Source organism: Crassostrea angulata, chromosome 7 (genome assembly GCF_025612915.1).
Source record: "Crassostrea angulata isolate pt1a10 chromosome 7, ASM2561291v2, whole genome shotgun sequence".
NCBI lineage: Eukaryota > Metazoa > Mollusca > Bivalvia > Ostreida > Ostreidae > Magallana > Magallana angulata.
The window spans coordinates 33,891,127-34,021,441 of record NC_069117.1 but is presented as its reverse complement, the minus strand read 5'-3'; the positions used below and the strand labels follow the sequence as shown (position 1 = coordinate 34,021,441).

Sequence of the window (130,315 nt, the reverse complement as noted above, 5' to 3'; positions counted from 1 at the left end):
GGGGGGGTTACTTTTAATACGTTCTTGCCAATATTTTCAGACCAGCCTTTTGTTCTTAAGGATGGATTCTTTTCATATTTCTTATATTCAGAAAATGATGAATTTAAGCATGTAGAGACTTTAAGATGTGCTCATTTCAATAAAACAAAAACAGTTTAGGGTAATCTTGCTTGATTTTCCTTGAAGGTCATTTGAAATGTCAATGCTTAAAATAGAGTTTTTTAGAGTAATAACACAGAAATTCCATGGTGGTATCTTAAATTGATTGTTTAAAAACATAAAATATGATTAGATGTAAAAAAGCAACTTAAGTCTAAGGTTCTATGTTAAAGCATGATATTAAGTAGTAAAAAAAACGAACTTTTGTGCTTGAATCTCACAAAAAATGTATTCCGAATTTCCTCTGTACACTTGAAGAATTAATATTTTGGTGTTCGTTAATCCCCATCTAATGGATTTTTTTCGAAGTATTATATATTCAGAAATATTTTGTTTTACATTCATAGTGAAGATAAGTAGTGAGCAAATCATTTACAGTAAAGGAATTGTTAGGTATTCATGCATATAAGATTTTCAGATTAGCTCGAATTTCCTCATCTTAAAATTTTTCAATAAAAACATGAAAATATTTTATTGTAATTTATAGAACAAAAATTAATAAGGCCAGACAAGCAGTTGGATAATATTTTCTTTATAAAATGTGATATTATGAATTAATGCTGTTATTATCATGTTTCAAGTCAATAAAAAGTACAATTTTCCGTCCGAATTTCCTCTGATACAAAATTTATAAGATTAATTGATTTTAAAAAAGTTACATATTTTTCCTGAATCTAATAATGTTACATTAATAAACAAAGCCACAAAATGAAGCTGTATTATGAAATTTTAAAAATGTGTGTACATGTACATTTAATTAATATTAATTAATTATGATATACACTGTAATAATTGATAGTATAACTATAAAATTGGTCACAAATCTCAAAAATGTACCAAGAAAATGTTATCTTCCAGTTGGCTGGTATGGTTGGCAGATATCAGTGTAAAAAACGCTAAAAATACAATTTATATATGGCATCTTAGCTGTACTTAAAATATATATTGATCACAAATCTCAAAATGTACAATGAATTAAATTATATCTACCTGTTTACAATGAAATTTGGGCTGATGTGATTAACAGATATCAGTGTAAAAAATGCTAAAAATACTAAATGTATTAATATATAGCATCTAGCTTAGCTGTACATATACATGTAACTATATATTGATCACAAATCTCAAAATGTAGAATGAAATTATATTTTCAAGTTAAAAATGAAATTTGGCTAATTTGGTTATCAGTGTAAAAAATGCTAAACAAATGCTACATGTAACTATACTATTAACCATGCAGTACATGTACACTCAAAACACTAGTCTAGAATCTTAACTTTCACAACTTGATGAAAAATATTTGTTTAAAGATGAACATATCTTTAAAGACTTTGTAACACGTGGAGCTTTTTTCACATTTTCAGAAAAGAGATTGTATATTCCATCTTTGCTATCTCTGTTATAAACAAGTTGTAAAAAACTAAAACAAAGTCCACTCCCTGCAATCCTGTTAGCAATGTGTCTACTAACTATCTTTTCTGAAATCAAATGTTCTAAGGAGGGCAAGTTCTTGCGTACTTCTAAACTATAAGAGTGGCTATCAACTGCATTTGAAAATGTGAATGAAGAAGACAAATACTTTGGATCAGTCAAATCCAGTACACCTACAGAGGTCACTAGTTTTTGTAACGCTAAAACATCCTCTAGTGCATCATGAGCCTTGTAAGGTTCGCACACATAGCGTTTGTACAAATTTTCTAAGGAAAATGATCCAACTTTTGAATCAAAAACTTTGAACAACTGTTTTGTGTCAACAAACCCTGCAACACAGTTACCAATTTCCTGTGTTTTACCACAATTTTGCAGAGAGTTCAGAAAAATATGGCAGTCAAAAGACTTGACATTATGTCCAACTAAAACAACTTTTGACTGGAATTTTGTGAAGAAATTCAAAAGTGCATCAATAGCAGCCACCAAGTGTACAGCATCCACTTCTTTATCGCCATGAAACATTTTCCCATCCATAACTCTTAATCCAGTGACTTCAGTAGCTTTGTCTGTGATTGGGATCTTTGGTAAAATGTACTGGGAAAATCTGTCTGATCCACACACAGCAGCAATTTGTGTAATGTGTGAGCTTCTGGCTGAAAGGTTTAAACAATGGTTACAGTTGACAAAGCATATCAGTTTCATGATCTACCATTATCTTATAAAATTGGATACACCAATATATATATATATATATAATATAAAATATATTACTTATTTAACTTTACAGCAATACAATCTTGTTACATGTATTCAAAGCATATCATCCAGACAATAAAATAACATTCGATAATGGGACATCATTTCAGTATGGTAAAAGACATTAGAATCACATGCTGAAAAAATCTTATATTGGACTGCATGTACTTGAAATTCTTGTGTACTTGTTTTTGTTTTTATGCAAACACGCAGTACAAACCTAGCCCTGTTGTTTCAAGGTCAAAGTAGACGTGCTGGTAAATGCCTAAATTTTCAATTGGCTGAAAGGACGGTTTACTCAAAGGTGGTGGTATTTCACCAATACCAGTAGGGGTCTGCAAGGCAATTTCTGAGCAATAGGTAGGACCCTCTCTAATCTCCCTTGCTGCTGTCATTTGCTTTCTATATATGAATAAAAAAATCTAAACTGTATGTGAATTCAGGTATGATTATCACTTATTATTAAGAGTATACTGTATAAGTAAACTGTTCATCATATAATTGTCAGCATAAAATATCATTTCACTGTCATCATATTAAGTCTTGACACTGGTTGGCATGCATGCATTAATTACGTATCTTTACGCAACCTCTATTTGTAAAAAAAAAAATCAATAACATTAACATTATGGTAATGGTAAGGTAAATTTCATTCAAACCTCTCTGCTTTCAGGTGCAGTCTTTTTCTTTTTGCTTCTTTGGTGATCGACATGGCTTTTTTCCGTCTATTTATTCTGTCTTTGAGAGCAGCTAGCCTCCTTGTATAAGTTCCCGGGGAAATGCCAATCTTCTTGTTGACCTATTGATAAAAACAGGGACTTTATAAAGAATGAATTGCTAAATTCATAGTTACAATTCTTGCACTAGTATATACATATATATTCATACATACAGTAATCAAAGCCTAATTTTAAATATAATGCAAATTTTGCTTGCCTGCACCAGATAGCCTTGACCAATATTTTTTTGTGCCACACTTGCTGCTACTCTGTAGGTTATTGTTCTGCTGAAGAGGCGATTTTTTGGAGCTTTGGATGCCACAGTTTTATTAAAACTTTCGTTTGGTTGCGTGCTTCCAAGATTGGCTAATTTCTGTGAATGCTTCTTTAACTTATTAAAAATGCCTTCCAGGTCTTGCTGCAGAGCTTTATTCTCCAATGGTCGACCATAAGGGAGGGATGTAAACTTTCTGGCTGGGTCTCTTTTATGGTGACACCAAAGTTGATCACATTCTTTGTGATTATCAAAGGGATGAAAGGACAAAGCAGTCAGGCCTTTTTCAATTCCACTTGGGCTACCCTGGTTCTGAGAAACCATATAGTTGAAGCACTTCTGAATGTATCTTATGATTTTAGTGGAGAGACTTTTATGCGTTTTTTGAAGATTGTACAGGGAATTTGCAATGTTCTTTTTTACATGGTTCTTGTCGGACTGTTTCTGGATATTTGCATCTAATTCTTTGTTGATTCGCGTGATAGCAGTTGTGTCATCATCCCCAACCAGACCTTCCATCCTTACTCCTTTCTGCAGTGTCCTTCCTACCATCTCCACTATCATATCAGGCTCCATGGACTTTGAGCTTCCTGTAAATATAACATTCTTTTTTAATATCAAAAAATCTTTTTTTCTTAAAATATAAAAAGTATACATGTAATATATCTCTTTTACCTTAGACTTTAGAATTAAGAGAATAGGATTTTAAAGTAAAGTATTTCACATTGCTTAAATTTTTCTGCAGGTATAATGCTTGTAAATATTTGCATGAATTAAATTATTTTGTTGAAGTTTTCTAAGTGACATTACCTGTCCAATTTCTTGTACATTCATGTGGAGCAGGTGGTGTATTTTTCCTTTCCGCATTCTCACAAATCTTGCATGTTTTACTACGGACACTGTAATCGATGACTTTCCCTGTTTCTACACCCATCATTGAGCAATGGCCTAGACATGAATTAAGATGAAAATCAGTGTTCTTAAATTTTGGCTATAAAAATCATATTGCATTTTAATAACATAGATAATTCACATCTACAAGGAATGACATAATTATTTAAACTGTAAAGTTCTTTATAGTACATGTATGTATATAACATATATCAACTTATATATAAACTTTCAAATAAATAATAAAATATTTACATAATCAAGTATAATATATTTATCAAGAAATAAATTTAAAAAAATTTATACTTTATTTTTGTATGAAAAAAGCGATAATCAATTACAAATACAGGTATGATATAAATAATACATTTGACCCAGTAATTTTTTTTTTTGAATATCAAACCATATGATAATCGTGAAGACTCCATAATTGTATAATATTACCTGTAAGGCTATCATATGACCGGCCACTTCCGCGCTTTTGCCAAGCCCCATCTACACTGACACTTATGCTGGATGACTGTTTCTTTCTGTGGGAAGATATAATATATGTAATAAACATTTCTTAATAATTCAACAGCCATATATATATAATATCATTTTATGTTTTTGTGAAATGTATCTCTGTTTAAAACTCAGAATTTATATCATGCTCTTGTAGTTTTAAAAGGGTACATAGGGGTGGGGTGGGGGGGGGGGGCAATTCAGACTTATTTCAAATTACTTATGACCATATGCCTATATAATATCAATTTTAAGTGTATGAATTATAAAAATTTACATGTTTGTTGCCATAACTTCTTCTTCTAGAGCTTCTTGCATTGATAAGGAAGCAATACATTCTGTAGCTTTTCCAATCTCTACTTGTCTGCTGCTAAGTAGTGTTCTGCTGATGGGTGGCATGTTTAGCTCAGCCAGTATTCCACTTATTTGGTCAAAGCCTATCCCAGTGTGTTGTACAGCTGTCAGAACATGAAAAGAAAAATAATCCAATAATAAAATACATACCATCAATTATTTAATATAATATTCATTTGAATACAATTTTCATTATTTTAAACTTAGTTATCATTATTGTTTTGAATGTTTGTCAATTTTTATTCATCCAATGTACATGAATATACTGACCTGCTGCTAACTTTGTATTGGCATCCCAAATTTTATTATGCCTTTTTCCTGTTGAAACATTGTTGATCATTTTGCAAGCAGAATTCATGCAAGGTATTTTAAGCATAGCTGAAAGACCAAAGTTTGTTATTCCTTGGCAGTGGGAAAGTTGTAAGGGTAAGCCACATTTCTTGCAGGCAGACAAGCCATCAGCAAGTACCCCAAGCTCAATCAACCTACGGCCACATCTCCAGTCCTTTTCAAGACGAGGGGAGTCTATTACCTTAATTGAAAAAAGAAAATTCTTGTTCTGAGATTTCTTTATGCAAAAACTCTGATCTTGGTTAAAATTCATTTTTTTTCCATGTTGTATTTTGTCATTTTTTTTCCTTCGAATTCTTCAATGTATGCATATTTCTTTTGATATATAAATTTTAATGAAATAATACTTATAGGTATAATGATATATATGAATTGAAAATACTGACTTATGATATCCATCTTTATTTTGTATTAGTGAAGGTTTAAACTTTTAAAATCCATATTGCTATACCTTAAAAAATAAACTTATGCGTCCTGACTTAAAGAAAAAGAAAAATGAAAAAGATTTTAAAGACAATTTTAATAGTAAATAAAAATTTCAAATTTATCTAATTTTTTTTTACTTCATCTTAATAAAGATCTCTTATTAACTTAAGGTAATTCTATATAAAAAAGGTTCTACTGTGCTAGTTAATTTCAGTTTTGTGACCATAAAATTTAAAAAGGGGGGTTATAACAAACAAGGAATAAATTTATAAAGAGTTAAATTAAATCTTTTAATATTACTAATCTCATCATAAAAATTGTAAATGATTTTTTTTGTATATCTGTGACTTTGAAATATACACCTAAGACGTTTAATAGATACAAAGTATTTTATGATTTATGGGGGGGGGGGGGTGTTATAATGCCATATTTTTTATCCGTATGGGCCGCCATATTTCATGATTGAGTGTAAACAGTGGGAAATTATTCTCTGATCGTTTTCTCTAGGAATAATTTGGATAACTATTACCTTTTTACAAATTTAACAGAGAGAAATAAACATGGTATGTGTTACAGATTGCAATCTATTTAGAGAACAACAAAAATGACGCTATCTCTGTCGTCTGCCTGTGCAGTGGCGATATACCGGTATATGTTCAACGAATACAGTATGAGCGATGTTAGAGTTTGCAATGTGTATGTCATGATACTAGTGAACATAGAATGCGTAAATATCATTTTTCTCAAATATATTTAATATATAAGCAGTTAGAACTTACATTTTCAGTGTAAACAATCTCAACCTCTTCGAGATCTACTGGGACATTGTCAACGGAGTGACAGTCGTCTGACTCAATTGTTTCATTGGTGGAAGCGATTTTAGAATAGCTATGTGTCTCGGCTATTTTTGTGTTCTCCCATCTCTGTCGAATCCCCTTTTTTATGGAGTCGTATTTGCGTTTCCGTCGTTTTGACACAAAACGACCCCTCAATCTCGGCCTCCCCCTCTCCATTTGTTTTTGTTGTTATTCGCGCCGACTACGGCATGTCGTAAACGACATAATTTTACCTTTTCCTTGGTCTCAACACATTTAATAAGTTATTATTTTGTGAAATGAAATATATTCATAATTATTAATGTAGTTTCATTGTGAATTGCAACAGTTTGAATTTTACGACATGTTCATATATGGAGACCCACTTGAGGTAAAAAATGATAAGAAGAATCCATCCTTAATATGTCAGTGTATGGCATGCCATATGAGTTTAACATATGTACAGGTATTTTCACAGTTGTTAAACTAAAGGTTTGATTGACTTTAAACTTTTTATTTCATTTGTATCCGGGACATACAGATTGTTTATAGTAATATTTACACAGCATTGTCATATCTCTGGACGTTGTTTATTTTTCTCCCCAAAATCATATTGAATCAAAGTACTGATAGTACTGAAAAGCGCTTACCTAGCTTGGTTCTAAAGGAAATTTTTTTGTGCAAGCTTAGTTAGAAAAAATCGATTTGATTTTTTTTTTTATTTCAGCTTCTCTTTAGGCAATTTATTTCCTCACCACTGCGTGGCAGCCCTTGCAATGATGTACCGAAGCCTCGCACCCTGGATTCACAATAGCTCGAACCTTATATTCACAATAGCCCGTGCAACTATGTGTGTAAACCCCTGAAACTGATTCCCTAACAAGTTTAAATTATATATATATATATATATATATATATATATATATATATATATATATTTACACATGTATATATATAGGGACGGTTACTAGTATTTGGTGCACCGGAAGTAGAAGTCGTGTCAATAACTGCCGTCAGGTGAGCAGACAAATTGAATAACGCGCGTTAGCGCGTTATGATAATTTGTCTGCTCACCTGGCGGCAGTTATTGACACGACGACGTCAAAAATAAATCATTCAATGCTTATATTTACATTCCCTTACTGAAGAAATCAATGTTTACTTAAATAAATCGATATAAAGTGCAGATCACGGAGGGAGTGAATAAGTAACAGCAAGAACAGCTGTTTTGTAAAATCGGTTTAAACTGGTTTTCACATAGACTGTTGAGATGTGATCGACGAGCATAAAAATATAATCCATGATAAATAACTCTTAAATTGTTGCTTTTAACAATAAAGTCAACTTTTTGTTGAATAATTATAAAACATGGTGTTTTGACAACATTCATGAAATACATTTTTTAACCGATAACATAGAAATCACTGTTTGAGAACTACTTATGTAAATTACTCGTAAATTCATACGCAGTGAATAGGTGTTGCATTTAGAGGCATTTAAACATCACGGAATTTAATGGAAAAACACAGTAGAATGTAAATATAAGTGAAATAACCGATTGGGTAGTCTTAGCTCAAAAGCCAGACAAATCGTGTTGATTTCAATTAGCTCTCACTGAGTGGGCAGCAATGAAATAGACAGGCATACGTCACATTGCTGTTTGAAACAACTACCCAAAGTCCAAGCTCTTGTTATAATGGTTCTAATTTTATAGTGAATCTTGTTACACTTATTGTTTATTTCTGTTAACGTCACGTGACGGTATTGCGTAAGACTGAAGACACGGAGTATTCTCCTTTAGCATTAGGTCATTGTTCATGTCTTGAAACAAGATTAAATCGAATAAACCCTTCAAGAGGAAAAAAATCTGAATCACTAATTCTCTTTAATGTCGAAAAAAATGATGCGATGTTGCAACGTTGCAACGAAATTCATTTCGTTAATCTGACAACGTTGTTCTTTTTGCGCCATCGCCAGCTTTTTACGTAAGGCTTTGAAACATGTTTTTTTTTCATAACATATAGATTAACAGTTTCTGTGGATTATTTTCCAAATGGGAGGTAAAAAATAACACTGCAAATGAACACGATCTGCGTTAAGAACTTGTTTCATGCACGCAATCAGCCACAAAAAGTACCTTAAAATTTGCAATTTGAATGATATTATTTTTCCAAAGTTTCAAAAATTTTCATTGAGGGATACAAATATCATTCCTTGATTCTTGAAATATAAATGGAATATTTCTGTATAGTTTTGAAGTAACGCCGCATTTAATTTAAGACCCATTGTGTTTTACATGTACCTGTAAAACTGAATGAAAAGAACATCGCATGCACAACTGTAACTTTTTGTCTCTATATAAGTACGCAAAGTTGAATTTTTTGTAACTATGTCATCAATGATTTTTATATAGCATCAGTCTACAAACTCTTTTCGTCCTTTGTAACTTTAAATTCCATGATTCACCATTATTCGTGCTAAACTAGTTAAAATTTTATGACACAATAACCTTTATTAGTCAAGTCATCCTGTCCCAATTTACATGTTCCAAGACTGGCTTGGTTTTGTAAGGATGGGTTTACAGGGGGTCCTTGTAAGTTTTATTTGTACATATTGGACTTTTTGATGTGTAAACCGTTGAATAGACTGACGACAGCTCCTCGGAGAGCGCTGAACACCTCCAGATTAACGCAAGACAATCAAACCGGGGATGATTAATAGCAGGGCAGATTTAAAACTCAATCAAATGCATACAGCAAACTTCTTGCATGATTACATCGATTGGAAAACAATAAAATAGTGTTGCTGATAGTTTTTAAATGGAAACATGAACCTGGCGGGGACAATTATTGTCCGCGCTTGAATGGAACCGGAGCAGAGCCCTTGCGGTCGCCAGGATTTTCTTGCACTGAACGCTGAATTATCACGCAGATAAACTGATGTGATTACATCAAATTAGGTATTTGGTCTACAATCCCGATTAACAATAAGATTATGTCCATTGATTATTGTGGTAACAATAAGCGAACACAAAGCGCAGTGTCTTATGCTGCTGGTGTGTTTTATTAGTACAAGACCGTAAATAACTTTGTATACTGGATAACAAAGCGCACATCATGAAAACAGCTATAAGTGTACACAACAGTGTTGCACCCACTGAGAATTATTCGTAAAATGGTCCTACGTGCTGTAAATGGGAACTGGATTGTTCGTTTTAATTTTTTTGGTGAAGATGACATAATTCTTCTTTTCTGCGGAGGAAAGTGATACAGTGGTTCCGTCGCGATGTTTATGGGGCGCCTGATGAACGTACGGAAGCAGGAGGACAACCACCGGAAGTTCCTGTGTGTGATGAACGACGTAGCCAGGAACCAGCACGACTTCTACAACGCTTACATCAAGAAGGAACTCCACTACAACATCTCCCGCCAGGAGCGCTCCAGTGTCGCCGTCAAAAAGGCCATCACCCAGAAGCGGATTCTCCAGAAATGTCTGGAGCTGCGGCGACAGGACACGGACGCCGACAAAGACAGCTGTCTGTACGGACACTACGGCGGCAAGTCCCTCCGCTCCCTCAACAAAGACATGGACTCCATCATCGCCGAGAGACACCCGAAAGTTCAGAAACAGAAGCATCTAGACACAGTCATGAAAGAGAGTAAAGAGAAGGGCATGATTTTGGGCGACGATAAAATGTCAGAAAAGGTTCGTCAGTATTTCACGGACAAGTGGGGAGTTCAGTATCCCCAAAAACCAAATCCTGAAAAGAAGGAACCGCTCTTTGCGGCGAAAAAACGAGAAGAGCAGAGGCAAAATGAAACAGACATTTCTCTATCGTCTCTTTTTAAGCCTTCATTTTTCCCGCGAAAAACTCATGCACGTAAAAGTGACGACTATGATTTTGGGGAGGGGGATATTTCCAACCGTTCGGACCCAACCGGTCACACCACGGCGGAGAAGCTCCAGTACGCTATCCCGGGGGAGGACAGACACTGGAATTGTAAGCGGTGTTATCACGTGGATAAAGTATGGCGGACACGGAGCAGACGAGCAGTCAGTGAGCACGAGCCTGAGCCCCAGGCAAACAGACTGACCCTCCCCAGTATACCCAGGGTCACATCACTGGTTCACACACATCGTTAAGGCGATCATCACATTAGTTGTGCGAAAATCTAGGGAAAGTGCTAGAGTTAACAGACATAGTTAATTCAAATTCTGAACAAATGTGATTTTTGGAGCTAGGATTTTTATTCAATTGGAAATTGTAAGCAACTTTGAGATTCATGGAGATGGACAGGAACTCTCTAGTTAACAATTGTACTTATTCAAGTAATCATTACCGTATATTTAAGGTCTTTTATTATATAGATACAATCTATTTTCGTGGGTAATGCATCAAAGAAATATTACGTATGTTTTTGGTTAACATAGAGGGAAAGTGCTAGAGTTAAGATTCGTACTATAATCTCTAGTTAATAAATGTATCTACTCAAGGAGTAATTATTACTGTATATTATAGTCCTTTTTTTAAAATATATATATAGATGCTAGTTTTTTTTCTCAGGTTAATGCATCAAGAAATATTACATATTATGTTATTGGTAACAAATGTTTAAACATATATATGTTGTTGCAATAAAAAAATGAAACATATTTCAAAGGAAGTTCAGATTATGGAAGTACCGGTAAATGAGACCAATCATTAAAACTGAAGCAACGTAATCTTGAGACAAACAATTTTATTGCTTTTTTCATATAAATGTGTAAAAAAAAGTTTTGTAAACTCAATCTGTCTATAACAATGGTAATATTTGAGGTATTGCACAGCACCAGTCACTAACAAGGCTTGATTCTGCTTTCTTTCTCTCCTTGGGAGAGAACTGCCACTAAGTTTGCTTGATTTTCTCTCTGTCCAATCACAGCAGGGCTTCGTTACCATGGTAACTGTCTGCTGCTGCTGGTCAGACAGGATTTATCTGAATCACTGTCTGGATTTCCAAGATGGCTGCAGTCCAAATCAACTCCAGGATGTAGACTATCAGAAAAAAAAACAGTATTATATTTTAAACTGCTGATCCTTGTCTTTATTGAAAAGTGTGTAATGTTGAAGTTGATAATTGCGAGCCAAGTGATTGGTGAAATATTTACTAAATGAATTAACATGATAGCTACGAAAATCATGATCGGGACAATTTGTGCTTTAGAAACCATGAAATGGATAATGAAATAATACTGTTCCAACACAATTTATATTTGTATATATTTGGTAACATCAGAACTGATTGATACTGCATACCATTGTAACATTGGGAATATAATTCCCTAAACCAATCAAGTAGTGTGTTTCATTAAGAAATCGAATTACTTTCGTTTGGACTGCAAAACATACTTCGCTTACATTACATTTTTAATTGTTAGACATTTACTTGATACTGCTAATTTTAGAATGATTTTAATACAATTTCATCAAATTCTCTGATCATTATATACATATGTTAACCTACCCTTTCAGGAGTTTGACTGCTTCTGTCTCTTCCAGTAGCGCTTCACGTCGTCATGGCCACCCTTTGTAACAACCATTACTCTCTTGATTGCATTGTCCCAGAGTAGAACTCCCAAATCCTGCAAGAAAAACAATTCAATTTTAGTTCTGTGTATGCTGAATAAACATACTTCCATTGTATTGCCCCTCTACATTGTACATCTTTCACATATTTAAAAAGAATGTTTGTTAAATTCTAAAGAAAACCTAATGAATGAATCAAAGAGATAAACTTCATCATAGAACGGTAAATGCTGTCCTTTGTTACAACAGTCCCCTCCCAACACAATAATTGAGACAAACATAACGTTATTGTTATCAACTAAAACATCTCCATTGTAAGGTGACCCAGTGACCGTGTACCTTGGCATAATCTCTCAGCAGCTCAAAGTCGTTCTGCGACAGAAACTGGTCGTATAGGACGCCTTCCATGAATTTAAAGCGGTCACGCTCCAATTCCCATAGTCTGATCTGGTCAGTCACTGTTGATGGAATGACTGGAGTCTGAAACCAAATCCAGGCCAAGAATTTGAGCTAATTTGACATACACAAAACAACTACTCTGCCTATTTCTGATCAAAATTTAGAACAAGAAGGTTTCTCAAATCATCAACTTTCGTTAGATTTACTTGCTGAAAAACATGTCCCTTAATATTTGATACTTTTCAGCAATAACACTTTTAAAGGGAGACCAATCATCATTACCAATCTAAAAGAATTTGACCATAATTATTGAATTCCTTGTAATGTTGATCTCACCAACGCATAGAGCTGTGACCTTGTCAGGATTTGAGCTGAAAATTTTCCATTTTTCTTCCTTTTTTTATCTTTTCAGAATTTTTAATGTGTACTTAATAGAAGAATGTGAAGTTTAAAGTTTCAGGTTTCCATCTGTGTAATGATAATTGAGATTAAATCACTTGATGTGTCAGACATGACCCCTGTTCCTATACAATACCTACATATATAGGCATGAAATATTTGTTCTATTTGCACAAGATCAGAATTTACAAAGTTACTTTCTTGCCAGATATCAAAAAGATATTTTTTTTATATCTACTTACATTTTTGGTCATTTTTGGGTGAGCATGGGTTTTTAAAAAGGATATTATCTACAAAAAAAGTACAGTGTTTTACAGGCAACATTTCTGCGAGTAGTAACTATACAACATGGTTACCATCAGATCTAGCCAAATGGTTTAATTTATGGCTAAAAATTCTTTATGCTTTATACTTGTAATGTATATCATTTACTACAGAAAGTATTTAAAGTACAGATATGTGGGCTCGTTTGATGTGAATTGTCAGCGTTTTTATGAAATGACATTATTATTAACAAAATAGCTACAGTGAGTCACTATTAATGAATTAACTGAGTATATAAGCTTATCAATGCATATTTAAGTTGATATCATGTATTTAACAACCCGACCAAGATTAACTGCTGTACACACTCTTAAAACAATTGTTAAATGGATCTCTAAATTTAGAATGACCTAGGCTATTTAAAGTGTGAACAAGGTATTCCGCAACCATTCAACTACTTAAAGTATTTAGAATGTAACAAATAAGAATATGTATTACTATGTGATGTTAATTATCTCAGATATATTTCAGACATGCTATACATTCTCCTTTTTTGTGCTTAGAATGCTATCAAAGGTTGTTCAGTCAACATTCGTAACTGTGCACCATAGCTATAGCCTGGCCATTGCTTACACAATGAGACTAGCTAAAAATCAGCATATTTTACTTTTAAAATTTGCATATTTTCCTGTATCTTTATACTTGTCAAGGAGTTCAGTTCAGTCTTAATATGGCCATGAACATACAGGCCTCATAATATGTGTACAAGATGTCAACATTTGATTACTAGTACTATTTTAATCTCACTATAAAAAAAATGTTCTTCTCTGAAAGAATATTCTTGCAATGTGTACAACAAACATAACAACATAACTCCATATTGTATTTTATGACTAAGCATTAACATCAGCTGGCAAGAGAACAGGTACCTGATCTGCTGTAATTCCTCGGATTAATGCATCTCGTACACTAACACGAGTCAAGTTCCCCACAGAAAACGTCGGAAACCTACAGAAATAATGCTCTGAACATCCAGGCATCTAAATGTATATGCACATTTGTATACAAGGAAAGAGAAACTGAACACAAATCTTACAATGTTAAGTAGCACAGCTGACATAATCTAAAGAAAGAGTCATTCTTGACTTGCTCTTGATTTACATTCTCCTTTACATAAAACGAAACCTAGAAAATTTTAGAAGTTTATTCATATGAAGTTTGGGCAACTTACCTGTACAACATTTCACAAAACAAGGCAACCAAAGCCACTTGCAGGGGAGAATCTAAAACATAGGTAATCACAGATTACAAAGCTCACCGAGACCAGACATCACCCTTATGAAACTTCACCTTTATGAGACCACCTTTATCATATTAAATGAAAATCATACTTTATGATCTTGGATATTCATGGATTCTGTTTTGACACAATATCGTATATCATCTGTTAAAAAATTGTATGACAATCATATGTTCATATGTAAATCAATACAATAATATAAAATTAAATATTGCATCCTATCATATTTACAACATATATCATATAATACAATAAAATACCATAATAAACAATGATGAGATATGATATTGTAACGTATGATATGACATTGTATTGTGTTATACATTATTGTATTTGATCAGATAATACAATCTTATAATATATAAAACAATATAGTATTATATTACAATATCATATTACATAATACATCATTGTATTGAAACATATGATATTATATTGTATAATATAGTATGGTATTGTATGGTACTGTATCATTTTTGAAACATAATATGATATTGTATCATATGATACAATATAATTTGAACAATACAACATTGTATCATATCAAATGATACAATATTATGTGATAAAGTAAAATATATAAAACAACATTATATTATACATATTGTATCATATGATACAATAATATATTTTACAATATCATACAATACATTTCATGTGATGTGATAATATATCATATTATAAACCAATATCATATTATACAATATCGTATGATACGATATTATATAATATAACAGTATCATATCATACAATTTCATGTGATATAATTCTATATTACAGAAACTAATATCATATTATACAATATTGTATGATACAATATTATAGAATATACAATATTGTATCATAGGATACAATATTATATTTTGCAATATCTTATGTAATAGTATCATGTGATTAAATAATACATTAATAATACAATATAATATAATACAATATTGTATCATAATATACAATACTATACATAACGATATCATGTAACAATATCATAACATAAAGTATCAAAAAAATTGATACAATATCATATCGTATCATATAACTTTTTATAATATTACATATGATATTATATTGTATCATATTAAACAATATTGTTTTATACCATACAATACTATATCATAGGAATCATGTTATATCATTTATCAACAATCACATCTATCTATCGAGCAGGTTTGAGTGAGGTAGGAGATTTCTTTAGCATCCTTGATAATGGAGATCAGGCTCTGCATCTGAAGCAAAGTCTGCGTTTCATTTATAATATAGTTAAATCAACTATGCAAGCTATCATCTATAAAACATGTGACCTGTTCCAAAAAAACTAAACCTCATCCAGCATCTGAAACCTATGGCTCAGATTCAGCATTCAAGCCTGTCAGGTGCATTGGTATCATAAGACGCATCATCAATGCAAGTTTGGTGAAGTTCAGACCAGTAATAACTAAGATATCATCATCAGAGGGCACTAGCAATTAAAACCTTAACCTGCTCCAACATCCGCAACCTATGGCTCAGATTCAACATCCATGCCTGTCAGTTGCATCTGTATCATAAGACAAACCATCCATTCAAGTTTGGTGAAGTTAGGACCTGTAATAACTAAGATATATTTTTTAGCATCCTTGATAATGGAGATCAAGCTCTGCATCTGAAGCTTCCTCTGTGATTCATTCATATTACAGTTTAATCAACTATGCAAGTTTGAAATAGTACTATTATCTATTAAACATGTGACCTGTTCCAAAAAACTTAACCATATCCAGCATCTGAAACCTATGGCTCAGACTCAGCATTCAAGCAGTTCAGGTGCATCAGTATCATAAGACGCACCATCCATGGAAGTCTGGTGTAGTTAGGAAAAGTAATAACTAAGATATAATCATCAGAGGGCACCTGTTTCAAAAACTTTAACCAGCTCTAAAAACCTTAACCTCCTCCAGCATCCGAAACCTACGGCTCAGATTCAGCATTCAAGCCTGTCTGGTGCATCAGTATCATAAGACGCACCATCCATGGAAGTCTGGTGAAGTTAGGACAAGTAGTAACTAAGATATAATCATCAGAGGGCACCTGCAACAAAAACTTTAACCAGCTCTAAAAACCTTTACCTCCTTCAGCATCTGTAACCTATAGCTCAGATTCAGCATCCAAGCCTGCCTGGTGCATCAGTATCATACGACACACCATCAATGCAAGTTTGGTGAAGTACGGACCAGCTGTAACTTAGATATTGCTATCAAAGGGCACCTGCAACAAAAACTTTAACCTGCTCCAAAAACCTTAACCTCCTCCAGCATCCGAAACCTATAGCTCAGATTCAGCACTCAAGCCTGTCGGGTGCATCAGTATCATAAGACACACCATCCATGCAAGTTTGGTGAAGTACGGACCTGCAGTAACTTAGATATTGCTATCAAAGGGCACCTGCAACAAAAACTTTAACCTGGTCCAACAACTTTAACCTCCTCCAGCATCTGAAATTTAGGACTCAGATTCAGCATCCAAGTCTTTCAAGTCAATAAGTAGGTCCAGATGCATCATCCATGCAAGTTTGGAGAAGATAGGACAAGTAATAGCTTAGATACAGGACCTGCAACAAAAACTTTAACCAGGTCCGGACGCCGACGCCGACACCGACGCCGACGCCGACGCCGAGGGTATAGCATAAGCTCCCCCTGACTTCGTCTCGGTGAGCTAAAAATTGATTCTAAATAGTTATATTAAAGGAATCAAAATAAGGTAGAAGAAAGTGACAAAAAACCCATTTATATTTATACAATTTAATTTACAGAACTGTTGTTTTCTTCATTAAAAAACACTTTGACAAGTTTGCAAAATCCAATACCATTCATAAATTCACTGCTTTAATAAACCCAAAAGGACCTTTTCATGATGACATTCTAACCCCTTTAAGTTTATGTTACACAGCAAATCAAATAGCTTTGGTGACAGACCTGTGTAGGCATACACCCTGTAGTTGGTCTCCACCATCAGATAACCCGTGTTCTTCCCGACAGAGGTGAAGTCTGACTGTCCGGAGGCTAGATTGATTGCCAGTCTGGTGGGATAGTACCGCTGGATTTTCCTCTAAACAAAAATTTAAAAGGATATATAAGGTAAAGTTGTAAATAGAGAATATGTGTTCTTTTAACATTTCACATTGATCTACTGGTATATTTCTTTTTATATTGCATAAAAACATGCCGTTCCATATTGTAAATTCAATGTTACCAATACCCACGGAGTTGTATTACAGTTTAAAATTTGATAGTTCATTCCAACAGACTTTACCTAACTTTAATTATATTAAAGTTTGGTTGGAATGAATTTTATCACTGGATGCCTTAGATTTCAATGTATCTGAAATAGGTTGTAATTACACACAAACTATACCTTCCTTTGATACACAAGTCCAAATTCTCTCAAATGTTGCAAAAATCTTTGTTGTCCTTCATTCATATTTTCTGTGGAATAGTCCTGTAAATCAATATTCATATGATTATAAGATATGAAATTCATTTGTAAATACAAAGGTTTAAGAGTCTTGAATATGGAAAAATTTCCATTCAGCATAACTTTCATCATTGGCATACCTTTCCAAGTGTTGAAAAACTAAGTTGAAACAAAAACGATAAACAGTCTATAAGGTCCATACCACGAGCCTGTAAAATAAAATTCATCATGGACACTTGTACCCAAAACTGTCAACAGGAAATAATGTGTTAGAAGGGAGATGACTCTTACCTCAACTGTATCCAAGTACTGCAGCATAAAATACCAAACTTGGGACCCTATGTCCATGAGCAAGAACTGGAAACCTGCTGGGGTGATGGAGGGCATGGGGTCCACACCATCCCTGTCAATCACAAAGAAAGATATCACAACAAATGTCTTTATTCCAAAACTTTCAAACTCAGGGTCAGTATAGGACTTGGATTTTTTTTTTAAAGTTTATAGATAAATGAAAATATCTGTATTTCTAAATCTATCAGAAATCTTTCATCTACTTACACTTACATCTCTCTTGTGCAAAAATTGAAATCAATGATTGATAAGAAAGTGACAAGTTTTTTAAATTATAAAGAGAGTGAACTGAGGGTTACATTGTCATGAGGCCTGCATTGAGCAAAACGTCAATGATGTCCTTACTGACTCCCTCTGTTCCTTCTGTAGAACCCACCATAAAATGAAGAACACACTGAAACATCAGAACAGAAGACTGAAACATATCTGTAAACTTAAACTGATTGTACAAGAAAATGAATTGTGAAGGTTGATAAATGTGAAGCAAATTACTCTTAAGATAGTGGTCAGGCAAACTACCTGATAATAATGCTTCTAGCAGTCAAATATCATTGGATCACTGAATACAATACAACCTACCTCCCATCTCTCAAGAGCATATTTATCAAGAAAAGGAATATCTTTGGCATGTTTATCAGGAGGTAGAGGTCCCCCAGCAAACTGTGAGTCCATTCCCCTACAACAAATGCAAATATACATGTTTTACACAGTACATGTGCTTTAGAGCTGTGTGCTGAACAAATAAAATTGATTCCATAGAAATATTAAGAGACCATTAATTGTTACTGCTTAGCAATAGATAAATACTTTTTAGTTTGACTTTGACACACTTACCCTCCCAGGAGAGCAACTTTCATGTTTGATCTAAAAGTTCCATTCAAAACCCATCCCAGGAGGCCTCCCTGCATCTGCTGTTCGTGCCACACCCTCAGCTCCGAGAGAACTTTTGCAGCAAATTTGTGTTCCCTGAAAATAAATACATTTGAAATACAGACTTGAATATACATCAGAAGGCATCAACAAATACTATTGATAAAGAAAAAAACTGAGATTGAATTACCGGTACTTAAAGCAAACACACCTCTACGATCAGGTCTGAAATGATTAATATCTGGTGGAGTTACAAGACTAGACTGGAATTCAAAATTAGGCCTCCTAAATCTCAGGTCAGGTGCTATAGCAACTAAGCTTTCTGGTGCGGCAGTGGTGCCTGTGATCAAATTGGTCTGATTTTCACATTCCTCTACCTTAAATTTTCTTAACTCTTGAAGATCAACATCAAAGGTTCTTTCCCCTGGCAAGAGTTTACCTGGTTGTCAGTTCCAGGGTTTGCACAGTCATGGCACTCAATGTAATGAGATGGGAAATGTATAGTGATGGACAAACAAATTCAAACCCAGCACCCTCCCCCCCCCCCCCCTCTTGAATCTCAAGTTAGGTGCTCTATTAACTAAGCTATCTGATGTGGGCCATAAAACACTGACAAACAGGTCTGACCATTAGATTATCAAGGAGTGTCTTCAATCATTCAAATGGGATTCAACATTCTGTGTAATTTTCAGACATATGAAGATAAATTGTGGATTGTCATTAGATTACTACTTACTCATTATGTTTATTTGTTACCCAGAGTCCTACAGCTGATTGGGATACCGGTTGCTCAATAAATAGCATTCGCATTACATAATGCTTGGAAAGTTGAGGAAGCTGCCTGCAAGAAACAAGAAAAATACTGAAAACATCAAAATAAATTCGGTTTAGAGATTATAACATTCTTTTAATGAATTACTAGCCTAGCATTCTGCATTCCTCTCTTACCTAAACACAGCAAGACAGGTAGCAGGATGATTGTAAAGCTTGTCGAGTATAGTACTAGGTAAAGTTTTCAAATAACCGTGTAAGTCCTTGCATTCTAACTTCTTTGATACACTTGCCATTGCGACAACCTAATGCAGAGACTTGGAGTAGGCAGAGAAACACAAGACTTATCTCTTTCGAGCCATGCCGAATAAACATCAATGTAACTTGCACGCTTACTTTTATAAATGCCAGAACCAATGATTTAAATTGTTATTGTAAAGAGGTATTAGGATATTATTCAAGACAGCTGGTCTTAATTGTATAATTAGTCATAAAATCGATTTGTAAATATTTTTTTTCAATTTGTGAATTATTTTGAAATAATATGTTTTGATAATTATTCCGGAAATTAAGCATTTTTAAAACTGAAACTCTTTTACTTTGGAGGTAAAATATTGATTCAAAATGTCAGCCTCCTGGTGCTACATGAGAAAATTTTACACAGACTTTTCAATTAAGCTTTACAAGCCTTTCACAGTCCGTACATCGATTTGTAGGTACACCTCATGTAGATTGTGCTATACAGACAACAGCAACAAAGTAAGTATGTTTTGTTTTCACTGAATTTGTGACCGTAACGCCAAGGTCAGTTTTACACTGTTTTAGTTACTGCAGGAGATGCTGTCAAGCAATGTTGTACTATATATATGACTATACCAGCAAGTCTAAAGCTCCAAGTTCTAAAAAAAATTGGACGAGAGAACTACAGTTCCTTACTTGTTGAAAAGTTGCAATGTTGGGCGCACATAAACTTGTGTTAGCATAGATATGACGGTGTGAAGTGCGAAAATGTGAAGCTGAAAGTGCGAAGTTGCAAAGGCGAAACAGTGATCCTTCTATCGCTCCTTAGCCTTTGCAACTTTATACTCTCGCCTTTGCAATTCTGTACATTTTGACTTTGCCTTTTTTCTTTCTAACTTGGATGCATTCGTCAAATAACAGTCGATTACATATAAAATTGGTAAGCATGCGCTAGACAATGTGACAGCACCATTGTGCTCACTATGAACGTTTATTGACATTTATTAATATTTTACTGGGTTATCTGACATATCTTTTTATCAGTACTGGCTTAGCCTAATTATTATGCACTCCATATAAATTATTAAATGTATTAATGTCCACCATAATGTAAGTGCACTTTCAGACTCCAATAACTTACCAGTGAGTGAGTCTGTTTACCTTAATTCAATATCCTGGTTTGAACACAATGATATTTGAATTTCATTATGTATATGACAGAGTGTTTAGGTTGTAGGTTGTTAAAAATAATTTCTAAAAAGTTTCTCTCATGCCGCAGATGCCATTTTCTTTTTTATAGCTAAAATTATCTTTAAATGATGAAGACTTCTACACACATTAAGAAAAGGTGAGGGCAAAAGTGTGAAGTTGCAAAAGTGAGAGTGCAAAGTTGCAAAGGCAAGAGGAGCAATAGTAGAATTGCTCCTTTGCCTTTGCACTTTGGCTCCCTCATGTTCACAACTTTGCACTTTGGCCCTAACATTCACCCTAAAGGCAAAAGTTGAAAGGTGCAAGTGGCCCTAATGGAACACCATATACAACAGAGAATTATCACTTTTATTGCATCTGATATTCTTTTTAACATCATCACCAGCCCGTAAAGTGAAGTAATGAATTTATCTACAAGTATAAATGGTGACTCTAGGTCTGCATGCAAATTTAACATACTTCATTTTTCAAAGTCAATCAGTATGTTTTACAAAAACTCTGAGGCAAGTAAAGCAACAACCTTTTTAGTAAATTATGTGAGGAATTTAATGGTAATAAGTATTTCCATATATAAATTTGTGTGAATATAAGGTTAATCAGTCCAAAACTAGCACAAGTTTTTGTGTACTATAAATTGCAAATTTTCAACAGTTTAGGAACCTTGAATTCCCAGGTTGTCCATCCAAATTTATTTAGACTTAGAGCTACAGACCTTCAGCTAAATAAGACTACAGACTATAATTCGATATGACATTATATTGCACATTAGGGAGTCTCTGAAAAGAAGAATGTCAGACCACAGAAAGGTGCAGTTACTTATGAATCAGCAATGTATGATATACCAACTCAACCAGGAGACAAAAAAGGTACATATATGTCATAATCTATCCAAGATACCTCAGTGTTTTCACTTGAACATTTGTGGGCTATATAGTTAGAGTACATACCATATTTAAAAAGGAGTATCTTTCCTACATTAACTAGTGTCACCCAACTGTAAATAAGTAATTCAAGATAGTCATATGCAGCTGCAAAGAAGGAAGAATATTCCTTTTTAAAATAATTAATTTACATGCTGCTGCAGTTCATATTGATCTGTCCATCTCATCATACGTTTTTGTGGCTTCAGTGAATTATCTCTATGCTGCTGAGTAAGTAGTTGACAATAATAGTGTAAGAAAACTTAGTCCTGGTGCAGTGGTACATGAAAGGATCATAAGTGAAATTAAAATTGGCATAGGTGTCAGAAAAGTTTCAGATATTAAGGGAATGTTTCCTTTAATCTAATGCACAGAAATGTCTTTAATGGAATTATAGAGAGAAAAATATGGTTGCCATAAAGTGTATTAGAAATAATAGTTTTAAAACTAAGAAAATAAGCATAATGCAATAATCATACATATAATCTAATTTTATTTGTAGATGTTTCTTGTCCATTACCCAGAAGTTACAGCCCCGATTTTGTGGAAGCAGCTTGGTATGACTGGTGGGTCGCCCAAAGGTTTTTTACACCAGAGTATGGGGAGGAAAAGGGAAGCCCTAGGCAGAAGTTTGTGATGTGTCTCCCACCCCCAAATGTGACAGGGACATTACATCTGGGTCATGCTATTACAAACACCATTCAAGATGCTCTTGTGAGATGGTAAAAATCAAAAATATCCAGTTTATATACATTTTTATATGATGGAGTTTGAATTGATAGATCATATCTTTTTCTTGTACTGTGGAATAATCTTAATTTGTGGGGGCCAATTTTCATGGGTTATTGGTATTCTACAGTTTCATAGATAAATAATTTGGTTGATTTATTTTAATGAATAACAAATAAAGAAAAAAATTATAATTTGATGGGGATGTAAATTCCTGGATGAAAGGTATTCACAAAAATTGAGTCACCAAGAATGTTGATGATTCCACCGTTTTCTGCAAAATTAGGAACTGAAAAGAATATGGTATTGATTTTCTGGTTTGAAATATACATGTATTGTTCCGATTACTTTTTTTTTCAAATTTAATTTTATCACCTCCTTAGTATTACCATTTGAATTTCTTTGAAAAGTTTAAATCATTTTTGCACATAACTGTTTGCAAATAAATGAGCATTTAAGTGAAATTGTAAAAGAAACCAAAAAAAGTATGTTTAAACATTGACTTGAAACTCTTTTGTTTAGGCATAGAATGAGAGGTTACGAGACTCTGTGGCTCCCGGGCTGTGACCACGCAGGAATCGCCACTCAAGTTGTGGTGGAGAAGAAACTGTGGAAGGAGAAACGGCAGACACGGCATGATATTGGCCGTGAGGCAATCATCCAGGAAGTGTGGAAATGGAAGGAAAGGTCAGTAATCCAGATATACCCCATTAATTTTTGTCACCAAAAAGTTTGTTCTAACTCTGATTATACACATTAGTCAGGTGTTGTCTGTAGATTAGTGTAACATTCAGGGGAAGAAGATTCCTTGATATTGTACATATATATGTAAATAACATGCTTGATTTAGTAAAAGGTGATTAGTGCATAAGAATAGGATTGAGGGATTTGTTCCTTTCATTCTTATGATTGATAAAAAGATGTACCAATATTTAAAACCCTTTCCATTTTGTTATTCATACAGCAAAGGAGAAACAATTTATGATCAGTTGAAGAAATTAGGATCCTCTTTGGACTGGGACAGAGCTTGCTTCACCCTTGATAAGGTAACTCAAAACTGTGATATATGAACTCAGAATTCATCTTATGGTCTGTGAGACATATGCAGATGCATTCACATGAAATATTTATTATTTTTTGTTAGAATTTGTCAGAGGCAGTGACTGAGGCCTTTGTCAAACTTCATGATGAGGGACTGATCTACAGAAAAAACAAAATGGTCAATTGGTCTTGCCAGTTACAGTCTGTGATTTCAGATATTGAGGTGAATTATTTCATATTATTACTCAGTTGTGCATGTAAAAGTATGACTTGTTAAAAGGTTGTTCAAATTCCAAGGCTAGCATTTTTAAGTACACTTGTGTTATATTTGAGAAATTTTTAATCTGGATTATGTTCAAATTCTTTTAAGCATAGTGCATGTAATTATTTTAATTAATGCTGAAACATTTATGAACAGGTAAATCTATTGAAAAATAATTTTTAAGGTTGAGAATATACATTTATCCAAGAGAACACAAATCAACATTCCTGGGTATCAGGAGAGAGTGGAGTTTGGAGCCATGACCTCATTTGTATATCCAGTGGTGGGCAAAGGTCAGGGATAATGGGGAAAATGAAGAAATCAGCAGAAATCTATGCTGTATTTTCATTAATGATTTTAATTATTCTTTGTTATCAACTCAATTTTTAAAAGGAACATATATGCTAATGAGATAAGCAACTATCCATAAGTTATGCAATATCTTGCAGTATTTAATGTTGAAGTTAGTTTATTTTTTAAATACACAGCCTTTTAGAATACTATCTTTGAATCATTTAAGATTTGTTAACTACATGTATATTAAAAAGGAAAACAAATTCAATTTTTATTGGCTAAAATGTTGATAAAAAAGTGATTTAATCACTTTCTCTAATTTATGAAAAGAAAGATAACTTAATCTTTCATGAAAGTTAAAATTCATGCCTCCACATTTTATTTTAAAAAATTAGGGCTTGAAAAACTATTCAATTTATTTTGGATCCTGAAAGTTTTATATTGAAGTTAAAGATTTAGGGATGAAGATAACCAGTGAATTGAATATAAAGTGTTCTTTAGATCGTAATTTTCTGTCTGAATGGCTCTAAAGCATTGCTTCCTCCTTATGTTTCAGACGAGGAAATCATAGTTTCCACCACTAGACCAGAGACCATGCTTGGTGACACTGCTGTTGCAGTACACCCCATTGATTTACGCTATCGACATTTGCATGGCTGTTCTGTTCTACACCCCATTGATGGACGACATCTTCCCATCATCTGTGATGAGAGTGTTGACATTGAATTTGGAACTGGTAAGTTAGTTCCATAAATAGTTATAGTTAAAAAAAATTAACGATATTTTAATAAATATTTAACAGAATTACTTGACAATGAATAGGGTTTGTCCTTTAACCATGCTTATAAAATGAAACTTTACATGTACTTAATAAATTTTTATCCAGATCCTCAGAGATCTAAGGGTCGGAGTCAACATGTAAAAGAAAATTAAAACTTGTCAAAGTTTGGGTGTGAAATTAAGAAAGGTTTTGAAACCAATGAATAAATTTTTGATACAAGGGGATATATAGAGAAGTAAACACTTTGACCTTATGAAGTTTCTGACAGGGGATCCTATTAAAACATGAAATTTACCATCAATCCAAATATCAAATTTCAATTTGGTGCATGTATTTTTAATACCTATGCAATTTTAAAATCTTGGTTGTTCAATCTGTTTTTAGGGGCTGTGAAGATCACTCCGGCCCATGATAAAACAGACCATGACATAGGGCGGCGACACGGCCTGCCTTCAATGTCAGTCATCAGTCGCTCTGGTCTCATGGAGAATGTAGATGCGCCATACCTGGGGATGAAAAGATTTGATGCTAGGAAGGAAGTTCTGGGGGATCTAAAGAGGCGGAACCTGTACCGGGGCTCCAAGAGTCATCCCATGACCCTGCCCATCTGTAGGCAAGTACTGTAAAGCTATAATTCAACGCGAGGGATATATCGGTGTAAAATCATGAGAAGCACACCTTGTAGATTTTAAAATCTCAGGGTTTTTTAATGACATTATTAATTTAATTGATAGATGAAATCCAGTGTTTTCTATTTTATATTCTCTTGATTTGATGCAATAGCTGGACAAGATTTCTTTCTTTAGTCACTGATACAGGCCAGGCTGATATGTAGTTGTCATATAAATAAAAGAGTTTGTTGGTATCTATTGATATATATTCAATCCTTTTTTCTGTCTAAAATGCTGTTTGATGGTCGAAAGGATTACAGATGAAAAATTTAATATCTACATGTTTACTTATATGTCCAGAGGAATCTTAGAAAGGTGTTTAGATTTATCATTCAGTTTTAAAAGGTACATGTATTTATTATGCATTTTGATTCAGTCGTTCCAAAGATGTTATTGAGCCCCTGGAAATGGAGCAATGGTTTGTCAACATGGAAGAAATGTCACAAATGGGAATCAATGTAAGTGTTTCCAGGAACACTTTTAATCTCATTTTTATTTGTTTGCTTTAAATTAATAAACATTGCCACTGTATAAGTTATTTATAAACATGCACAGTATTAAAAAATTTTTATATGAAAATTTTATTTGTAGGCAGTGAAAACCAAGCAGCTCACATTTGTGCCGGAATATCATCAAAAAGTCTGGTTCAATTGGCTCAAGAGTGCAGAGTATGCTTCCCCATCAAATCTTATATTATTCTGTCAATATACTGTATACAGGGGTTTTTTTTCACCCCACCTTACTATACTTGCAAACAGTTTTGCACCATCTTGAATTCGCCTTGACACAGTTATGTTAAAGACCATCATAAATTCTCCCTCTAGAAACAAGGGCAAAAGGTACGAAAATAAAACAGGGATGAATATTTCCCTGTATACAGTAGTGATTGTTGCTCAATTCCTTTCAATCCTTTTAATTCAAATTTCACATTATGATCAGTTTCATGTGTTTATTTGATACCTTTAAAATGATACTGTATTTCTTGTTTGATGTATGTTAATGTTGATTTGTAAAATGCATTCTTTTTTCTTTTTTTTGTCTTTAAAGGGAGTGGTGTATCTCCCGACAGCTGTGGTGGGGGCATAGAATCCCCGCCTATCTAGCTTTTGATAAAAACAAGGTAAAACCAATTATTGGGATTTCTAATTGTGTGTTCCAACAGTACTTGTCTAAACACCTTTTTTAAACAATTAGACTGAGTAAGTTCTCCTGTTTCTAGAAAAGTAAATGGGTCTGAGACAGATATCTGTTCAGTACAATTAATGCTTCTACAAAACTTATTTGTAATTGAAAATTTCATGCTGATTTTTCAGCTATGTTATGGTGGGGTCATGCAAATAATGGTTGTATGAAAATGCTTTGGGATTCTCTTACGTTAATGTAATACTTGTCCAGTGTGTGAATTCAAAATTTCAATAGTCATATAATAGGTTTCTTATGCTAACTCTAACAGCATCTTTTCTTTAAATAAGATATTTTTTAATAAATTTTTAAAATTGATTCTGTATCTAGGGTCCAGAGAAAAATGTTTGGGTGGCAGCAAGGACGCAACAGGAGGCCATCACAAAAGCAGCTCGATTACTAAACCTTGGCAAGGAAGAAGATGTTGTCATAAAACAAGGTAAATGGGTCAGCTCCCCACTGGTGATGATCAAGGGGGATCAACAGTGCAAGTTTGAAACTTAATTCCACTGAATCTTGTTGATGATTTGATTCATACATGTATAGAGACATGTAACTTGAAAAATATATACAATCGATCTGTATTTTTGAAGATGAAGATGTACTGGATACCTGGTTTTCCTCTGGATTGTTTCCATTCTCACCTTTGGGGTGGCCAAATCAGGTATTTTAAGTTTATTTTTTATAGTTAAATGGATTCTTGTACAACATATTCTAAAGTTAAATGCATGGGTTTGTTGACTTTTTGTGTAATGTATATAAGAATTACAATACAATACATGTTTTCCTTCAGTAACATAATTTTGCTTTACTTTTAAAATTACAGACAGATGATTTGAACAAATACTATCCCATAAGTCTCATGGAGACAGGAAGTGACATTCTGTTTTTCTGGGTCGCTAGGATGGTGATGTTGGGGATGAAATTAACCAATCAGCTACCATTTTCTAAGGTTATTTTGATCTTTAATCAAACAAATCAATGCTTGTATAAAGGAACTTCAATTTTTCCTAGAAGTTTAATTTCTGAACTGTTTATTAATATCATAAGATAAGACATTTTTCCATTTATTTCAAATACAGGTGCTGCTTCATGGGTTATTAAGAGATGCCCATGGACGGAAAATGAGTAAATCTTTAGGGAATGTGATCGATCCATTAGACGTCATATCTGGTATCACTCTGGAGGTGAGTGCTTATATTGAAGAGTTCAGATTTTATCTTTTGTTGGGGTTGGGGTGGGGACAGTTTGTTTCGATCAAAGAACTTTTCTAATGAAGTCTTATTTTCAAGTTCAATCATAAGAATAATCAGAATTTTTTTTCATTTTATATAATAAGTGCTTTTTATAAGTGAATTTGCTTCAAATGTTACAAATGTCTGGATACCATTTAAATATTTTATTTCTCACCTTCACTAAATATCTTAGATATTCTCAATGAGAAATATGATTTTCTAAATGATAGAAAACATTTAATATTTTTCAGCATTTACAATCTAATGAAGAATGACTCATGTTGATGTATGTCTACTGTCATGAAGAATTATGATACAGTATTAATATTCATTGTAAAACAGATGAAAATTGCTATGAGTAATTTACTGCCATGAATATTTGAACTACAATGTCATTGATATAGAATGTATTGATTTTTTTCTTTCCATTTTCACTGTCATACTTAAGTGAACATAAATTTTTGATGAATGTTTCCCACAGTTCTTTTTAAAAAATTTTAAAAAGATTTTATCGGAGAACATATTATATAAATTCCTTTGTTTTATTTCCAGGACTTGCATAAGAAGGTGGAGGAGAGCAACTTGGCCCCACATGAAGTGGAGACGGCCAAGGAGGGTCAGAGGAGGGACTTTCCGAACGGAATCCCCGCCTGTGGCACAGATGCCCTCAGATTCATGTTGTGTTCCTACAACTTTAAAGGTGTTTATAAAATGTATATTAATTAAGTCTGATCGTATCTATTTTCACTCAAACAGTCTCAATATATGTACAGTTATCAACAAGTTCATAAGGGATTTTTGTTTTTCTGAAAATTCATAAGTAAATATTATTTCAACTTAAGCTTTTTCAATTCTCCATCCTCTATGTCATTGTGATGGTCATATGGTTCAAATACCAGCACCAGATAGCTCAGTTGGTAGAGCACTGACTTGAGATTCAGGGGTCCTAGGTTCAAATCCCGTTTTGGTTCATCATTATTTTCCCCATCTGACATGTTACTTTTGGTGCCATGTCAACCCCTGGAACTGACATGTTAACTCCTGCTGGGGAAGAGCCTGGGGTGATCGTTGAGAATGAAGATCATTTAAGGGGGGAGGAATATGATGATCAGAACAATTCAAATACCAGCGCCAGATAACTCAGTTGGTAGAGCACCTGATTAGAAAGATTCAGGGGGCCTTGGTTCGAATTTCAGTCTGCTCCATCATTATTTCTCCCATCCAATTACATTTTACTCACATTCATTTGTCATAAAGTATTTGTGTTCTCTTTGATATCACTGAGTCAAAGTCAATCACTATACAATGTACGGTACCTGGTATGCTAAACACAATAAGATTACCGGTACTTCTGAATCACATTTTCAACATATAAGCCAAATTCATATTATAAAAAAATAGTGCTGGGATAATTAATGTCTGTCAAAGAAAGCAAGACAATCCACATCATGAAATGCCCTCACTCATTAAAATAGTCTTTGGTTCTTCCAAGCATATCTTTGGTTTTTCATTAACCAAAACCCATGAGTTGAGAGACCTGGTACATTTTTATGGGACAATATCTACATGTAGTATATTTTTATGAAACATCTTCATTGCGGAATTTTATTTTTGCAGATGATGAAATCCCAATGAATGTAGAACATGTCCAGGCTAAGAGACACTTTTGTAACAAAATCTGGAATGGCTTTAAGTTTGTGACCAGCTATACAGACACAGCTGTGGACCTCCGTGTACCGCTGTCCCAGGGGGTGGATGTGATGGACAAATGGATCCTGAGTCGCCTCAGTAACTTAGTGGACCTCTGCCATGAGGGATTCTTGTCTCATGATCTACAGTTTTGCACTAAAGCTTTACAGAATTTCTTGGTGGGAGATTTCTGTGATATATACCTGGTATGTGCAATACGTGTAGTTTTTCCTTAAAGACTAATGTAAAAATCTGTTTAAAGATTAGAATGTGATTTTATGATTGAGTTTTTTGTTAATAAAATTAGAATCCGATTTATTATAGATGAATACCTTTTATGCTTTGGAATTAAATTCGTTCAATGGTACCAAAACCTAATTTTCTTTTTCCCCCCTGTTCAATATATGGCTTATTAGATACCCAGTTATATTTTTTTGATATAGGAATATTCTAAGCACATTCTGAGTGGTGACAATGAGGCTCACAAGGAGAGCACCATTCAGCTACTGTGTCTGTGCATGGACACGTTTCTGCGGGCTCTCAGTCCCTTCATGCCGTACCTGTCAGAGGAACTGTATCAGAGACTGCTGGTCAAGGACAAGGCGGTCAGCATCTGTGTGGCCCGCTACCCAGACACAACACAGGTGAGGTCATCCACAGATCATCATAAGTCATGTTATATGTACATCTTACAAGGTGCTTAATAAAACACAATGTAGCAAAGGCTTTTTTTCCTATTTAAGGAATATTTTAGGTTTCATTCAAGATTTAAATGGGTACCAGTAATTCTGTCCCTGTAATTAATGAAACAAGTGCATTCTATATAACTTTTAAATGTAACAAAGATTTTTGGTTGACTTCAGTCTTTTCAATGTGAAATACTATTTATGAATAATTTTTATGGGCTGCAGAATAACATGTTCATCCCTCCATGGGTACCCCTTATTGATGAAATTGCATCCAAATCATAATGGACACATCATTTAAGCTTGAATACCAATAATTCATTAATCAATGATAACAGGGTTAGGAGGCATTAAATTCAGACAACTTGTATTCGTCTTTATTGAATGTGCTTTATGGTTTGCGGAATTCATGTTTGTATTAATAGAGATAATAATCTTACTAGTACAGAACCGGTATGAATATGAAAGAAAGAAATACATATGTAAGAATTTACACTGATAAGATGAGAATATTGCAACATAGAATTGAGCAAAGCATAAAGATTAAAAAAGAATCAAAGTGAAATTTTATAAACAAGCATGGATATGAAAACAATAAATGATATACATGCATAAATGTACTGAAGAATAAAGAAATAAGCATAATAAGAATAAAAGCAAGATGCACAGACTTTTAGCGGTAACGCATTTCCTTCCATACTGGCTTAAGTCAGGTTGATGCCAAGTGTGACTAATAAGCTCTAGCTGTTCAATATGGTTTTGAATTCTTCTTTCTGTCCTTGCATAATTTCTTAGAAATATGCTCTTTACTGAGGGGATGTTCTGCTTTGCAGTGTCTGTTGTTTATCTTGATATATAATCCTCTATATACTCAGACCTACCAGTAGAAAGTGTATACAGAGCATAAAAATTATCCTCCACAATATTATATGGTTCTCCAGTAATTGTAAGACGTTTTTAATTCAGATAATTTTCTTAGATTAATGTACAAGAGGTGACTTTCATAAAGACATTTTCTTCTTTCAATCAATTATTGAGAAAATCTGACAATATGCATGTACATACATGTATAATCTTTGAAGAATTCTGGAGTGGATACTTTTAAAACAACTAAGATATGCATAGATATACATGTACACTTATTCGGAGTGTTGACCTTTAGACTTTGTCAATGGGGGTGGTGGAGGTATTATTTCCTTGAATTTGTTAGCTAAGAGATGCCTAGGTAATTTTGAATTTTCATTTTACAGTTTCCATACAGAGACAGGGAGACAGAGATGCTTGTTGACCAGGTAAAGGCTATAGTGACCCAAGTTTTATCTGTCTCCAGCCGCTACAGTGTCAGGAGCAGTCTCCTGAAAGGTCAGTATAAAGTGTCATGTCAGGCCTCAAAATAAAGAACACACACATAAAAAGAGAGAGAGAGAGAGAGAGAGAGAGAGAGAAAATAAACTTTCTACTTGTGTTCTTCTGTATTGCAAGACAGAAATATAATTTATTACAAAAAGCAGAAATGAAAACTATGATAAGTTTAATATTAATATACATACATGCAATATTACCCAAAATGCCACTGATTATCCCATTTCCAATATCCAATTTTAATAGCTCTGGCCCCGGTATAGAACTGTGGTGTGATACCTCTATGAGAAAAGTATAGAGTCTGGAGAAAAATTAATCGGTGACATTTCTTTACTTACTGTACACATACCTACTCTGAATAAAACTTTGATATATTTTCACACAAACCGTTGCCCCCATTTATGTAAAAAAAAATTGATTGGACTATGGACAATTCAGCATACCAATGTGGGTACTACATAGAGACTTGTGTGACTGTTTACAGTGATACGAAAAGCTAATCTTGCTGATGCTTGGTTTGGGTGTTATTGCATGCTGTACCTAAAGTCTTCAGAACAAATACTCTATTAAGCAAGAATTTATGAACAGAAGATCCAAGCTCATCTACGTTTTTGTTTTAGAATTACCGTTACTCAGATTTCATTTTCTTCCTGATTGATAATAGAGTATACACAGACTGTCTCTGATTTATTGTGTTGGCTAATCTAAGTACACAGAGAAATATGAGCATCAGAGCATGAATCTCACAAACAAGAAGCTTCCTGGAGGCAAGACAAACAGATCATTTCACCAGCCAGAAAGATAGCGTTACCAGCACTGTTTAATTGGAAAACAGAAGCCGACTGATTTCATAATTTCTTCATTATCTGACCCGATTGCCCTTTTATTGATTATTACCCTTGAAGTTGCTTTGTTTGAAACAGACAGCTCTTTAATGGATCAGTTTACGCGTGTAGGAAGAAAACTGTTATTATGACCGGTCAAAATACATCATACATCATCGTTCAGATTGACGAAAAGGATTTCATGCCTTTTCTGATGATTTTTTTTTCAAATGAAAAGTCATTAAAATGCTTTGACAATTTTTGACATTAAATTCTTCTAAAGCTGCACATGCAATATTACGAATTGTTTATGGTAATATGAAGGCTTGTTTTCTGTGAAGTTTTAAATGAAATGTTTAAAAAAAAAAGAATTTAAGTAAATTTTTTACTCATCAAGTTTTCTGGATGTGAAACCTCAACAAATATGACCTATCATTTATCATTATTTTCAACATGCGCTTAATTTAAGGAAATTTTATCAATAATTCCTGAATTTGGCCAAAATAATTAATAGGAATTAATTAGCTTCCACAGGAAAGTTTACCCTGATAAAGAGTTACTCTGCTAGAACTAAGTGATACATCAGCATGAGTTAGATTTGTTGTGCAAAGAAATGACAACTTATAATTATCTTTTATTACAAGAATTTTAATCTTTCTTGCGTGTTGATATAGTCTGAAATTTTTTATTTCAACTTGATAGATTTTCTGTTTTTAAGTTTGCATCAGAGTGTCTCCAGAGAGTGGCTTGACCAATCCAAGTCTGGTCCGGGCGGTACAGATCCTGACTCGGTGTCAGTCGGTAGAAATCGTAGTATCCTCCAACATCCCAGCAGACTACACTGTGTATCACCTTGACAACCAAACAGATGTCGGCCTATTTTTAAAGGTAGTCGTTTTTTTGTTTTATTTTAATATTGATCTCCGTTTTCTGCCTTTGTCTTTCTTAGTTTCCTGCAAACTATAAAAATGAAGCCGTGTCTTTTAGACCAGCTGAGGGTTATTATCTTTTAGTTTGTGATGGAATGGCAATTCATCGTTAATGAAATGAGTAAATTAAAGCAGGAATTTTAATTGTGTATGGATTGGATAACAAAAGAAGACTAACAAAATGATTACTGCAAGACTGAATGCATTTTCAGTTGCCCCTCCATAGAATTATTTGACCTCAAGTTCGTTGTCATTAAGTAATTCTTCTGTACAGTAATAATCTAAATTGGTAGAGGTTTAAAAAATAATTAGGCTGAGCATGATTAGAGTGAAATTTCCTTTTGTTCTTTAGAGTTTGTTTTTTAAATCTGAATGGTTTAAAGAAGTGACTGACATATTCTAATGTAGCTTATTTTATACTTTATCATTTGTGTACATACCAGTAAAAGTGTTCATTTTTTTCTCCAAATTCCAAATATTTTTTTAAGAAATGACAGTCATGCTTTTTTGTATTGGTAGTCAATTTAAAAGTTTTCAAACCTAGTTAATGGATTGTTTGGAAAAAATGCACTATCATTGTAAACCTTTGAGAATGTTGACCTAAAATTGTTAGCGTTTTTATTTTTAAAGATTTACTGTAACAAAATTTGAAGGCTCCAAAAATGCCTTGTATTTATTAAAAATTCTTTTTATCATCAAACAATTTACATACTTTCACCTGTTACAAGAAATTTCTTGTGGGGAGAGATTTCAATCTTTCCAGGGTTCGACCACTGCAAACAAATATGTCAAGAGATCATGGCAATTAATTTCACAGGCGCTGTTTTTGTCAACCTTTCAAATCTTTTTACAACTTGGCCTGCTCAAGGAGGCAACTTTTATTTCGAGCCATATTGCCGGGAGCAGACCAAAGGGGGGACTTTGTATACAGTGAGAAATGGAGAAGGAATACTGGGCCTGGTTTCTTCTAACACCTGATTCTTGAGATTGATTGATATATATACGTTGTCTTTTAGACCAAGGGGGTTGATAATTTTCTTTGGTACTCCTTTTTCCCCCCCTTTGCAAGTGTTTTTTTTATTAGTTTTGGTTCTGTGCAAATAGACAAATACACATTGATATGATATCTAGCGATTGTGTGAAGTGAGAATTAGAGAAAGAAAAGTTGACATAAGGTTTTCGATCTAAATACAGACTTTATGTCTCTTTTCCATTTCACATGCCCATGTGATTTTGTTTGTCTGGTCCAGTTTTTTCCACGAGCTGGATTCAAAGAGTTGTGTCTTTCAACTGTCTTTTTCTAACAGGGGAATACCGGTAATCTGTAAATGGTGGACAGATATGAAGAGCCTCTATTTAATAATGTTTTTATTTTTATAAAGCATTGCTTTAAATAGCAGGATTTGATTAATATAGCTATATATAGAGAATGTATTAATGAAAACAGATTTCTTTTCATCTTTTCACATTCATTTAGTCCGGGATTTTGTCTCCTTAATTCGTTTCTACAATATCGAGGTCTATTTTTGGCGTTTCACTTGTTCTTTAGCCCTCTTTAGACTTTGCTTTCAATAGAGAAGGTGTAACAATCCAAGGGGAGTAGGGAGAAATGTTGTCAGGAGTGGTGAGTGAAGGCGGTGAGGTGATGGCATTCCAGGGTTGCTGTGTCATTGGGCGACAGTTGACAACGACAATCAGTGCGGGGACTACTGTACAAACGGCCTAATCTCTAGTTATATTTAGTTTTCTAACTGTTCTGATAACCTGTATTAGTAATATTGCAACAACCGGGGAACACATGTGGAATGGACTCTGCAACAGCTCCGAGGGATATTATCTCTCTCGTTTTACAGGCGTTTGACTCGAGTTGAAAAGTGACCAGAATGACTCACCACCAGTCATTTAGAGTACCGGTACACTCTCTGTTCTATAGGGGGTCAGATGTCAGAATCGTTTTGGGGTTAGGAAACGATTTAAGATACCAGAATGATCCCATAGGATTGTTTATGTACTTTGCAGTGCACCATAAAAAAATCTTTGCTTCAGCTCTGGTGTACAACGAATTTAAACTTACATAAATTTATTTTGATTAAAATTGAAAGTGACTCATTCAAAGAATTTCAATTTTTATTGTTTGCGGTTAGATGCCATGTGGTATGGCCAAAAGGGGGGGGGGGGGGGGGGGGGAGAAGGAAGACAGAAATCAATTTGGAATTTAAAAAGCAGGAGAAAGTATGGATATCTTAATTAGAAAAAGAAAATAGAGAAGTTGGAATATTTAGCAAAGAGCAAGAGGGGGGGAGTGTTTAAAAATCTTGACAAAAAAAGAGATTACCTCTGTATTGAAGTATTAAAGTGCCTTTCTCTTGCTCTCTCTCCTTCCTTTGTGTTGGTACTTGTAAATCACTATCAAGTACATAATGAGAAATGCACCCAGTAAAGCTCAAAGGGTTGCTGGGAAAGGGCTACTGATATTGGGGATAGTGAGTGTTGATTTATCTCTAAGTGCTCACATAGACCTACTTGACCAGGCAGCTATAGGAATTAGGGCCCAGCGAGGAGGGAGAATGGTAGTCAGGATAGAAAATAAAATATTATTGATTACATACATAACAGTGTGCTTCTTTTGTTGGTACTTAAATTAAGCTTCTTTCGTCGATGCCTTGTCTGCCACCTTTTGGGTATGACGCTAGATAGGACACCAATGAACATGTTCAAGGAAGATAATATGACTGTGTTTGCTGAACAATGGGGCAGACAGACAGACAGACAGACAGACAGACAAGAGCATATTGAGATTGAAATATCAATATGATTTTATTAAGACTTGCTTTACTAGCTGTTATACTTTAAAATACCAATATGATTTTTTTAAGACTTGCTATACTTGCGGTTATACTTTAAAATACCAATATGATTTTATTGAGACCTATAATTTTCTACCATCATTTAAACCAACTGAAGGAAAGATTCGGTAAAAAACAGCACAGTTATAAAAGGAACAAAATACTAGTTGAAGATTGACAGATATATGAAATAAACGTTCATTGAAGACTGTTGTAAATGAAAGGCTGTTTTGAGGAGAATGAGCCTAGAAAGATATGACTAAGAAATTAAATAAACTCTGGGTGTGTATTGAAAAACATTGGCCTACTTTGGAGTACACAATCTTATTCATATCAATTATTCCTCTACCAGCTCTGATAGGCTATCACGTCCAGCCAGGAGAAATTCGGTTCAAAAGTCGCCCTATTTGAGCGGATTGAATTCCTGTCGTTATCCTCGTTTTCATTTTTGCATGTTGCCCTTGGAACCCGATATCAACCATTCTTTCTTTCAATAAGAGCTCAGTTTCTGTCAGTTCAATAATATCTTGAGTGTTGGGAGCCCATTCCGTCAAACGGAACAAACGTTTTGTCTATTTAAATCAATTGAAACAACTTTGTGTTGAAAGTTTACCTAGTTGAATAACTGTTTATGCATTTGCCATCACGTATATTTGCCGAGTGTCATTAATAATAAATCACGAATTGGTTTGACTGTCAAAATAACGACAAAACGGGGGAAAAAAAGATCCACTTATTGTATATGTCAGATACGCGGGGGGAAAACTTGGCTTTTGTCGTTAGCTTTAGGTTTTTAAACTGTAAGGGAAAGAAACGGACCATGTTACAACCTACTTTCAAATCTGTAAAATCAGCCGGTTAGGTTGTCCGTTATTGAGGGCTTGCTGGTGATACCCTTTATAAGTGAGGGGAAAACCCAAAGTAATCTTGTTTGAGAACTTCCTTTTTGTTTTTAGCATTCCCAGCCTCTGTGTTCATTCGTGGTGGTGGTATTGCAATCGTCTTTTATACGAAGGGTTCTGTATAGAGATATAGGAAAATGTTCAAATTTTAAAGCTAAAATATTTGGAGTTTTTTCTTTACTTAATAACAGTTTGTGTTCTTAAATATTATATCTGGCCTCCTTAACGATGCAATTCTTTCATTGATGGTTTAAGTCAGTTTGTAGGTAACGAAAGTGCAAAAAAAAAACCTATATAGTTCGATCGACTACAAAATTAACCTCGCATAGTAAACCTCAAAATTATAAACTATTAACGATTTCACTTAACTACTTGGGTAAATTAATAATAAATGCAGAGAACACCAATACATAATACATTAGAATGCATTTTTGATTAGGCCAAGGAAAGTGTATATATGCATAGGTGAACAAAATTTAGTTGGTTTGAACAAACATGATTACAGGAATGTCTGTCAGTAGCAGAATGAACACATTCCGGTTTCTTTGGAAATAGTGAAAATATACGAAGTTGATGTAAATAAATTATTATGGTACAAATGTTTGGGGTTTTTTTTTATTGCTACCCGGTTCATTTTTCTTGGCGTATGCGTTTTTCTTCATCATAAATCGTAGCGTTCTAGAATTTTTTAAGATGAATAAAAACGAATATATCTCCATTTCATTATTACTGTTTTATTGGCTTGTAACAACAGGGCATGATTGATGTCAACGTGGAAACAGACAAAATTAACCAAAAACTTGGAAAATTAGAGAAAAAGTTCGCCCAACTGATAAAAACGTCAGAGAAAGCGTCCAAAATGACATCAGAGAAACATCAGAAACTCCAAAACGAGGTAATCAGAACAAGGTTCTTGTTTCTTAGGAGTTATGTAATATCCACAACTAATATCAGAGAGCAAGGTACAGTCAATAAATATTATATATACATGAAACATCTTCAGCACATATTTACAACAACGCATGTACATCTTTCTGAAAATATTTTGTGTCTCAATATAATCATAATGTCACTTTTTTATCATTTCCGTTTATGCGCATTGTGTTGTAGTTTTTGATTTGCTTTTTGCTATTTTATTAGATCTCCGACACAGAAGAGATGATAAAAAGACTTAAGGACAGCATTAAAGAATTGGAGGCTATGCGTGATGGCATGTAAGACTAGAAATTAACATCACAAGATGGTTGGCAACAAAGCAAAAGGCACGCGTTGTGTCCGGTAGGACAGTCATTTGCAGACAGTAAAATTTGATTGATTTTGCCTTTTAAGAGATTGTTTTTTATCCGTAGACATTTTGTATAGTGAATCTGCTCTCCAGTTTCTGTGCCAGCTCGACTTTGTTCAGTTTACGAAGTCCTCGGATAAGTTGGATAATATCACCCTGTCTGTTAAAGGACCGCCATTTTTCTAGGGAGCGTAATGCTGATTCCTCGGGGGTTCTGTCTTGACGGGCCGAAATGTTGTCTATGACCTCCACGTCCTTCTGTCGTCTGTCGGGGTCACGTGGGGGCACGAAAGGCAGACGATCGTACAGTTTCTTCCAGTCCTTGCCGATGTGGAAGGCGACATATCGACAGGCGTCATCCAGTTGAACTGCAATAGAAAAAGGGGGCTATTAACACGGAATTGGAAGAGATGTCAATAAAAAAGAAATCAAATAGAATATTGATAATTTGATATTGGTCTCTACAGAAAATATTTGAACAGTCATTTGTAACATGGCGTTAGACACGGCCCGCTTCCTAACGGTTTCGCAAGATCATTGTGTCAAAGGAAGATTTTTTTTTTTTACAGTTCCGTACTGTCGATTCAATTAATGAATATCAATTCTAAAATGTCAGCCATTATCGGACAATCATCACGTCTGAGCCCTATGGTAGAACATAGTTATGTGTAGTCCCGACTTGCTAGTTATCAGTCTTAATCGACCCCCCTCAACCCCAACTCTGATCCCCTGGGTAGAATCTGTTCGATGAAAGATCCGTCTGATATCATCCTGTATCGTTATTCAAACTGTACTTTAAAAAAGAAGGCCGTTAAAATGAATTACAAAAGCCCGTAGATTGGTACCCGTTCATTGAGCTTAACTTTATACGCGGGGTTTGACAAAAGTCACACAGTATGTTATCAACTTATCATTCACGGTTCTGATGAATAGTTTATCAAGAAACATGTATAAATTGAAGTATCCGTGTACATAAAGCAATAAAATCTTTGAAAACTTATTATATTGTGGTTTTTGTCATCTTTAAGCTAAAATCTTTGAATTACTTTGTTACTTAATGGTAAAGAATGTCAATTACTCATACAATATCGCAGTCCATTCAAATTAAAATTAAAATTCGAGTTAATGAATTTGAAAAGGTGTATAATTTTCTTTCTTATGTTAGATTTAACAACAACAAAAAAACTCTCACATACAGCACACAAGAGTTAAAAGAGACAAATATAAAATACATATACTTATTTAGGCAAATACAAGAAGCATTAAATAAGGATGGAAGCGGATCAAGGTTAGGCGTAGCACTCCGTTATAATTACATAAAGATAGAGTACCTAGCCCATTATGATGTGCATGCACTACTGGTGATGGCGATTTCTCTACAAAAATAGTAAATGTATTTGTTAAAAAGGCAAGAAGCATTCCGGAGAATTGAACAAACGTCATTAAAATTTTCTTGGTCTGAAAAGGTTGAATATTCCATTTAGGAATGCTTTCTTAAATTGGACATTTTGGCATTGTGATTCCGCGGGCAATCGGTTTTTAGAACGCAGTTCGCAGTTCGCAGTTCGCAATTGAATAGTGAACTGCGTTCTATAGAACGCAGTTCGCAATTCAAAATTTAGTGCGATTGAATAGTGAACTGCGTTCTATAGAACGCAGTTCGCAATTCAAAATTTAGAATTCATATTTGGGGCCCGCTTGCCTTATATGCAATTGAATAGTGAACTGCGTTCTACAGAACGCAGTTCGCAATTCAAAATTTAGAATTCATACTTGGGGCCCGCTTGCCTTATATGCAATTGAATAGTGAACTGCGTTCTATAGAACGCAGTTCGCAATTCAAAATTTAGAATTCATACTTGGGGCCCGCTTGCCTTATATGCAATTGAATAGTGAACTGCGTTCTATAGAACGCAGTTCGCAATTCAAAATTTAGAATTCATACTTGGGGCCCGCTTGCCTTATATGCAATTGAATAGTGAACTGCGTTCTATAGAACGCAGTTCGCAATTCAAAATTTAGAATTCATACTTGGAGCCCGCTTGCATACTTGGGGCCCGCTTGCCTTATATGCAATTGAATAGTGAACTGCGTTCTATAGAACGCAGTTCGCAATTCAAAATTTAGAATTCATTCTTGGGGCCCGCTTGCCTTATATGCAATTGAATAGTGAACTGCGTTCTATAGAACGCAGTTCGCAATTCAAAATTTAGAATTCATATTTGGGGCCCGCTTGCCTTATATCCAATTGAATAGTGAACTGCGTTCTATAGAACGCAGTTCGCAATTCAAAATTTAGAATTCATATTTGGGACCTGCTTGCCTTATATGCAATTGAATAGTGAACTGCATTCTATAGAACGCAGTTCGCAATTCAAAATTTAGAATTCATATTTGGGACCTGCTTGCCTTATATGCAATTGAATAGTGAACTGCATTCTATAGAACGCAGTTCGCAATTCAAAATTTAGAATTCATACTTGGGGCCCGCTTGCCTTATATCCAATTGAATAGTGAACTGCGTTCTATAGAACGCAGTTCGCAATTCAAAATTTAGAATTCATATTTGGGGCCCGCTTGCCTTATATGCAATTGAATAGTGAACTGCGTTCTATAGAACGCAGTTCGCAATTCAAAATTTAGAATTCATATTTGGGGCCCGCTTGCCTTATATGCAATTGAATAGTGAACTGCGTTCTATAGAACGCAGTTCGCGATTCAAAATTTAGAATTCATACTTGGGGCCCGCTTGCCTTATATGCAATTGAATAGTGAACTGCGTTCTATAGAACGCAGTTCGCAATTCAAAATTTAGAATTCATACTTGGGGCCCGCTTGCATACTTGGGGCCCGCTTGCCTTATATGCAATTGAATAGTGAACTGCGTTCTATAGAACGCAGTTTGCAATTCAAAATTTAGAATTCATTCTTGGGGCCCGCTTGCCTTATATGCAATTGAATAGTGAACTGCGTTCTATAGAACGCAGTTCGCAATTCAAAATTTAGAATTCATATTTGGGGCCCGCTTGCCTTATATGCAATTGAATAGTGAACTGCGTTCTATAGAACGCAGTTCGCAATTCAAAATTTAGAATTCATATTTGGGACCTGCTTGCCTTATATGCAATTGAATAGTGAACTGCGTTCTATAGAACGCAGTTCGCAATTCAAAATTTAGAATTCATACTTGGGGCCCGCTTGCCTTATATCCAATTGAATAGTGAACTGCGTTCTATAGAACGCAGTTCGCAATTCAAAATTTAGAATTCATACTTGGGGCCCGCTTGCCTTATATGCAATTGAATAGTGAACTGCATTCTATAGAACGCAGTTCGCGATTCAAAATTTAGAATTCATACTTGGGGCCCGCTTGCCTTATATCCAATTGAATAGTGAACTGCGTTCTATAGAACGCAGTTCGCAATTCAAAATTTAGAATTCATACTTGGGGCCCGCTTGCCTTATATGCAATTGAATAGTGAACTGCGTTCTATAGAACGCAGTTCGCAATTCAAAATTTAGAATTCATACTTGGGGCCCGCTTGCATACTTGGGGCCCGCTTGCCTTATATGCAATTGAATAGTGAACTGCGTTCTATAGAACGCAGTTCGCAATTCAAAATTTAGAATTCATTCTTGGGGCCCGCTTGCCTTATATGCAATTGAATAGTGAACTGCGTTCTATAGAACGCAGTTCGCAATTCAAAATTTAGAATTCATATTTTGGGCCCGCTTGCCTTATATCCAATTGAATAGTGAACTGCGTTCTATAGAACGCAGTTCGCAATTCAAAATTTAGAATTCATATTTGGGACCTGCTTGCCTTATATGCAATTGAATAGTGAACTGCATTCTATAGAACGCAGTTCGCAATTCAAAATTTAGAATTCATACTTGGGGCCCGCTTGCCTTATATCCAATTGAATAGTGAACTGCGTTCTATAGAACGCAGTTCGCAATTCAAAATTTAGAATTCATATTTGGGGCCCGCTTGCCTTATATGCAATTGAATAGTGAACTGCGTTCTATAGAACGCAGTTCGCAATTCAAAATTTAGAATTCATATTTGGGGCCCGCTTGCCTTATATGCAATTGAATAGTGAACTGCGTTCTATAGAACGCAGTTCGCGATTCAAAATTTAGAATTCATACTTGGGGCCCGCTTGCCTTATATGCAATTGAATAGTGAACTGCGTTCTATAGAACGCAGTTCGCAATTCAAAATTTAGAATTCATACTTGGGGCCCGCTTGCATACTTGGGGCCCGCTTGCCTTATATGCAATTGAATAGTGAACTGCGTTCTATAGAACGCAGTTTGCAATTCAAAATTTAGAATTCATTCTTGGGGCCCGCTTGCCTTATATGCAATTGAATAGTGAACTGCGTTCTATAGAACGCAGTTCGCAATTCAAAATTTAGAATTCATATTTGGGGCCCGCTTGCCTTATATCCAATTGAATAGTGAACTGCGTTCTATAGAACGCAGTTCGCAATTCAAAATTTAGAATTCATATTTGGGACCTGCTTGCCTTATATGCAATTGAATAGTGAACTGCGTTCTATAGAACGCAGTTCGCAATTCAAAATTTAGAATTCATACTTGGGGCCCGCTTGCCTTATATCCAATTGAATAGTGAACTGCGTTCTATAGAACGCAGTTCGCAATTCAAAATTTAGAATTCATATTTGGGGCCCGCTTGCCTTATATGCAATTGAATAGTGAACTGCGTTCTATAGAACGCAGTTCGCGATTCAAAATTTAGAATTCATATTTGGGGCCCGCTTGCCTTATATGCAATTGAATAGTGAACTGCGTTCTATCTAGAACGCAGTTCGCGATTCAAAATTTAGAATTCATACTTGGGGCCCGCTTGCCTTGTATGCAATTGAATAGTGAACTGCGTTCTATAGAACGCAGTTCGCAATTCAAAATTTAGAATTCATACTTGGGGCCCGCTTGCCTTATATCCAATTGAATAGTGAACTGCGTTCTATAGAACGCAGTTCGCAATTCAAAATTTAGAATTCATATTTGGGGCCCGCTTGCCTTATATTTAATTGAATAGTGAACTGCGTTCTATAGAACGCAGTTCGCAATTCAAAATTTAGAATTCATATTTGTTCTATCTAGAACGCAGTTCGCAATTCAAATTGTTGAATAGTGAACTGCGTTCTATCTAGAACGCAGTTCGCAATTCAAAATTTAGAATTCATACTTGGGGCCCGCTTGCCTTATATGCAATTGAATAGTGAACTGCGTTCTATCTAGAACGCAGTTCGCAATTCAAAATTTAGAATTCATACTTGGGGCCCGCTTGCCTTATATGCAATTGAAGAGTGAACTGCGTTCTATCTAGAACGCAGTTCGCAATTCAAAATCTAGAATTCATATTTGGTGCCCGATTGCCTTATATGCAATTGAATAGTGAACTACGTTCTATCTAGAATGCAGTTCGCGATTCAAAATTTAGAATTTATATTTGGGGCCCGCTTGCCTTATATGCAATTGAATAGTGAACTGCGTTCTAGAACGCAGTTCGCAATTCATTTTTGGGGCCCGAAATTTTCAGGGGCATCTACTAGTGGTATTTCACTACCACTGTGAAAATTGGTGATGCAGTAATCTATAGTTTTTGAGATCTGTATGGTGTCCGGATAGGGCCATTTGCATTAGCGCGACATCGCGTTCAGATAAACGAGACATTGCGCTAACACATGTACACAACACACCGTCGCGCTAACGCAACTTTGCACAACACGCCGTCGCGCTAACACAACTTTGCACAACACGCCGTCGCGCTAACACAACTTTGCTTAACACGCCGTCGCGCTAACGCAACTTTGCAAGTTTCACAGTCTAGTAGGAAGTCGTGTCCGGAAATATTAGACTGCGCATGCTGAAATATGCATGCACACAAGCATGGATAAAAAATAAATAAAATGTACTTTGAAATATATATATTATTTTCATTTATTATCAGTGCATATGAATAAAAATATAGTTACTAGTGTGTCACTAGATAAGGATATGAATTTCGTGGATCATTGTTTAGTTGATCCACGAAATTAAATATTCATTGAAGTGCAATTTTAATTAACATTTTGTATTGATAGGTTCATTGGCCACTAATTTACGTATACTTGATATTGTGATTTTCACTTTATCCACGAAAATTGATGCCCTTGAATATCAATGAAACTACAGTATTCAATTGCATATAAGCCCGATTCTCAGAAACTATAGATAACTGCATCACCATATTTTCACAGTGGTAGTGAAATACCACTAGTAGATGCCCCTGAAAAATTCAGGTCCCGAATATGAATTCTAAATTTTGATTTGCGAATTGCTTTCTAGATAGAACGCAGTTCACTATTCAATTGCATATAAGCCCGATTCTTAAACATAGGTAATAACAGATTACAAAGCTCACCGAGACGAGGGATCACCTTTTTGAGGAATCACCTTTATGAGACCACCTTTATCATATTATTTGAAAATCATAGTTAATGATCTTGGATATACATGGATACTGTTTTGACAAAATATCGTATAACAATATCATATAATAAATATTGTATAATAATCATATGTTCATTTCATAGGGTATTATATGATACAATGTTTATCAATACGATAATATAAAATACTATATTGCATCCTATGATACCAGTACAATATATATCATATATTACAATAAAATACTGTAATAAATAATGATGAAATATGATATTGTAACATATGATATGACATTGTATCTTGTTATACATTATTGTATTTGATCACATAATACAATATCATAATATATTATGATATTGATATGATATGATACATTATAATAATATATGATACAAAATCATATCACATAATGCATCACAATATTATACTGTATAATATTATAGCATGATATTGCATTGTATGATATTGTATCATATTTAATACAATGTAGGATATTGTATCATATGATACAATAAAATTAGCTACAACATTGTATCATATTAATTGATACAATATCATGTGATATAGTACTATATTATATCATACAATATCATAGTATACTTTATTGTATTATATGATACAATATCACATTATACAATATCATATAATACATTTTCATATATTGATATAATAATATATTATATAAACCAATCTCATTTTATACAATATCGTATCATATGATATGATATATATTATACAATATCATATCATATGATACTATATTATGTTGCAATATCATATGAAATAGCATGTGATAAAATATAATATATGTGATATTATACAATATCATATTATACAATATTGTATCATAATAAACAATACTATACATAGCAATATCACAATACAATATCATATCATAATGTACAAAAAAAATTGATACAATATCATATCGTATCATATAACTTTTTACAATATAATATATGATATAATATTGTTTCATATAAAACAATAGTGTATCATATCATACAATACTATATCATAGGAATCATATTATATCATTTAACAACGAACACATCTATCAAGCAGGTTTTAGATAGGATAATTTTTTTTAGCAACTTTGATAATGGAGATCTGCATCTGAAGCTACCTCTGCAGTTCATTAATATTATAGTTAAATCAACTATGCAAGCTATTATCTATAAAATTTGTGACCTGTTCCAAAAAAACAAATCTCATCCAGCATCCGAAACATACGCCTCAGATTCAGCATTCAAGCCTGCCAGGTGCATCAGTATCATAAGACGTATCATCCATGCAAGTTTTATGAAGTTAAGACCAGTAATAACTAAGATATAATCATCAGAGGGCACCTGCTCCAAAAACTTTAACAAACTCTTAAAACTTTAACCTCCTTCAGCATCCGAAACCTATGGCTCAGATTCAGCATTCATGCCTGTCAGGTGCATCAGTATTATAAGACGCACCATCCATATAAGTTTGGTGAAGTTAAGACCAGTGATAACTAAGTTATAATCATCAAAGGGCACCTGCTCCAAAACTTTAACCAGCTCTAAAAACCTTAACCTCATCCAGTATCCGAAACTTATGGCTCAGATTCGGCATTCCTTCCTGTCAGAGGCATCAGTATCATACGACACACCATCTATGCAAGTTTGGTGAAGTTAGGACCAGTAATAACTAAGATATAATCATCAAAGGGCACCTGCTCCAAAAACTTTAACCAGCTCTTAAAACCTTAACCTCATCCAGCATCTGAAACCTATGGCTCAGATTCAGCATTCAAGCCTGCCAGGTATATCAGTATCATAAGACGCACCCTCTATGCAAATTTAGTGAAGTTAGGACCAGTAATAACTAAGATATAATCATCAAAGGGCACCTGCTCCAAAAACGTTAACCAGCTCTAAAAACCTTAACCTTATCCAGCATCTGAAACCTATGGCTCAGATTCAGCATTCAAGCCTGCCAGGTATATCAGTATCATAAGACGCACCCTCTATGCAAATTTAGTGAAGTTAGGACCAGTAATAACTAAGATATAATCATCAAAGGGCACCTGCTCCAAAAACGTTAACCAGCTCTAAAAACCTTAACCTCATCCAGCATCTGAAACCTAAGGCTCAGATTCAGCATTAAAGCATGTCTGATGCATCAGTATCATAAGATGCACCATCCATGCAAGTTTGGTAAAGTTAGGACCAGTAGTAACCTAATGATTGCTATCAAAGGGCACCTGCACCAAAAACTCTAACTTGCTCCAAAAACCTTAACCTCCTCCAGCATCTGAAACTCATGGCCCTGATTCAGCATTCAGGTCTTTCAAGTCCATGAGTAGGTCAAGATGCATCATCCATGCAAGTTTGGTGAAGATAGGACAAGTAATAACTTAGATACAGGACCTGCAACAAAAACTTTAACCAGGTTCGGACGCCGACGCCGACGCCGAGGGTATAGCATAAGCTCCCCCCGACTTCGTTTCGGTGAGCTAAAAACTACCCAAATATGAATTCTAAATTTGAATTGCAAACTGCGTTCTAGATAGAACGCAGTTCACTATTCAATTGCATATAAGGCAAGCGGGCCTCAAATACGAATTCTAAATTTTGAATTGCGAACTGCGTTCTATAGAACGCAGTTCACTATTCAATTGCATATAAGGCAAGCGGGTCCCAAATATGAATTCTAAATTTTGAATTGCGAACTGCGTTCTATAGAACGCAGTTCACTATTCAATTGCATATAAGGCAAGCGGGCCCCAAGTATGAATTCTAAATTTTGAATTGTTCTAGATAGAACGCAGTTCACTATTCAATTGCATATAAGGCAAGCGGGCCCCAAATATGAATTCTAAATTTTGAATTGCGAACTGCGTTCTATAGAACGCAGTTCACTATTCAATTGCATATAAGGCAAGCGGGTCCCAAATAGGAATTCTAAAATTTGAATCGCGAACTGCGTTCTAAAGAACGCAGTTCACTATTCAATTGCATATAAGGCAAGCGGGCCCCAAATATGAATTCTAAATTTTGAATTGCGAACTGCGTTCTATAGAACGCAGTTCACTATTCAATTGCATATAAGGCAAGCGGGTCCCAAATAGGAATTCTAAAATTTGAATTGCGAACTGCGTTCTATAGAACGCAGTTCACTATTCAATTGCATAGAAGGCAAGCGGGCCCCAAGTATGAATTCTAAATTTTGAATTGCGAACTGCGTTCTATAGAACGCAGTTCACTATTCAATTGCATAGAAGGCAAGCGGGCCCCAAGTATGAATTCTAAATTTTGAATTGCGAACTGCGTTCTATAGGACGCAGTTCACTATTCAATTGCATATAAGGCAAGCGGGCCCCAAGTATGAATTCTAAATTTTGAATTGCGAACTGCGTTCTATAGAACGCAGTTCACTATTCAATTGCATAGAAGGCAAGCGGGCCCCAAGTATGAATTCTAAATTTTGAATTGCGAACTGCGTTCTATAGAACGCAGTTCACTATTCAATTGCATAGAATTGCATATAAGGCAAGCGGGCCCCAAATATGAATTCTAAATTTTGAATTGCGAACTGCGTTCTATAGAACGCAGTTCACTATTCAATCGCACTAAATTTTGAATTGCGAACTGCGTTCTATAGAACGCAGTTCACTATTCAATTGCGAACTGCGAACTGCGAACTGCGTTCTAAAAACCGATTGCCGATTCCGCGATGAAATGTTGGGCAGGTTTAAATACTAGTAATGAAATAGAATGTCGAAGCCCTCTCTTATAAACGAAAACATCAATAGAATATATACATTTTGATTAAATAGTGCAGGGTAAAATATTTTAAAAATTAAATGTCCCTGTTGTCAAGTTTGATTCCGACATACAGTACAAAAAGTTTATTTGAGACCGTGTTGTCTGAAGGAATTTGCCCTTCTCGCACACGAGAGTGAAACTTCTTGATTTCCCTATCTCTTTCTCTCCAAGTCTTGAAGAAAAACAAACTGCTGAAATGTTTACACGGCCCGAATCAGACCGTGTTGTGTATTGGAAGCGTCATTACCACGGCTTAGAGACAAGCGCTTTTGTGTTTTTTGTGGGGCGTGTGACAACTATGAACCGAATCGATATGTCATTTGAAGTGCGCTTAAGTGTCAATCGACTCTCGATTTCTTCAGTTCAGAACCGAGTTGTCAATTTTTAAAATCTGGTCCGAAGTTTTACTGCAGTCTCGAAGTGGACTCAGTTTTACATTCATCATTGCTATAACTTCTGCGTGCTGTCAATAAAGGTGATTTTTAACTGATAGAAATCAAACTTGTTTAGATTTAGGAAAGGGTAGAGAAATTACATGTCGTCTGCTTTATATAGTAGACGTCGGAAAGGGAACAAAACCTTGTGCAAATTTGTCTTTTCTGAAGGCAAACAGAGGGGTTCGAACATGTCCAATTTTATTTACAAACCATACCTACATTAAACACGAGATTGGAGATCGCGTCGCTCTATAGCTATAGTAAAACAATTTAAACTCTCAAAAACCGGGTCACTATGTTGGGAAAATATTGTCCATTCAATCGGATTAAAATTCTTCTAAAAATATGTATCGTCGTCAAATAGTTTTAAAAATGTACGCCCTCAATTTGGTCCAGAATGCGAATGCTACCGGCTGAGCTTCTTAGGGAAGTTTTAGAGAATTATACATATGTGCTGGGTCTTCGGTCTAATTTTTGCAGTAAAAATTTGTTTCCTATAAGTAGGCTACACGAATGCTTCATACCTCTTAATAGACATGACCCCCCCAAAAAAGCATTGCTAAGTAATTATATGGTGACGAGTAGCTATGCATGCAAAGAATATGAAAGTCTGGAACTATGTCTGTCTCTCGTGCATGCAACGGACATGTTATAAATACATAATAGTCTGGATCCAACTATTCTGATATATATATAGAAAGAGACTTCAGACAAAAGAATGAAGAATTCTGTAGATATCATTATTATTTACCTTTCAGTCTTCTAGCTTAAATAATTTGGATAGACGATATGAAATTTGATAAACATCCAGCAATTATTAATAAATATAAATAGGAGCTTTCATCAGAGAGAAAGAATAATTACGTATTACGTATGCAGGATATAACATTTTAGGCCAAAGGGAAACAGGAATGCAAAGGTACAAAGCACTTAATTCAGGTTTTAATTTTTGAAAAACACTCTAGATTGACTACCAATTAAATGTCAAATATATAATTTGACATTAAAAAATGGAAATTAACAAGACTATATACTGCCCAACAAATATATTTGTCGTGTGTTGAACATTCATGAGCCAGGATATTACATTTATATTACAGAACGTGGGTCTAGAATTTAAAAGTAATAAACTGAATATATATATTTTTTTACAAATTAAGTACTAAATGTATTTGAAGACGGAGTCTTTAAGAAATTTTGGGAAAATCGACATCATATTCATTGTTTTTTCTCTTTCTGTGTGGCGCCAGGGGGAAATTATTAGACTCCTTTACCTTTTGTAGTAACCTCCTGTCGCCTCGTGTTAATCCGTCTCAGGGTATCTGGAGATAGCTTCAGCTCCCTCACCCTTTTCAGAATTTCTTGCTTTTCGTCAATACTACTCAGCCGCTCCAAGATGGATTTCATTTCGATTTCAATTCCCAGAATTCCCTGTCTCATCTCCTCCTGGTCATGCCTGTTGGTGACCACCTCTACTTTGAGTTCATACGTCCTGTCCGAGACTTGCTTGAGTTCTTTGTCCAGCCGCCCGTGCTGTCTTTCCATCACATCCTTTCGCTCATGGAAACGGTCTAGATCCGCCTCTGCTTTCTCTAGCTTCCGTCGCAATTCTTGGCGGTCCCTTGGAGCCATGGGAGTCTTATCCGCCACTGCCTCCTTTAATTCAGAGATTTCTTCATTTTTATTTTCGATTTGTTTCTCTAGTTTTTCGATTTTTAAGTTGACAGTCTCTAAACTGTTTTTCAGTTTGTGTTTTTCCTTTTTATGATAAGCATGATCTCGCATCACAGCATAATTCACTCGATGTTTTTTATCCAGGTTTTTGACAACCACTTGTTTTTCTTCCTCCAGTTTTTTAATGTTTTCGACTAGATTTTCCTTATAGGAATTATTGAAAAAGACTTCTTGTAGCAATCGCTCTGGGTACGATGAATCGTCTGCGATCCATTTTTTTATGGCGTGAGCGATCTCAATATTCAGAACACATATTTCTTCCATCAAAGCCGTATGGATATGGCCTTTTGATATGAACTCACTGAATGGCGATTTCATTTCACCGTATTTTAGAATATTGTTATTCAAGAAGTCTATTTTTTGATCAATTTCCTTTTTGCTAGTCGTTATCAATTCCTCATATTCGATAATCGGTCGAATTTGTACTTCGTCGTAAGTTTCTTCGATAAAACTCCGACAGTATTTGTAAAGGTGATCCCTCGCACATTCAACCAACCTCTCCCTTAAGTTTGGTATCATGCGCTCGAATGTTCGAGCCCTCTCACAAATAAACACTAACTCTTTATACTCTTTCTTTTTCCGTATATCTTCGTCCACTAATTTGATTTTATGTTTCTCCCAGAATTCTTTGGAGGTTGAGAATTGCGAAGAGTCCATTTGCCAGCTCGCCAACAGCTCGTTAAGACACGTGGCACAGCTGTCATACTTCAGCACAATGTCGTTGATGTACTTTTTCGCGAACTTTCTGATTTCGAGACAAACATCGTTCACAATATCTATCATGACTTTGTACTCGGCCTCTCGGGTCGGTGGGGGCCGGTTGTTTCGTTTCTTGTTCCGGGAATGTGACGGCATTTCAATCCTCTATCTTTTTTTGCCACAATTTCACATTTCACATCCGGTCTTTCTTCCCACTAAGACTTTGTATCATAAACGGTTATTTCCCAAACCTCCACTGTTTAGATTCAGCATCCTGGCGACCTCGTGTTTTGATTTTTTCAACTCCCCCTTCCTGTCAATTGAATAAATCAGTAGTTTAACAATGACATATAAATATTTTAAAACGAGTCGCAATGCTTCGTGATTTATCCAGGAATTATCACGACACATTAATATTTAACACCATTGCAATTCAAGGGTGTCCTCGTTTGCCGTTCCCGTATAATAGCTATCGATCTGTTTCTTGTAGGAGCCGGGAAAGCACAGACCGAGTAGTTGGACACTCTTTGTGATACAGGGCAAAAAAAAATTGTTTTGAATAAAGATTTATTCTAGAAAAAAAATATTTACGGAGAGTACCAATTAACAACATTGGTCAAACACTTCTTTCTCGAGATGAATTTCGATTGATCCACGTGTTACAATTTTTGAAAGCAGTGATTTTCTGACAGAAAAGGGGAAACGGTTATCTATGGAAAGCAGCGCCGCGCGTGGGATTAGGAAGTCTTCACAAATCTCTGTTTGCCGTGATCCTGGAAATATCGAGGATCCTATTTGTCTTTAGGTACTGAAAACCGATACAACATCATTGCTTTTCTATGGCAACGTCCGCATATTACCAAATCATGTTGATATGTTTAACTAGGAGATAACACAGGTGTAAAAAAAAAACAACTAATATTGTTTGAAACCTTACCACAACAAATTCATAATTTTCCCTCTTGCATAACGTCTCGGCAAACTCATTGACGTCTGGTCTACGAGTTAACCAAAGAACGTGTTCTTTGTCTTAGGAATATGGCGAAAATTATTAAATGTATGACGGAGATTGGCACATGGTATACTAGTATTTAAATCGTGAAATCAATAAATCGATGTTCTGTAAACGAATGTTTTCACATTTAATATTTATGCCCATGTTCATAATTCCAAAACTCAAAGTCTCTTTCAAAAGAATTGATTTTTTTCTTTGGCCGGTTTTCGGCGTTTAAGGAACTTGAAAATCGAATGTTGAATGTCACTTTTTAATTAAGTTTTAACAATCATCTTGGTTAATGACGATATATGGTAACAACTGTTAACGAAATTATGTTTTGAAATTAGTAAACATCCAAATATTCCATTTGTTATATTGTATTTTAAAAAAATACAACTTCAGCACGACTTCAGAAATTTTTTAACTCTCATCCTAAAGAAGAAATCATACTTACCGAAATAAATGCTAAATTTCACAGTAACTTCGAACGTAATAAAAAGAGATGCTAGCCCCCGTGACTCGTATGGTGTCTGATTATTTTAATATCAAAATTTTTCACGCATTAAAGTATCGCCGAACATTTAAAGGACAGGGGTTGTTACTATATCACAGTTAGCAGCGACCGTTCCGGGTTTTTATTCATAGTCAAGAGTTTTACCTATTCAGACCTTCTTCTATAGCTTTCGTCTATATATATCGGCCTTGAGAATGGAATGAATCGATATAAGCAAGTCGAATTTCTTTTTCGCCGAACAATATTTGAGAAAACGACAGAACGTAAGCAGGTGCGCCGGCTTAATACTTTTTTAGTGCGGAATACCTGAAAGGGGGGAAAAAATCTTCATAATTGCATAAGTTTTGTAGATCTAAGTTGGGGAAATGCATTACACCTTGGTCTAACTTTTTTGGGGGGATTTGGAATGGATTGTTCCTGATTTAGAATGTTTACCACGGAGATGTTAAAGAATTGGCAAGTCAAGGGATTGTCCACTGTCAATAGGGCAGCTAGCAAGGAACGAGCCGGCGGGAGGCATTATACCGACTCAGAGAATTACGGCCATACTCGTACCCTTTTTAACCTTGTGTCAACAAGAGATATTTAGGGAGGAAAGATATGTGGACCTTTTAAACACGAAAAATGCATTTAGCTTAACGTTTAAAATTGATTTTTTTTATGCAAATAATGGTTTCATGAAGTAATGACTGTACGATAAATGAATTGAGTAAATTTCAGGTGGTATGCTCAGTCTATTTATAAACCATGTATACATGTAAATTATATATTATGTTGATTCTCTCAGCTGAGGTTAACGCAACACTCAATGTCTTTTATACATGTATTAAGTAGTTCATAAAAGTAGTTAAAGATTCCAGTTTCATAAAACAAACCCTCATGGTTACCAAAGTAAAGGAATTCTGAGATGTATGAGAGAGAGAGAGAGAGAGAGAGAGAGAGAGAGAGAGAGAGAGAGAGGGGCAGAGAGAGAAAGAGAGAGATTTTGGCAATGAAAGGCAATGTAAACGTTGAGATTAAAATGTCGATTTTCGGTTAAGTACGGAAGTATCTGGTGATTAGTTTGTTTGAAGTCCCCAGAACACATGTAACGATTGACACTCACCCCACGAACAACAAAATGCGTTCGATACATTCAATACTTTCAATAGAAATGCCACTCAGTGCACTGGGTGAAAATTAAGTGGATAGACCGAAAAATTAATCGAATTATTATTGGCGTCATTAGAGGGCATGCAAATAGATTGGACGACAGAAAAGCAAATGATCGGCGTAACATTTCTTATATACATTTTAGGTATTGAGGTTATCATGAGGAAAAAAAAAGATTGCCGGAGTGTGATCAATGATATAGGGACAAGTGTATGCTTCATTGATCTCTGGACGTCTATAAATAACGATTGCATATTCTTTTTAAAGTATTAAAATACTTACATGTCCTAAATCGCGTCATCTGTCCTTAGCATAGTTACTGTATAAAAATGTCATTAACAAGAAAACCTTGGGCCATTTTTTTTTTAGACCTGTGCATTCGGTTTTTAATGAAACAATTTTCGTCTTTTAAGCGACTCAAACGACCCATTTTTTTTTAAAACGTTTTCCAATAAATGGTTCGAAAGCGACGATAAACTTGAAAATATAAAAACATTTCTCCATTAGGAATTGAAGTGCCTACTTCAACTGAAATCTTTTCTGAGATAAAATTGGTAAAAGTTTTGAGAGGTTTTTTTTCGGCACAATTTAGATCTCGGAACATTTAACTGTTGTCTAGTATTGAACAACATCAAAAGGTTCAGTTAATTCGAGACCACAAATTATGTGTAATAAGAAATGAAAATAATCTATGCTTTGTACTAAAGATTGCATATTTTATCACCCAATTATACACTTGCACAGTGGTTTGAAAACAAGGACTAAAATACCTTTAAACCTCTTTAACCCGTCATCAAGTAAAATTAGATAACTGATTACATTTTACACGATCTTCTCTAGAACGTCATAAAAAAGAAAAACAATTCCTAAGGAGAAAATATGATTGAAATCTAAAATATTAAAACAAGAAAAAGGATATATATAAGGGTGATAATTAACTGTGTCCTACTGTCAGATCTAAATTAGGGTTTTTAAATCTTTTTAACCAAAAAAAAAAAAAATTTGAAGAATGTTGTAAATGAGAGAGTAATGTCAGTAATACAATAGTATATTGTGTGTGGGACACAATGTCAGTGGTATTTATTGTTATAAATCCTGCTAGTATACATTGTCTCTTGAATGGTATGTTGTCCGTATCTATACATTATGTTGCTAATATAATCATTATCTTAGCATGAATGTACGTAAAATCGGTCAACAAATGGCAAACCACGTTATGTACAGTATTTACATTGGTCAATTTTAAAGTTAATAAACTCTGCTGTTGTTCAGCAAGTAAAATTCGTATTCCCGAGCGAATGTATTGAATTTTGATGTGGTAATATCAACAGTTATATACAACGCCGTGTTGATCTAAAGTTGGACGATTTTTACCAGAATTAAAGGATTTAGAATAGGATATTTAGAATCGGTTTTCATTTAGTCAGTTTTACAAATTAGCTGAATCAACACCAGGCAGTTAATTCTATACAACAATTCTTAAGAGCTTCAAAAAGCAAAACATTGTTACTGTATATAAAATATTCTTAAGACGTTAAAAGGTTTGGACACTTCATTTGAACATTAAAAAGCATCGTTTTTCATTGGGGCCTTTGTCTTTGAACTCAAATCCATTATCGCTGGCAAACGGTCAAAATATGCTATCTTTAAATCCAAATGTATATTTCAAAGTCAAAAAAATTAACATTGTGGTACGTGGTACCAAGTTAATTGTTTTAAATACAAGAGGAAAACCTATTGAACCTCGGTCTTTCGTTTTGGTGATAAAACAATTCCTGAGTTAAAATTGTCAATTCTCTACAGACTAAACTTTCTTACCTGCTTCAATATTCACTCCACAAAATATCGATTCTATTACAGAGGACTTGCCAAATAATATAGGGTTGCAAAATCAAGCATAGGGAAAAAAAAAGGAAAACAGATGTCAGGTTTTGGTAGAAATCACAGGGCTAGGTTTTTAGCTTCCGTGAATTGCAGACGATGGTCCGTTGTCATGTATATTTCACTTCTCGCAAAACATGCTGAAAGTCGGCGGTGTCTGCGCACATAGCAGTTCCAAAGTTTAATTGCAGGGCGACTTTGTATGGTATCGAATGCTGGTATAAGCCTTTAAAAGTGATATCGGTTTATATTATTCAATACTTGAAGATAACTGCCAAACTGAGAGATTTAGTCATGTATGATGGAAGATATTTGCTTGTGTAGAATCACGAAAGTGATTTATTAGGTGAAAGTGTGGACCATAGAGCCAACATATTTTAGTTTATTGGAAACTCGGTGTTTAATTTGTTTTCGCGCAAAGTCGCCCGGAATTAGGTTCACTAATTGTCAGTCGTCAATATGGAATTCTGCTTTTGGATTCATTATATCGTATAAGCTTTGTTCGAACTCCAACATTAGTCAATCTACATCAATTGATATGATAAATTATTGTTGTGAAAGTTTTTGTTGGCTCTTTTCTGTTTTATTTTATTTTTTTTTAATGGGGGTAGGATGAGGGATTCTCTTTTTCTTGTTCATTGAAACCTTTTGATGCATTTTAATAGACACTTTTAAAAAATGAATTCATTAACTTGCCACATCTTTTAGAATGCTATTCCTATGTACGTTTAAAAAGTGTTGGGCCATTGAGACGAAGGCAGGGATGCAAGAATTCTGAGCTTTTGTCTCTGGTTGCAATATACTAGAGTCGACTACTTTTTCTTTCGATTTTTGAACCAAAGAGATGCGGATCTTTTAGATAAGGTTTTATATCAAGGGATGAAGAGTCACTGAAATAATGAATGCGGAGTATTCAAGGTTCTAGAAATAGCGGTCCAATCTAGGCGCACTATGATGCCTGGAAGTTGGAGAAATATTCTGGCAAGCACGCAAATTGTTTAACAGTCGTTAGTTAAAAAGAAGGCTACTGTGTAGGACCAACCGAGTGAAATTAAATTTGAAATAATCGAAAATGACATTTACACATGTATAACCTTGCCCTTATTAACGATTGTTAACAAATAGGTAAACAATAGTTTAAGTGCAAAAAGACGCCAACAAAGGTTTTGGTTTTTTTTAACAGTCTTTGCAGTTTTAATCATTGATATCGAAAATCAATGATTTGTTCTGTTTGATTATTCTTGGCTTCGTTCAAAGGTTATGGTATTTTCTAAAGAAGCATGTTAAACATGCATGCTTTATCTGATGAACATTAATTTCCATAAAACTTTTTTTTGCGTGTACTAGTGAATCTGGACCCGTCTCTTACAATAGAATTTTCTCCATGCATATGATGTCCATTTATCATCTAAACATTTTTATATGATTGACCCTCCTCCAAAAAATTGATCTAGATTTACCGACGTAGCAAACACAACAAAGTGTAAAACTTAAGTTGCAAGAAAAGTGGGAGGAGGGTTATGGTAGGCAACTTGGAAATAACTGCAAAAACGGAGAAGATGGTTGGAACTCGATTACGATTGGTACACCATACAAAGGGCTACGCGATTCAGAGCAGCTCGAAGTCGGTTGCACTTTTGAAGATACTGAATTGATTTATGTCTTGGATTAAACGTTTGCACAGTAAAGAACACTCTATTGTTCGAAAGACCTGGGTACTATGTAAAGGTCTCGATCTGTGACACTTTCAGTAAAGAAAGTGAAACCGTATCTCGTTGCCAGGAACAGATCCAAACTTTTAATTGCTTACAAAAGCACTAATGAGACCTTTTGAAAGGTGTGACATAATGCAATTGCAATTCTCTTTTGTAAACAAATAAGATACCCCCCCCACCCTAAGTGATGCAAAAAAAAATGGTCGAGAATGTAACCAAAATAAAGACTGAAAGATATGTATTCATTGATTTTTATTTATAGAAAATACTATTGGTCTCTTGACGCATTACATGTATCTGTGCTTGCATTGGATTCTCTTTTATCAATAAATTAGCACCGTGGCTATCAATATATCAGATATATTTTTACTTATTTTAGGTCCAAAACTCCAACTTCCTCTTTCAAAACGGATTCCCATGTTGTTTTAATGTTGAATTTACTTAAAGGCATCGCCTTTAGAATAGAACAATAGTTTATAGCTTTATGGAGAATTTGGTCTTAATGGTCATTTCTATTATAGCCTATATTTTCTTTGATCTTATTGGTTGTCATGTCCACCATTTACTTTAACAACGCACAAAAACAGAATGACGTCACCATTCATTGTATCGTAATGATGAAAACCTCTTTTATCGAGAATTAGAAGATCGGCCCCTGCCATACAATATATGAGAGGTCTCCAACACCCCGTATAATTCTTAAAATGGGGGATTTATGATAAATGAATTTCAGATCCATTAGAGGGGGACTCAGCATTGAATGGAAGACAAGGCGCCTTGGAGAACCTTGGTTCTTCCGGCATTGGTCATAAAAGCAGGGTAACCTTAACCAAATCAAATCAAAAGAGGGTCTAGTTGTTGCTCTATGCAGACACCAAAAAACCCGGTAAGTGATCCAACTGTAGCATAAATTTGTTTCAGTGTTGGCTTTTTGTTGTTATTTTTTTTTTTTTTTTTTTTACATCAGATTCGATTCCGTTTATCTGTCGAAGATTTCAAAAAGATCATTCAATGTACATGTATTCCAATCTTTGATGGTTAATATATTTTGCAAAAAAAATTCAGCTTAATATATTATTTTAATGGTACCTTTTCTTTCAATTGTATTCAGAATGATAAATATCAAATAGTCATTAGACTCTGCTACCTTGTTTTATTAAAAAAGAACTGGCATTCAGATAAATATGTTTGATGAAAATGATTTAGCTCATATATAGATCTACAAATGGTTCATCTTAGTGAAATTATTTTGAATTCTAATTTTTTTTCCCCGTCTTGCTAGCTATAATTGAACATGGCGGTTTTCTCAAAATTCAAACTGTTGTTCTCTTCAAAAGGCCAAACAGAGAGATAAACAGGAATGCAGAATCGTTACTTCAGATAGCCGTTCATGTGATTTTATGAACCTATTTGCAGGATATCCGAGTCAACGTCAGTTCTCCCGAGGCGTGGTCTATAGTGGTACCTGTGGTGGGGAGTTTCTTGTTTCTGTCGCTCCTTTTGGCAGCGTGCTGGTGGTGTTATAATCAAAAACAAAAACGTCAAATCAACGCTCTCTCCACAGATCTCGACCAAGAAGCAAACGCCCGTAAACCAGACGTAACTCTTCCAGACAAAAGAATGAAAAGAAATTCCGTTCATCCACTAGTCGACGAAAAAAAGAATGTTGCGAGAAATTCTCTCCATCCTTTGCATGTGATTTCCACTAAGGGTCGGCCGCTACCCCTAGCTCGGGTGTCGCCAATATTCATGTCCCACCCCGAGACTACAGACACATTAAAACCAGTCAAAAGTCACAATGATATTTTCAACATCTACAAATCCTCCGTCAACGATCCACATATTCATCGGACCGGAAGACGTGTCAGCAATGACGTGTAATCTCAGGGAGCGTCCAATCTGACGTCACTAATTACGGGTGTAAAATAGAAAGACTATCAAACGACGAGCAAACTCTGCTTTGAATAAATGAAATGGAGCATAATGCACAATTTATATATATATATATATATATATTTTGAAATTTTATAAAAGAACTCGACTTCTCTGTTTAATATTTAAGTGAAGGTTGCAGACGTGTATGGATTGATATTTTATTTATCAATATCTTTTACACTGAAGACATTTATCATCAAACGCTCTGGAGATTGAATCTTAAACGGGTTTCTCCACTCAGATTTTAATTTTGCTTTGAAAGTTAAACGAGATACATTTTTCTGTGTACATTATTTTCAGTATACTTGTACTTAAGTAATAAACTCACAGGAATAAACTACTTTTTTGTTTTTCTGCACGATCGATTGCTTGCAGTGTACGTAACTTTGTATGTAAACATTGTGGAGGGAATAAGTATTGAAGTCGGATGCAATTTTTGTCGAAGAAAAATTGAAACGGCCCGATAAGGTCCATTTGGTCTTTAAACTCCCAACCAAACCCGTTCTTCGACGCCAGCTTTGGATAATTCCATTGTGTCTCGCCATCATTTTTCAGCCAACAGTAATATGAAAAATTTGATGCCGTAAATTGCATTTTGTTCAAAATTATTAAAACTTTAAAACTGAGTATAATTATGAATATACATAGAGATAATTGTTTATTACTCATGAATTTGAGATGATTTAAATTGTCTGATAAATGAAAAAAGTGAGCAAGCTTATATAATGAATGAGACAAACCAACAATATATGTAAAAGACTAGAGCCAATTAAAAGCTTTATTAGAGAAAAAACTTAGCATACAAAGATAAAGCAAATTTTATTTTGTCTCATTACAAGATTGTATAAAGATTGACCATTACACAGTACTGTACTTAATTAGTTTACTAATGATCTGGATTAATTGATTAAAAAAATAAATATTAGATAGCTAAAAATTAAAAAAAAATATATAAAAAACAAAGTTCAAAATAAGAAGAAAGCATGAATTTCAGTCAGAATATTGTTTTCACATAGATAAATGATTTAGGGGGCATACCATACCATATTATTTATAAATATTGTGAGTATAAAAAAACTCTCCTCATAATTTATGAATCCACAATACATGTAGCAATGAGAGATACAAAGCTTCAAGGTAATATTTCTCCGTGCAGTAAAAACACAGGTTTATAACAACAACAGTTCACAAGGCCCCTTCCTCATCCAAGAGGTATCCCAGTGCGGGGTTGGACAGGAACAGAGTACTTTTCCTGTCAGGGGAGGGGATGTCCTCCAGCGCCCTGTAGACTGGAGTCCGGTCCTGGAGTTGTTCTGGTAGACCGCTCAGACTGTGACGAGTCGACCTACGAACTGGGGTCACCACCTTAGAGGGTGAAGGTTGAAGGTCAATGTGGGCACTAGATAGCCTTTTTCTGAAAATGATCACAACAATAAATATAAAGACAAAATACAGGTAGATATACTGCACCCAATAATCTCTTTAATATTTTGGTCAGTGCCAAAATGTTGCTTGGTATATTCATGACAAATATAAAGGCATTGTGACTTCTTTGAGAAAACATTGAACTGTAATTTTTTATATTTACATTTTTCAGTGTCTTTGCCTGTTATGATACACACTACGTATCGATTTTATACTATATAACCCATAACTTCAAATGACATATAAATGAGGCGCCAGCGTGGTTTGCTTATCTATATTTAAATATTTAATCGTACGATGGCTTAAAATTATATAAATATAAGTAATAAGGAATCTTTCTTTGAATATTATGAGGTGATAATTTCGGTCAAGGCGTGATCAAATCTATCATAAAGCCCTTTGGGCTTTATTGGATTTGATCACGCCCCGACCAAAATTATCACCTCATAATGCTCAAAGAATGATTCCTTATTCCTTATTAATTTACATTTCAACCTTTTCCTAAAGAATGTTATTCATAGAATTACGATCACAAAAGGTGTTTGTAAAATACATGTATATGAAGTAAGGGTAAAAAATGTAATGTATTCATGGAAAAATAAATGTCTGATTTAATGTATACTTGGATGAAGTCTTGCCTGTTTTTATGTGGGGTGAGCTGTCTCACACAGTACTTAATTGCACTCGAGTCAAATACATTTCCGTCCTCTACTTCCTTGGTTAGTGCACTCTTTAATCGAGCTTTTCTCTCCCGCTCTAGACTGATTTCTGTGATTATCTGGGTCAAGGACATTGCTAATTCATCAGCAGGCTGAACATATAACAAAACAAAGAAACACTTAAAGTTGAGAAAGATGGACACATGTTGGAATATTTATCTGAACAATAGATATGGTACTATATTAAAATGTATGAATATATAATATAGCATTTGTGTTGCAAGTTTCTACCTGAGCACAGTTCTTGACTGCTTTCTCAAACACATGAAGGACTTCCTCAAGGTCATTGGTAGACTTCAGAATTCTGGCTTTACAGATGTAAAACCTGGCAGATGTTTTTGCTATGCCGATATTCTCTTCAATTGAATCCAGCCATTTCATTGTATCCTCAAGGGGACAACCCTAAAAAAGAGAGCAATTTTAAGTTACATATTTTGTTCTTCCTTGTATGGGCAACATGAAATTACCTGATGAAGTAGTCTTTACAACTCTGAAATTTAAAGCTAAATAACTTTTGCCCCAAACACAGGCACACTTCAGAAATAAAATTAGATGTTAGGCCAATGAGTCAACAGAATCTCTAGTCCTACCACAGAGAACTTGCAGCCTCTCGTCCTACCACAGAGTACTTACAGCCTCTAGTCCTACCACAGAGTACTTACAGCCTCTAGTCCTACCACAGAGTACTTACAGCCTCTCGTCCTACCACAGAGTACTTACAGCCTCTAGTCCTACCACAGAGTACTTACAGCCTCTAGTCCTACCACAGAGTACTTACGACCTCCAGTCCTACAACAGAGTACTTACGGCTTCGTACAGGGTAGAGCACTCCTCCAGCATGGAGTCCAGGTCCTCCTCAGCCGGATCCTCAGCATTCATCGAATCCTCCACACAAAACTGGTCTTCCAGGTTAAGTACAACTGATGACCGGAGAGGCTTGGAAACATTCTGTTTAGAAACAACAAGGATTCACTCAAATACCTACATGTATACTGTACACATGGTACAATGTATGATTTTTTTCCTTCTTTTTTTTCGTGAATTATTAGTATGACTTTATGTCTTGTTTTAATTTTAAGAACATTATTAAACATTTATAATGCTTATATATGATGAGATCAAGGGTAACACATTATGAATGATGGATTTGAGAAACAAAAGATAATCCAGAGACAGAGTCCATTAAACACATCTTTGTCCAAGGATTTGCCTGTGATCAAAGTCAATGTCACATGTTTCTCTTATACTCTATGGTCCCTTTTATATTCATCTACATAGCTTAACTCTTTCATGTTTGAAGCAGACATAAACAAATCAATAGTTCCTTGAGAGTTTGTTAAATAAAATATATTCTGAACATCTTCGAAAGTAACAAGTTGTTTAGAGATGAACAAATCAATCTTGAGTAGGTAAAACTTTATCCTAATACCTTCAAATATCAATGGGATTACATAATACATGTACAAGTCTTCAAGATTTTAATTTTAATACCAGCAATCATTCAGGTAGAATAGATGCAAAACGTACATGTTTTCCACAGTACAGATATCAGAGAGTCACACAGGAAAAAAAAATAATAATATAGCATATGGATATTTACGACTCGCGTTCTGCTTTAGATAATCTAGTAATACCGGTAATATAGTTTAACGTAAATTCACAAGAAGGTATGCTTTTGATTTTACCTCACTCTCCTTTTCTGTGTTACATGCTGGGTTGCTTGACTTCTTCTTGGCTGATAATGTGGCGTCGAAGCACCGCAGATGTCTGAAACCACTGGGGGTTTTACCTCTCTTCTTAAGCCATTCTTCCAGCTCAGACCTGTGAATGTTTATATCAGATGCTATTTACTACAGAGACCAAACATTGGAATCATTAGGACAGAAAAAAATAATTGTACATGTATGCATATCTTAAATATGACAATTTATTACAGCACCAATATTTGTTTCTTTTACTGGCACATGTAGTAGGGCCTAAGATATATATAGTTTCCACTTTCATGTAAAAAAAAAAAGAAGAAAAAAAAGTAGGGTTGGTAGGTCTGAATACTTTCTTCAAACAATTTTCTTCACTTATTGCAGTATGTTATACTGATGGGTAAATAAAATTAAAAATTTTTTACTTTATCTTTCTTTAATAAGCCTGAATTTTTTGATATTTATTTTCATTATAATCCATGCTACATGTACATAAATGTACAACAAACACCCTGACATGGTCAGATCAAAGTTTATTAAAAAGGAAGTCATTGTTTACTTTTACTTAAAAAAAAATAATAATCAAGAATTATTAGCTAAAAAGAGGGTGTCATTGGTGATTTTGTGGATATATCGATACCCCATCTACCACGACTGTTGATCACTTGATAAGGGCTGAGGGTTTATTGTGTAATGTTGTGCAAGTGACCAACATAATGTGTGAGGGTTGGCAGAAATGTACGCTGATAGTCAGATATGTAAGACCTTTTTATAATATCTTCTCATGGATATCACCTGAGTCGCCTGACTATTTAGCAGGCCTAACAACAAAAAACAATCTTATATCAGATTCAACCATGGATGAAGCAAGTACTAAATACTGTACCTCATGGATCTGTGAACAAGCCGGTTCGGGGTTTTCCTGAATGACTGGTGCTCGGGGTGGGGTAGGATAGGGGAGATAAATCTGACATTATGACCTGGCATTTTCAGTGCCTCGGACTCTGGCAGCATCATTTCATCAGACAAACTGGGAAGACATGACTTCCTCTTCAGAATGCTCCGCGTAGCTTTGGTATTTCGCGATTGGCTGTCTGAATGTCTTCTGTTGTTTTTTGCTTCACTAACCTTAAACTGAAAACGATTTGATTTATGCTGCACTGAAGGTCCTTGGCCATTGCTTTTCTTATTAATCACAGCTGGTGTAGAATGGTTTTTCCTGATCTGGGAGGAGGTTGTTTTCGATGCATTGGACTTTGCCCCTGGGATTTTGTATGTCTTGTTGTGTTTCGTGGTAGATGTCAACATTTTTTTCACAGAATCTGTTTGGTCTGTATTTTGTTTTTCAACATGTTTCTGTGTACTTGCAGTCATTATCTTTGATTTCACATGTGTATATTTCTTGTTTGTTTTGAATGGTGTCTGTGTCTTTTTTCTGAAAGATAAAACTTTGCCATGAATTATTGTACAATAATTGTACAATACATTGTAAAACCAAATTCTATTTAAGCTTGCACTCTTTCTTCGATTGTATGGACTTCTATGTTACCATCACTTTCCAAACTGACACCAGCCTTGAGTACATACGTATATGTTTGCTCTTGGTACTTTTTCAAGTTTGACTGTTTTTCATCAAGCTCTCTCACCTTGCACTACTAGCTGTTAAGATATTTTCCTTTTGGCTGTGTTTCTGCTTTCTCCATCGTTCCAATCTGATGCTACAGATGAAATTTTATGTTCATATACATGTTTCAATAGATTTTATCAATAGACAAAACAAACTTTAATAGTCCTAAGTCCCTGGGTTCTGAAGCATTGCATTACATGTAAATGTAGTTTTACAAGTCCAAATGCAATAAAAGGAGTATAAAGTAAATACAGACAGTCTCTAATTCACTCTTAATTACCTAACCAGTACCCAATTTGTACATACATTACAATGAGAGTGAAGTTTGGCTACCTCATGGGTGTTCCGTTAGGTCGCGGCTGTGGTAAGATGGATATCCTCTTCTGTGGATTGCTTGGTTTGGTCTGGGCTGTTGTCTGCTTCGGTACATTGGGCTCTGTTTTGTTACTTAGGTATCGTGAAGTGACAACCTTCTTCCCTGCTTTCTTTTTAAGCCTGAAATTTACAGTGATATTACATGTGAAAATGCATGGGCAGAGAAATCATATGAAGACATTTAAAAAGTATTGCCTTTTTACTACATAATTTCTATCTTTCAAAAAAGGTTCATTATTGTACTTTCACAATGAGTAAAATCATCTGTTTAAAAAAATCATGAAATAAGACTTCAAATAGCAAATGGTTTTATATGTAAATTAAGTGTGTATTGAATACATCTTTGTTGTCGATTGGTCTGTAATTGGAAAAATTGATGAATGGCAGACCTGAATTCTAGTAATGTATAAACTTGCCACCTGGTTTATGTTTGTTTCAGATAATTTCTTTACCTGAATTTTTGTGTGTGTTTACATAGCTGTAAATTATGGGTAACACCTGCTTTATACTGGTGTTCCGTAGTACTTACACAAAAAGTTTCCAACACTTTGCTTACACATGGGAATCAGTATCAAATTTGATCTATCACTTGCATCATACAATATGTCAGTTGTTGAAAGCGTCCTTCTTGGTAATAAGTGATTAAAAAATATGTTAACCTTTTGATTTTGCATATTAAGATGATGCAAAGACTCAAAGTATGGTCGAACATCATTAATATCCACATATGAACTTATGTCGATATAAATACCAGTTCCTGCTTTAATAACTTTGATTCTGTACGATATTTTTCTTTCTGACTTTTGTGTACATTTAAGTGTGATTATTAGATCAATTCGAATACTGCCACCAGATAGCTCTGTTGGTAGAGCACCTGACTGAATAAAATTCAGGGGGCTGAGGTTCAAATCCTGTTCATTATTTCTTCCATCCCACTACATTTGGTGCCATGCCACCCCCTGAAACTGACAGGTTATAACTCCTGTCAGAGCCTGGAGATGATATTCAACGGCAAAAGATGGGGAAGGAATTTGATGGTTAGATTGGTTTGTTTCCAACAGATTGAGATGAAAAAAAAAGATAAATTAAAAGGACTTTGGGGTAATACATCTGCTTTGGTTTGTGGACGTACTCATTTCCATCTTGAGATGAGGGTTTGGTTGCCAATGATACTCTCCTTTGACCTTTTTCATCTTGAAATTTCTTCCATTTCTCAAGGAAATCTGTAGCTGAAAAATGAATTCTTTTTTCAAAATTCTGATACACTGTCATCAATTCATACATTATACATATTCAGTGTTTGCACACAACTCGTACTGTGTAATTTACAGGGAAAATAAAACATTAAACAGCTAAAATAGATAATCAGAAAATGAATCAAAATTACATCTGATATATGTCGTCTTATCTAGACGTCATGAACAACGAGTCACTTTAAAAATTTAACCGCTAAAGGGACTGACAATTCCATAATCGTTCAGAGACATAAATAAATGTTATTTATGTCTCTGTTGGCTTATTATTCAATTTGTTTTTTTTTAGTTTTTCATTTATAGCGTAGATGTTGATACATATTACTTATCATAAAATTTACCTTTCTTTACTTTCGCTGCATTAATTTTCTCCATGGTCACTGAGATATCGTCCGAATGTACATTTCTTTATACATCAATAAACTTGGCAAAATTCCCTAACTTTGGCGCAAAGAAAGATGATTGGTCAGAGGACTGGATATTTATAGAAGACCGATCCCGATGACAATGCGCGATACCGGAGATGCAGGGGCCTACACATTAACAAAGTAATTTGTCCAAAGTATTTTTGTGTGATTTTTTATTAGAGACCTCTGTTTAGTAAGACAATTAAGCAGAATATTGTAAATGACAAAGAATCATTTTGAAATTATTTTCTCATTTATAGAAAAAAAAATATTGCACTCATTTGAATCAGAGACATAAATAATTTATAGGTTATTTCAGAGAATGTGACTCTGGTTATTTATGTCTCTATTTGAATGATATGATAAATATTAATAAGTAGTACTCAATATCTAAGATATCGCCTAAAAGATCCTGACTGGGACACGTCAGATCAGGGTTCCATGCGTGTCAGGGTTTCAAGTTTTCTGAAGAACTCACGAACATCCAGTCTTGAGACAGGAGTTTTAACTGTTTAATAATTTACTTAAATAGGAACATGAGAACGAGGCGATATCTTAAATTAATGTTAAGTGTAAGATGATCATGTCTATTTCAGATCAAATAATGCACAGACTTGTAGAACGCCCGTGAGGTCGTGGTGGTGGTGGTGGGGAGGGGGGGGGGCACTCATACTTTTAGGTAAAAAATGAACTTTATACAGCAAGTTTATAAAACAATTAAGTCTTTTGTTAACGTGCATTCTCTTCACTCTTGTCTGCTTACCATACTGACTTTAATTAAAACTAATTAGTGTACCTTTCTCAGAATTAAAGATGCTTACAAACGCTTTATGCCTATACGCTTCTCAATTTAAGAACTGATGTTTCGGACCTGTAGTGCTTTCAGTTTGTCTCGCCGTAACCATGTTTTGACTGGTGAATGTGAAGGAGGAAGAAATGAAGACGCGCCATTGGTTCATATATTTGTCCAAGTGTTCTGGTTGGCGCACTATGACGGGGAAATATTCCCACTTACCCTATAATGATGTGCGTGAAGGCCCTACATGCGGAAGACTTAACTAATCATTGGTCGATTTAGCTCAGCAATGGTGAGAGAAAAACAATTATAATGATCACCAAAACATCATAATCAGCACCCTCTTAATCATTATATAAAGAGATATGATCAAACAGATTGAGTCATTTATAATGCATGTACTTGTAATTCAATATACACGATGAAATGCCGTCTATTTCTATACTAGTATTTGGTCGGAAATAGTTTCATCACTTGACAACTGTATCAGAACCTTCGAACAAAATAAAAAGGATATGCGGAACTAAATTACAAAGCAGGATTTCATTGTAGTGGTACAAAGTCTGACATTGTAATATAATTTGCGCCGAGTTTTTGACTGTAAATATGGTGGAACTGTAGCATTTCTGGTAAGTCACTCTGAAGATTCCCGAATATTACAATTTAACAGTCATTTTCTAACATTAACACATAGACGTGCAATAGTGTTGATTGTGAAAGTACTATCATGCTGTAAAGCCGATGTTCTTTTATAGTTAACTGTGGTTGTAACTCAATGTCATACCCTCTGCAAGTACATGTATACAATACATACACCCAGAAATAGCGATATGACGTTTTAAAAATGGCATGTCAGATCTGAGAACATAACGTGTAGTAATAATACAAAATAAGTATTTATAAACATTACAAACTTAATGTAATGCATATACCGTAGACCATAAAATAATTTCTAATTCTGCAAATCTTTCTTTAAAAAAACCCAACGAGTGATCACACCTGTTTTTAATTTTACACAAAAGGAAATAAGTTCAAGTGTACCAACGGACATTTTCAGATTTTGATTGATAGTGATAAAAAGTTTGCTTGCAATACCGGTATCATATCAATTAATTATCACCCTTAGATATAACTAATTAGTTGTCCCATGCAAAAAACCAATAATGATAATAATTAACAATCTATTGCAAAGTATATATATATATATATAACTACGATATTCTTATTTAATTCTTTTAAAACAGAATTGCTTCTATTCATCTAAATTCTAAAGTGAATCCATTTACATTCCCTTAATTATTCAAATCAACTTGTTACACAATTGTTTAAACCATTCACATATTAAAACATACCGTAACTTCCCCTTTACAATATTTATCGACCGAGGTTCATTTCCCCCTGTACTTCTACACGTTCACACACTTCCGCAAACCACGGTAACCATCAAAGAAGCGAGGTTATAAGCCAATTGGCGAAACTTGGATCTTTCACACAAATACCTGAATACAAATACCTCAAAGTTATACTTTTTTTTTTTTTTTTTTTATTATTTTTTCATATGCATACAAACATTTTAATAATATAATTCAAAGTCATTTTTTACTCATCCACTCACACATTCGTGCTCACATTCATCCAGATTTGGCAGTGGTTGCTTATTTAACAAAGGCAAACGGTTAATATTAATAATAAACAAAGAAGAAACAAAAAATAAAAAATTACTGAATTGTATCAAATATATGTTTCCATACATGCCAATTGTTGGTAAACTTTTGCATTTGAAATTTCTGACATGAAATATATTTTTCAACTTTGTATTTGTTATATAGATAAAATAGCAGCCCTAGTAGACTAGGCAGTATATCTTTTTTAAGACAGCAAAATAAATATTGTTTTGTGTACAAAATTATAAAGTTTACAACTTTATTGTCTTTTGATAATGGAAGTTCACCCAATAAAATATTGATAACATTGAAACCAATTCGTATAGAAGTATAATGGTAAATATGCATGCTTAGGTTGCTCCAAATTGTTGATATTTTTTCACAGCTTACAAAAACATGTTGGATTGTCTCAACATCAAGTTCACAGAAGGAACAGCAATCAGAAGATACAACATTGATTTTTTTCAAATAGTAATTTACAGGAAGAATTCTATGAAGTAATCTGTATTGTAACCATTGAATAGATGAGTCATTGGTTGTCTTAAAACATACATTAAAAGCATCAGAAACACAAATTTCTACCCCATATTGTACCAATTCTGAATTCCACTTTGGTATTGCAGTTGGGGTTATTTTACAGGCAAAGTTATACTAATATTAACAAGCTAGCAAATTTCTTTGGGGTTTTTTTTCGACAAGGAAAGAAATTAAAAGCCTTAATACCTCTCATTTCTTCATATATGACTTATTTTTGTATTCTTTCATTGCAGAAATCGCCAAAATGACAATTGCCCGGATTTCATTCTTTGTTTTGATGTTGGCACTGGGAAGTGTAACGACGAAACAATGTGGGCCATCTGTAAAACCACCCTATGGGTGCAGGTGCATGAAATATAGTAAACTTTATGTTACGATAAGATGTAAAAATCAGGGGGACAAGACACCATTTAGTACAATTCCCCACATGCCAAATAACACGGACCAATTAATCATTGAAGGTTTCCGGTTTGCAAATCTTACCAAAGACATTTTCAAAAATTTAACGAGTCTTTCTTCATTGCATAGACTATCTTTACGGGATAACAACATTATCAACATTTCCCGTGATGCTTTATCCGAATTGAAACATTTACAAGGATTAGAGATCAGCTATGAAATCCAAGTGAGTAGGAGAGAAATATCAGAGATGCTTTCTAATATCTCGGGTAATCTCAGTTCCTTGAAATTCTCCCACAATGCCTGGGACGAACCGCCCAAATTCTTCGGACTTAGGGATGCACCTATTCAGGAATTGACCCTATCTAACAATTACTTCCGATTCTTGGATGGTCACTGGATTACCGATTTGACGAAACTCAAAAAGTTAGACGTATCATTCAATGGAATAACAGACATTCGTAATTTATCTGGACTTGAAAATATCACCAACTTGTTTTTGAAAGGAAATTGGTTCAAAGAATTTCCAAAGTTTTGTAACTTTACCCTTCAAAAATTAACCAGCCTCCACTTTCAATATAACAAACTAACCGAATTTGAACCTACCTATTTTCAATGTCTTCCAAATTTGCAAGCCTTGAATTTAAATGGGCATGCAATAAGAAAGTTGTATAACAATACATTTTCCAACCTGACGTCATTGAGTCAACTTAGGATACAGCGGTTGGCTGGACAACTTTTCCACATTGAACCAGAGGCGTTTAAAAGCAACTCCCTCAAAAAGCTAATTTTCACAAACAATGGATTTTTCTTTCGGAATTCGTCTAAAGAACCCTCCTTCGAAATTTTCAAATACTGCCCAAACTTGACAGATTTGAACATTTCATCAAACAATCTTGATTTAAAGGAAAACGAGTTCATAACGATGATCAAACCGCTAAATAAGCTTCAAAACCTTGGAATCAGAACCACTGGTTTGGCCTACCTTCCTAGAAATTTGACACGTCATTTGCCGATGTTAACAAAACTCGACGCTTCGGACAACTATTTAAACGGATCATGGGACGGGAATTCTGTATTTGGAAACATCCCATCTTTGCAATATCTGGATTTGTCGGACAACAACATCGAAAGAATCACTGAACATAATTTTCCACTAACTCTATTGAATGGAATAAAAGACAACGGGTTAGATCTTAGCTATAATAAATTCTCTTGCAATTGCGATGACGCGCTATGGTTTTACAATTGGATGCATGCCAATAAGAAAAAGTTAGCGCATATTGGAAATATAACATGTCGACCAAATCTTCCTCTTCATACGAGCACGAGAAATTTGTTCTATCTTACCATAAAAGAACTGTGTCCAATGAATCCTGCTGTGTTCATTGCTATCGTAAGTTCAGGTACCGCCTTACTGGTGATTTTTATCACGTTGGGAACGTTATACAAGCTTCGCTGGCATATACGTCACTGGCTTTACGTCATAAAATATAAAAACAAGGGGTACGAAATCATACCGGACGACCCCGATTTTAAATATGATGTATTTTTAGTTTATGCCGATGAGGATACTAAGTTTATTTTTGACATTGTTGTGCCATATTTGGAAGGAAAAGGCTACAGTTTGTGTGTGAGATGTCGGGACTTTGAGATAGGAAAGTTGTATTGTGACAACATAGTTGACAACATGAATCTCAGCAGACGTATTCTATTGATTCTGTCTAACAATTTTGCCAAAAGCAAATGGTGTGAATTTCAAATGAATTTTGCATATAACAGGTGCTTGGATGAAAAAATAAACAACATAATTGTGGCAGTTTGGGAAGAAATAAGCTACAAGTATTTATCGAACACTCTCAAAGTCTTGCTGACGTCATACGACTATGCTCTTTGGTCGAAGTCCGATGCGACTGGACGAAGTTTGTTTTGGGGGAAAATTTTGCGGAAATTACAATTTCAATCTGACGACACCGAGTGCGCTAATGGTCTGCTCGGTGTTCTCCAATAGGAACATAGAACAAAACCTATTTACAAGTGCTTTCAAATGTCTGCGTAATTCTCTGTCCTAAAACATCTGTGGTTACAAACTGTATGTTGTACCTATTCGTATCTCATGCCCACACCCATCATTTAATTTCCAGAGAGAGCGAACAAGATGTGATTTTTAAAAATGGCAAAATCTGTCATTATTTTTCTAGCGCACATGTAACATAGTCATGCCTAACTATTTTTTAAAAATAAATCCTACCAAATATAAGAAGGGGGAGGAGTGCTCGGGTCGGATACCTCTATGTATTTTTCTTAATGTTGTTTATTTCGACATTTGATTACATTATCCATCAGAAGTGTGTAACTTTTTTTTCAAGAAATATTATGGCACCGGCTTTTAAAGACACATAAATAGTATAGACTTTTAGGTACTTCTTTATTTACATCCGCGGGTCGTAAAACAATTGGGTAAAAAGTTGTTGTTGTTGTGTTGTCTGTACGTTTTGGATAGAAATCATAGATCTAAATAATGGACATATCTACTATGTTTCTTGTAACAAATCATATGACTTGTGATTATTTTTACTCTATACGTGGAAGGTTGTGATTTTGCAAAGACTAAAGAATCGTAAAGTGTATAATTATATAAATAGTACCGCTATATAGAAAATAGCTGCAGTAATTTCCTATACCTGTAAGTAAACGATTTGTTAATACATGTACTTCAATTATGCTAAAAAAAACCAGTGCAAACATTTTCTTGCATAAAAATATCGCAAGCTTTCAAGCTATCTTGTTTGTGTGATTTTTTTGGTTGAATGGAGTGGTTGTTTGTTTTCGTTATCTTTCAATATTTACCTGAATTTTAAATAAACTGCACTCAATTAAAACAGACCCAAAAAACATGGGTAATGAAAGATTACAAAGCTCACTTTAACAAGGCAGCACCCTTATGAAGATGATGCTCACCATGTTATATGAAAACCAAATAGTTAAATATCTGTATCAAAATATTATATTGCACGATATGACACAATATCGCATCATATCATGGTATCGTAAAATATGCACAACTTAAAATTGTATGATACATTTTTATACTACACAATACAATATTTAATATTATCATATGATATAATGCAATATTGTATCATATCATGAAACACTATTATACGTTTGATAAAGATATAACCAATAATAACTTGGATAAGACTATCAAGTGACAAGCCATCAAAGGGCACCTGCTCCAAAAACTTTAACCAGCCCCTAAAACCGTAACCTCCTGCAGCGTTCGAAAACTATCATACTGGTTCAGATCTAGCGCCAAAGCATGTCAAGTGCATCACTATCACAAGATGCGCCATCCATGCGAGTTTAGTGAAGATGAAACCAACAATAAGTTAGATAAGGGCATCTGCTCCAAAAACCTTAACCTCCTCCATCATCCGAAATTAAAGGCCAAGATTTAGCATTCAAGTCTTCTAAGTTCATTAGCAGACCTAGACTGATTAATATTTGTGAAGATAAGACAAGAAATAACTTACAAACTGGGCTCACTTCAAAAACTTTAACCTGGTACGGACACTGACGCCGACGCAGAAGGTATAATGTAATCATTATAAGCATAATGTAATCATCGCTATCATTTATGATGGATCTGACGTAATATGTATTTATTATACTTTCATGTTAAATACTGAAATCTGATTGGCTTAGATGCAGTTGATAATCCGTTCTATCACCCTCAGTGTTAGCAACGCACTTGGCAACGGGTTACGCAACGAATTGTTACATGCGCGTAAATTATGCGCGTACGGTTCGCCGTAGAATTCATGTCATTTTTATATAAAAGCAGTAAAATGTTATCTAAAATTAAGACATTCAGTATAATAAAATAAAGAGTGCCTGTTTGGGAGGGTAACTGTTGAAATTGACACCCCTCGAAAACCATCGTCAACCTCCGCTTCGCGTCGGTTGACAATGGCTTTCTCGGGGTGTCAATTTCAACAGTTACTTTCCCAAACATGCACTATTTATATAATGTACTTTTGTTTCGCATAATCATATTTTTGTGTCATTAGTCTTTTATGTTTTAGCTTTCAAGTCATATGCACAACTAACTAAAAACTAGAATAATGTTTTTTACCGACGAGAACCAAACTCTGGCCAGTTGTGAGTCTATAAAAGAATATTTGATAATCTTTCATAACTCTTCTATGGAAGAAACCACAGGAAAAACTCATCATATAACCAGTGGGGTAATATTGGAGAAATGCTGCCTCGTTATGAAACTGAAGCTTGGAATGAGATATTATATAACACTTTGCAATAATTCAAAGTATACATCAGAATTTGACGCACAAATGTAGTGCAGTGAACAGTGTAATGCTATCTTTTGGTGATTCATGCGATGTATGAAGGTAGCAACATTGCAGAAAAATACATAACCCACTAACGCTGGTTGTGTATTTTTTGTATGCCCCCCCCCCCCGACCCTACGTGCCTAAGATATATAAATGGGAATTTGAGTCTGACATCATTATGAGTATTTCATGCAGTCCGTGATATTTGTTCGGTTACTGAAGGTTCGCGATCGATAAACTGGTTAGAACTGGATCGTGTGAATTACGATAGATTTCCGTGAGATCTAGAGGAAATCATACTTAGTGGAAGTTAATATTTAAACAATAAAATGCTTTCGTTGGTGATTCATTCGGGATATGAAGGTAGCGACTTCGTAGAAAAATACATAACCTGCGTTATCGGGTCATGTAATTTTTTTCTGCAATGATCGCTACCTTCATAACCCACATAAATCATCAAAGAAAGCATTTATTGTTTATGATAATAACTTTCTTTCATTTAATTAATAAACTGATTATGAAAAGTTAGTAAAATTCACTAAATTACTTTTAATGTACATAAGTACTTTAGCTAAATGAAAAACAGCCAAATCGTCTCCTGTGAGAATTTGAGTCTGACATCATCATGATTATTTCGTGCAGTCGGACGTGATTTTCCTTAGGTCGCTGTAGGTTTCCACCAATCCATAAAGAGGGCGTGTCAATATAAGTCCTGTCAGTTTCAACCGCTGTAGATTTTGACCAATCGATAAACGGGGCATGTAGATTTCAGTCTCGCTGTTTCTATAGAGCTATGAATTGACCATAAGTTTCCGTAAGAAATAGAGGGAATAACCCTTCGTAAGTGTAAATATACTTTTATATTTACATCACCCGAGTACTAAGTTTTATTCCATCTTTTTTTACGGGAAGTTATTGTTAATTCATAGTTTTATAGAAACTGACAGCACTGAAATCTTCACGCCCTGTTTGTCGATTGATCAAAACCTACAGCGATATAAGACAATGATTGCACGAAATGATCATGATGATGTCGGACTCGAATTCCCAAGTTTGTTTAAAAAAAGATGTAAATATAAACAATAAAATGCTTTCTAAGATGATTGATGCGGGTTATGAAGGTAGCGATCATTGCAGAAAATTATTACATAACCCGATAACGCGGGTTATGTATTCAGTTTTTCTATAATGTCGCCATCCTCGTATTCAGAATGAATCACCGTAGAAAGCATTGTAGAAACTGCTGTATTGTAAATTCAGATTTACAGACTGGTTATAAATTACTGTGATTAAGTTGTGCACATACACTTACTTTTGAGGATGTTATAAAGTGCTACACAGCACAAAGCGTCTTTTGACGTGCACGCATGTTTAACCCGGTTATGAGTACTAAATGTATAAACAGTCAGAGCGCACACCGTATAACGAACTCACGCTTGTAGCAATGTTCACCTTTCCATCTCTAAGATTACAAAAGTATTAAATTGTAATTTTTTGTTACAACAAATAACGTTTATAACAAGTCAAAATTGTTGTGCCTGGAACTCTTTGCTATACATATAAGTGTGTCTTACTGAATAGAATCAGCAATGGCGTTTAAAAGCAATTATAAAACTTAGGATACCTATTTTTACAAACAATTGAATGGTCCAAAATTTCATAGTTTTATACTTAAGATGTGTCACTTATTTTTATTAATAAATGTCTCCTTCTGTTCCCCAGGTTAGTGTAACAGCCTTTTATTTGAGATCAATAAGTTTTATTTGTAATGTATTCAAAAAGTTCAGCTAAAGCTTAACCTTGTATTTCATTGTGTATGACGATGATATAATAATTATAATTTAAAATTTCCAACATTTTACCGGGTGGTAAAACTTATTTAGAGCGGGGCCTACCTTCCACATAATTCAATTATTGCACGAATTATTGCATGATTGTTAGTGATGTGTGAAGATTTATTCCCCCATGGAAAAAATATTTCCAAAGGGCTACGCCCGAGGTCTATCAGTGAGTGTATACAGGTCTGTCAGTGAGTGCCTCCAGGTCTGTCGATGAGTGCATATGAGCCTGTCGGTGAGTGTATACTGGACTGTCGGTGAATGTATACAGGTCTGTCGGTGAGTGTATATAGGTTTGTCGATGAGTGTGTGTGTGTGTGTGTGTGTGTGTGTGTGTGTGTGTGTGTGTATATATATATATATATATATATATATATATATATATATATATATATATATGTCAGTGAGTGTATACAGACCTATCGATGAGTGTATACAGGTATTTCAGTGAGTGTATAGAGACCTATCGATGAGTGTATACAGGTCTATCAGTGAGTGTATACAGTATGCCTGTGAGTGTATACAGGATGTCGGTGATTGCCTCCAGGTCAGTGAGTGTATACAGGTCTGTCGGTGAGTGTATACAGGTATGTCAGTGAGTGTATATAGGCCTGTCAGTGAGTGCATAGAGACCTTTCGATAAGTGCCTCAAGGTCTATCAGTGAGTGTATATAGGTCTGTCGGTGAGTGTAGACAAGCCTGTCAATGAGTGTATACAGTATGTTGGTGAGTGCATGTATAAAGGTTTATTGGCGAGTGCCTCCAGGTCTATAAGTATGCGTATGTACATCTATGCGGTCGTTTTCTTTACGTTCTCGTTAAAAGAACTAATAAAAGAACTTCAAAACCTCAAATTAATCACGCCTTTTTTTGACATTTTAATACAATCCCCTTGAAATCATATGTACTTTCAAAATCAACAGCCAAATTTCAAAATGTTTAAGAATAAAAGTTATGTTTTAACTTTTACATGAAAGTTCGTAACAGAATACATTGTTAACCTTTGTTCAATCTCTTTACGACCTTTTATATATTACTAAAAAAAAGATTAAATGGCCATTCCTCTTAATAAATAAAATATATTTATAAAATGAATGTACATGTTTAAATAATTACTGTAGTGACATATCACTCCCTTGTCTTGTAGTCTAAAACTTACATTTGGCAGTCCAAAATTAACGAGCCTTGCTATCAGCCTGAAATTACATGTAATATCAAATTGTTGAAATACTTTTATCCATCAAAACTGGAAAGGATTATATAATATTCATAAATTTTTCAACTAATAATATTTTAAAGGCAATATTTTAAGGATTATATGTGCATCGTATTTACTTCAGTTTTAATTTAAAAAAAAACATACGATTTTCAACTGTTCAGCAATAACGAGCCTCAAACTATCTGATATTCCAACGAATTCATGATATGAACCACGTAGGTTTCATGCTAAAATAATGATATCCAGTTAAATAATATATTACCCGGCAGAAAATGTTAAAAGTTTCCTTTTGTAAGATCTTTAGATATCAAACGCAGAAAGCAATGCCGCAATCTGCCAACCTGTTCAAATAAAGAAATTCATTGGCCACTTGACCAAACTTCGATCTCTTATACAATTACCTAATAGGCCAAAGAACATCCTTTTTGACGACAAGGAAATATATGCAAGTTATAAAGACCGCCAGCTTTAGACAGAGTACTAATATTTGTGTTGTGAGAACATTAACATGAACAGAACACAGATTTTGCTCCTTGCTTTTGTGTTGGTGTACGAAAGTGTACATCCAAAGCCATGTGAGCGAAATGAAAAACCGCCCGTTGGGTGCACATGTACAAAATATAAAGGTAAACAGTACTACGTGACAATTAAGTGCGTGAATAAAGGAGAAAGTCCACGAAGTGATACTATTCCCTCGATGCCAAACAATACTTACCAGTTAATCATTCAAGGATTTCGATTCATAAATCTTACTATGAAAACGTTCGGTAATTTGAGGAGACTTTCTTCCCTGCAAGTATTAAATTTACTGGATAATAACATCATCACCATTTCCCATGATGCTTTCTCCGAATTGAAACATTTAAAAGAATTGGAGATCAGCAATGAAATCCAAGTGAATAGGAGAGAAATATCAGAGATGCTTTCTTACATCACTCGTAACATTACGTTTATCAGATTCTCCCATAATGCCTGGGACCAACCGCCTGATTTTGCTGGACTGTGGAATGCAACACTTCGAAATTTAACCCTGTCCTATAATTATTTCACTGCATTGGAAGGTTCTAACTTTTCCAGTTTAAATCAACTTCGCAAGTTAGACGTATCATACAATGGAATTACGGAAAATGGGGTTAATTTTACTGGTCTTCAAAATATCAACGAATTGGTTTTGGATGGAAACTGGTTTAAAGCATTTCCAAAGTTTTGTGACTATAAATTTTCTAATTTGTCAACAATCTCGTTTAAGAATAATAAATTAACTGAATTTAGATCATCATATTTTCAATGTTTAACAAATTTGCAAGCCTTGAATTTAAATGGGCATGCAATAAGAAAGTTGTATAACAATACATTTACCAATCTGACGTCATTGCGTCAACTTTACATGCAGCGCTTGGCTGGACAACTTTCCCACATTGAACCAGAGGCGTTTAAAAGCAACTCCCTTCAAGAACTCAGGTTTTCTAATAATGGATTTTTCTTTTCCGATTTCCCCAAAGAAACCCTCGTTATGTTCAAATACTGCCCAAAATTGACCTTACTAGATATTTCAGCAAACCATCTTAAATTAAAAGAAAACCAACTCACAAAGATGATAAAAAACTTGAAAAATCTTACAACACTTATTATTAGAAATACAGGATTATACTACCTTCCGAGCAATTTGACACGTTATTTGCCGATGTTAAGGAAACTCGACGCTTCGGACAACTATTTGAACGGATCATGGGACGGGAATTCTGTATTTGGAAACGTCCCGACTTTGCAATATCTGGATTTGTCGGACAATAACATCGAAAGAATCACTGAACATAATTTTCCATTAACTCTATTGAATGGAATAAAAGACAACGGGTTAGATCTTAGCTATAATAAACTCTCTTGCAATTGCGATGACGCGCTATGGTTTTACAATTGGATGCATGCCAATAAGAAAAAGTTATCACATGTTGAAGATACAACATGTCGACTCAATGTTCCTCTTGATGCGAGCACGAGAAATTTGTTCTATCTCACCGAAAAAGAACTGTGTCCAATGAATCCTGCTGTGTTCATTGCTATCATAAGTTCAGGTACCGCCTTACTGGTGATTTTTATCACGTTGGGAACTTTATACAAGCTTCGCTGGCATATACGTCACTGGCTTTACGTCATAAAATATAAAAACAAGGGGTACGAAATCATACCGAACGACCCCGATTTTAAATATGACGTATTTTTAGTTTATGCCGATGAGGATACTAAGTTTATTTTTGACATTGCTGTGCCATATTTGGAAGGAAAGGGCTACAGTTTGTGTGTGAGATGTCGGGACTTTGAGATAGGAAAGTTGTATTGTGACAACATAGTTGACAACATGAATCTCAGCAGACGTATTCTATTGATTCTGTCTAACAATTTTGCCAAAAGCAAATGGTGTGAATTTCAAATGAATTTTGCATATAACAGATGCTTGGATGAAAAAATAAACAACATAATTGTGGCAGTTTGGGAAGAAATAAGCTACAAGTATTTATCAAACACTCTCAAAGTCTTGCTGACGTCATACGACTATGCTCTTTGGTCGAAGTCCGATGCGACTGGACGAAGTTTGTTTTGGGGGAAAATTTTGCGGAAATTACAATTTCAATCTGACGACACCGAGTGTGCTAATGGTCTGCTCGGTGTTCTCCAACAGGAACATGGAATAAAACCTATTTACAAATGCGTTCAAACGTCTGCGTAATTCTCTGTCCTAAAACATCTGTGGTTACAAACTGTATGCTGTACCTATTCGTATCTCATGCCCACACCCATCATTTAATTTCCAGAGAGAGCGATCAAGATGTGATTTTTAAAAATGGCAAAATTTGTCATTATTTTTCTAGCGCACATGTAACATAGTCATGCCTAACTATTTTTTTTAACGAATCCTACCAAATATAAGAAGGAGGAGGGGGTAGTGCTCGGGTCGGATACATGTATGTGTATTTTTCTTAATGTTACTTATTTTGATATTTGATTACATTATCCATCAAACGTGTGTAACGTTTTTTTTACAGGAAATATTATGACACCGGCTTTTATAGACAGATACTAAAAACTTATAGATACTTTTTTATTTACATCCATGGATCGCAAAACAATTGGGTAAAAAGTTGTTGTTGTGTTGTTGTATGTGCGTTTTTGATAGAAATTATAAATCTAAATAATGGACATATCTACTTTGTGCAAAAATACTTTTTTATACTACACAATACAATATATAACAGTATCATATGAAATGATGCAATATTGTTTTCCTTTGGACTGAAATGTCACATTTTCATTGGTTTAAACTTAGCACGTGATTGCCTCAAATATCTCTATATTTGTTCTGTTATGTAAACTTAAGGAATTTGAAAAAATACTCTTGGCGAAGTAGAAAATTAACTATTTTTGGAAAATGCCAGCTTATGAATTCTCTTTTAATCTCCAAGGTCTTGTACACGGCTACTTTTTTAGAAAACCCTGAACAATCTTTCATAAAGAGTATTAATAAAATAATTTTCTCCTTTATTTGGGGAAATCGAGAGCGCATCAAGCGTAACACCTTAATTAGAAAAATAAATGAAGGCGGCATTGGTATTATAGACTTTGAATCAAAACTCAAAGCTATAAAAGCTTCATGGGTTTCGAAAATTATTCAAAATAGAAGTAGTCTATCTTCACTCTTAAACGCTTGTGTAGTTAAACATAATATCGGTATTCCATTTTTGATCAATTCAAGCATTACAAAATACGAAGAATTTAAATTTGACTCCCTCCCTGTGTTCTATAAAGAGGTCCTCGTGGCCTTTAACGAATGCAAAGATATTTCATTAACCAATTTTGCTAATCAAAATATCTGGTTCAATAAAAACATATGTTTTAAGGGTAAATCTCTACTTTTTTCAAGTTGGACTAAAGGTGGTTTATTACTAGTAAAAGACCTTTTTAATGAGAATGGCTTCAAAACAATAAACGACATAAAAGAATGCTTGGCATCAACAAGTAATTTTTTATGTGAGTACTTCATAGTTAAAAATGCAATAAAGTTGCACCTTTCAAGAATAGATTTACAAACCATAAATTTCACGAATTCGCTCACTAAGTTACATTTCTATTTTGAAGGAAAGCTAGAAGATACTTCAAATAAAAAGTTTAAATTTTTCTACAATATTTTTATAAACAAGAAATCCCAAAAACCTATTATGGAAAATATATGGTGTAAGGAATTCCAAATAGACAAGTACTACTTTAATGTAATCTACAAGAACAAGATTCGATCATTATTTGATAAATCTGTATCAGAGTTTAATTATAAATTACTTCACAACTTGTTGACCACGAATCTATCGGTTAGTAAATGGGATAAAAACATTAATGGGAACTGTTATAATTGCAATACGCCAGAAAATATAAAACATTTAATCTACGAGTGTGACTTTATAATGCTACTTTGTCGGAAAATTTCTCTGATACTAAATATTGATGTTACATGGAAATTGATTGTCATTGGCTATATTTTCACGAGCAATAATTATACTCTTATCTTAGACAACACTTTGTCATTCATTGCATGCAAAATTTACAAATGTAAAATGAAACGTAGAATCTTAAACGAACATGTGTCATCTAAAGATATGCGCTGTTTTTTAAAAAAAATGCGCTAATGCAATTGTATCTTACTGTAAAAAAAATCGAAATGTGTAAATTTAAACTTTAGCATTCTTGAAAAATTATCATATAGTATATGATAAATGAAATATTATAAACTTTATTAATGTACTATTGTAATGTACAAGAGGGAGACCTGCCCCTCTTCACATATATGCGGTAGGCAATTTTGGAATGTGATGTTGTTGTTAGTCCTGCCGCATATTTGCTTTATGTTCCGATTGTATATTTATTGCTAAAAATATTTTATTGAACAGGTATGTTCCACAAATATATGTACAATATTGATACGAATATTATATCAATTGACTGAATGATACCTCCCCGAATAGTACTCTTATTTTACTTTACTATTACTTGTATTAAAATGTGTTATTTCATATTTACGTCTAATTACGCTTTAAAAAATACAATTATAAATATTGAAGAAAACAAATGCCTTGTACAATATATATAAATGCTCTACAAATATATATACAATATTGATACGAATATTATATCAATTGACTGAATGACACCTCCCCGAATAGTACTCTTATTTTACTTTAATATTACTTGTATTACATTGTGTTATTTCATATCTACGTCTATTTACGCTTAAAAAAGTACAATTATAAATACTGAAGAAAACAGATAATTTGTACGTTATATATAGATGTATGATTCATTTATACCACTGAATAGCATTACTGATCCAGGGGGCCCCTGGCACCCCAGGTGATGTTTATCTAGAGAGCCTCTGCGGAGGTATTATCTCGCATCATATCATGGTATCGTAAAATATGCACAACTTAAAAGTGTATGATACTTTTTTATACTACACAATACAATATGTAATAGTATCATATAATATACTAGTAATGCAATATAGTATCATATTATAAAAAAATATTCTTCGTTTGATAAAGCTTTAACAAATAATAACTTATATAGATATGACTATCAAATGACAAGCCATCAAAGGGCACCTGCTCCAAAAACTTTAACCACCTCCCAATACCGTATTCTATAGCTCAGATCTAGCACCAAAGCATGTCAAGTGCATCACTATCACAAGATGCGCCATCCGTGCGAGTTTAGTGAAGATGAAAGCAATAATAAGTTGGATATTGCCATCAAAGAGCATCTGCTCCAAAAACGTTTATATCTGCTCCAAAAACCTTAACCTCCTCCAGCATCCCCAAATGAATGGCCAAGATTCAGCATTCAAGTCTTTTAAGTTTATTAGCAGGCCTAGATTGATTAATGTTTGTAAAGATAAGAGAAGAAATAACTTAGAAACTGGACCCACTTCAAAAACTTTAACCAGGTCCGGACGCTGACGCCGACGCAGAAGGTATAATGTAATCATTATATTATAGTGTAATCATTGCTACCATTTATGACGGATCTGAAGCAATTTATATGTACAACGACTTTTGTTTCGCATAATCTTATTTTTGTGTCATTAGTCTTTTATGTTTTAGCTCGCGAGATATTTGCACAACTTGCTAACAACTTTTAGAATTATGTTATGTACCGACGAGAATCAAACTCTGGCCAGTCGTGAGTCTATAAAAGAATATTTGATAATCTTTCATAACTCTACTATGGAAGAAACCACAGGAAAAACTCATCAGATAACCAGTATTTTGGGGAGGTGGGGATAATATAGGAGAAATGCTGCCTCGTTATGAAACTGAAGCTTGGAATGAGATAATATAAAACACTTCGCAATAATTCAAAGAACCCCTTAAAAAGTGTACATCAGAATTTGACGCACAAATGTAGTGCAGTGAACAGTGAAATGCTTTCTTTTGGTGATTCATGCGAGGTATGAAGGTAGCAACATTGCAGAAAAATACATAACCCACTAACGCTGGTTGTGTATTTTTTGTATGCCCCCCCCCGACCCTACGTGCCTAAGATATATGGGAATTTGAGTCTGACATCATTATGAATATTTCATGCAGTCTGTGATATTTGTTCGGTTACTGAATGTCCACGATCGATAAACTGGATAGAACTGGATCGTGTGAATTACGATCAATTTCCGTAAGATCTAGAGGAAATCATACTTAGTGGAAGTTAATATTTAAACAATTAAATGCTTTCGTTGGTGATTCATTCGGGATATGAAGTGTAAGTGAAAGGTAGCCACATTGCAGAAAAAATACATAGCCCGCGTTAGCGGGTCATGTAATTTTTTCTGCAATGATCGCTACTTTCATAACCCACATGAATCATCAAAGAAATCATTTATTGTTTATGATAATAACTTTCTTTCGTTTAATTAATAAACTGATTTTGAAAAGTTAGTAAAATTCAGTAGATTACTGTTATTAAACACAAGTACGTTAGCTAGATGAAAAACAGCCAAATCGTCTCTTGTGAGAATTTCAGTCTGACACCATTATGATCATTTCGTGCAGTTCGTGATTTTCCTTAGGTCGCTGTAGGTTTCGACCAATCGATAAAGAGAGCGTGTCAATTTCAGTCCTGTTAGTTTCATCCGCTGTAGATTTCGACCAATCGATAAACGGGGCATGTAGATTTCAGTCTCGCTGTTTCTTTAGAGCTATGAAATAACTATAAGTTTCCATAAGAAATAGTCCTTAGGGAATAATCCTTGGTAGGTATAAATATACTTTTATAATTACATTACCCGAGTACTAAGTATGATTCTCTCTTTTTTTACGGAAACTTATTTTTAATTCATAGTTTTATAGAAACTGACCGGACTGAAATCTACACGCCCTGTTTGCCGATTGATCGAAACCTACAGCGACATAAGACACGGACAGCACGAAATAATCATGATGAAGTCAGACTCGAATTCTGAAGTTTGTTAAATAAAAAATGTAAATATAAACAATAAAATGCAAATGCTTTCTTTGATGTATGATGCGGATTATGAAGGTAGCGGTCATTGCAAAAAATAATTCCATCACCCGATAACGCGGGTTATATATTCAGTTTTTCTGAAATGTCCTCACCCTCATATTCAGAATGAATCACCATAGAAAGCATTGTATTGTTTAAGTGAAACTGCTGTATTGTAAATTCAAATTTACTGATTGGTTATGAATAACTGTAAATAAGTTGTGCACATACACTTACTTTTGAGGATGTGTTATAAAGTGCTTCAAAGCACGAAGCTTCTTTTGACGTGCACGCATGTTTAACCCGGTGATGAGTACTAAATGTATAAACAGTCAGAGCGCACACCGTATAACGAACTCACGCTTGAAGCAATGTTCACCTTTCCATCTCTAAGATTACAAAAGTATTAAATTGTATTTTTTTGGTACAACAAATAACGTTTACAACAAGTCAAGATTGTTGTGCCTGGAACTCTTTGCTATACATTTAAGTGTGTCTTACTGAATAGAATCAGCAATGGCGTTTAAAAGCAATTATAAAACTTAGGATACCTATTTTTACAAACAATTGAATGGTCCAAAATTTCATAGTTTTATACTTAAGATGTGTCACTTATTTTTATTAATAAATGTCTCCTTCTGTTCCCCAGGTTAGTGTAACAGCCTTTTATTTGAGATCAATAAGTTTTATTTGTAATGTATCCAAAAGGTTCAGCTAAAGGTTAACCTTGTATTTCATTGTGTATGACGATGATATAATAATTATAATTTAAAATTTCCAACATTTTACCGGGAGGTAAAACTCATTTAGAGCGGGGCCTACGTTCTACATAATTCAATTATTGCACGAATTATTGCATGATTGTTAGTGATGTGTGAAGATTTATTCCCCCATGGAAAACATATTTCCAAAGGGCTACGCCCGAGGTCTATCAGTGAGTGTATACAGGTCTGTCAGTGAGTGCCTCCAAGTCTGTCGATGAGTGCATAGGCCTGTCGGTGAGTGTATACAAATTTGTCGTGAGTGTATGCAGTATGTCGATGAATGTATACATGTATGTCGGTGAGTGTACAAATCTATATAGGCCTGTCAGTGAGTGTATATAGGTCTGTCAGTGAGTGCATACAGACCTATCGATGAGTGCCTCCAGGTCTTTCAGTGAGTGTATACAGGTATGTCGGTGAGTGTATATAGGATGTCGGTGATTGCCTCCAGGTCAGTGAATGTATTCAGGTCTGTTTGTGAGTGCCTCCAGGTCTATCAGTGAGTGTATACAGTATGCCTGTGAGTGTATACAGGATGTCGGTGAGTGTATATATGTATGTCAGTGAGTATATATAGGTCTGTCAGTGAGTGCATACAGACCTATCGATGAGTGCCTCCAGGTCTATCAGTGAGTGTATACAGGTATGTCGGTGAGTGTAGACAAGCCTGTCAATGAGTGTATACAGTATGTTGGTGAGTGCACATATAAAGGTTTATTGGCGAGTGCCTCCAGGTCTATAAATAAGTGTATGTACATTTATGCGGTCGTTTTCTTTACTCACACTTAAAAGAACTAATAAAAGAACTTCAAAACCCTATATTAATCTCGCCTTTTAGTGACATTTTAATACAATCCGCTTGAAATCATATGTACTTTCAAAATCAACAGCCAAATTTCAAAATCTTTAAGAATAAAAGTTATGTTTTAACTTTTACATGAAAGTTCGTAACAGAATACAGTGTTAACCGTTGTTCAATCTGTTTACGACCTTTAAATGGGCATGGTCACGATTTTGGTCCAAAAAAAAATTTCCGAGTTTGATATTTACAATGCTTCAGAAAGGCATTTTTGATAGGCAACCGTAATTTGAGTATCATTTGTTGAGTTATAAGCAAGTTATAGAGCTTGAAATTCTTCGGTATGTAAACAAAGCATTTGTTTACATTTAGAACGTTGAAGTAAAATTTCGGTTTTAAACCTAAAACGAATGTGTTAAACGTTAGAAACTGTTTATCTATGCTTAAATGAATAAAAAGATGGACAAATAAGATGGAATTTTTTTTTAACTGGCACGAGCCTTGTTTACATGTTAAAGAATTGTGAGCCCTGTATCTTGCTTATAACTTTTCGAATGACTCTCAAATTTAATTTGTTAATTAGAAATGCATTTCTAAAGCATTGTAAATAATAAAAACGTAAAAATAAAATTTGACCAGAATCGTGGCCATGCCCCTTTAATATATTAAATTAAATGGCCATTCCTCTTAATAAATAAAATATATTTATAAAATGTATGTATGAATAATTACTGCAGTGATATATCACTCCCTTGTCTTGCAGACTAAAACTTACATTTGGCAGTTCGATATTAACGAGCCTTTCTATCAGCCTGAAATAACATGTAATATCAAATTGTTGAAATACTTTTATCCATCAAAACTTGATAGGATTATACTATGTACATCAATTTTTCAACTAACATTTTAAAGGCAATATTTTAAGTACAATATGTGCATCCTATTTACTTCTGTTTTAATTTAAAAAAACACATACAGTTTTCAATTTTTCAGCCATAACAGGCCTCAAACTATCTGATATTCCAACGAATTCATGAAATGAACCACGTAGATTTCATGCTAAAATACTGATATCCAGTTAAATAATATATTACCCGGCAGAAAATGTTAAAAGTTTCCTTTTGTAAGATCTTTAGATACAAACACAGAAAGCAGTTCCGCAATCTGCCAGCCTGTTCAAATAAAGAAATTAATTGGCCACTTGACCATCCTTCGATCTCTAATACAATTACCTAATAGGCCAAAGAACCTTTCATCAAAAACATCCCTTTTTGACGACAAGGAAATATATGTAAGTTATAAAGACCGCTAGCTTTAGACAGAGTTCTAATATTTGTGTTTTGAGAACATCGCCATGACCAGAGCACAGATTTTGTTCCTTGCTTTTGTGTTGGTGTACGAAAGTGTACATCCAAAGCCATGTGAGCGAAATGAAAAACCGCCCGATGGGTGTACATGTTCAAAATATGAAGGTAAACAGTATTACGTGACAATTAAGTGCGTGAATAAAGGAGAAAGTCCACGAAGTGATACTATTCCCTCGATGCCAAACAATACTTACCAGTTAATCATTCAAGGATTTCGATTCATAAATGTAACTAAGAAAACGTTCGGTAATTTGAGGAGACTTTCTTCCCTGCATGTATTAAATTTACTGGATAATAACATCATCACCATTTCCCATGATGCTTTATCCGAATTGAAACATTTAAAGGAATTGGAGATCAGCTGGGAAATCCAAGTGAATAGGAGAGAAATATCAGAGATGCTTTCTTACATCACTCGCAACATTACGTTTATCAAATTCTCCCATAATGCCTGGGACCAACCGCCTGATTTTGCTGGACTGTGGAATGCAACACTTCGAAATTTAACCCTGTCCTATAATCATTTCACTGCATTGGAAGGTTCTAACTATTCCAGTTTAAATCAACTTCGCAAATTAGACGTATCATACAATGGAATTACGGAAAATGGGAATAATTTTACTGGACTTGAAAATATCAACGAATTGGTTTTGGATGGAAACTGGTTTAAAGAATTTCCAAAGTTTTGTGACTATAAATTTTCTAATTTGTCAACAATCTCGTTTAAGAATAATAAATTAACTGAATTTAGATCAACATATTTTCAATGTTTAACAAATTTGCAAGCCTTGAATTTAAATGGGCATGCAATAAGAAAGTTGTATAACAATACATTTACCAATCTGACGTCATTGCGTCAACTTTACATTAAGCGGTTGGCTGGACAACTTTCCCACATTGAACCAGAAGCGTTTAAAAGCAACTCCCTTCAAGAACTCAGGTTTTCTTACAATGGATTTTTCTTTTCCGATTTCCCCAAAGAAACCCTCGTTATGTTCAAATACTGCCCAAAATTGACCTTACTAGATATTTCAGCAAACCATCTTAAATTAAAGGAAAACGAACTCACAAAGATGATAAAAAACTTGAAAAATGTTACAACACTTATTATTAGAAATACAGGATTACACTACCTTCCGAGAAATTTGACACGTCATCTGCCGATGTTAAGGAAACTCGACGCTTCGGACAACTATTTAAACGGATCATGGGACGGGAATTCTGTATTTGGAAACGTCCCATCTTTGCAATATCTGGATTTGTCGAAAAACTACATTGAAAGAATCACTGAACATAATTTTCCACTAACTCTATTGAATGGATTAGATGAGGGCGGGTTGGATCTTAGCTATAATAAACTCTCTTGCAATTGCGATGACGCGCTATGGTTTTACAATTGGATGCATGCCAATGAGAAAAAGTTATCACATGTTGAAAATACAACATGTCGACTCAATGTTCCTCTTGATGCGAGCACGAGAAATTTGTTCTATCTCACCGAAAAAGAACTGTGTCCAATGAATCCTGCTGTGTTCATTGCTATCGTAAGTTCAGGCACCGCCTTATTGGTGATTTTTATCACGTTTGCAGCTTTATACAAGCTTAGATGGCATATACGTCACTGGCTTTACGTCATAAAATATAAAAACAAAGGGTACGAAATCATACCGGACGACCCCGATTTTAAATATGACGTATTTTTAGTTTATGCCGATGAGGATACTAAGTTTATTTTTAAAATCGTTGTGCCATATTTGGAAGGAAAAGGCTACAGTTTGTGTGTGAGATGTCGGGACTTTGAGATAGGAAAGTTGTATTGTGACAACATAGTTGACAACATGAATCTCAGCAGACGTATTTTATTGATTCTGTCTAACAATTTTGCCAAAAGCAAATGGTGTGAATTTCAGGTGAATTTTGCATATAATAGGTGTATGGATGAAAAAATAAACAACATAATTGTGGCGGTTTGGGAAGAAATAAGCTACAAGTATTTATCAAACACCCTCAAAGTCTTGCTGACATCATACGACTATGCTCTTTGGTCGAAGTCCGATGCGACTGGACGAAGTTTGTTTTGGGGGAAAATTTTGCGGAAATTGCAATTTCAATCTGACGACACCGAGTGCGCTAATGGTCTGCTCGGCGTTCTCCAATAGGAACATTGGATACAACTTAAATAAGTCCTTCCTGTCAAACATCACATGTCAGTGCAATTACTACGAACAGCTGTACATGCTTAACTAATATGTAATTGATCTTGACTTTGCTAATTAAAAGGCGAATATCTAAAATCACATTACTTTATTCGTTGCTTGTAGACATATTTCGGCAATGGCAAAAATTTGTTTTGTTGTTGTTGTTTTTTTTTTGTTTTTTTTTGGGGGGGGGGGGGGTGATGGGTGGTGAAACAGATCACAGGAGGAACATAAAGACCTGTTTGATTCTTGGTTTTTTGATTGGTATGTTATGTTTGCAACCTTCATAACCTCATGAACAACATTTCATTGTTTAGTTCATTAAAATTATACGCTTATGGACATGTGTATTTACTTCATAGATATTTCTTATCGCCGGTATAGAATAACTGCTATCAAGACCGAGAGTCCCGTTTGACCTTGATTTATTTCCTGTTACTTTATAGCATGTTTATTTTTGGACCCAATTTCTTTCTCTCTCTTACACCCCTATTTCTGTGGGTGGAAGGCTCTCAGAATCTCACATCAGGTAAGTTACATGGTCACTTAACGATATATACGTATTTGGCTCTCATTTATGGCTAATAAAATGCATTTATTTTCTAATCTACGTTCACACAGCTATGCAGTGTATTATTTTCAAAATTACCAAACTTTTACAACAAATGCAATAAAGAAGTAATAACCAAGTTTCAAGAATGTGTAAAAATAACCGTTAAAAAACTAGTTCCAATATGACCAGAGGTTACATGATCACTTAACGATATATAGTTTAAGGACACAAATCTTTTATCATTGACTTTTAGATAAGACACAAATTGCCCATATATATTGTAATTTCAAGAGTCCAGTTAAGTTGTCAAGCGTGTAAGACTGTGGATTTAAATTATCAAATATATAAGCTTAATTTTTGTTAAATAAAAAAATTAGTTCAGACTTTATATAAACTTTTATTGACTTTTTTTGCATTTCATCTCAAATACTTAATAAAGTACCCTTTCGGTTCCAAGGACTGAACAAAAGCATTCCAAGGTCTTTTAAAGGTTGGAGGGGGGTGTTGATATTTTATCAATTTGCGTTTTCTGTAGAATGCAGACCCTTGGATGTCGTTTTTCTAATTGATGGCAGCGGAAGTGAAACCAACGACTCTTTTCGAGATCAATTAGAATTTATGGAAGAAATTGTGCAAACATCTGGCTTGTACAATAAAGACACACACTTTGGCGCTGTTAGCTTTTCAAGCAAAGCCAGACTAGAATTTAACTTAAATCAGTATTCATCGAGTGTAGATACAATTCTCGCAATCAAAAAAATAACACAGAGTGGACAATTCACCCGTTTAGAGAATGGTTTTGATTTTGTCACCAACATTAGTTTCACGAAAGATGGCGGTGATCGCCCGGATGTTGATAATGTGCTAATAGTGATGACGGATGGAATATTCCATCCAGAAAATGCATCTGAACCAGCAGAAATACTCTTGGGAAATGGCGTCAAAATTGTTCTCATTCTTTTTACAACCAATATGACTGATAGATTAACCAACAACGCACAAAGCATTACAGACCTTAAAAACGCTTATACAAGGGATACTTTTGAACCGCTGGAATTATTTTGTCCAAGTAAGTGTGTATATTATTCCATGTCACTTATAAATATTCATCAAAAGGTCATTACATATCCTAAGTATCTACATAGTACTTGTAGAAGTACAGGAATGTTAAATTAATGCATCACGCATGTATATTATTTGTTTTGTGATAGTTATTCTATCATAAGTTTTTGAATTAATTGAATTTTAGACACTTCTACGCAATCAGCCAACACAACAGTGGTGGTCCCGCCATCATCGACTGGAGTACCGACGACAACAACTGATGTTGTTCCACCGCTGATCTCCACAACAATTCCGTTTACAACAAACCCAGGTAAAGATTCCACTGTATGAAACACAACAGCCAGTGTTCCCGAAAGTCCGCATCGAAATTGTTGCGAAAGACAACACAGTTGATTAGGCACTGTTATGGCCTGTTCCCGTACCAAGGGAAAGTTTCTTCATGTACTACACAAATTAATGATAACACTCACATAGAGACGTGGGAAAAAGAAATTTGATGAAAATTAATATTTTGACAATTTCTGCATGCAATAAACCCTAATTCAAATTCTACAACAAATAATATCATTAACGGTATTTATTAGTATAAGACAATATACCCGCATATTGTTGGTTAAAGCAACACACATACTCTTGCTTTTCTTGTCTCGGAATAACAAGCATTGGTAAAGTTTTATGAAATTTCTGGGAGATACCGGGGCTATTAACAAACACAGTATGTTTATGAACAACATGCATGTATTTTTCAGCCTGTAGGGACAAAATCTCAAGATGCGCGAGCTACGGGGCTGAAATCTGTACCCTCTACAGATCTTGGGCCGAGAAACAATGTCCCTGCTTCTGTAAATTTGACCAGGGTAGGACTCATCACTTGAGCAATCTATTTTGATTTCTCTATAAAATAAAAAAGGCCATTTAAAACTGAGAGCATCAGAACCAAAGAATCAGAAAAAAACCCAGACGATTATATTTTTCAGGTTCAACTTCAGTCAAAACAGATCACGGATCAGTTACTCAACCAACAAACACCAAAATCTGGATCACTATCACAAATAAACTTGGATGATAAATATAAAATTCTGTGTTGTTTTATATAAGCCTTACGTTTGAAATATTCTTGTTGACGATATATATTTTTAAACAGTTAATTTAATTCATGAATATGGCATGCTAAATTAAAAAAATTAGCTAAACGTATTTTCATCGACAGTAAACTATAGTTAACAACGTTAACTTCTATTTCACATCTCTAAACCAAAATCTTCGTATGTTTCAGAAATTTAAACTATAATTAATACAGAAATGCATACGGTGTCACGATTTGTAAACTATGGTTAACAACTCTAAACTATAATTACTAGAACAGATATTACCTAATAATATAGTGTCACAATTTGTGAAACTATGGTTATTTACTCTAAACGATATTTAAAAAAAAATGTAAATTACATTTTACATATGTGAAACTTTATTATCAGCATAATATATTGTAAACGTTCAATTACAGATAATTTAGACTAGCATTCCTAATTATAAACTCCAATATACTATTTTAAGGGACCTAGACACGATTTCAGATCCAATTTTTTTTCTCATATTTTTTAATGAAAGGTTTACTTCTGCATTTTAAATAATAAACCAACATTTGAATGTTAGAAGTCACAAGAGAGATACAGATGTTAGAATTCTTTGTTAACAAACACATTTAATGTAAAGCATATGCATGAAATTGCCATACTTTGACCAAATGACTCGTGGCAAGAAAAGATAAACTGATTCAATTTGTTCATGAATAATATCATAAACAGATTTAAGAAACAACACTTGATTGAAACTCACGCCATTAAAACACATATGAAAACAATAACAAGATTCGGGCTTTGTTTACAAAACAAGGAATTTTTGGGAGTTGATTTTAATCAACTCTCCTATGCAAATACTCTGGCAAACCGAAAGTGAAACAGTGTTTGGACCTAAGCACAAATCATCACCGCTGACAAGACTAAGTTCTTGAAAATAATAGAAAAAAATTTGATGTAATGTATGCTGAAGCATTGTTTTTCAAGGAAACTTATCTAAATACACTTTGAAAATAGTCAGATTTTATATACTACGAACAATTTAGATATTTTTGTAGTCTCATGTATTCCTACTCCAGAGTTAAAGCTGACATGAACTCATAAAAGTGTCTGGTCGCCATATTAGTTTTGATCGCTCCTCTACTACCACTGGGGTATATATACCGGTCGAGAAAGTTACGGTCGGTTGCTTTCCGATCGAGGCATTCAGGTTACACGGACTTCTAAATGCATGAACTACATATTGTAGTAAAATCGTTGTAGTAAATAATAAAGGAAACAGCAGTCAATAAAATACAAAAAAAAACCATGTATATTTATTCTTTGAAAGAATTTCCAAGGTATCCGTACTATTTTGCACAAATAGTGCTGCCTTACTTCACATGCACATCGAACACGTATGTCGTTCATACAGAGTGCATAACGTCTGCATCTTTTTGAAAACCCCGGCGGCACTCCATCTAACACAGTAGATGAATGATAGTAAATCCAAGAAAGTAACAAGTTGAACGTAAAATCGTTTCCATCGGTTTCTACAAAAAAAAAATCCATGCGATCATTGACAATGCTCGATCTGCCACAGTGTGTGATTGCACATGTGCAATGTTATAACATACACAGGAAAACGGTCTACTATTATCGAGGATTTTTGAAGTATCTGTGTCTGGATTTCAGTTTGTCTTGTTTCGTCGCTCATTGGATATTCCTTGCCAGTGCAGTGGTTGTCATATTATTTTTGTTCAAAACGCGTTTCTACACGTCTTTTCGTCCAAGGTAACGTGTTCGGGTGAATGAAATACCTGAATGCGGTGAAGCATGAATAGTGCTTTCGGCCTTATATAGGGGGTGTGTAGCGATGAGCAGAACAATAGAAATCGACAACGAATATGGCGGTAGTCGGAGATAAAAGGGAAATAATGCGTATTTATGAATTCATGTCAGCTTTAATATAGTCTCGTTCAACCAGACGCTCGGCTGTCTTCGTAAATCTGCGACAAGCAGAGAGGGTGCTCTCTTGCTTGTCGGATATTAACGGAGACAGCCGAGCGTCTAGTTAAACGAGACTAGAGTTCGATATCAATTGTGCTTGGATCCATACAATTTTTAGAATTGTTTCGATAACTAATACATATTAGTAGTTGAAATCTATCTTTAAATATTACACAACATGATTCAGATGGGGTTTCTCGAAATTCTTGTCGGATAAGTCTAAAAATTCATATTATAAAAAAGTGCGTAATTCAAATACAAACTAGAAACAAATTGCCATGCAAGATAAATTGATTTTAAAATAAATGATAATCGATAAAATCAACTCCCGTCAGTATTTCAGTATTTTGATTAAACTCTGTATCTTGCTTGTCAGTCAATATTTGACTTCAAATTTTGACGAAGCATTAATCATTCTAGACATTAAAAACGGGAAAAAAATTTGAAAATTAAGACCTTAAATCGAGCCTTATAGGTCCCTTTTATAGTTCTTCACATGATAGTTATAGTTAACAAATTGTTAAGTAACAACACCTAAAGAAAAATGAAATACTGCAAACTCGCATTCACCAGGAACATGTATGTTTAGTAATGATTTAAAGTGATTGTTTAAAACACCAACAACATTAGATGGATTTACCATAAATGATTTTAGTTCTAGCAAGAGATAATTACATCCCTCTTTTTCATTCAAAATAACAAACCTTGGTAGACAAGCCTCTCATTGTGTGAAAACGATTTTTTTCTTATTGCATGTATACACATCCATTGCGAAGTGTAACCACGATTCTAGTAGCACTACAGTTATAGTACTTACAGACAGGAGTAAGCATGATAACTCTGTGTTCGCACCGACTGGACACGAGGGGATGACCGCTACCGTTATATCATCTATTACACGGCGTGGGACTGTTATTCCGTGGAAGTGGTGTCTGAGAAGTGTCCAATCTATTGGTCTGTCCTGGAAAGCGCTGTATTGGTTTGCGTTTTTTTGTGACCCGTTGCTATGAATATTAATAATTCTATATGGGTTCTGTGTGTTCTGTTTCATTCAACGAAGCAGCACTTTACAGGTAAAGGCTACTTCTTGTATTAATAATTTAGAATGTATATGAATCCTATAATATACATAGTAAAATATATACTGTAGATATACATCGTCTGTAAATTAAATTTATTCATGTTGCATACAGGAAGGAAACAGTTTAATATCACGAGGAAACGAAAATTGTTCAGTGTTCTGTTTTCTGTTTAGGTTCTGGCGCCTGTAGGGACAAAGTTTCGATGTGCTACACATATGATCCAATCATTTGCGTTGTGTACAGAAGTTGGGCGGAGGTCCAATGCGCTTGTTTTTGTAAAACTCACAATCATGGTACAGTATTTGTGAATTGTTCAACACGCAAAAAATTATTTAATATGTTAAAAAAATATCCTTCAAAACCATTATCTCTGATTATTGTTTCCAAGGATTAAGTGCGGCTCCTAATCAAGCAACATTGACGCCGCCGACGATAAGAACATCACATCACGTGACGCCGCCAACAATAAGAACACCACATTTCTTGACGCCGTCAACGTCACCATATCACGTGACCAATTCGGTACCTTCCTCCATCTCCTGTTTTACTTGTGAAGATTATCTGACGTTTCGATGCAAGTCATTTGCAACCGAGTGTGTGAACACATGTATGATCCGATACAGAGATGGAAAGTTAGAGTCCAAGTGCACCATGGTACGTTTATAACAACAACAATCAAGATTTTGTATTGAAAATGTGCATTTAAGGACAAAATCCAGTTAATGAAATGAGCCTTATTTGCGCAGAACTGAGTGTGTGTAAGTTGATGGAATTGAGGTTAGAGTAGTAATTTCGTAAAACATAACAATACGATTACATGAATGAGGAATTTTGATTAAAGAATTGTACATTGTAAACGTCTCTGAGTGGATCAGCTTCATATACAACGAACTCAAGTTTTTCACATATGTATATATGTAGGATCTGGAATGCAGAAATTCACAGCAAAACGAATTTCTTCATTTTGGAAGCTCGACTCGCTGCTGCAGAACTAATGACTGTGTCACCGAAACTATACAACAGGCCATCAGAAGTATTATTTCATGTTCATTTTTTAAATCAAATATATTAGATCCTTATGAAACGTCCGTGTGCATGGACTTGGCATGGACATGAGAGCATATTATACTTAAAGAATATCAAATGACATAAACATTATACTCGCATATAAATGACGAACTTATAAGCGTATGCATAACAAAAACCTTGAACACCCGAAAAAAGTTGATTTCTGTTCGATGTGCTGTTCTAATTTTTAAAAATCATATTGTGATGTATTATTAAACTTTTTGCAGAGATGTACTTCTAATTTTATTCCCTCTGTATTCAAAGATCACCAAGCCCAGACCGGAAGCCAGTCATCGTCTGCTGTAGCAATGTCGAGTTCAAGAGCGACACAACCTCTACCCATGACAACAAAACCAGCTACAGAATCAACGACTAAATCAACAATTGGAACAACATTAAAGCCGTCAACAGCAAGAACAACAACACTGAAGACAACACCTGTGAAATCAACGTCATATGAATCAACAGTTGATTTAAAAACGTCACCATCACCAGTAGCTACATCGACTACTAAAACGTGGTCATTTGTAACCATTCCTATTGGGAGGAGACGGAGATTGATAAATATAAAAACATAATAGTGTTCACTACTTCATTTCACATATTATAAGCTTGATTACTTCACTTATCAATTCCAAAATGTATTTTATAAAATTATAGGGCAATGCAAAATCCTGTACACCAAGAAAAACCCAAACAAACGAATATACCAAAATATCGTTGGAAGGCCGAATTTTCTTTTTTATTAAAAATAAATGTCGGGAAAAATATTGATGTTAATTAGCAGTTATTGGCGCAAAAAGGTTTAAAGTCATTAAAATAGTTTGGCCTCCCGAAGAAAATAACCTTTAAATGAAATAATTATTTTAGCATGGTGTCTGAATTTTTTGTCTATCCTATCGTACCGGGTATCCATAACCAAATCAAAAAATGCAAGGATAACGTCCAAGAAGTTTGATTACGATCCACCCTTCCCATGTTGGTATTTACCATGCATCTCAACCCTTTGCTTTCTTCCGTGATTTATGCGGGATATAAAGGTAGCAACATTGCAGAAAAAAATACATAACCCGTGTTATTTATGTTAATTTTTTCTGCAATGATCGCTACCTTCATAATCCACATGAACAATTAAAGAAAGCATTTTATTCTTTATATTTACATTTATCTTTTATCGAAATGATTGATCTATCCTTAAAAATAAGTTAAAAATGAATGCTTATGTACACCAGTACGTTAAATAAAGTAAATAGCCAAAGCCTGACATCATCATGATTATTTCGTGCAGTCCGTTTCATAGGTTTATGCCGATCAATAAACTTGTTAGAACTGGGTCGTGTAGATTTCAGCTCTGTCAGTTTCTATGGAGCTATGAATCAAAATAGGTTTTTGAAGAAATTACTCGGTAGGTGTAAATATATCTATAGTATAGGCCTATATTCAGAATTATAACAAGACTCTGGTTACAGTACATAGCATCTTTATTCACCTATCTTTGGTCCTACACACACTCACATACAAAAGTCAGCTCCTCTACACATGCAGTGGCAAGATAATCTGACAAACTAAAATTCAAACAGCAGAGAAGGGTTAGAAGCAATACCTAAAAAAATATCGTTGTGAGGAAAAACATAAAGAATTCTTGATGCGTTTTAATTAAAGTTATTACAATAGCAAGAAATGCTTGTTGAAAACATCAATCATTTTGAAAAAAGAAAATACCCAAGTCAAGAAAAAATAATCAAAACACAGAGAAGGTATATATATTATTTTGAAAAAAAAACCCAGATCTACAATTATCCTTATTACCTAGATTATTATCTGTTTTTATCCTTGTATTTACAACTTGGACCAGTATATATCAAATGTAGAATAATAAATCTGATTTTTTTTATTCAGCAATTTCCCAGTGACTGAAATATCAGAACAAATAAAAAAAATAATTAGTTGCAAGTCCTGAAATGCAAAAAAAAAAAAGTTCAGAAACATGTACACACAACCCTGTATACTTTTCACATCACAATAATGTATTATAACTTAAAATGGACTAGAATTTAATCAAAATACTGTTTATTACAGATAAATTAAGAACTCTGTAATATAACAAATCTCATTCCCTCTACCTTTTATATAACGTGCATCTGAATATACTTTAAATAAATCTACAGCTCTTTGTTAAAGAAGATAGAATTGGTCACCATCTCTTTACCATTTCATATATGGTATCTGGATTTCCCAATAGAATGTGAATAAAGTACACAGGACATACTCTACTGATCACAACAGCGACATATAAACAACCTTTAAAAAACCAAAAGATCATTTATTTTAATAAATGTGCTACTACAGACATTCAGAATAAAGATATTTAAAAAAAAAAAACTTAGTTTGTCACTAGCAGATTGACAATTTGTAGCATATTTTCTTCTATATAAGAAAAAAAAATCTTTCCATTCAATTTGTTAGTAATACGAGGGTTGTCCCAAAATACCGTCGACTGAGCTCATAACTTTAAAACTAAACTGTTGTCCTTTTTAATGTGTATACAAGTTTCATTTCCCTGTGACTTAAATTTAATTTACGGACAAACACAGCTTGTCTACGTTATCTTGGGATAACCCTCGTATGTATTTAGATCACATCAGGAGAGGCTCATGCAGTCAAATTTAAGTGCTCTTTACACAATTTTCTAAATGATACAACACTTTCTTATAAAGAAAAAATTAAATAAATGAAACAGAAACAGAAAAAGAGGAAGCTAGCTTACAGCAAATTAAAGCTCAAAACAGTTAAAGAAATACCAGAGGTAACGGATGGGGATATCACAATAGGATGCAACCAACAAAATAAAAACAAGGTATAATACATTTATATACAAGTTATTATGCATAAACAGCCCAACTGTGTATAAAAACAAACAAAATAGGTTCCCAGGAATATATGTTCTAATTTTTTAAGTGTCGCATGGTCTCATTTTGAGGTGACAAAGGGATCAAGTAAATGTGAAAACTGATTTTTTTTTCTATGTTCTTTTTTTCATACCTGTACATAGATTATGAAAGCTAAATGGAGTAATAAAAATGTACTAAAATATGCTTTTACATTTTTTTCTTAAGTTTAGAATTTGAAGCCATTCTATGAATAGGGCAAATAAATAGTTTAAGGTGGTATGGGACACCTGCTGATGTTACTGTAGATTCCTTATTTTACGCCAGTACTTAATTCTGCAATTCAACCGTTTCCTATCAAATCGTGCAAACGTAAAATCGCGAATGCCGAATTTTTATCATAGTTTCGTGTAGGTTACATATGTCCGAAAATTAGAAGCGAAATTTAAAATTTGCAAGATGTGCTTCTCGCGATTTTATATGGATATTAATTCCTCACGTTTAATTAGGAAACTACAGTAATGTGGATAAATGTTCATTATAACCAAAATACATTCACTGATTTAAAATTTTGAAATTTTACAATATTTGCCCCAAAAAATTTTTCAACAAATTTTTTTCAAAAGTTAACAAATTTTAGAGTCCCAGCAGGATTCGAATTCATGAATTTCAGAGTTGTAGTCAGCATTCTAATTGATTGTGCTACGCTATTATGTTACAATTTTGGTAATAATACAATAATATATAATTATTGATTTTTTTTTTGTACATTTCAATAGGAAATACATCACAATATAGAGCTGCCCCATACCACCTTAAAAGGGACAATGTATGCTGTATGTTCACAGTAAGCTGAACCAGTTAAACAATAAAACCAAAGGAAGACCCTGGCTTCTTGTTGATTTTCATAATGCACTAACCTCATCGGCAAGACAATTAGATGTATGTGGATGAATGCTAAGTTGAATGAAAAAGCTTAAAATTCATATCTATCCATTACATCATACAATTAATATGATACATGTACCCCCTGGTAAATGTTTTTTGCATTGGCTGTACATGTATTTACATCAATTTTCTATACCATGGGACTATCATTTGAACACATATTTTTTTCTAATCAAATTTCGTTTATCTTGCTCAGAGGAAATGAGAATAAACTATCACACCATGAAATAGCTGTTGTTATTTATGAGGTGAAATAAAATATTTTTCTTGTCTCACTTTTTAATCACAAATCAAAAGTTAGTTGAGGCAAAATGTGTAAAAATACTAGCTTTCTAGCTACATACCCATGAAAGATTTAATCTATTAATATAAATAATCACTTTTTAAGAAAATAAATATTAAAATTTCTCTCTAATTGACAATGACATAATGCTATGAGATTAATGTCTGTTGATATTGCATATCCTTTGGGTCAGCATTTCTACTAAGTGAACCATCCCTGGAAGGTCCTTGCGAGACGTTTCGAGTTGAGGATCTCGAGAATGAGCTCTCCCTGGAAGTCTCGCCCTGGGATCTGTCCTGCTTCCTGCCCCTACGGAACAGCTTCTTGAGGCTTCCTCCCAGGGAGCGAGATTTCTTCAGATTAGGTGTTCCTGGCGACTCAGCCTTCCCTCTCACCAATTCTATGTCATCTGTATAATCACCACAGAACAGGTTATAAACATAAATTCTTTCTAGGGCATGCAGATGTAAATTGCCACTTGCCTTTTTCATTAATTTTTTTAAAGTAGATTTTAAAGGAACAAATATTTATCTTGGCTTAAAAAAAAAATGTTTTAATATTTATAAAATACCAGTAAAAAATGTGTTGAAAAACAAATATAGGGGAAAAGTTTTAATAAAGGAGCAGAGGGAATGATAGCTATAAAGCAGAGGGAGTTGTGTTTCTTACAATAGAATCTCGCAATGTGTGTGAATGATTCACACTCTCCATGTATTTGTATTGCTCTAATTTCTATGGCATGATATGCATGCATGGTAACTTTTGTTCTCAAGGTCCAAATTTAGAAAGTAATACCAGCATTAAACTCCAGGTCTGATATATCATTAAAGCAATAGGTATATTATCATTTCTTTGATATAGCAATGTAGATCGATGATAATTTTAGGGTTTTTCCTCCTGCTTTATTTACTGGTAGATATATTGCATGAACTTTTTAAGGGCACTGATTTTTATGTTTCAAAATAACTTTTTTGAAAAAGAATTCTCAAATGCAATTTTTTTAGTAGCTGCTATAGCACAGAAAGCCGAAATAATCAGCATCAGCATGCTCATTTAAAAGGGAAGAGTCTTACATTGAATGACAACTTACTGTTACGTGAACAAAAACATCAGATACACTGAAGGAATAATCCCATCTATAACCTTTATATATATATTTGCTGGGGTTTTTTCCTTTGTCATGATTTTTCTATGAATTATGACACTAAAAAATTGAAAGACTGATAAAACTGATATTGAGCAAATATTTGTTTAGGTTTCAATTAAACTACACTAACTAAAATACATCCATGTCAACTCTGATCAAATTCAATGTTAAAAGAAATATTGGAAATGGCCTTTGTGTTGCAATGTTATTCATAAAAAAACAAGAAATAATATTGACGAAAGCGTCAAATGGGCCGCAAAAAATATAATTCTTGTATAAATCACAATTGGTTGTTTACTTGTTTCAGACGAAAATAACGTGTTGGTTGTACTAATTTTTATGGTAAATTTTAATATATTTTCAGCCACACGTTTTGAAGTTTAACATTTAACTATTATTAGTAATTAAGAATCGAATTCAGTATTGAAAGCTTCTAACGGTAATTGTATGATCATTGCCATAGTATGATGTATCCACTCATCCTTATTCTCTTGGAGATTATGTATTTCAAACTAATTTGATTTTTTATTGTTGAATTCTATTGAATTAAAATTTCAGCATTAGTTTATATGATTTCAAGGGAACACGTAATAAAATAGAAATAAATTAATTTAAAGTTACATATAGGATCATGCTCATCCGGTAGAATCTGCACAATTTTAAAGGTAAAAAATAAGCCATATAATTTTTTTCCTAAATTGAATTATAAATCTTACATGCATCTACACTTCAGTTAAGAAGATAATCATGGGTATTTTGTTAAAATACACGATGTTCTCAAAAGAATTAAAAATGAATCAGGTTAGCTCAAATTTTCAGGTCAATTAAAATTTTCAGTGCATTCCTATTTTTGCTTAAATAATTTAGATGTTATTTCATGATATTTTTCTACCACATTGCAGATGACAATATAATAAATACACACACAAAGTCATTTTATTTGACGCAGCACATAGAAATTCAAATATATCATATAGTATTTCAGGTCTTTAGTATGTCCCGTATACCGATCCTAATGCATTGTTTTGAAAAGAATGAAGAACTCCGAAATTTTCCGAAAAGATTATAGTCTCGATAAAAACGCGCCTAACACGAGAGTCTATAACTTACTTTACATTTAAGAATAAAACCAAAAAATATCTTATATTTTTTTAAAGGCATTAAACATTTTTCTAAATGCAAATTTCCTTTTAATTCTTAAAAATAAAATCAATTCTATTAAAAAAACCATCCCGCAGAAACGCAGTTACAATATTTAAATGTGTATCAAATAACAGACCGCCTTCTGGTGGCCCGTAATGACCTTCCAGATAAATCTTGCCAAACTATATAACCTTTCACATTTAAATCAATGCTCAAAATTGACATTGTTACAATATGTCTTGATAGATATATTTCATTTCCTATAACTAAAATCCTGAGTGCAATGGAGAATACATACACAGACAATTATTAACATAAGCTTGCATGCTTATTATATGTTGATGGAGAAAAAAATATGAACTTTAACAACACCTATCATATGAATTTAATAAATCAAATTATCTTCCTGTAATCAATATTACACTATACCATGGATGATATTGCAAGCAAAAAATAAAAGAGCCAATAAAAAAGAGAGAGCCAAAAACATAAAATCAACACCCAACTACATGTATAAACAAGGGACTCTGATGAATATCTAGTAAATCACAAACAACAATGGCTGAACTACAAAAAAGGGATGCAGATGAACCTTTGGATTGTGGTTTCCCGTGGCCAGAGTCGGGTGGCTGCAGATAGTTCGAGCCCTCTCTCAAAGAGTTGCTCGACCTTTCAGCACTGTGCGAGCGCTTCTTTGAGCGAGAAAACCTTTTCTTGATTTGTCGTGCAAGGGACATGCCCTTCTTTCGGTCTGCAAAGCAGGAAGCAAACAACTTAAGCCTTGCTCCTTTTTAGTGTTCTACGTACTACTCAAGTGTAATGAAGGTGCCCTACGTTTTGTGGTGTTTGTAATACGTGTAAAACCGCTGGTTTGTAAGCAGCATGTGCTGATTGGTAAAGAAATCAAATGTATAGCAAAAGATGGGGGAAAAGTATAAAATAAAAGCATTTACAGACTAAGAAGTGTCTCTGAAATTGAAGTAAAATACAAATGAAACATCTATATTTCTGGAACATTATACAGAACTATCTCTGCATTTATCTGACCTTCTGTTTACACAAAATACGATACACCAGGTTTATTTTTTTGTGTTGCAATGTTACCTTTTTGATCGTGCTGACCTGGTGATGGAGGTTGGGTCGTTACCACGGGAACTTCCTGCTGTACCTCATCAGGGCTCTAAATCAGAGCAAAGGATGTCATCATACATATATCTATTCAAAGGTTTGCAAACAATTCAATCAATAAGGATATTAGCAAATATTTCCATTAAAAATTATAGGAATTTTTTTTTCGAAAGTTTGTTTTATTTTATTGTTTGTAATTTATAATTGCTTAGTAAATTAACAAGAAACAAAGCAGTCATTCAGAGCTAAAAAAATTAAAAACCTATTGTCACTACAGCATGCTTGAAATTGGTCATATTTAGCTTAATTTGGTCCTTTTGCCTTTTCACTTTTCAACATGCCTTACACTTTTTTCTATAAACTATACAAGCTGTGAGCCCCTTTTTTAACCTATATGCCCAATCTTACTACCTTACCATTAAAAAAATCTGACTATTTTAGATTTTTTTCCATGCATTTTATCTCCTGGTGATTCTAAAAAAACCTTTTACACCTCTAAGCTTCATTGCCCAGTCTCTTACCTTATTTATAAACCTCATCTACAATTAACCCTTTGACCTTTATGATTAAACCTCTTTAACCCTTGACCCCTCTGTCTTACCTTTTTGACCCCTGTAATGATGAGTGTACTAGTCCTAGATGGTGTTTTAGATTTGAACTTTCTGTTCTTTAACTCTCTAATGGCTGTTTCAGTCACTGATTCCACCCCATTCATTGTTACTACTTCTGCTGTAAACACATGAAGCAAGGCCAGTGAAAAACACATGCTCATAAAAAAACAAAAACAAAAAACCCCAAAACAAATCAAGCTAATACATGTACTATCAAAATGTCACATCCAGATTAGTATGGACATCATGCACAATGCATGATTGACATACTTTTTGAAATATTCAATAAGATACTGTTACTTATTAAGATTCCTCTTAACTTTCATATTTTGTTTCCTATTAACTTGCATATTAACTCATGGGTTGTAATACTCCACAAATTTGTTTTCCATTCTATTATATGTACCATGTAAAATACCCAATATAGAAAAGTTTGTAGAAAAAATTGTTTTTTTTTAAAGTTACCTCAGATAATACATAAAACTGTTAGGGTTTTATTCTAAATCAATGTTAAAAACTGAATGAAATCCCACTTTCATCCCAAAATTAACTAATATTTTCCACATCAAAAATGGGGAAAAAACTGGGAAGTTTAAGAGTTATTTTCAATTTCTTCGGAGAAACCTTGGAACATTCTTATTAGTTTTGGGAAAATAATAACTATGAACTAACATATTGAGTGAATCATTCATATAAGTAAACAAGGAGTGCTTTCACTTCAGCTGGCTCAGTCCTATAGCTGCAGTGGGTTCTTTCCATGCAGAGTGTTCACAGCATGAACATATGGGAGGTGTGCGTATGTGTGCAACAGGCATCAAACACAGTTATGTTTTATATCACAGCTCGTTCTTCTGGTACTTACATGAACATCGCCATGTCCATAGTCTGAAAATTAGGCAGTGTGCTACACACAGTGTTGACAACAGTACAGAGAGAGCGAGAGAGAGAGAGGGGTGGGGGCATATTGAAAATTGCAGTTGGAAAGAGGTCAATTTTTGCATTTACTTATTGCAAAACTTAAAATCGGTAATGATTTCAAGAACAATTGATGGACCAAAAACATGAATAGGAGTCATCCCCCCCCCCCCCCCCCCAAAAAATAAAAACGTGAAAAAATAAAATGTCTGTTTACACTCATAGGAAGTGTTGATTTTTTATGACTTTGAATGAATCTTATTGAGTGAAAACAGTAAAAATAAAATTAAGTGCTACAAACGTTTTCAAAAACATCAGTCTATCACCTCTATTAAAAAACACAAAAATGGCATTCTGACATATTGGACACAATCACGAATAATATAATATTGGCTACAAGTTCAAACCAGAATCATGCATGCATAAGACATAAATATATGCCTTTTTACTGAACAATTATTCCAAAACCTGATAACTCAAACTCTACAGCTTAAACCCATGAGTTATTGATCCCTTGCTTGCACAGATCATCAGCAAAATAAAAGCAAGGTGACCCATTGTAGCCCCCTCCAAAAGATCCCAGTAGCATACTGCAAAAACTTCACATCTACCTGTTTCGGTTTGAGTACTCATAATTATATTAGAATAAAAAGATATACTTGATGGTCTAAAATTACCTGAAGATGAGAGAGACAAATTCTGTTGATTCAGACTGGCGTTGGTCGTGTTCAAAGTGTCTATACTTGTGTTTTCCGACATATCAAAATCAAAAACATTTTGCTTCTCTACATAATGTGGGGATGCTGGAAAAAAAAGGACGACATCATGCAAAATAATTGTCATTTAATATTGCCAGCTTTATCATAAGCAGTATATAGTACATTCAACCATTCTTTGCAGATACCCAAAGCTTTCACACATTCTGCTTTTACGATAATTTCACACCTATACACACACCACACATGCTGATGAAAATGCTCTAGTAAGTTAGTCTTAATTTCTTAAAACAAAAGTTTTGATAAACTCCTCGTATTTGCCACCTTGTCCATAACTTAGTACCAGTACATATATTTCTATGATGTACTTAATATCATAATTATTAATACAATGTCAAACACCAGTGTCTATTGGGATCATCTTACGGCTGTGTACCATGCTTTGCCATAGAACGTGTGTCAAAAAGGGGGCAAAAAATCAGTTTCTGCTAACTTTAGTTTGGTGGAACCTCTTTCCAACTTTCATTTTGAGGGTAATATCACACATATACAATAAATGTACACATCATGTACAACTTTAAATACAGTCAAACAATCAATCTAAATGAAGATCAAATAAACACAAAAACAATTTCGCATATGTAACACTGCACAGGAGATATCAGTCAATACTAGTGCAAGTTGTGTCCATTTACGATATTTGATATCTGTTATTCTTCTGAGGTAACCAATAGGAGCCTAAATCTTGAATTACTGTTCAAAATCGAAAAATGGAAGAACTTGAAAGAATATATACATGTATATATTTTTTTGGAAATCCAGTCATATTCATCAAGTTCTATAGCATAGAACATCGAGTCAATATTCCATAATGTGGGGCTTCCCTGAATATATTGAGAGGGTTCTTTACATCTTGTGATTTATTTGTATTTGTCAGTGAAAATACCAGTATTCTATCCTGTGCAGTCTCTATCAATGTAGTTTTGATCAAGGCTAGTGATACATAACTAAAAGTATGTGACTCTCCTACCATCCACAGGAGCTTCATGCTTCTGATCTCTTGGTCTTTCTGTTGTCATAGTTGTCGTGGTAACCAGAGTGCCCCCTGGTGTCCGAGCCTGGTTCACTTGGATGGTTCTCTTTGGAGACGTGACATTCCTCTGCTGGTTCAGTACTGGGCCTAAGCCATTTGTATCAACAGGGTCCAAAAACAGAAACTGTTCAGAACAAAAACTCATTAACTTTTGATATAAATTGGAAGTGAAAAACTTCTATTCTTAAACTACAGGCCTAACAAAAATGTGGTGCTTTCTATTTGGTAGATTTAGATATCGTTCACTGAATGCGATCTTTGTATCAAGTGCATGGCCAGAGAATCTGTTCCGAGCTCTACTTCCTATGATATTAAATCAAGATAAAAGCACATTTTGCTATGACTCAGGCAAAAAATTTGAATACTTTGTCATGCAATGACAATTATCATTGGGTGGGTGGTATATAGATAGCATATGCATACAGAATGACTCCAAAAACTATATGTACACATATAAAGCATACACTCATATGTTATTTACATCATTCCAATGGTTATCAATAATCTATAGCACTGGCATTTTTTATCCTTTTGAACTACATTCAATCTGTTCTGTCAAGATAGTCAAAGTCTGCATGGTTTGAAAACAACCTGAAAATGTTTATCAGCTGACATTTTTCTAAAAACATTTTCATTCTGACAAGGTAAACAAATATGATAATTTCCAACTTAAACTTAAATTGACATCTGATTTTTTGTATTTACCCAATGATGTCAGTTTGTGTAGGATTGCATGTGTGTTTACAGAACCATGGATGTTGCAGAATGTGCAACAGAGATACATGTACCAAAGTATCATAATTTTGAAAGCGTTATACATGTAGAAGCTTATAGCAGGTAGAAAAGACATGCTATTGAACTAAACATGGCGTAAATAACTTATGAAGACGTGACTGACACAAATAAATCAACTCAGGACTATGTCTTATCAAAACACCTGTTATAATGACAAGTCTTGTGAAAGTTGACATTCAACATAAGTATAACCTTGACCTGTAATATTGAACTTGACCTCTAATAGTTCTAACTCGTAAGCAGGGTTATAAGTAAACAAAGAGGCACACTCTCCATGCCTTTAACTTTTATCAGTGTTACAAATCAATTTCATATTTATCTTGACTAGTTTCAGAACTCATCAAGAAACAAAGCGCCAATAATCATTTTTCCATACAATCAGCAGTTTTTTTTTAATTTCCTGTCATGCAGAGTAACATTCCTTTTTCATCACAATACGACGACTGCATTCACGATCTCTATAGAGCATTCCAAGCATTTAAAATGCAGAGCATCAAGATATTCCCCAGATATATATACACCTCTGATGCGCTTTTATTTGGCACTTCAGCAGATGCAAACAGATTTAGCCCGTGAGATATGATTTTGTCTGACAGAATCTGTGCGAGCTTTGCTAAAATAAAGAAGGCCGACTACATGTGTAAGACAGAAAAGAGCGCAGAAGAAGCGTCAGCAAGTTTCTATTTTGCAGTGTTTAATATCTTTAAAGTATTTCAGTTTTAACATGGCCACACTTAATATATTCTTTGTTTGACATTTGCCAATCAAAAACTTGGCAGATTTCAACTTTTGAGCATTTCAGTTAGAGTTTTTTGGCTAACCATTACTTTTTTGGCTAAATGTGGAACATTTTGTGGCTAATAGCCTTTAGACAAGTGAAATTTCATCACAGGGAATTCATTTATCTGACATTTAGGGGAGATAAGGACAAACAAACAGCAAATGCCAAACAAACATGTACATTAATAAATGGAGAAGAGATTCTGTGGATTTTACATACAGAGATAAAAAAGAAACCTCAACACATAAACTGTGCTTCTTTCCTGAAGGTAAAGTTGAATTTCACTTTCAGATTTGTTTTCCAGTAGTCAGCCATCTTTAAGTATGGCTACCAGTCAACAGTACAATTCAAAAAGCAACCAAGTTAATAGCCATATCTTGCCACTATCCATCAAGAAGTATTGGCAATGTTTGTTAAAACAACTGGACAGAAGATCTAGATCTATTAACATCTACTCTGCAGATATGCACGAATCACATTTTAACACTGAGCATTCCAAATCCCTTTAAATCACAAGCTCACCTTCACAAAACTAAAACCCATTGTCAAGGTAACAAATATCCTCAAAATGATGAACTTGGAAACCATGGAAACAAACACAACTAGAGAGTCTAGAAATCCACACGTGAAAAATATGGCACACATATATACATCAAGGGGAGGGGTTGGTTGAAAAGATCTATTTCTGAGGGTGGCGAAACTGAAAAAATTTCACAAAATAAATATCACAAATTTTTTCATTGTCAAATTTTTAAAGCAGATGACTGCATTATGTTTGAACACTGCTTGTAAAATCCACAGTATCTGGTTATAATAAAAGCTGTTTGTTAATGCATTGTTCCTATAAAATTAAATCAAATTTTACGCATGTGTCTGAGCAATGCATTGCTCTATTTGTTCATTAATTATCATGTCATTCTATGCTTCTGAATACCTTTAATATTCTTCAATTAAAAAAAATATATCTCCGTTTGACAGAAATTGAAAACATTACTGTGATGTTTCTTTGAAATGTGTGTGAAAATGCAGAAGCAATTTTTCATTTCTATCTAATGGATGATATACCTTACCTAGTGCTTCATACTTTATATGCATTTATTACATTGTAACATTTGTACTCTATTTGCCAATAGCTATACACTGCTGAGCATGTCAACATACAAAAACAAGATACAGAATCTCTTGTTACAAACTATAAGCTAACGTCCTAAAGTCCTAAATTGTTCTAAAGACCAATACATCTTAAACTGATTTTGAACATGTACATCAACACAAGAAAACATGTAAAAAGACACCACATCACAGGGGACCCACCTCCACAGTGATGGAGCCGCTGGCCATGGTGCCATCATCTGTAACACCCTGTAGGGGGATGATCTGTCGACTGCTGGCATTTCTCTTAATGTCATCAAAGTACACTGTCGCCTCACCCAGGAAATTCTCTATATATACAAAAGATTGTTGAAATAGGATAAAGTCAGAAGGCAATCTGTAACAATATGATATAAGTATAACCGCTATTTCCTCTCTCTCATCATCATCATCATCAATATCATCATCATCATCATCATCATCATCATCATCATCATCATCATCATCATCAGAAGAAGAAGAAGAAGAAGAAGAAGAAGAAGAAGAAGAAGAAGAAGAAGAAGAATACAACTTGTCATAACCAGAGTTGAATTATAAATGTGTAGTTTATTACCTCCAGTGGGTCTGCTTTTGTCAATGACTTCAAACTTAAGCTCCTTAGTATTTCCACTTATTTCACTAATAAAAAGAGACATAAAAAAAATTGGTGATTGGTAATAAGCTGGCATAATTCAAAACATGTATCACATACTTTAGAATTTAGGATAGAATTGCTTAAAGTTTTATTCTGTTATTTCATTGTTTCTATAAATGTATTGCTCTTTTCACATATTTCATCCTCAAGTAGACTTTCAGCATCAGAATATTTTTACTGCATTTGCCCATCGTAGTGTGATTTTTTGCATGCTTTTTGACATTACACATATATGTATCATACATCTTTTACTTACAACAAAAACTGTTCATCCCAGAAAGGATTGAGGGAAGTCTTGACAACACTGGTAATCTGGCTCTGGGGAGGATTATCCATGAACACAACACAGGCTGGGTCAATGGTGCCTGCGGGAAATCAAAGCAAAGGAGAAATTAGCATCCATCAAGTCAAACATATACCATCAGGCTTCAAATGTACATGTATCACTGAAATGTTCTTTTGCTTAATCCTACCAGTGGCCCCTTTGGCAGCCAGTCCACTTGCTTTAATGACCTTGACCAACAGTCTTTTCTCCTCCGAAGTTCTGTTTGACCTTGGTGCAGGGGTTGCAAAGCTTGAGTTTGGAGACTGAAACTAATACATCAAAGAGTTTATTTTGTTGTTGTTTTGAACAGAATAACACTGAGTTAAGGCAGATGTCATGTTTACTGGTTATCTTCACTATGAGGATAAAATACCCACAGCAGAATTTCAACCAGCAACCCTTTCAGTTACTGGCAAAATGCCTAGGACCACTAAGCCATGAGAAATTATCTGAGATTTAACATATCAGACATGTTGTGCAAAAAAATGACTTACTAATAATGCAAGTGTATATTGAAGTTCAATTGACAAGTTACAGAATCTTTTCCACAGACTTGAAAATTTACAAATTAACAAGCAAGTTTGAAAATAAGGAATTCATCAACAAAGCTATAAGTCAAGTTATATAATAATCCTTTGGAATTTTTCATTTCTGAAATCTCAATTGAAATTTTTGAAAATCTTTTTCAATTAGTAATACAATATTACTCAAGAAAACCAATTTCAAATGATTACATGCATACTTTTCTAGAATATGAAACAGTCAATGTGTATTGTTTGTACTCTATCTGTTTTTCATTAGGTGACATTAACAATAACATACTAGCAATATCATGCAGTTTGAGAACCTCACCCCTGAAAATCAATAATTTGCTGTAAAACAAATTGACACACAATAAGCGTACAAATTACTGCTCTCTAGGGGCAATTTATCTACTAGGCGTATCTTGATAAGAATGATCCAGCATCAAAACTCATCACGAAAAGCAGTCATTTATGTATTGTAAATTACAAGAGCTTGAAAATGTACTAAACTCATTTTCTGGTAACTAAGCGTCTAATGATGCTGAAACTCTCCAGTTTCACACGTTATTACCAGCTAGTATATAATGTAAAGTGTTAGGTCTCTTCAATTCTACTTAACAGAAGTTTATACCTTTTTATAATCACTCATAACATCAATGGTGGCTAACATATGCCAAGCAAAAATAACGAAAGCACATGTGCTCATTCTTAATTTTCCTTTCTTTCAGGATTATCTGGGATGGATTATAGACGTTCCATCTACATTCATCTCATAAACATGAATTAATTGACATGATCTAAGGTACGAACAAACCCATCCTTTCAGGCTTTGGTAAAAGATTTTTTTTAGGTGATCACAGCAGAAGTTAATCATTTCTGCAAGGAACTCACCGTGCTTTGAGTCTGCTTGGCCTCAATGGGTTTGAATACTTCCTCGCTGCGGGGCTTGGGAGAGACGGGGGAGGAGGCTGGGGACCCACCACATACTCGGGGGATGTTCTGGGACTGACCGGTTATACACTTGGTGATGTTGAATTCGGTGGTGGCCAGACAGATGGCATTCCTAACCACCTCCTCCACCACTTCAATATCCACCAGGTCTGAGGGGTCCTACAAAACGCAGAGGGTACATGTACATGTATAAAAACCCAATACCGTAGGTTGGTTTAAATAATTTGTTTATAACTCCTAATTTATATGTAATATAAATAATATAATATAAGATAATATGTATATGTGCTTGTAATTATGGTAAATAAAGAGCATATAACATTAAGCTAAGGATATACCAGAAATATTTGTAAAAAAAAAAAAAACACCTTGAAATTAATGATACCTCAATTATTCATCCATATATAGAGATTATCCTATAACTTTTATTGATGCAATATTCATAAACTTATTAATAATAGTGTTGATCTCAGTGAAAAAATAATTCATTAAAATATTGGTACGACATCCATTAATTTTGACTATTTAGCTACAGCTTTATATATCTTTATTGATATATGATTCATTTCAAAGGTCTGCACTCAATCAGGTTCTATTTAGCTTGAATAGAATGAATCATCACATTATCGTACATGTCCTGCAAATGAACATTGCGTCAGTTCACAACTCATTGAACACTGATCATGATGTGTCTGTGAACATTAAGGGAAGTTGAAGTTTTATTTGTACAAGTTGAATGCATTTTCAATAGATCTACACCACCTAAACCACTGAATCTGAAAACCCTGTGGAAAGATCGAGGATTTGGAAAGCTATTTTAGCCTGATCTTACAGTTAGTCTGTAGCATCAAATTCTAATGTAAGCTAATTAACAGACACCAAGGCAATTGGAAGAAGACATATTTTTTCCCACTAATGTGAAAAACATTGAGTATTCGACATAAAGTTTCCCCAGCTTGTGAGAAAACACATCTATTCAAATGATATACATATCTGACATCTTCATCACAGAACGCCTGCTGCTATCAATTCTTTACACATCACCATGGTAACCCTCCCAATGGTTACCTGCTTTGTACTGATTAGAATTCTAGTGTCTGACATAATATCTGGGGGATTTAGACATCATTCCAGAAAAACAACACAAAAATTGCAATTTGGAAGACTCTTTAGAAATTTCTAATTCATGTGAATATGCAAAATCCAACATAATACATGTTTACATAATACATAATTATCAAGGATATTGTACCCTCTTAAGAAAACAATTATTTGATCCAACTGAATGAATGTCCACTGTTTGTGTCAGAGAAGCTTGTAAGCCATCAACAGCCAGTTCATCATTTCTCACATACTCCGATCACCTCATCCTCCCTTTGTGCTTAGTACAATAACAATACACCCTGATCAATAGTGATCACCTCTTCTTAGTGTCAGAATTAATACTAATTAACAGGCTCTCTTGTGTTGTTTTTGTACATGTACTTGGTAAGAATTTGCTTTAAATCAAGTACAATGGTGAGTTGAGCACATAAAACATAAAAATCATATGTCAAATGACACAGTTATAAACAGTAAAGCTGTTGAAGAATACATTAAATAATCTCCGAGTCTTAGCGGGGTAGCAGTCAAAATTTCCTGACTTTTGATGAGCTATTACTCAAGACGGATCTTTCAGCTGATAGAAAAACATGGTCTCCTTGATGTCTGACTCTTTTAGTCTTCAGAATCTCCTAACTTCTGTAATCTAACAGTGTGGCACCTATCTACTATCATAAAAAATAAATACTCAAAATTTCCTTCCCGCAGCCCATCAGCTGATAAGGCATTCTATAATTAGATAGAATTTGCCTACATCAGAATAGCTGGGAGCAATGGGCGGCCATAAGGCTATATATTTCCCTTGCATTTTGAGATGGAAGAATTACAAGCATCTTACAGCTCTAGTAGCTACCGGTATGTGCATACCTGGTAAGGGTTCACAGGTTTTCCAACGATTCGAACATCAGGACGACCTTCAAACGCGACCTTAGCCATCATATCGTTTCCTCTGTTGAAGCATTCCAATCGAAGCTACAAAAAAATTCATTTATAATAAATAAGTATATCAATATCTTAATTTCTAGTATGGTAACAAAACTACCAAACAATATCATTATGATTGACAAGTGTATTTCTGTCTTATGGTGTCTAACTGACTAGTCTTATCTTTTATATGTAAAATTATCAGAAATGGCCATAATGAAAAACTGGGAGCCCAAGAGGGTTTATTGATGAAAACGCATTTAATCTACAGGCAAATGCAAAAATCAAAGCAGTAAACAAAGATGTCTCTTGAAAGTAAATACAATATTTGCTGAGTGCCAAATGCACATAACTCAAAGGGTGTTATATGGGATAAATTACGTAACACCTGTCAGGATGTATTTCATCGTTTACCATTCATCTAAATTGATCCAATCTCAAATTGGCTGTTCAAGTTCATTTATTCGCTAAAAGCCAAGTCTAATAATCCTACACTGAAAAAAAATAAGCCTTATCTTCCTCTATTTTCTCGAGCAAGTGAAAAGCTCCCAACAAATTATGTAATTTCAAAAGCTGTGTAATTATAAAAACAGGAGATGATATATATATATATATATATGTGCACTACTTGGAGCACTTTGTTTATAGTTAACAAGATACACAGCTCTGACAAGATGAGATCTGAGGCTTGCATTGTTGAAAGAATTAAATCTTTGTACCTCTTTGTTTGCATTGATAGACAACTTTTCTTTGAGAACAGAATTGATCTTTTGTAGCCCAGATAGATTGTGACGTTCACCTGCTTATTTGTCTTAATATCTACCATGGGGTAAAACACTATTGTAGTTTCAATCATCAAAAGAACTACTTTACTTCGTTAGAACTTGGCTAGGATATACAATGTTATTAAGGGACAAAGAATTTTAAAGCAATATGAGCTGCAATTTTCATGATGAAATTTTTTTTAACGAAAATGTTATTTTTGAATAAAATGACAAAACTATCATGGTTTTTAAATTTCTTCTCGCCAAATTTTTGTGAAAAAGGCCGTTAAGAAGCCTTAATTGGAGCAAAATTGAATTATTGTCCTCCTGTACAAAAATTGATTTGATATATGTTCCATAGAAGAGATATCTTTCCTCTGACAAAAATTAATGATTTTTTCCAACCTTATTTATCATAAAAGTTTAAGTTATATGCAGACTTATCATACAAGCAGGTTTTTACAGCAAAATAAAATTCTAAAAAATACAGCTCATATTGCTTGAAATAGAACAACAACATCAGCAGAACATGATTGATTGAAATTTGTCCCTGGCCCTTCACTCACCGAGCCTTTCAGCTTGAGTATGCTCGTGGTCAAGTTGGTGAGCTTAACGCCTTCTGAAGTCTGCTGGGAAGCGAAAATGGCAAATGACAGGTCTTTGGAGTCCACCTTGCATTTGACAACCTACAAACAAGACCACATAACAGTACAGGAAAACACTCCTTCTGATTGTCCTATAGAAGTTTCAATGACTAGTCATTTATTTAATATTTAATCATAATATAACCATTGCACTGTGTGTTTCAGCTGTGAAATACTTGAAGGTTCTCCAACATTTAAGTAAGAAAGAGAACTTTGGCAACACTTTGTGGACAACCATAGAAAATAAACATCTGCATTTATATTGTACAGTAAAAATTAATATAATTTAAAAAGTAGAAAAGAATTGCCTTTATTCACTGAAAACCACATAAGTGCAGATTGTGCAAAATCCATGCAAAATATTAAAAACTGATGGAACAATTTCTACAATTTGTGACACATTTTAATAACTGTTTCAACAACAACAAGCTGGGTTTTTTTTTTCTTCTTTCGAACTAAGAAAACTCATATGACAGTGTAGAAGTGGCAATTTAAATCTGATCATGTCTGTCAGAATGGCAAAAGCCAAGAAAATTGACAGCATAAGGCTTCTACAATGTGTACAGATTACAAAACCTGTCACACATCTGCTGACAGATAGGGGATTCCTGGGGGATTAGACCGAGCTTAATGATGAAGCTAAGCCACTGGCCATTGGATCCATGACACAGATGTTTTGTTCAATAACTCTCCTATATAACACATTTTTTTTGGTATGATGTGTATAAATGCTAGTTGTTTTAAAATCATCTGACCTTAAATAAGTCTATATGTACCAGGTACATGCATTACGTACATGAAGGTTTATGATATAGTTTTACTCAAATGATAGATCTTAATGACGCCAAGTACCATGATTAAGGTACATATGTATACTTTTACAAAAGATAATTATGTACAGGAATGGTGAGTTAATAAATGGTTATGAGCATGACTCCATTCATGTGGTATATACATTTCCAAAATATGACTTGTCAATTACATGTACTTCTCTTAGTCATGCATTATTTTGGTCAGATGATAAAGCTATATATGTTTAATATCTCACTTTCATAATACAAAGCTTACAAGGGAAGGTGATAATTAACATTTAAAGTTTCAAACAAGTGATTTTATAATTATCATACTGCCAGTTTTTAGGTTTTTTGAAATCGCTGTTTATTGATTTGTCTTTCATTGTCTTTTTAAAAGACAATCCAAGTGGGTATATATAATCCATTATGTGCCCTAGATATCTTGTATTTCATTAGATTGTAGTTTGTATGCTTCAATCTATGATGTAACACCGAAAATTGAAAATACTGGTTTGTTTATTTTTTAAACAACAATTTCTCCTAAATCTTAACATGTGGGTTACACAGTGGTATTTTGAGAGAGCTAATGTTCCTTTGGTCACTGTCAGACACTGTATAAATAATTTATCTAGTGCAAATTGAATTTTAATTAGCTCCTTTTGTGTTGCTTTAAGAGATCCCTATTAAAGGACTATGTGCATTTTTTGCCCCCAAAATCAAAGTTTTAGAAAGAGCTTTAAAAATAAGGTGAAAGATAGTTAAAATCATATTCGAAATAAAGATGTAAAAGGTTATCAAAACAGTGACGTCATAATGTAGATATAATGTCATGAAGATTGCATTATTTTGATAAATTGATGTTTTGTAGCAAAATATGGGTGTTTCCTTATGGTTTTTCGATTGGAAAACAATGAGCGCAGGCTTGCTCAAGTACCATTTTTTAATATAATGTGTATAACTATCTGACGAAAAACATGTTGAAGTTGCACTTGAGCAGACCTGTGCTCTATACTTCCAAATGCAAAATATGGAGAAAAAATGAGAATATTTTCATATTTTTGCAAATTTGCGGGAATAAAGTCATTTAAGTGACGTCATAGATACACAGCAAATGAGCAATGGTGACTAAAATCAAGAATAAAGTTATAGGCATCCTCTATACAATGATTTGTATAGATTTCATTTTTATATACTATTTAAAAATTTGTTGAAATCGGGGGCAGATTTTTGACCATATCGCACATAGTCCTTTAAGTACACTGATTATGTAGGCTTACAGCCTATATATACATGCTGTGGTCAGCGAAGAGGCACACATCCCTGCGTTTGTGACCCTCTGTTTAAACAAGCCTAAAATATACTCACATATTTGTCCTCGGGGCCAGCTTGGAAAGTCACCTCACTGAACTTAGGTGGCAGACTGCCGGACTTGACTCTCTCAAACCTCAGCTGTACTGGTCCCTGAAAGGAAAATCAAAGTACTGAAAGTGCTCGGGCAAGTAAAACAATGTTAAAAGTTCATTAACAGTAAAATTTTCATTCCTCTACTTCTATTTTTAACTCCATTCTTGCCCATTGTCAGTGGGAGAGTTTCAAACAGGGCCAATTTGAAATGGTTAGCTACTGATCGACTCTTTAAATTCTACTGTATTTTGGTGATGGTATCATTTTCTTATGTGAGTTGACAAAATGTTTCAATGCAGAAAAACAAAGCCTGCAATAGAGGACACTGATGCAGACTTTCAGAGTAAAAAATTGAACAGCTCTTAAATACTGTGCACTATTTTAATTTGTTATACTTTCATGTTAAATACTGAAATCTGATTGGTTAAGACGCAGTTCATAATCCTTTCTATTACCCTCAGCGTTAGCAATGCACTTAGCAACGGGTAACATTAAAAAATGTTACATGCGCGAAAATTATGCGCGTACGGTTCGCTGAAGAATTCACGTTATTCCTATATAAAAGCAGTAATATTTTCTTAAAAATTAAGACATTCAGTATAACAAAATAAATAGTGCTTCGCGTCGGTTGACAATGGTTTTCTCTGGGTGTCAATTTCAACTGTTACCCTCCCAAACAGGCACTATTTATATAGTGTAGCTAGAGTAAAGAAACTGATATAAGAATAGGCCAAGCCAAAACATGTAAATGGCTAAAGATTTGCACATGAAGCTGGTATATACGATACTATTAATAATAATACAAGTGAGCGTAGTTAGACCCTCTGAGCAGGCCATCACTATCTCATCTCTTACCACTTCAAACCAACTCTTCTGTTTTCACTAATGGATATGAAGGTAATTTTGCCTTAATTTTATCTGAGTATCAGCCAGATCAAACCATTAAGTACAAACCATAGGTATCATTTTCTTTTGTAATTAATGTAAAAAAAAAATCCTACGGTGTATTGATTGCTCTTCTCAAAGTTAAAAGAGCTATAAGATGCAGAGATGTTTTTTCTACATGAAAATAAAAGATGCAATTGAGCTAGAGAACAATTTTTAGTCCATATTCATCATATAAATTCATGAATGTAATATGAATGTAATTGTAAAGGCTAAAACCATGGCTTCCAACCAAAATTCTTTGATCGATAATAACCCCCAAACCCAGATACCCTTTGGGTTGCATCAGAACCATGAGAAGTTCCTTTTAATAGAAGAAACACCTCCTCATCTATCTAAACACTCTAAATTCTCTATCTCCCCAAGGAATTTGCACAGTTGTGCATTTGGTACAGCTTGCTCCGACTGACTATCAATAATCGGCCAAGATCTCCCTGGCAGACGTTTGATGAGCAGACAATGAGGAACTTATATACCGGTACATATATATCATATTCAGTCTTCTGGTACTGATGTTTATACTAGCTGGCAAACAATACTATCAATTCATTATTAATGAATATCATCACAACATGGGGTCAACCTCAGATCAAAGGTTAGTTTGGATCATGCCACGTACTACAGTACTGGCAGTATGATCATTGATTCATAAACACATGTACTTCGTTATACATGATATATTATGCAATTTTGATTTTTTGCAAATTTTGATTAATATAGGCCATTAACATTGAAAATGAATGTTTCAAGTCCTTGGCATATCATTTTTATTCTGATTCATTTGATCTACATATTACGATCACATAGTTAACATGTAATAAGAATCAATCTTCATTATCAGTCTATTTCCTTGTTTGTTACAGAAACAAACTACTGCAATAAAGGGGTAAAAATTTGTGTAAATTTGACTGTACATTCTTATTTGATAGATAACTTAGCAAATATACTAGTATAAACTTACAGGCAAGACAGCTAATTGAAATATGCAATTTGCTGGCACTACTCTGACAAAGTACATTTTTTATATCTATATGTATCAACCCCATTTATGAAGTTTTTTTTATAACTGGCAGCTTTAGTCTTAGATATAATTTTCAAAGAATTGATTTATGAACTGAACAGTCATTATCTTCTTCTGCATTACTATAGAGAAAAACCAGATGAAACGTCCTTATTTCATATATCCTACAGATATATATGTCTTGAGTCATCTTCATCATGCAGATCAGATGCATGTCGTAACTGCACTAAGATCATTTTTGCTGGTGCATTGCACTACAGTGTATTTTTAAACAAAAGTCTTTTTTCTCTAAGCCACTGTTGATGAGCTTGCACAAAACAGAAGTTAATTTACAGGATAATATAGCTAATCTCCTCTGACTAATACAAGTACAAATCTTAAACTGGCTATTGTATAAATGGTATTTTCTTTAGCTCTAATCTATATTTTTTATCCTTACAGGTATAAAATTATATTCTGTGTTTTCAATTTTTGTGGTTACATTAGAAAACTAAAATATAACATATTGAACGCATAAACATGGCATCAAAATTTATTTACATTATAAGGACCAGAATCTGTGCAACTGAACATCTTCAAAAGTCACAAGAATAATACTGCATGCACATATTTTTCTAAATCATTAACAAATTCCTCTCTAATGAACAGGATGATCAACCTATTCTTGCCTTATGTCATAAAAATCTGGCATGAAAGGGATAAGAGAAATTTACCCTAAAAATCTCTCAAACAAAACAATTACAAACAAATGCATCCTACATCACTGTTTCCATGGAAACTTTGTGTAATTATTCCGTCAGAGAGGATGAAATGTGATTTAATTTTCTACAGCAGGTTTGGAATGTACCTGCTGCCACACAATAAATAAATACCAGGGAATGGGCTTCTTCCTCTCTCTCTCTCTCTCTCTCTCTCTCTCTCTCTCTCTGAGAAAGATGTATAGATCCTTGAACTCGATAATAAAAAATATGGAAACTTCAATTTTTTACAAGGTCAAATCTTACACATCTAATCATAGAGGTAAATTACCTATTGGTCAGCTACAATCAAAATTATTATAATCTTTTTTAACCAAATTGATGTATTTTATTACAAAATCATCTAAATACAGCTGTATGAATACTCTGCCTATTGCTATAGTACATGGCATAGTCTAAATTGTTATATTAGCTAAAATTTATTAATTCAATTGAAATGCTGATCAGTAAATTTTAAACTTTTCGCTGGTATTCATAAATACAACGATTGTAGCATTTCCAAATACAGAGATTGCATAGACATGACGTGTTGTAATTTAATTTGTTAGATATTTTCTCGGACTCTTAAGCAGGGATAACCTTTATCTAACACTATGGATGAAGGCTACAACTGCCAATTTTCTCTAAAGAATACCGGTACATATGATATGCGGATACTACACCTGCATTGGCCTACAGTTACATTTATTAACACCTACCCTTATCTCTAATTAAACGAACAGATGCTGGAAAACATTTATAGCAGAAAATCAATAGGCCAACATGAATGGTTAAATCATAATACTTTAATATTTTTTTTTATTTTCGGTACGTGACAGATGTATTTTGAATTTTGAGACAATCCCTATGAAAAATGCAAGACGGGTTTCCTTCTTTCATTCATGAATTTAGCATGCTTACCCCAAGTTTTGTTGTCTGTTCGTTCAAACCCAACACCCAGGCGTCCACGAACTCTGGAAATTTGTCATAATGTAAATAAAACCAATTTAAAGCAGAGTTCAACCACTGACAGGATTCCGATCCGGTTTTCTCTACTACAATCGTCCCTGGAACCCCTCTTGTGCTCTGGTCCCAACTATCACGGGGTTTCAGGGGCCCGAAAAATGTCAACACTGCATTGACAATTATAACGACTAATACTGCCCATCCAATCCATCCGAAAAGCAAAACATCCAACAAATTATCGTCCCAGTCTGAAAACAACCAAGCCGTAATTCCCTGGCCCGCATTCGCCATTTTGTCGAAACTCTCCCCTAGCCGATACCAGATCAGCTTCAATGTGATATCAGCCATAGGAACCAATCAGAACCGACTTCTTGTAAAATGATATGTCTTGTAATTGAACTTCACTCCCATATTCTGCTGTAGAAGTTATCCCGAATAATTTCAGCGCGTCTTTTGTCTACGCATTCAGCTCTGCTGCAAATACTCGGGGAATCTCCTCGAATCGATTTTTTTTAATTTTGAACTTACGTCACAGTATTTTAAAATAGACGCAGCGGGAATTTCCTTTAAAAAATGACATGGTGGGGGGGGGGGGGGGGGGGGGGGGGGGACTGACGCCTCTACTTTTATGCAAACATTTTTCTTGCATTTTTATATAGAAATTGAATTTATATGAAGGAGCCCCCCTCCCACTTTCCTGGGAGCCCTAACAAATTGATGAAAAAATAAACCTACATATAGGCTCCCCCTCCCCCACAACCACCATGGAGTAGGATTTTTAAGATTTGCGCTTCATTTTTTTTCTTCTTCTGTTTTTCGGATAAATCCCAACCCAACTTCCAAAACGATGCTACGTACGTGACTGAAAGTAGAGAAACAAAATTGCGCGAAGTAAGCGAGTAAAACAAACCAAAAATTTATTGCAAACACACTTTAAACAATACGCGGTAGGTTATAGAATGTACATTTTAATTGTATTTTGCATATCTTTGAATACTTGAAAACCAATCAAGAAATCATGATCATTGAGAAAAATGGTAATAGATTGACCTAGCTATCTTAAAATGGTTTAAAAACAAACATAGTACCCCTGTATGAAGAAAATGATACAAAAAATAAATTAAATAACGGTTGCCTTTTGATATTTTTTTTCCACTCAAACCACACACAGTGATACTACTGTCTAGACTTTCTTATGAAACTGCATAAAATGATATTTATTAAACAAGAACCCGTTGTTGCATTAACACTAAAAATAAGTAGTAAGGTAAATATAAGAATTGAAGCAACTTTTTTTTCTCGAAGCGTCAATGTTGTCTTGTCTTTGAAAACAAAAAAAAAAACAAAACAAAAAAAAAAACTCGAAAATCGTACGTGTTATAGATATAGAAAGTTGTAAAATTCTGAAAATTTAAAATAATCTTAAACTATTTAAAACTGTTTAAAGAGTTATGTGGATTGTATTAAATTCTATGAATTTTAAAACTTAATCTAATACATGATTGTATTTCCCGATGGACAAGTTATGGATTTATGTTGATATAACATGATATAACTCTATATTTACATCCAACAAGTATTATTCCTTCTATTTCTTACGGAATCTTATAGTTAATTCATAGCTATATAGACAGCGGCTGAAACTGACAAGAAAATGACAGGACAGATATTGACACGCCCAGTTTATCGATTGGTCCAAACCTACAACGACCTAGGTAAAATCACGGACTGCACGAAATAATCATGACGATGTCTGAATCAAAGTCTCACAGGAGACGATTTGGCTGTTTCTTTTAGTTAACGTACTTACGTACATTAACAATAATTTAGTAAATTTTACTTACTTTTCATAATCAATTTATCAATTGGCTAAAAGAAAGATGTTAATATAAACAATAAAATGCTTTCTTTGATGATTCATTCGAGTTATGAAGGTAGCGATCATTGCAGAAAAAAAAACATAACCCGCTAACGCGGGTTATGTATTTTTTCTGCAATGTCGCTACCTTCATATCCCGAATGAATCCCCAAAGAAAGCATTTTATTGTTTAAATGAATATCGATTTGATACTAGTAATTATTTTCAGTTAATTGGATTTATGATTTTTTGTGATTTTATTAAATGAATAGATATAATTTAGAATGTTTTCTTACGTTCCCTCTATTATATTTTATATTGTTCGCAGCCGATGCTTTGTTGATAATGTTTCAATCCATGTTGAAATCGTAAATTACACATGCATCATTCAAGCATGCTTGTCAATAACGATAACTGGATGGTTTCCATACAAAGCGAGTTATCTAGCATGGGTCTAAAATATTTGTTTGACGAAACTTGTTCAAATCATTGTAAAACCTACAAGATAATTGAGTGTAGAATATTAGATATTTATAAACAAAGTTTGATGTCATCTCTTTCGACATCTCCGAAGAGTATGTTATATCGACACCTTGTGGATAATTTTTGTTTGCAAACTTATCTTAGGAGACCGATTAATTATACTTCAAAAAAATTTATAAGTATTTTTCGAACTTCATCACACTCTTTAAATATTGAAATAGGTCGACACAACAAGGTGCCAAGAAATGAAAGATTTTGCAATCATTGTAATAAAAAAGATTTAGAAGATGAGTTCCACTTTATACTCATATGTCCTTTTTACGCTGAATTACGAAAGAAATATATAAAGAGTTTTTATTACAAAAAACCAAGTGTTTTTAAGCTAACTAAACTTTTAAGTGTTAACAATACAAAGGAACTCAATAATTTAGGAAAATATTTATCTAGCGCTTCCAAAATGAGAGCGCAGCATTGTAATAATACTACAGTTTAAGCTACTTATACATTTATGTTCATTCATATCTTAGATATGTACTTGATTATATTGTCTTAATATGTCCACTCACTTACTGCACATTGCACATTTGCATATAATTTTATATGTATTATAATTTGTATTCCGATGAGTTGTAAAGCTCAAGGATAATAAATTGAATTGAATTGAGAATTGAATTGTTTATTTATGTTCATTTTGTTTTCCTAGAGGTGAATAAATTGTACTGTATACAATTTTTTAATATCCGGACACAGCTGAATCAATATCGAAAATGATTCAGGGATTTTTGATGTAAGATAAACTCATATAAAATATACATACACACGTGTACTTTCCATGTTTATTTACCTAACTTAACAGTTAAAACTTTATTATTTATAACTTACATCAGAGCTTTAAATAATTCATCGTATCTATTGTACAACTAACCAACGATTGAAGTTTGTGTCATCAAATTATAGTAATGTTTTCTTTTGATGAATTATTTATTAGAACAATAAACATGATTTATACTTCTGCTTATAACACTGAATTTATATCCATTCTGACAAAAATTGACATTCTATGACGTACATGCCTATTTACTAGTAGCCCATAGTTTGTTTGATTATTTCCTTATTTTATCTCATAATAATTAATATCTGCAAATATTGTGAGCTCATGTATATTCAAAATGACAACTTTGCTGCATTTTTCTTTAAAATTCTGTACACTAAACACGCAATGACGCGAAAACCCATTGAAATCATTTTCTTAGGTAATCAAATACATGTAAACACATGACTTCCAAATTTTTTACGCGTAACTTTCGCAAATGAACGCAATACTATCGCGATATGATGGAATTTTTTTTTTGATTGGGGGGGGGGGGGGGGCAAAAAATACAATACTATCGCGAATAAACGCAAAACTATCGGTAAAACAATAATATTAAATTTGTTAATTTAAGCAGGAGCCATTGTCAGGAACGTTGAATGAAAACGAATACGAAAATAATGCAAAAGTCATAATTTCAGTTTTCCGTTGATTTATATACTGAGTATTTAGATTCGTTAACCCTATCAAAATGATAGAACCTTCTATCTTTTTAAACTGATATAAATCAAATTTGATAAAACTTCAGATTGATAATTATATCAAGCCAATGAATTCAAAGTAGCATTATTTTCGATATTTTCGCCGACTTGTGGATGTGTACTAATATATAGATATCTTTAATTTGGGAAATATGCTTAAATATCAATAATTTAATTTATCTATCCTTAATGACATGATCATAGAACATTTTACAATATAACGTGAATCAAACCTTATATTTGGTGTTTATTAATTGTAAGCCAATTAAAAAAAAGAAATAGAATATCAAAAATTCTTCGTTATATATTGTTCCCCGTTTCGTATGCAAAGTGCAAAGTTTGCGCGTTTATTTGCGAAGGTACGCGTTTATTTGAGAAAGTTTCGGGTTTAACTGTAAATGTTATGCTTTGATTCGATTTTATTCGCGATTGTTTCTGGTTTATACGCAATAGTTACGCGTTCATTTGCGAATATAACGCGTTACATATCGAAAATATTCGTTATATATATTGTTCCCCGTTCCGTATGCAAAGTGCGCGTTTATTTGTGAAAGTTTCGGGTTTATCCGCAAACGTTATGCTTTTATTCGCGAATGTTTCTCGTTTATTCGCAATAGATACGCGTTTATTTGCGAAACTAACGCGTTACATATCGAAAGTACGCGTTTTCTTCGGTACGCGTGTATTTGGGAAATGTTATTGTGTTTTTGATACCGAGAGACACGCGTTGTTTCGTGAAAGTTTCATGTAATGTAGTGAAAGTTACGCGTTTATCCGCGAATTTTTTTAGCTACGAAAATGAGCCCATTCGCTATGTACAATGAAAATGTTATGTTACGTTTGTATTTTGAAAGAGGAGTGTTGTGAAGAATTATCAGCCAAAGGACGAGCACGTGTATCATAATATGTCGTACATACGGTTGATAGCAATATAAAATTATCATATAGTAATATATTTTTGATATGGGTGAACATACTTGTAGATTTGCATTGTAGCAGCACCATGTAGTTTCGAATGAAACAAAATTTAGTATTAATATATTGCCACATTTTTTTTGCAAAAGATTTCTTTAATACTTTTTGTTTGATTGTGAACATTCTTTGTAATCTTCACAGAAAAGGAACAGCAACTCGAACAATTGAAAAAAAAAAACACCAGAAAAAGTCGATCAAGCGATTGTGTCTCGGTTTCGTCTTGACTACCTTCGAAAGCAACTTTGCTAGCCAAGGGTGCGTTTCGTTTAATCTCATCTACCCCTTGGGAGATCGTTAAAAGTGAATCGGACCCTTGGAAGGCGAAAATGCTTTGATACTGTCAAAGCAATGAAAAGAGTTGAAAATTTAAACATGACAATGTCAGGTACTTGTTATGTTTATGCTTCAACTATTTGCTGTATAAAGATATTTTGTAACCTTCTGTGATGTTTATGCATACTATTGTCTTTTACTAATTAACAATTTTTAATTGTCAATGAGTCACGGACTCATTGACAATTAAAAATTGTTAATTAGTAAAAGACACTATTACAGAGTCTTCTTTTTTCTGTTTACAAAAATATTATATTGGTATAAAGGAGGCCAAAAATGTAAATTGATTGTATTACAATCGAAATATGGATGAGATAGACAATGAATCGACACATATCCAATATATATACCCCCGCTTTGGGCCATAGTAGAAAAAAAAAAACCAGGGAGTTGGGGTCGAGCATCCGTAATTGATGTGTCGGTGCATGGTTCCAGCAATGTCACTCATAGCTAGGACCGGTGCTTACGCGCCTAATTTCTGTGGTCCGAAACATTAGTTACTCCAACATACTCAAAACTTCATCTAGCTGCAGGTCTGTAGCTCCCGGTCTGAAAAAAATCGGATGGACGACCTGGGAGCTACAGTGCCTCCCATACTAAAAAAAAACCCACCAGCAATTTACGGCGCACAAAAAATTGCGCTAGTTTTGGACTGATTAATCCTATTAGTACATGTACTTCATTTTCCCAGGTCGGTAGGCGTGTTTCGAGGAAAGTCTGAGGCAAGTAAAGTGGCGATATCAGTAGGAAATTGCATGAAAAATTTAATGGTACTGATTTTTTTCACAGAATTTGTGTGTACACAACGTTAATCAGTCCAAGGAGGTCTTGACTCTCTATGGATAAGCATTGTATATATATTCATAAAGTAATAAGAAATAGACACTGGAAACCCTTTGTGAAACACAGACCTCTTTCATAAGTTAGTAAGAACTAACTGTATAATACCGTATAACACAATTCTCTCTCTCTCTCTCTCTCTCTCTCTCTCAACTGAAGTATTTTTTAAAATCCGGAGAAGGGGATAGTGGCAGTTCCTTCAGTGAAACCCCCTGTATCTGCGCCTGTTCTCCCATTATTACTTTTTTTGTATTCTGATGTGTGTATTTTTGTAGATATGAAGATTTCTCTTTAAACTTATTAAATATTTTTCTTTACCCCTATAATGATTTCAACTCAAAAGTTATAGCACGCCCCTTTCTATAAGAGTTTTGTAATATGTATACATGGAAATATAGGTAACATTAACCTTGAACCTTGAGTATGTAAATGATGATTTAAGCAGGAATGGTTAAGGCGAAGTATAAGGTTTTTGAAAACAAAAACAAGACAAAGCGAATGTTTTTCTCTCACTTCAATTCATTTACTACATGTGACATAACCATCAGTCATGGTGGCTTTTACAGCCAGCCTGGCCTAAAATTAAGATAATAATAAAAAAGATTAAGACTTAAATGTAAATCCTTCTCTAACTCTGAAACCGGCGT

General features: G+C 34.2%; 12 protein-coding genes across 25 annotated transcripts; 7 read left to right on the top strand and 5 right to left on the bottom strand.

The window, feature by feature from the left end:
* Positions 1-920: 920 nt before the first annotated feature.
* LOC128191685 (uncharacterized) lies at positions 921-7,096 on the bottom strand. Its single transcript, XM_052863890.1, has 9 exons — positions 6,645-7,096; positions 5,359-5,620; positions 5,012-5,192; positions 4,675-4,760; positions 4,150-4,287; positions 3,283-3,929; positions 3,006-3,145; positions 2,567-2,748; positions 921-2,243 (listed from the first exon to the last, which is right to left on the bottom strand). Exons 1-9 carry the CDS (start codon positions 6,876-6,878, stop codon positions 1,432-1,434), a joined length of 2,682 nt encoding a protein of 893 aa, XP_052719850.1. The 5' UTR covers positions 6,879-7,096; the 3' UTR covers positions 921-1,431.
* Positions 7,097-11,401: 4,305 nt separating this feature from the next.
* LOC128191686 (general transcription factor IIH subunit 4-like) lies at positions 11,402-20,429 on the bottom strand. 2 transcript variants are annotated; one of them, XM_052863892.1, is made up of 15 exons: positions 20,222-20,429; positions 20,010-20,114; positions 19,238-19,369; positions 18,983-19,079; positions 18,703-18,797; positions 18,344-18,455; positions 18,193-18,261; positions 17,993-18,076; positions 17,554-17,686; positions 14,540-14,591; positions 14,238-14,316; positions 13,287-13,334; positions 12,586-12,726; positions 12,185-12,302; positions 11,402-11,715 (listed from the first exon to the last, which is right to left on the bottom strand). In XM_052863892.1, exons 1-14 carry the CDS (start codon positions 20,338-20,340, stop codon positions 12,189-12,191), a joined length of 1,380 nt encoding a protein of 459 aa, XP_052719852.1. In that variant the 5' UTR covers positions 20,341-20,429; the 3' UTR covers positions 11,402-11,715; positions 12,185-12,188. The 2 variants fall into 2 exon arrangements, with proteins under 2 accessions (XP_052719852.1, XP_052719851.1); XM_052863891.1 differs by having other exon boundaries at positions 20,298-20,428.
* Positions 20,430-20,663: 234 nt separating this feature from the next.
* On the top strand, positions 20,664-39,172 carry LOC128192893 (valine--tRNA ligase-like). Of its 2 annotated transcripts, XM_052865925.1 has the most exons (23): positions 20,664-20,803; positions 22,263-22,359; positions 22,916-23,135; positions 23,665-23,829; positions 24,107-24,188; positions 24,287-24,406; positions 24,630-24,738; positions 25,296-25,475; positions 25,905-26,133; positions 26,568-26,649; positions 26,783-26,859; positions 27,239-27,311; positions 27,704-27,812; positions 27,967-28,037; positions 28,200-28,325; positions 28,456-28,560; positions 29,161-29,308; positions 30,226-30,503; positions 30,741-30,941; positions 32,234-32,345; positions 33,888-34,057; positions 38,601-38,741; positions 38,987-39,172. In XM_052865925.1, exons 1-23 carry the CDS (start codon positions 20,669-20,671, stop codon positions 39,062-39,064), a joined length of 3,108 nt encoding a protein of 1,035 aa, XP_052721885.1. In that variant the 5' UTR covers positions 20,664-20,668; the 3' UTR covers positions 39,065-39,172. The 2 variants fall into 2 exon arrangements, with proteins under 2 accessions (XP_052721885.1, XP_052721884.1); XM_052865924.1 differs by having other exon boundaries at positions 38,601-39,172.
* LOC128192894 (uncharacterized) lies at positions 39,130-57,019 on the bottom strand. Of its 5 annotated transcripts, none has more exons than XM_052865927.1 (4): positions 56,741-57,019; positions 51,101-52,572; positions 40,463-40,507; positions 39,186-39,499 (listed from the first exon to the last, which is right to left on the bottom strand). In XM_052865927.1, the coding sequence occupies exons 2-4, from the start codon at positions 52,413-52,415 to the stop codon at positions 39,186-39,188; spliced, it is 1,674 nt and encodes a 557-aa protein (XP_052721887.1). In that variant the 5' UTR covers positions 52,416-52,572; positions 56,741-57,019. The 5 variants fall into 5 exon arrangements, with proteins under 5 accessions (XP_052721890.1, XP_052721887.1, XP_052721886.1 ...); XM_052865926.1 differs by lacking the exon at positions 56,741-57,019 and adding an exon at positions 53,711-53,899; XM_052865929.1 differs by lacking the exons at positions 40,463-40,507; positions 56,741-57,019 and adding exons at positions 50,578-50,592; positions 53,711-53,898.
* Positions 57,020-59,186: 2,167 nt separating this feature from the next.
* LOC128156539 (uncharacterized) lies at positions 59,187-60,547 on the top strand. Its single transcript, XM_052818712.1, has 2 exons — positions 59,187-59,404; positions 59,935-60,547. Exons 1-2 carry the CDS (start codon positions 59,384-59,386, stop codon positions 60,397-60,399), a joined length of 486 nt encoding a protein of 161 aa, XP_052674672.1. The 5' UTR covers positions 59,187-59,383; the 3' UTR covers positions 60,400-60,547.
* An 845-nt stretch (positions 60,548-61,392) lies between these two features.
* LOC128193111 (cytoskeleton-associated protein 2-like) lies at positions 61,393-67,998 on the bottom strand. Its single transcript, XM_052866365.1, has 10 exons — positions 67,894-67,998; positions 67,432-67,528; positions 66,258-66,419; positions 65,944-66,015; positions 65,184-65,732; positions 64,283-64,418; positions 63,405-63,545; positions 62,829-62,999; positions 62,517-62,689; positions 61,393-61,867 (listed from the first exon to the last, which is right to left on the bottom strand). Exons 1-10 carry the CDS (start codon positions 67,925-67,927, stop codon positions 61,639-61,641), a joined length of 1,764 nt encoding a protein of 587 aa, XP_052722325.1. The 5' UTR covers positions 67,928-67,998; the 3' UTR covers positions 61,393-61,638.
* A 13-nt stretch (positions 67,999-68,011) lies between these two features.
* Positions 68,012-74,189, top strand: LOC128193110 (toll-like receptor 3). Its single transcript, XM_052866363.1, has 2 exons — positions 68,012-69,384; positions 71,190-74,189. Exon 2 carries the CDS (start codon positions 71,201-71,203, stop codon positions 73,364-73,366), a length of 2,166 nt encoding a protein of 721 aa, XP_052722323.1. The 5' UTR covers positions 68,012-69,384; positions 71,190-71,200; the 3' UTR covers positions 73,367-74,189.
* Positions 74,190-79,275: 5,086 nt separating this feature from the next.
* LOC128193109 (toll-like receptor 13) lies at positions 79,276-81,531 on the top strand. Its single transcript, XM_052866362.1, has one exon. The coding sequence runs from the start codon at positions 79,276-79,278 to the stop codon at positions 81,493-81,495; it is 2,220 nt and encodes a 739-aa protein (XP_052722322.1). The 3' UTR covers positions 81,496-81,531.
* Positions 81,532-89,226: 7,695 nt separating this feature from the next.
* On the top strand, positions 89,227-91,517 carry LOC128193108 (toll-like receptor 13). The gene has a single exon (XM_052866361.1). It carries the CDS (start codon positions 89,227-89,229, stop codon positions 91,396-91,398), a length of 2,172 nt encoding a protein of 723 aa, XP_052722321.1. The 3' UTR covers positions 91,399-91,517.
* Positions 91,518-91,743: 226 nt separating this feature from the next.
* On the top strand, positions 91,744-94,151 carry LOC128193105 (collagen alpha-4(VI) chain-like). The gene is made up of 5 exons (XM_052866358.1): positions 91,744-91,966; positions 92,526-93,059; positions 93,240-93,365; positions 93,805-93,912; positions 94,033-94,151. The coding sequence occupies exons 1-5, from the start codon at positions 91,885-91,887 to the stop codon at positions 94,119-94,121; spliced, it is 939 nt and encodes a 312-aa protein (XP_052722318.1). The 5' UTR covers positions 91,744-91,884; the 3' UTR covers positions 94,122-94,151.
* A 2,878-nt stretch (positions 94,152-97,029) lies between these two features.
* Positions 97,030-98,996, top strand: LOC128193106 (salivary glue protein Sgs-3-like). Its single transcript, XM_052866359.1, has 5 exons — positions 97,030-97,196; positions 97,379-97,498; positions 97,594-97,859; positions 98,127-98,238; positions 98,538-98,996. The coding sequence occupies exons 1-5, from the start codon at positions 97,130-97,132 to the stop codon at positions 98,849-98,851; spliced, it is 879 nt and encodes a 292-aa protein (XP_052722319.1). The 5' UTR covers positions 97,030-97,129; the 3' UTR covers positions 98,852-98,996.
* A 2,774-nt stretch (positions 98,997-101,770) lies between these two features.
* On the bottom strand, positions 101,771-124,108 carry LOC128192609 (phospholipid transfer protein C2CD2L-like). Of its 8 annotated transcripts, none has more exons than XM_052865414.1 (15): positions 123,563-124,108; positions 119,900-119,995; positions 117,663-117,782; positions 116,276-116,380; positions 114,248-114,466; positions 112,981-113,101; positions 112,764-112,872; positions 112,427-112,491; positions 112,036-112,163; positions 109,083-109,269; positions 108,014-108,139; positions 107,284-107,306; positions 105,787-105,862; positions 105,275-105,433; positions 101,771-102,801 (listed from the first exon to the last, which is right to left on the bottom strand). In XM_052865414.1, exons 1-15 carry the CDS (start codon positions 123,953-123,955, stop codon positions 102,542-102,544), a joined length of 2,187 nt encoding a protein of 728 aa, XP_052721374.1. In that variant the 5' UTR covers positions 123,956-124,108; the 3' UTR covers positions 101,771-102,541. The 8 variants fall into 8 exon arrangements, with proteins under 8 accessions (XP_052721374.1, XP_052721372.1, XP_052721373.1 ...); XM_052865412.1 differs by lacking the exon at positions 107,284-107,306 and adding an exon at positions 106,412-106,539; XM_052865413.1 differs by lacking the exon at positions 107,284-107,306 and adding an exon at positions 106,412-106,536.
* Positions 124,109-130,315: the final 6,207 nt, after the last annotated feature.

Bases quoted from the DNA above. Each gene is read 5' to 3' on its own strand.
- LOC128193109 (XM_052866362.1), top strand. From the start codon at position 79,276: ATGAACAGAACACAGATTTTGCTCCTTGCTTTTGTGTTGGTGTACGAA.
- LOC128192893 (XM_052865924.1), top strand. From the start codon at position 20,669: ATGTCAGCCTCCTGGTGCTACATGAGAAAATTTTACACAGACTTTTCA. The intron at 25,476-25,904 runs GTAAGTTAGTTC...ATCTGTTTTTAG, and splicing joins TGACATTGAATTTGGAACTG to GGGCTGTGAAGATCACTCCG. The intron at 26,860-27,238 runs GTATGCTTCCCC...TTGTCTTTAAAG, and splicing joins AATTGGCTCAAGAGTGCAGA to GGAGTGGTGTATCTCCCGAC.
- LOC128193105 (XM_052866358.1), top strand. From the start codon at position 91,885: ATGTTTATTTTTGGACCCAATTTCTTTCTCTCTCTTACACCCCTATTT. The intron at 93,060-93,239 runs GTAAGTGTGTAT...ATTGAATTTTAG, and splicing joins GCTGGAATTATTTTGTCCAA to ACACTTCTACGCAATCAGCC. The intron at 93,366-93,804 runs GTAAAGATTCCA...TGTATTTTTCAG, and splicing joins TCCGTTTACAACAAACCCAG to CCTGTAGGGACAAAATCTCA.
- LOC128193111 (XM_052866365.1), bottom strand. From the start codon at position 67,927: ATGGAGAAAATTAATGCAGCGAAAGTAAAGAAAG. The intron at 66,016-66,257 runs GTAGCCAAACTT...TTTCATCTGTAG, and splicing joins CCTAACGGAACACCCATGAG to CATCAGATTGGAACGATGGA. The intron at 61,868-62,516 runs GCAAGACTTCAT...GATCATTTTCAG, and splicing joins CTCACCCCACATAAAAACAG to AAAAAGGCTATCTAGTGCCC.
- LOC128156539 (XM_052818712.1), top strand. From the start codon at position 59,384: ATGCAGACACCAAAAAACCCG. The intron at 59,405-59,934 runs GTAAGTGATCCA...ACCTATTTGCAG, and splicing joins TGCAGACACCAAAAAACCCG to GATATCCGAGTCAACGTCAG.
- LOC128193108 (XM_052866361.1), top strand. From the start codon at position 89,227: ATGACCAGAGCACAGATTTTGTTCCTTGCTTTTGTGTTGGTGTACGAA.
- LOC128192609 (XM_052865412.1), bottom strand. From the start codon at position 123,955: ATGGCTGATATCACATTGAAGCTGATCTGGTATCGGCTAGGGGAGAGT. The intron at 112,164-112,426 runs GTAATAAACTAC...TTGTATATATAG, and splicing joins CAAAAGCAGACCCACTGGAG to AGAATTTCCTGGGTGAGGCG. The intron at 102,802-105,274 runs GTTCATCTGCAT...GTGATTATACAG, and splicing joins CGGGAAACCACAATCCAAAG to ATGACATAGAATTGGTGAGA.
- LOC128193106 (XM_052866359.1), top strand. From the start codon at position 97,130: ATGAATATTAATAATTCTATATGGGTTCTGTGTGTTCTGTTTCATTCA. The intron at 97,499-97,593 runs GTACAGTATTTG...ATTGTTTCCAAG, and splicing joins TTGTAAAACTCACAATCATG to GATTAAGTGCGGCTCCTAAT. The intron at 98,239-98,537 runs GTATTATTTCAT...CTGTATTCAAAG, and splicing joins TATACAACAGGCCATCAGAA to ATCACCAAGCCCAGACCGGA.
- LOC128191685 (XM_052863890.1), bottom strand. From the start codon at position 6,878: ATGGAGAGGGGGAGGCCGAGATTGAGGGGTCGTTTTGTGTCAAAACGA. The intron at 5,193-5,358 runs GTCAGTATATTC...ATGTTCTGACAG, and splicing joins CAATACAAAGTTAGCAGCAG to CTGTACAACACACTGGGATA. The intron at 2,244-2,566 runs GTTTGTACTGCG...TAAACCTTTCAG, and splicing joins CCTTGAAACAACAGGGCTAG to CCAGAAGCTCACACATTACA.
- LOC128191686 (XM_052863891.1), bottom strand. From the start codon at position 20,419: ATGTTTATTCGGCATGGCTCGAAAGAGATAAGTCTTGTGTTTCTCTGC. The intron at 14,592-17,553 runs GTCTGTCACCAA...CCTATGTTTTAG, and splicing joins CAGGGTGTATGCCTACACAG to ATTCTCCCCTGCAAGTGGCT. The intron at 12,303-12,585 runs GTACACGGTCAC...TTTTTCTTGCAG, and splicing joins TGCTGAGAGATTATGCCAAG to GATTTGGGAGTTCTACTCTG.
- LOC128192894 (XM_052865927.1), bottom strand. From the start codon at position 52,415: ATGCCGTCACATTCCCGGAACAAGAAACGAAACAACCGGCCCCCACCG. The intron at 40,508-51,100 runs GTAAAGGAGTCT...CTATTTTTGTAG, and splicing joins ACAGGAGGTTACTACAAAAG to AGAAATCGCCATCACCAGTA. The intron at 39,500-40,462 runs GTACTCTATCTT...TTTCTATTGCAG, and splicing joins TGCACATCATAATGGGCTAG to TTCAACTGGATGACGCCTGT.
- LOC128193110 (XM_052866363.1), top strand. From the start codon at position 71,201: ATGACAATTGCCCGGATTTCATTCTTTGTTTTGATGTTGGCACTGGGA.